Here is a 144,179-nt window from a genome sequence, read left to right as displayed (position 1 = left end):
CTCAAGGAACAATGAAAAATTGTTGATAATTTAGATAGATTTAAAAAGACTTAGAATCATGAGTTCCAATATAATTCAATAGTAAATTGGAGATTGTTTAAATCAAACTTATTCAACTCCAAAGAAATCTCAAGATGAATCAGGTGTAGTCTTATATCTGAAACATGTTATGATAAGAGAACACTCACTTGGGTCAAAGTAAGATCAAATCATAATTTAGAAGCACATCTTAAATTACGATGTGTTCGATTCTTGATTTGAATTTCATGTAAACAAATACAACCATGTGCATTCAGGTCAATGTCATGCGAATAATTTTTTTAGTGAAGTTGAGTTGCTGAATCAACTTTCTGAAATTGAAACTTTAAACATTTCAAAAGAGGAACACACCAAACATTCCAAGATACTACTACCATAATTGCTTCAAGTCCAACCCAAATTTTATACTTGTGTATGCCAATGCCATTTTACAAGAAAGCTAACCGGTTGTATATGACTAGAAGATATCATTTATATCCCTGGAAAATCATCTTTGTATGGAATAGGGTAAAACCCTCTCACCAAGGTTGTTGCTTACAAGTTATAGAAAGGCATGAAGAAGATCAACAAACCTGTTAGAAGAAACCCCAAAAGAAATTATATGAACACTAATGGTAGTATGATGACGTGATGCCCATAGCCCTCCTGAGAACAAAAACATTAAAGCAATCATAATCATTGTTTACACTAAAAAATAATAACAGACACATACTCTCTAAGATAAGGGGAGATGGATAAGAGGCCAAAGGTAAATTTAAATAAATAAATACATTAACATAGAGCCAATTTGAGAGTTTAAATGAAGTATGAGCAGATCAAAAGATTACTCACTAGCCAATATTTCAGACCATAACAAATAACTGTCAATGTAGCACTAAATTCCAAATAAAAGATTCCACCTTTTAGTATTGGAAGCAGGTACATCATTAATTAATCTTGTTAATTTTGATAATCCTTCTAACTAATATTGTGCACAATAATAATTTCATATGGATCAAGCACACTAAAAATGATGTTATTATTGTTGTTGTTGTTTGTAGGTGGTCCATCATTGCTGGTCAATTACTAGGATGAACTGTTAATGATATTAAGAACTACTAGAACACAAGGCTGAAGAAGAAGCTCCTAGGCAAGCAACGCAAAGAGCAACAGGCTCACGCTCAGGCACAAGATTGGCGAGCTAAGCAAGAAATGAAGAGAGGGAGATATAAGAATTTCATGGTTCCCGGGGTCATGAACCAGAGCCCATATTGGCCTGTAGAGCTCCTTGTGGCAATGCCAATAGTGTGTGCAGCCCAATACCCTCCTCCTTTTGAGGACCAAGCAGCTCTTACAAATTTTCTGATGAAACTAGGAGGAAGATTTTCAGACAATCATCAACAACCAAACCTCACCACCACCACCATTGATATTCAATATCCCATTGATAATCATATCATTTTCTCGCCTCAAGATCAACTATATGCAAACTCAATGAGCATGCTTACTTCATCAATGACCACCAATTCCATTGGCAATACTTGTACTCAATTGACAAACATGGTTCAAGGGCTTGAAAATTTCCCATGTGAGGTAAAGTTGGGCTATAACAACCCACAACAACAACTAAATGGGTTGGAGGGATTTTACAGAATGGACATGATCAATTCTGTTTCATAAATAGGGATTGCTACTACTACGACTAGCTCTTGTGAAAGCGCTAGCTAGGGAGACATAAGCTCCTTGGTTAATATTTATTCCCCTTTGGTTTCTGACTATGAAGGGACACTACAACCACAAGATTTTGCTTTTGGAGATTTGAGTTACTTCAGGCCGATACAATAGTAGCACTATACATGGGTGGTGTATATTTATACCAGTAAAGGATTTGATTTCAAGATTTCACCCAAAAAAAAAAAAAAAAACTAATGAATTCACTCATTCAAAGTTCTTTTTCAATTGTTCTGCAACTAGTTGCACGTTCACATTGACTTCTTAAAATTTTTTCATATGTACATTATATTACCATTACAAGCACTTCAATCCATAGCCCAAATAGATACATATATGATTTTATTATGATTGAAGAATGCTATTCTTAACTTTTTAATTTAAAATATCAGTATATGAAACACATAACCTTACATCATTACCTAACTGTCCCTAAACTGACCCCCGCTAATTGAAAAACATCCTTTTGATACTATGAATGCACAGGACATAACAAGTCAAAGAGAAAATATGGCATCCTTATGAAGCAAAATGGAGTCCAAATACTAAGAACAAGCTAATATTTGAACAAGCGCATTAACATGATGAATTGAAACACACTACATTTCACCATATTTTTGTGTGGAAGAAATTTATAAGAACTAAGAAGCATAATGAAAAGATAATAATAATAAACACTAACCAGTTGATATAAACTAAACAATGTAATGACTCAAAGTTGAGTTTCACAGAAAACCCAATTCAATCAGAACCTCTACAAAAAATAAAATTAGTTATAGAGTCGGAACTTAAGCCAAATATAGAAATAAAATAGAACCATAGTACTTAACTTTAATAAATCCATAATGAAGAACCATTTTCGTGGACCAAATGAAATGAACAGAGCATAAAAGGAGCACCATTTGATACTTAAAAGATCCATGTCAGTCAAAAGAAAACAAATATGACTCAACAGCCAAAATAGCATTAAAAATCAAAACAATTTGGAGAGAGAGGTAGTTTTGTTCACTAATACCCAAAATCGTAATGCTAAACCAAAAATCAAAACATAATTTTTTTTTTTTTAAACTTACCATTGGGGAAATTGAGAGAGGTCCAAGTGAGATTGAGAGAGAGTTTGTTTTGTTCCTGAAAGAAAACAACAAAATATAAAAACCCCATGAAGGAAATCCCTCAAAAAAATCCAATTAAACCCCAGCTTTACAAATACCCAAAATCGAAACCCTAAACCAAAAATCAAAACAAAAAATTTTAAAAACTTACTGTTAGGTAGATTGTGAGAGTGTCTTGAGTGAGATTAAGACTTGGAGAGAGTGTTTAGAGTGAGATTTAGAAGGTCTTAACGAGAGAGAGAGGGAAAGACCCAAGGAAGGGTGACGACGCTACTAGGTGAGATTGGCATCACTAGTAATGGAGGCCTGGGCTTTGTCGACAGCGGCACAATAAGGAGGATCGGTGGTAGAGAGGGGTGGATCAGCGGTGAGGGTTTTGGGAGTCGCAGATTGGGTTAGGGTGTGAACAGCGATAGAGAGTGGAATTGAGGCTTTTTTTTTTTTTTTTTTTACTACCAAACCTATAGCCTCGTTTAAATAAACGCAGCTATAGACATGCTTTAAGCCACGCTTTTAAGAAACACAGTTGTAGGCAAGCTATAGCTGCGTTTTAAAAAGGCCGCTATGGACCTTTAAAAAAAATGTTCAACCTATAGCTACGATTGAAACATGCGGATACAAATGCGGCTTTAGGTGTACCTATGGTTGCGTTTACCAAACGCTACTATAGGATATCTTTTAAAAAAAAAAAAAAAATCAGTTGGACATATTGCTATGTTTTTTAAACGTGACCATAGGCCCTACCCAATAAAACACCGCTGCAAACATTATAAACGCAGCTATAAGGAAGCTATAGCCGTGTTTTTTTGTAAATGCGGCTAAAAATAACACGGCTATAGCTAGCGTTTTTTGTAGTGCTAGAATTACAAAGTTTATGATATTTTGTTGTAAAGGAGCATTTTTATTACTTGGGCAAATTTTTTCAAAGTCTAAAGCTAAAACAGTAGCGAAGCAGAAGGAAAAAAGAAAAAAAAAAGAAATTCAAATCAAATAGGGAATTTATTATTTGTTAGGAGATTAGTTAAAGGCTTAGCAAAACAATTTAAAGTGAGAGGAAAGAAAACAAGAAACACAGAGAAATAATGCGAGGAATAATTAAGCACCTCATGGAATCCTTCTAGAACTTTGATTTCCAATTAGATTGTTGAAATCAATATGGATTTTGCTTCGTGGTCTCACTAGACAAGGACTCTACTTTGTCATCTCACTAGAGTTGGAACGATGTGAAGATTTTTGTCTTGGGTTGGGTTACTTGGGTATTCCGCTAGAAAGCAAGTTTCTTGGCTGCGTTTGAATTAGAATGATGGGAAGGTTTTGGAATTGTAATAGGCTTTAGCGGGATGATTTTTTTTTTTTTTTTTTTTTGATACATATCTAAGCATGGGAAGCAGAAAATGTGAGGAGTGTTTGTAAAATTTATCTATTTGACGTGGCTAATTAAAGACCATTAGATCGATAAACCCACCTGGCAATAAAGGGGAAAAAAATCAGAACTAAGAACCTATGGATGAGCCGATGATGACGATGGAGGATAACACACACACACACACACACACACACACACACACACAAAATGGTGGAGCCAGTGATGAGTGGTGCCTAAGAAGGTGGAGCTTATGATAGGTGGGAGAGAAGGACCATGGTGGGTTTGGTTGTGGAGAGAATATTGAGAGAGCGTGAGAATGAGAGAGAGGCAGAGTATTGGAATTGAAAGAGTGCACAAAATGTAAAATGTTTTACCAATATTTATATTTCTAAGTGTAAAACATTTTACACAAATTTGCCTTAGTTGTTTTGGTTGACTAAAAATATTTTACTGCAAAACAATCATTGTAAAATATAAAAGGGGAAATTACAATAAACCCTCCTGTGGTTTGGCCTGTTTTCACTTTGCCTACCCGTGGTTTAAAACTTTACACTTTGCCCACCTGTGTTTAGCTCTGTTTGGTCTTTGTTACCCACCTTTGGATTTTCCATTAAAAAACAACTTTTACCACCAAAACCTAACTTAACACGAATCAAAAAGTTAGGGTTTGAATTTTTTTGAAAGAGCTTGGGTTATGGGGTTTTGAAAGAGCTTCTCTAGTGCATTTCAAAACATGGAATAGTTGCTTCAAATCTTCATGATTCACATCGCACAAAACCCTAATTTGCTCAGTAAAAAAAACCAGAAGTGTCAATTTTCGATTCCAATTTCACTAACAAAAACAATTTCAATCTGATTCAAAAACAGAATCAAAAGCTTTGAGATTACGGAAATTTGGCACTAACTAGAATATCCTGAGGCAAGGCTTCGAGAAGAGACCTTTCAGAATTCAAACCCAATCTCTCGCCAAACATGTTCTTCGATGGCATTTTCAGAGCTGAATCGATCCCCAAACCCTAGAAATGATTCAAAATCAAAATCCTCTTCCTCCCAAATGCTCCTGCATACCTCACATACCCACCCTAGCTCTTCATCACCGACCACGCTCTTCAATTTCAAAGAACTACCGCATCTCTTTCCCAATGCCATATTTTTCAAAAAGAAAAGTGTTTTGAAAAACAAATCTATTTTTGAAAGCAAATTTTGAAAATAAAACAAAATGAACTCTTAAACTCTAAAACTCTTTTGGATAATTGTTTCTATTTCTGTTGTTGTGAAAAAAATGGAAACTTAGAACCTCCTTTATTCAACTGCGGAGTTGCTTTTAAAAAAATTGTCGTGTCCCTTTCTATGACTCACTTATATATAAAGGAGGAGGAGAAGAAGATAGCGTTTTATTTGCTTTTTGAATTTTTAATTTTTTGAGACAATGATTTTTGAATTTTAGTGTGAGAGATGGGAGAGATATTTTCTTTTAGTGTGTTACAGAGACATTTTGTGCATTATTGGAGTTCTTGTACATTATTATAGTGTTTTCACGCTTTTTTGTTCCCAATCAACAAAAGGATGAGTCTTAATTTTGATTTCCACTCTGTAGTGGGTCCCAATGTAAACCTTTTCTAATGGTTCATCATTAACAATCCTATCTTTCTTGCCTTCTTTCTTGATTATTTTTCAAAGGAATTTCAACAGAGGACTAGTAGTTTGCATAGAGACACAAAACCCCATAACCCAAGCTAGCTCTTTCAAAAAATTCAAACCCTACCTTTTTTAATTTGTGTTATTTTATGTTTTGGTGGTAGAAGTTGTTTTTTAACGGAAAAGTCAAAGGTGGGTAACAGAGACCCAAACGGAGCTAAACACAAGTGGACAAAGTGTTAAGTTTTATATCACGGGTAGGCAAAGTGAAAACAGGCTAAACCACAAGTGAGTTTATTGTAATTTTTCCAATATAAAAATATTTTACTTTGAAACAAATGGAGTGTAAGTTCTTTAGTGTGTAAGAGAGAAATGGAGGGAAGTATCGTTTGTCGGTGGATTCCACTATCAAAACTCTCTTTTCTCTCTCCCTTTCCTCCCAATTTGGGGGGAAAGAATTTGGTGGGCCATGGAGGAAAATGGATCCTCCATTTTTTCTTTCCTTCACCCCTATACATCCTAACCAAACATGGGATTTCATTTCATTTATCTCATCTTCCTATCTTTTCTTTCCCATTCCCTTAAAACCAAACATAGCCTTAGTCGGACTGCTTACTTTGAATGTGTTTGCATTTTTTATATTTGTGATTCTTTCAAAATCAGATCAGGCCAGTAAAAAATTAACAATTCATTAGAAGAAAGGAAGTAGAAAATTAACAAATGTTTTCCTTCTTGTCCTGAGCCTGACGTCATGGCATGCGACACTATATAACTGTACACATTAAGCTACAATATCATATTATCATTCAAACAAGTTCAAAAAAAAAAAATATTATCACTCTAACAAAGAACTTATAAAAAAAATATATAAAAAAAGGGAGGGGAAATACCCAAAAAAAAAATCCCGTACTGTTATAGATGAACACATTAAACCACAGATTCTTAAATGACATACTTTAAAAACCCCCCATATTTCATAATTGTATCCAAACAAAAAAGAACCCCAAATAAAGCTCACCCTCACACATGATCAAATGTACATTTTTGAAAGTTTGAGATTTAAACTTTAAAGTGTTCCATTTAAAAATATGAGGTTTAGATGAATCCCAACTTGACGCGTGTAAACTGTTAAAATACGTGACAAAGTTTGCGTCCTAATACTATTTGTAATTACAAAACTCTTTTGTTAAATCACTGGCTATCATCACTTTGACTGTTAGCTTATCTTTCAAGTTATTAGTTCCTCTACAGTGGAGTCCTGCCAAATTATATAAAATCCTCGTTCCCACTTTCACTTCAATATAAGATATCCTTCTATAATATTCGTAGATGGATTCCGTGGAAGCTGAAGCATCCACGTTGCACCATGTGGTGGCCATGCCTTACCCAGGTCGCGGCCACATCAACCCCATGATGAACCTCTGTAAGATATTAGCTTCAAAAACAAACGAAACGATCAACATCGATATCATCGTCACCTTTGTTGTCACCGAAGAATGGCTTGGCTTCATCGGCGCCGAGCCTAAACCCGACAACATCCGCTTCGCCACCGTTCCTAACGTTGTCCCTTCCGAGCTAGTTCGAGCCGCTGACCATAACTCCTTCTTCGAAGCTACCATGACTAAGTTGGAAGCTCCGTTTGAGCGCCTCCTTGATCGGCTTGAGCCGCCGGCGACAGTTATCTTGTTTGACACTTTTTTGTTTTGGGCGGTTGGTGTTGGGAAGCGGAGGAATATCCCGTTGGCGTCGTTTTGGCCATTGGCTGCGTCGGTGTTCACAGTCTTACACCATTTTAATCTTCTGCCTCAGAATGGTCACTTCCCATTGCACGTATCAGGTGGGGCTTTATTAAACAGATTATTTATTTATTTATTATTAGCAGGATATGCTATTGAGTAAATTACTAGAGTGATGGTGCCATATTACAATACTGCTATTTTTAACCGCTCATTCCGCAAAAAAAACCTGCTATATTGATGCTGTCATTTCTAAATTTTTTGCAAATATGCTACAATAGCAATCTACTATAGCTCAAATGCTGTACAAATAATAATTTTTTACTCTCCATCTGTCACTTTTCTTTCTTTCTTTCATTTCACTTTTCTATTTTCTTTCTTCCTCTTCCTCACCGCCCTGCCTCTCTCCCCTCTCTCCCGAGCCTTCTCTTCTTTCAATTAAAAAATCCAAACTCTTTCTTTTTTTGTCTTTCTTAGTTCATTATTCTCAGTCTCTCTCTCTTTCTTCTCTGTGTATGTTCATATGGGTTTGGTTGTTGTGATGGTGGTGGTGGTTGATTTTGGTTGTGGGTTGAGATCGGATTTTGGGTTGAAATCAGGTTGTGGGTTGTGTTTGATCTGGATGTGGGTTTGGTTTTGGTTGTGTTTGATCAGATTTGGCTGTGTTTGATAGGATCGAATTTTGGGTTTTGGCTGTGGGTTGTGCTTGATTGGATTTTGGCTGTGTATATTCATATGGGGTTTGTATTTGATATGGATGTGGGTTTGGTGGTTGTGGTGTTGGTGCAGTGGTGGTGTTGGTTGATTTTGGGTTGTGGGTTTGGTGGATGTGGGTTAAAGATAGGGAGAAGAAGCAGATAGACAGACAAAGAAGAAGAGCAGCCGTGGGTTGATAAGAGAGAAAATTAGAGACAGAGAAGAAGAGAGAGAGAAAATAATAAATAAACGATGCCGATCGTAAACTATGTATTATATACCGTATTTTAATTTGTTCTTTGACATTTTAATTATGTTAATTTAACCCTTTCAGTATTATATCAATTTAATCTTTATTGTTATTTTTTAGATGTAAATTGATGACGCGTTTAATGGCAAAAAAAAAAAAAATCAGCTTTTGTCAATGTGACAGTATACTAAAATTTTATTTTGGTCATTTGTCATGTTATCAGTTTTCATCTAAGATATAATGATAGAGACTAAATTGACACGGCACTGAAAGGTTAAGTATTAAATTGACACAATTAAAAAGTTAGGAATCAAATTGAAATATAATGCAAAGAATAGAGACCTAATATATAGTTTGCCCATAAATGAATAGTATTTAGCTATGTTGTGAAAAATAAGAGCATTGATATAAGGTGACTGGGTGAGTTGTGAAACTATAAGTTAAAATAGATAAAGTAATTTTTTTTTTTTTTTTGGGTACTAAAAGCTAAATTTTTAACACAATTAATGTGGATGCTCTTACTAGGTATTTCCCTACTATAAAAAACAAACTTCAAATCAAACTTCAAATTATTAGGTAATACAAAGCTTAATTTTTTAAGGTGACTTTTTAAATTTATATCATATTTTTGTGTCAAATGATTTATTTGTATTGACGTGGACTATGGCGTAGCAAGTTCATTGTATTTGAGAGTATCTAATGATACAATTTATGTACATAACATACACTACAAGGAAAAAGACAACACAAAAAGTATTATTGCAAAAAAAAAAAAAAAAATAGAGGTAATATATATTAGACAAAAAGCCATTTTTAGTCCCTACATTTTCAGGCGATTCCCATTTTAGTCCTTACATTTTATTTTTACCGCTTTTAGTCCCTATCCTGAAACAGAGAAAGCTGGCGTGGCAAACGGCAGGAATAAAAAATTAAAAAAATTAATTTATTAATTTTAACTAAATAAAAAAAATTAAAAACAGAATTAAAAGGTAAAAATCATATGAATTGAGATTTAAGTGTGTCTTGAACAAGAACAACAAGAACACAAACTCAGATCCAAGAATACAAACCCAGAAATTAAAATTAAAAAAAAAAAAAAAAAAACCATGATTAAACTCAAATACCCACAACAAAAATTCAAAGCAGAACCAAAACTTAAACCCAATCTGAGAGAGAAAATCGGAACACCCACAGACCCACTGCCACCAAATTGCCACCCACATCTATAGCAACCTGCGTAAACCCACAGTGAACCCATCCCCACCAATAACACAACAACCCCCCACTGTCGCCACCATAAATCTGGCATCAATACCCACAACAAAAATTCAAAGCAAAACTAAAACCCACATCCAATTTGAGAGATAGAATCAGAGTGAGAGAAAGAGAATCCACCGTCGCCACCGCTCTAAACTAGCACGTCGCCGTCAATCTCTAAACCACTACGCTATCACCGCCGATCTTCAGTCCATACTGCCGATGTCGATCTCCAGTCCACGTCGATCTGAGAGAGACACCAAATCAGAGAGAGGGGAGAAAGAAAGGAAGATGAGAAATGAAGGGAGGAGTGACTGTATGATTGAAAGAAGAGAGAGTGATTGTGTTGGAGTATCTTCAGTCCATAGTTGCTAAAAATATATTTTTTTTGGGTTTTGTTAGTTGATTGTGTTGGAGTATCTGAGTTTAATCATGGTTTTGTATATATTTTTGCTTGTTTGGATGCTAAGAAAATGAAATAAAAGAGAAGAAAATCTTGAATTTCTTATTTTCTAGGCAACCATGTTCTTGGGGGAAGAACGTGAAGAACAATTATTTTTAACTAAAATTTTTAATATTTTTATTTTAAAATTATTGATAACTAAAATTTTATTCTATTTTAAAATAAAATATAATATTTTTAATATTTTTTTAATTCTGCCATTTGCCACGTGTGCACTTTCCGTTTCTGATCTAACGGTAGGGACTAAAACGGGAAGCATTTTTTAGGATAGAGACTAAAAGCGGTAAAAATAAAATGTAGGGACTAAAATGGGAATAGCCTGAAAATGTAGGGACTAAAAGTGGCTTTTCGCCTATATATTATTGCATCTCTAGGTTTTTTTTTATTGCAACGAAATCTAGTTTTGCATAATTCATCTCGGACTTTATTGCAACAGCTTGTATCGACTTTTTTTCATTGCAATAACACCTTATTACAACGACTTTAGTTGTTATTGCAATGACTTTTTTTGCTGTAGTAAGTTCTTTTTTCTTGTAGTGATATATTTATTTGAACATAACATTATTATAGTTCTTTAAATGTTGTATTTTAGGTTCTGAATTTTATTCAACAATATTAGTGCATTGGCTAATGAACCAAAATGAAGAATTATTAAATTTTGTCCAAGTTATTTAACAAGGATGCGTTAGATTATTACTTTCTTTTTTTAATAAAAAAATCATTTGTTGTCTTTGTTAACTCAATCTATTCAAGCAAAGTATAGAAACTTTGAATTTGTAGAGAAAGAAATACTTTATCTTTACATATGATTCCTTTATTTTTGTACGAAGATAATTTACTTTTTTTAAATGCTAATTTCTATTGATACAATTTGTTTTTTTGTATGCATTCTACAGCAAATGGCGATGAGCGTGTAGACTATATCCCTGGAGTTTCTTCCATTCGTTTAGTAGATCTTCCTTCATCGATTGTTTTGAGAAACGAAAAAATGTTGCATAGGGTCCTCGAAGCTTTTTCATGGGTGACTAAAACACAATATCTCCTATTCAATTCCACCTATGAGCTTGAATCTCAAGCTATTGATGTTCTAAAAGCAGATTTGCCAATTCCCATATATACTATTGGCCCAACTATTCCTTACTTCAATCTTGGAAAAAATTACTTAGAAAGTAATAACCACAATGACCTTTATCATGTAGAATGGCTAGATTGCCAACCAAGAAGTTCTGTTCTATACATTTCAATGGGAAGCTTTCTTTCTTTTTCAAGTGCCCAAATAGATGAAATTGCAGCTGGTTTGCATGATAGTGGTGTTAGATTCTTGTGGGTGGCACGTGGTGAGACTCGTAGGTTGAAAGAGATTTGTGGTGATATGGGTTTGGTAGTGCCCTGGTGTGATCAATTGAGTGTGTTGTCTCATTCTTCTATAGGGGGCTTTTGGACTCATTGCGGTTGGAGTTCCACTCAAGAAGCTATGTTTTGTGGTGTTCCTCTTCTTACCTTCCCCATAGGTATGGAACAAATGCAAAATAGTAAGCTTATTGTGGAGGATTGGAAGATTGGATGGAGGGTGAAACAAGATGTGAGAGGAGAAAGTTTGGTGACAAGAGAGGAAATTGCAAGATTGGTGCAAAGATTCATGAACTTAGAAAGTAATGAAATGAAAGAAATGAGGACAAGAGCAAGTGAACTTCAACAAATATGTCAACAAGCAACTGCAAAAAATGGATCATCTGAAATAAACATCAATGCCTTTGTCAAGGACCTTTCAAAATGCAATGGACAATGAGGAAATTACATCACCTTTTCCCAGTTACAAGACCATTTCATTCTTATGGCCTATTTTCACAAAAATGTTCATACATCTTACATGTTACACATAGGCACTGTTCTCAACAGGATAATCATTTTGGTGTGAACATTTTTGTTCTTGATAGTAAAGGGGAGATGTTCTTGCTGCTACTTGTGAGAGATTTTAATGCTTGGGAAGCACGTTGTTGGCTAGTGATGTGTCACTTTAAAATTCATTGCAATTTGGCTTATATATAGGTTTTTATGAGTGGCAGTTTTTGTTCCACATGTGTGTAACAAGTTTGTGTAATTGTGAGAGACTACATCCTCGGCCCAATCCTAAGAACAGTGGGTTTTGGCACTCGACCCACGCAAATGGGGTATGGTCGTGTTATTGCCTCTCAAAAGACACTGGAGAAATCCTACTGTTGTTATTCTCCCTTTTAGGTTAAGAGTTTTACAATGGAGTTGCCACTAATCTAATTGGAAAAATAAGAAAACCAAATACATCATTGTTATTGATGATTTGAAATTGAAATTGTACATCTTTTTTATAATAACTAGAAAATTACATGGCTTTGATCCTAGATAAAATCTAAAACAAAAATACATCGCTTTGATTTCTAGTTACAATCTAGAAAAAGAAAATTACAAGGATAAACCTAATCTACTAACCATTGATCTAAGTTCGGACGCTATGTTGTAGGATTGCGAAGGTGTTAGGCACTTAACCTACCTGGTGAAACCAGTCTTCTAGACTGTGGTAGCCAATATCATATCATATCATTCAAAAGTGTGAATCTAGTAATATACATAAAAAAAATATGGAAACATATTTATAATTAGGAGAAACCTTAATTCTAAACATGTGATCATACGACTTGAATTAAAACCCCAGAAACATAGAAAATATGAAAAACTAAGCAAAACCTAGATCTTGCATGATAAACAAACAAGAACTAACTAAGAATATGAAAATAAACATGCTTAAATCTTAAAGCTAAGGCATAATTAAATGGAGAAGGCTAGAAAACTTACCTATATGCACAACACTCCCAAAACTCCAAGCTAGACAACACCTCAAGAGGGAGAGAGAATTCTCAATTTGCTAGAAAGCTTTGAGATTTTTAGGGGGTTTTTTCCAATGTTTTTGAGTGTTTTCCTTAGTGTTTTGAACTGGAGGCAAAAGGAGGTATTTATACTAGGAGTGGGGGAGCTAGGGTTAGGTCTCTAGGCATTATGGGACTTCAGAAATTTGGATTTTCTGACAGGAAAACGTGGGGTGCAAGGTCAAATTGAGTGGAGATCAATCCGAAGCAAAAAAGGGAAGGAAATCTAGAGATTATTGTCCAATTACTGATTGACACTTGGTTCCAGATCTCCATGATTTTTCCCTTTTTCATTTCATCTGTTTTCGTTTTCAATTCAGACCTAATTTCCTCTAAACTTTGTCTTTCAATTCTTTTTTGATTCTCTTGGTCCTCATGTTCAACAAATTAATTCAAAATATGTTTAATTAATTAATTATTTATTTATTTATTTTATTAATCAATTTGTACTTATTTTGCAAGGAATCATTAAATGCTTTTGACCTGGATTAAATCTAATGCATGCAACCTTACCATAAACCCTACTCCCAGCTAGTACTATCATGACACATCACCTAATTCAAATTAGTCTAAAAATAGTCCAATCAGAATTAAGAGATAATAATCACCTATGGTCAGAGTTTGATTTATGCAGGTGCACTTTATCGTTGAAACTTGTTTCTCGGATATCTTTTAATCTAGTGGTCCGATTAATGCTTATGAACTATCATTTTGATCATTATGATCTCAAGATTCGTTTTATGGAAAGTATTTGATGATTAAACAACCAAAACCACGGTGTGTGTGCAAATAAATGCACTAATTCTTTCCCTTAAAAATATTGCAGCAACTTCATCCTTATGTCATAAAACTAAGAGTAAGATTAGGGATTTCCAAATAAAAATAAGTGTAATTTAGGGATAATATACAGAAATATTGTACCAGTTGTTGCATTTTTGAATTGGACGTCAGCTAGTGTCTGATACCCAAAAGCCATGTAAAAAGTATTCAACTTTTAAACGCTAACAAAAGCCATTTAAAACTTTTAACCTTTAACAAAAGCCATGTGGTCCATATTCCCCCTCCACTTCACACAATTCATGTGGTCTTGGGGCCTTGGCCATGATCCATATTCCCCGTCCACTTCACACAATTTATGTGGTCTTAGGGCCTTGGCCATGTCCGTCCACTTCACACAATTTTTCAAACAATTATTCAAAATATACCTATATCTATTTCTTTTACTTATATAAAAAGTGCGAATGAGCTTATGAACAATGCTTTGTTGAGCACCTTTTGCGTTTTGTTTATTGTTTGTTTAATAATTGCAATAACCTTTTTACCCTTAAAATACAATTAGACTGAATGCATTTGAGGGTTTGTTTTGTCTTTTTCTCTATTACCTATATAAAAAGTGTGAATGAGCCTGTGAATAGTGCTTTGTTGAGTACCTTGCTTGCTTTTTGTTTGTTGTTTGTTTAATAATTGCAATAACCTTTTTACCCTTAAAAATTATCTTTATATAAAAAGCGGCTATGCCCTTACAGTACTTCGGTACTGTGCATTCAGTGTGTTTGCACTGTGCAAGCACTGTAGTGGCAACAGTGCTTTGGTTTTGTGAGGTTTTTTTTTTTTTTTTTTTTGTGTCTTTTTCTTTTCTTTCTTCTTTATATACAGTGCTTTTGGTTTAGTTAACCGGCACTGGAGCTACAGTCTCTAATTTTTTTTAAAAAAATATTTATGTAAGCTGGTATATATATATATATTGTTATACTAGCGCAATAAATTTTACAATATTTTCAGAATTATTGACCGGCACTATAGTTACAGTGCCTAAAGTTTTTTTTTTTTTTTTTCAATAATCGGTTTGTGTTTTTTTTATTCTTTTAAATATTTATGTAAGCTGGTATATATATTGTTATACTGACACAACAAATTTCACAATATTTTCACAATTATTGACGTGTTAATTTTTTACAAGTCGAAATAAAATAATAAAATATGAGACTGTGACCAACCACAATTAAAAATAAATGTTTTGAGAAAATGTTACAACACTTATTGTGTAGTGCTTTTGTTTTATCGCGAATGCGAGTATGCACGATAGCTACAGTGCTTTTGGTTTAGTTAACTGGCATTGTAGCTAAAGTTTTTTTTTTTTTTTTTTAAATATTTATGTAAGCTGGTATATATATTGTTATACTGACACAACAAATTTCACAATATTTTTACAATTATTGACGTGTCAATTTCTTACAAGTCAAAATAAAATAATAAATGTTATCAGAAAATGTTACAACACTTATTGTGCAGTGTTTTTGCTTTATTCAATTGGCACTGTAGTTATCGTGGCTAATTTTATTTATTTATTTATTTATTTTCAGTAATTGGTTTATGTTTTTTTATTTTTTTTTCCTTTTAAATATTTATATAAGCTGGTATATATATTATTATACTAACACAACAAATTTCACAATATTTTCACAATTATTGATGTGTCAATTTCTTACAAGTCGAAATAAAATAATAAAATATAATGATACTGTGACCAACCACAATTAAAAATAAATTTTTTGAGAATATGTTACAATACTTATTGTGCAGTGCTTTTGGTTTATTCAACTGACATGGTAGATACAGTGCCTAAAGTTTTTTTTTTTTTTTTTAGTAATCGGTTTTTTTTTCTTTTAAATATTTATATAAGCTAGTATATATATTGTTATATTGACACAACAAATTTCATAATATTTTCACAATTATTGACGTGTCAATTTCTTACAAGTCGAAATAAAATAATAAAATATGAGACTGTGATCAACCACAACTAAAAATAAATGTTTCGAGAAAATGTTACAACACTTATTGTTATCACAATATTTTCACAATTGTTGAGATCTCAATTTTTTATAGATCAAATAAAAAAATGCTAAGTCTACAACATTTTAACATTAATTTCTACAGTACCTAAAGTTTTTTTTTCTTTTTTTTTAGTTATCGGTTTTTTTTTTCTTTTAAATATTTATGTAAGCTAGCATATCTATTAACTATATAAAAGGAGCCAAAGGCTCATGAATAGTGTTTTATTGATTTATTCAATTAGTGAGGTATACTTTTTCTTTTCTTTTTTTTTTCTTTTTTTTCCTTCAAGTATGCCAGTTGGTTTGAGCTTTGTTTTTGTTTTTGTTTTTTTTTAAGATCTTTATATGTTTACTTTGTACTTGCAATGCAAGTTTACATTTTAAATACACAAAAGTTGTTAATATTATACACATTTGCACAAAAAATGGTAAATATTGTACAAATTTTGTAAATGTGTACAAAATTTGACAATTTTTTTGTGTCTACAATATAAATTTACATTGTAATTAAGTACAATGTATGCATAGAGATGTTGTGAAAATGTTGTGATGCATATGTCAATTCCTTATGGGTCAAAATAAATTAAAATAAAATAATAAAATATCATACCGAGATCTAGCACAACTAAAAATGTTGTAACATATTGTTGTTATTACAATATATTCACAACTAATGAGGTGTAAGTTATAGGTCAAAATAAAATAATAAAATATTGAACTGGGATCCGTCACGGTCTTATACGAATGAGATTAACTTTTTAGAATAGATCCTAATCATTACTTTTTTTTTTTTTCCATGGCTAGCACGTGCCTTGCACGTGATGCCTTAACTAGTCTATATAAAAAGTGTGAATGCCTATGAACAGCGCTTTGTTAAGCACCTTGCTTGCTTTTTGTGTATTGTTTATTTAATGATTGCAATAACCATTTTACCCTTAAAACACAAGTAGGCTGAATGCATTTGAGGGTTTGTTTTGTCTTTTTCTATATATAAAAAGTGCAAGTACTTGTATTAAATGTAATGACTTTTTTGTCCTTGAAAAGTAGTTAGTCAGCCTGTTTTTGGGTAATTTTTTTTTTAATTTTTTTTACACTTTAATTGGTAGCAACCTATGACAAAAATTGATGAAAAAGTATTAATTGAATAAACTTGAAAACTAGAGTACTAGAATAAACAAAAGTAAAATTAATTTTGGTTAAACATAGGGGTGAATTTTGCATTTTAGCATTTTTTTTTTTTTTTTTAAGTTCATAGCCAAATCAATTGGCATGGTCTTTCTATCATTTACTCATTACTCCCACAGGATGCCTTTTAGCCCTGCATTTCTGTATGGTTTGTGTTAATTTCTATATATAAAAACAGTAAGGAGCTTATTAGAATATTTTTACAATTATTTAGGTGAAATTTTTGTAAGTTAAAATAAAATAATAAAATATCATATTAAAACCAACCACAATAAAAAATAAAGGCATTGTGAAATGTTGTGCACGTGATTTACACGTGCTACCCAAACTAGTTATTTTAAAAAAATTCATGGGCGTAGTACATTGGCCATGTGGTCCACAGTCCACGTCCACTAATCACAATGAGTTAAAGTAATTTTCAAACAATTATTCTAGAGGGGACCAGGGAGGCTGACTTGAGACACTACACAATTTGCAAACTTGTTAATCTGTGATTAGATCACTTATATTGCAATCACACGTCTACAAATGAGAAATGATATGTTTTACAATATTTTTATAACAAATCTTTAATGGTAAGTTGTTACTGGTTGTTATTGTTGGATTAAAAAAATAATCTTAGTGTCATCTATAATTTGTTAGAAAAATGTTGTGAACGTGGTACAAGAATCTTGTGTACAAATTGTGTTAAAATGTGTGACAAAGTCGCCAAGTTGGCATCCGAATACTATTTGTAATTACAAATCTCTTTTGTTAAATCACTGGCTATCATCACCTTTCACACTTTCACTTCAATATAAGCTGATATATCCTTCTACTTCTACAACGTCAGAATCCGGAGATGGATCCCGTCAAAGCTGAAGAAGCATCCACGTTGTACCACGTGGTGGCCATGCCTTACCCAGGTCGCAGCCACATCAACGCCATGATGAACCTCTGTAAGATATTAGCTTCAAAGACAAACGAAACGACCAGCATCGATATCATCGTCACCTTTGTTGTCACCGAAGAATGGTCACTTTCAATCTTTTGTTACTGGCTGCGTCGATGTTCACGGTGTTCCACCATTTCAATCTTTTGTCTCAGAATGGTCACTTTCCATTTGACGTGTCAGGTGAGGTCTTTAATTATTAAACATATCTTTTCTATTTCTTTTCTTAAGGTCATGGTAATTGATCTCTTCTTGACAATTTTATCAATAAACAAATTTAAGAGAGTTTTAATATTATTTTTATGGTAAATAAAAAAAATTGTCAAAAAATTAATTATTTTTTTCTTTTTTTCATAAAAAATTTCTTAAAATGATTTACTAAAAAATGCTCTAGGCGTAATTGTTAATAAATTATTTTAGTGAAATTTTGATATTACTTTTATAGAAAATAAAAAAAATTTGTCAAAACATTAATTGTTTTATTTCTTTTTTCATAAAAACTTTTCTAAAATTAACTTTTCCCTTCTTTTTATTAGCACAGTATGCTACTAAGTAGAGTAATTATTATTTAGCTAGTAGACATGGATAATATAAAGAGCAAGACTTAGCTGTTCCTTAACTTCCTCTCTTAGAATTCTGTCATGTGACTTTTTTCTCATAAATAGAAGTGTATTTTTTAAATTAAGTAGTTACATGACAGAATCTTAAAAAGAGAACTTAAGGAACAGTACATAAATTTTGTTCTAATACAAAACTTCAAATTATTAGGTAATACAAAACTTAACTTATTAATGTGACTTTTTAAATTAATGTCATATTTTTGTGTCAAATGATTTATTTGTATCGACGTGGACTATGGTGTAGCAAGTTCATTATATTTGAGAGTATCTAATAATAACAATTTATGTATAAAACATATATTTATTTGAAAATAGCATTATTACACTTCTTTAGATGTTGTCTTTTATGTTCTTAATTAATTTTATTCAACAATAGTAGCCTATTGGGTAATAAACCAAAATGAATTGAGGTGTCTTACAAGAGGATAGCACATGTCACCTTTATGCTATAGTAATTACTACAATCTTTTTTTTTTTTTTAGAATACTAAGTATTTTAATACATACATGGGGAGAGAGGGGAAAAAGTCTTTAAAAAGTTAAGGCATAATACATAAAGAATTATAAAAACTTTGTCAAAGTTATTTAACAAGGATGAGTTAAATTATTACTTTATTTTTTAATAAATTATTTTTTATCTTTGCTAACTCAATCTATTCAAGCAAAGTATACAAACTTTGAATTTGCAGAAAAAGAAATACTTCAACTATCACAGAGGGTTTCTTTATTTATGTACCAAGATAATGTAAGTTTTTTAAATGCTAATTTCTATTGATACAATTTGTTTTTTGTTTTTTTTTTTTTTTTTTTTTTTTTTTTTTGTATGCATTCTACAGCAAATGGCAATGAGCGTGTAGACTATATCCCTGGAATTTCTTCCATTCGTCTAGTCTAGTAGATCTTCCTTGGACTGTTTTGAGGAACCAAAAAATGTTGCATAGGATCCTCGAAGCTTTTTCTTGGGTGACCAAAACACAATATCTCTTATTCAATTCCACCTACGAGCTTGAATCTCTAAAAGCAGATTTGCGAATGCCCATATATACTATTGGCCCAACCATTCCTTACTTCAATCTTGGAAAAAATTACTTAGAAAGTAATAACCACAATAACCTTAACCATATAGAATGGCTAGATTGCCAACCAAGAAGTTCTGTTCTATACATTTCAATGGGAAGCTTTCTTTCATTTTCTAGTGCCCAAATAGATGACATTGCAGCTGGTTTGCATGATAGTGGGGTTAGATTCTTGTGGGTGGCGCGTGGTGAGACTTGTAGGTTGAAAGAGATTTGTGGTGATATGGGTTTGGTAGTGCCTTGGTGTGATCAATTGAGTGTGTTGTCTCATTCTTCTATAGGGGGCTTTTGGACTCATTGCGGTTGGAGTTCCACTCAAGAAGCTGTGTTTTGTGGTGTTCCTCTTCTTACCTTCCCCATAGGCATGGATCAAATGCAAAATAGTAAGCTCATTATGGAGGATTGGAAGATTGGATGGAGGGTGAAGCAAGATGTGAGAGGAGAAAGTTTGGTGACAAGAAAGGAAATTGCACAACTGGTGCAGAGATTCATGAACTTAGAAAGTAATGAAATGAAAGAAACAAGGACAAGAGCAAGTGAACTTCAACAAATATGTCAACAAGCAAGTGCAAAAAAGGGATCATCTGAAATGAACATCAATGCCTTCATCACGGACCTTTCAAAATGCAATGGACGATGAGGAGATTACACCAACTTTTCCTCGTTACAAGACCATTTCATTCATGTGGCCTATTTTACCAAAATGTTCATACACCTTACATATTACACAGGCACTGTTGTCAACAGGATATAATCATTTTGGTGTGGACATTTTTGTTCATGATAGTAAAGGAGAGATGTTCTTGCCGCTACTACTTCTGAGAGTTTTTAATGCTTGGGAAGCACACTGTTGGCTAGTGATGTGTCCCTTTTAAATTGATTGGAATTTGGCTTATATATGGGTTATTATGAGTTGTAGTGTTTGTTCCACACATATGTGTGACAAGTTTGTGTAATTGTGAGAGACCGTGACTTCGGCCCAAACCTAAGAACTGTGGGTTTTAGCACTTGGCCCACCTGAATGGGGTGGGGTCATGTTATTGCCGCTCAAGAGACAATGGAGAGATCCTACTTTTGTTATTCTCCTTCTCAGGTCAAGGGTTTTACAATGGAGTCTTCATTTATTTGATTGGAAAAAGAAGAAAACCAAGAGAATTGAAAAATACATCATTGTTATTGATGATTTGAAATTGAAATTGTATATCTCTTTGATAATAACTAGAAAATTACATAGCTTTGGTCCTAGATATAGTCTAAAATAAAAGTACATCACTTTGATTCCTAGTTACAATCTAGAAAGAGAAATTACAAGGATAAACCTAATTTACTAACCATTGATTTAAGTTTGGGAGCTATGGTTACAAGATTGGGAAAGTGTTAGACACCCAACCTGCTTGGTGAAACCAGTCTTCTAGACTATAGTGGCCAATATCATGTCATATCATTCAAAAGTGTGAATCTAGTATTGTACATCAAAAACATGGTAACATATTTATAATTAGGAGAAGCCCTAGTTCTAAACATGTGATCATAACACTTGAATTAAAAACCATAGAAGCATAGAAAATATGAAAAACTAAGCAAAACCTAGGTCTAGCAAGATAAACAAACAAGAACTAACTAAGAATATGAAAATAAAACATGCTTGAATCTTAAAGCTAAGGAATAATTAAATGGAGAAGGCTAGAAACCTTACCAATATGCACAACACTGCAAGCACTCTCAGTTTGCTAGAATGCTCTGAGATTTTTTTTGGGGGGGGGGGAGGGGTGTGGGGGTTCCAATGTTTCTGAGTGTTTTCCCCAATGTGTTGAACTGGAGGTGAAGGGTTATTTATACTAGGAGTGGGGGAGTGTTAGGTCTCTAGGCAATGTGGGACTTTAGAAATTCAGATTTTTTTTTAAGGAAAACGTGGGTGCATTGTCAAATTGAGTGGAGAGCAAGCTGAAGCAGAAAAGGGAAGGAATCTTGCGATTTTGGTCAAAGTGTTGATTGGAACTTGGTTATAGATTTTTCCTTTTTTTTTTTTTTTTTTTTTTTTTTTCCAATGTAGACCTAATTTCCTCTAAATTTTACTTTCTTTTTCTGATTCTCTTGGTCCTCCAGTTTAGCAAATTAATTCAAAACATGTTTAATTAATTAATTAATTAATCAATCAATTTTTACTTATTTTTCAAGGAATCATTAAATGGTTTGACCTGGATTAAATCTGGTGCATGCAACCTTACCATAACCCCTAATCCCAGTTAGTAGGATTGCGACACATTACCTAATTTAAATTGGTCTAAAAATAGTCCAATCAAAATTAAGAGATAATACTCACCTAAGGTTGGAGACTAATTTATGCAAGCGAACCTTACCGTTAAAACTTGTTTCTTGGATATTTTTTAATCTGGTGGTCCGATTAATGCTCATGAATTATCGTTTTGATCGTTATGACTTGTTTTATGAATAGTATATGGAAATTAAACAGTCAAACCCATAGTCTTGAGTTGGAGACATGATATGGTGATGATATGCAGTGCAATATGAGTTAGGTCAAATGAGAGGCGCAAAATGAAGTCTCTACAGTAATTTCCATATCTTTGAATATAAGATACAATAGAATAACTTGATATAAAATAAAATAGTATAAGGTTTTTTTTAAAAATATATATATATATATTTTTGCCTTAGGTACCACTTAGCCAATTTCTTGGGGTTTATATATTTTTGACGTTTAAAGATAGGAAACCTTTATTCTTCTTAATGAAGAGTTTAAAAATATTGCAAGACCTTGGATGTGTGTTAAAGTTTTAAAATAGGGTAGACCTTTTAGTAAGTCATGTTTTCAATGTATTTTTGCCCTCAAAGCACTAATTTTTTCCCTTAAAAATATTGCAGCAACTTCATCCTCATGTCATAAACTAAGGGTAAAATTGAAGATTTTTAAATAAAAATGAGGGTAATTTAGGGATAATATACAAAAATATTGTACCAGTTGTTGCATTTTTGAATTGGATGTCGGCTGGTCTGGAGTCCAAATCTCTGTCTCATCTATTGTGCTTCACTCCATGCTCCACCAATAAAACTTGGATAGGTGGCCTCTCCCATTAAGTGAGATGACCCCTAACATTTAACTTAGACGCTAAAGTTGACGTTAACCTAAACTCTTTTGATTTTTGTCTCGTGCGTAGCTTTTGTTTTTTATGTTAACCTGAACTTTTTTTTTCCTCTTCCGTAGCTTTTGTTTCTTCTCTTTGGTTGCCACTTTTGGTTTTTTTTTTTTTTTTTTTTTTTTTTTCTCTTCTCTATGTGGTCTCAATCTCAAGTGTTCATCTTCATCCTCACTTCACACCAGTTACAGACACATTTGTCTCTCTCTTTGAATCTTTCACTTGTTTTTTCAAAAACCAATCTGCTTCTATTGGTTTGTGGAAAGGAAATCTTTTGGGTTTTTTTGTTACCGAACATTTTAAGGGTTTGATGTGGGAGTAAAGTGTGGAGAGAAACAAAGTGACTTGTCTATGGTGATAATGGTGTTTGATTCTTGTTGTGTTAGGAAACATGTGGAAAGAAAAACATTTTTGGACAATGTTAAGGTTGTAGTCAATAAATAATTGGAGTTGCTAGATTTTGTATTTTACATGTTTGTTTAAATTCTTGAATGAGTTTAGGGACAGGAAGCTCCTCCATAGAAGCTCTCTTGTATATATATTATTGTAGAGATTACAATTTGATTCGAATATACGGATAACATTTTATTTAAATTTTAGATTTCATTATTTTATCAAACTCTATTTGATAAGGACTAACTTAGTTGATGGATATCTGCTAAGAATGCTTGGACTGATATGTTTTGGTTTTGTGCTTCAATTGAGATAATGTAGAATATGTCTCAATTGAGGCTTTTTTTTTTTTTTTTTGAGATGAAAGATAGAAATTTTATTAGATAAATATGAGAAACTGTACATAAGAACCCTGTACACAAGGGAAACCAAACCTATACTACAGGAATAAAACATTATGTAGGAGAAACAACTTCTACAGAAACAAAAACAGGGGAACCATACCGAGTTTGTAGAAACAAAAATATTATGCAGGAAAAAAATTTCTGCAGTAAACAAAACAGAGAAACCAGACCTATTCTGCAAAAACAGAAACATTATGCAAGAAAACAAACAATTTCTTCAGAAGCAAACAATTATGCAGAAAACAACACTATGCAGAAAAGTAATAGATATGCAGACATCAATCAGATCACATTCAATTGCTTGATTGAGTGACTACCAAACATTGATACTCCTGCAGAGAACCAAGTACTCCATTAAGAATGGACTTGGGGTGAGTTTAGATATGTTCAAAATAATTTTTATTTCGAGCATTCCGAATTGCCCAAGCTGTCACTACCCATCTTTTTAGCTCTTGTTGAGTAAGTTTGTCCACCAACCACCTAAATAGTATGAAGATATCTTGAGCAACATTTGAACATTTTTGAAGCTTTCCTCGACAAAAGGCCCAAAGCAAATGGGCAGCAGAATTTCCATGCGTGTCTTATGAGCAAGAAGATCAAACACCTTGTCCCTATCCCATTGTCCAGTGGCATCATGAATCAAGTCCCTCACCAACAGATTAGGCTGAACCTTTCCCAAAAAAATTGGTTTATGCGTCAAACATTTATGAGTTGAAACTTTAATATATCTTCCATCCCCAACCTGTCATTTTGAACCTTCCTTAATAAGATCTCTAGTTTTCAAAAGACTCCTCCACAAATATGAAGGATTGCTGCCAATCTCCACATCCATAAAGGAACAATTTGGAAAATATCTTGATTTATGCACTCGATAGAACAGAGAATGAGTATTATGAATCAAACGCCAAGCTTGTTTGGCTAACATGAGGCTAGTTAATATATAATCTATTACTGTCATGCTAGGCTAATAGGATCTCATATATGAAATTCAAAATCAATTAGTATTTTTTCTATATGGATTATGACTTTCAATTGACTCTAGAGTCAAGAACTTTGTCACTACAATTAAAATAGGAATCCATGAACAAAATTAGGAAGTGCCACAACAATTTTACTAATGATATATGCAGTGTAGCAGAGCAAGAAAGATTTTTTTTTTTTTTTTTTTAAAGAGCAGAATTTTTAGCCCTACAGACAAAACAACAGCCCTCCTAATAACTCACAGTCCCAAACAAAAGGCAAACAAAAAACATTGCTCCTCCACCAAATACAGAAGTTCAAGGAGCCTTTTTGCTAACAAGATCTAACTAAAAGACACATTTGGAAAACCATAGTAAAAGATAAAAAATTTGCAAAATTAAGTTAACATCTCTCTATCTAATATCTCAATGCATGATATCTATGGACTTGGAGCGTGGCTAATAAAGTCCTACAAGCAATCACACTTCTATCTTCACTTCTATCTTGTTATTCAACATCTTCATAATTTCTTTGATTTCCCATTTTGGGTAATTGTGCCTACATATCAATGTATAACATATTAGAAATCAATAAAATCAAAGCAAAAAATTAATAATTAAATCAACTTTCATCTAATTACCTATATCAAGTTCAACATAACAGTAAAGCCAGGTGTATTTAAATTTTTCATGCTATCTTCCTAATACATTTCACAATGAAACAAATAAAAATCAAAGAAATAAATAAATAAACTTTCATTTAATTACCAGTATCAAGTTCAACATATCAGTAAAGTCGGGTGTATATAAATTTGCCATGCTATCTTCTTGATACATTTCACAATGAAATAAAAAACAAAAAATACAACGAACCATTTATAAGCTGATACTAAAAAAGTTAAGAGTAATATAACAATAAATAAATAAATCATAATCAAAAGTTAAAAGTTTACTATTGTATGTGTGAGAGATAGCAAAAGTGCCTCTCAAAAAAGAGAGATTTTTGGACTGCTTTTTAGGGTACCTCTCTTTTTGGGTAAGTGGTGTGGAGTCGCCACTTATTTTTTATACCAAAAAAAAAAAAAAACTAAATATAAATACATGACTGAATTGTTCCTTTATCATTGTGTAGACACTGAATTCTGCACCCATGATTTAATCAAGGAGAATAACTTGAATGACCAATCCATGTACCCCAAAAATCATAATTGCATTACATGCATCAATTTGTTCTCGCATAATATGCATCATTTTGTCTTTGCATTATATGCATTAATTCATTCATTTCATATCATAAAAATGATCTTGAAATTCTAACGATCGCAGTGGTGTTTCCGATTATCAAATCAGACTATCAGATCAAAAGATATCGCATGATCAAGTTTGCATAGTCAACATGCATTGTGTCTAGGTAGAATCGACCACACATGATCAATTTAAATTAATTATAATTGGTTAAAAAATAAAAATTAATTAAATAATTTTGTGATTGGTTGATAATTAGTGTTTAAAATAGGGATGCATGCATGGGAATAAAAAGGATGACTGGATAACAATAAAACTATAGATAATCTGAACTTTATCAAGATTTATTTTAGGGCATTTATCTACAAGATAATTGTCCTTAAATATCCTGAATTATCCAAAAAAGAGATGAAAAATCATAGATGGAGGATGAAAACGCGTCTAGGTACAAGGACCAGCCAAAAAACCCTAGAAAAGGAGTCCAAACGGCACCCAAACACGAAAGAGTGTTCGGAGCCATAGGGCCAATTCGGCACTCTAAAGGGGCTGAATTTTCATGTGATAGGCTTTGGCCCAACGGCCTTCGAGTGACGATAAGGCACACCCTTTTCGACCTTTTCATAAAAGGATGCGTTTGGATTCAAACCCTAATCATCTGTGCCTACTTTTTAGAATCTTTTGGCCTCTATAAATAAAGACTGGACCTCATAATTCAGCACCTTTTTTTATGCTCTGAGAGGCACTTGTTTTGGGCTCCCAAACAGCTCATATTTTCTGATCTCCTCATTGATTTTCTAGAGAAGCTAGGGTTTTTAGGTTTCAAGGATAACTGAATAAGTTTCTTTGAACCCTAAAACATCCTCACAAGTAGAAGAGTGCTCATGCAAGAGGTTGTTTTCTAAACCCTTTTATTTTTATGATTTTCTAATCATGATTATGTATGTTTAATTGTTTCAAATATTCATAATTTGGTTTATAAAAACATGTTCTTGATTTCTTTATTGTTGATATAATCTGTTTCTTAATTTTAAAAATCTGCATGTAGTTAACTATTTTTCTTCAAATAAAACGGATCTACATCTTTTTTAGATGCAGATGTGAATTTTTCTTCAAATAAAATAGATCTGCATCTTTCTTAGATGCAGATCTGAATTTTTCTTCAAAGAAAATAGATCTGCATCTTTCTTAGATGTAGATCTGAATATTTCTTCAAACAAAATAGATCTGCATCTTTTTTAGATGTAGATCTGAGTTTTTCTTCAAACAAAAACGGATCTACATCTTTATGAAATGCAGATCTGAATTTTTCTCAAATTAAAATTGATTATATCTTTCTTAAAATACAAATCTGATTTTTTTTTAATACATACAAATTTTTGAAATAAAGAAAGAGATCATGTATTACTGTGTTTGTATTTGTTTTAATTCATGATTGCATAAATTCGTATTATGGGTGAAACTCTCTTCTTAAAAAAAAAAAACTTTTTTCATTCTTTTAAAACATATAAAAATTAGATCTGGTTTTTCTATTGTCAAAAAATCCTTTTTATTTCATCATAAAAACAGATCTAATTTTTCTGTTATCAAACAACATTTTTTAGTTCTTCAAAAACAGATCTAATATTTTTCAAACCAAAAGACTTTATTTTATGTAATAAAAACAAATCTTTTTTTTTTTTTTATCTCCAAAAACCACTTTTTTCTACATATACAAAACATATCTAGTATTTTTGACAAATCAAAATCAATTTTTTTACCAATCAAAACAGATCTGGTTATTTTCAAAAGAAGAGACTTCATTCATAAATAAATTTATGTAATTTGATCTATGTTTCACATGTTCGACATATCATTCATGACATGCATAAAAAAGTACATTGGTCACAGGAGTCTAGAAGACCAGACTCTATTTGGGCAAAATTGTGTGCCTAACACCTTCCCATTTCGTAACCTAGCCTCTAGATTTAGGTTTTTAGTTTAGTAGATCTAGCCTTGTTTTCATTTATTTTGGGTAGAATGTAACTAGGATAGTAGGCCATGTAATTATTTGGTAGATTGTAACTAGGACCCAAAGCTATGTAATTTTCAAGTTTTTCAAGATATGTAATTTTTATTCAATCATGTATTTTGTAATTAGTATTTTTTTCTTATTTTTTTGTATAAAGAAAAATAAGTGGCAACTCCATACCACTTACCCAAAAAGAGAGGTACCTTAAAAGATACCTGAATCTCTTTTTTGAGGGACGCTTTTCATTGAGGTCTCTCACAGTGGTGACTCTACTGGGGATGTTGAGGGCTAAGCTTTGTATTAGACTTAAGTGACCAAATACGTACCTTTGTTTTGCATGGTCTTGCATGATATAGTTGTTGTTTGTTTATTTAGGTTTGATGGGATGTTGCATAATATTGTGGTGTATGATATTTTGTTGTTTGTTTTGGTTGTTAAAATCTTTCCCTAATTGTCATAGTGTGTGCCATCCAAACAACAATGTATGCACCCCTTTCAACAATTTGTGGTAGTAGTAACCATGGATCACTGGTCTTCATTAGATTCGGGTACCAAATGGCGAACTCACCAACTCATAACCCAAAGTCTGTTAGGTTCTAAAGTCTTAGGATTTTATGTATTTAGAACTCTAATTTGTATTGTTGGCAAACCATGATCAAAACAATGTGTTTAGAAGTGTTTTAGTCTAGCTCAAAGTTGTGCATTTATGTAAAGTTGGAATCGAGTTAAAGCAGGAAAGCATTGTGCCTTTCAGCCTGGCTCGATTGATCGAAAGATAGGCTCGATCGATCGAAGCTCGGGCAAAATGATTTTCTGCAGATTCGTCCAACTTAGCCCTAAGTGTTTTAAAACGTTTTTAGGGTTTCTTATTTGTCCTAAGTATAAAAGGCAAACCTTAGCCATGTTTTAGTGTTGCTCATAATTGCGGTTTGTGTAAATCTCTTGTGAGATCTAGAGGAGCTTTCCTTTACACAAACTTAGGGTTTTCAAGGAGAAGATTTATCTACGCCTTAATGATCAATTCAGTTGCTGCCATTGAAGCTTAAAGAAAACACAAGCGGGTGTGCTTGTATCTGGTGGTGAATCCAAGAAAGAAGGAGTCCGTGGATTCGGAGCTTGCACGTGGTCGTGTCAGTAAGTTCTACTGGTTGGTAGCAATAAGAAGTCAAGCGTGGGGGCTTGTAAGTTTTATTGTATGAATTTTGATTCTTTCAAGATAGTGGATTCAAGTTTACCTTGAGGATAGCTAGGTCAAATCCTCCTCAGGTTTTTACCGGTTTGGTTTCCTGGGTGATCATATCTTGTGTTACTTATTTTCCGCTGCTTTGCATGATTTGATCTTTGTTATTGTGATAACCTAGACTTGTTTAATTGGACTAAGTAACAACTTGGCTAATTACCTAGGTTCAATCAATTGTTTAAGGGGTCTAAAAACTATCAAAGTCACTGGTTAGCTAATGTGGTTCTGGTTCCAAAGAAGGATGGGAAGGTCAGAATGCATGTAGATTTTCAAGATCTGAATAAGGCTAGCCCAAAAGACGACTTTCCTTTGCCTCACATTGACGTCCTGGTTGACACAACCAAGCAGGGCATGTGTTGCTCTCGTTTATGGATGGATTTTCAGGATACAACCAGATTAAGATGGCTCTAGAAGATATGGAGAAAACCTCCTTTATCACTCCATGGGGGACATACTGCTACAAGGTCATGCCATTTGGCCTTAAGAATGCTGGTGCTACTTACCAACGAGTAGCCACCACTTTGCTGCATGATTTGATCCACAAAGAAGAAGAAGTTTATGTTGATGACATGATAGTAAATTCCAAAGACCATGAAGGGCACATACCGACTTTGAGGAAGTTCTTTGAGAGAATCTAGTTCAAGTTGTGGTTGAATCCAAAGAAGTGTACTTTCAGGGTCATATTCGAAAAACTGTTAGGGTTTATGGTAAGCCAAAGGGGAATAGAAGTTGATCTTGACAAAATCAAGGCAATTGTAGAGATGAAGCCTCCAAGGACTGAAAAGGAGATCTGAGGATTTCTAGGGAGGATACTGATAGGCCACAAACTGAATGACCTCTTGTGATAGAAATTAATTAATTAATTAGCCAAGTTATTAATTAATCAATTTATCATGCAAACACGTGGTAGCACAAAAAAATCACCAATAAACTAATAATGCAGTGGAAAATAAATAACACGGTGATTTGTTTACAAATGGGGAAAATCTAACGGCAAAAATCCCACTGGGTGATTTACAGGTCACCACTCCCGAAACTCCACTATTATCACAACAAGCGATTACAAGTAAAGGAATCTCAGTACCTTATACCAACCTACAGTTGAACCCTTACCCCAATACCCAATTGGACTTGTTCTGTAGTGACAGTTCCCCTTTCAGATGCACGACTCCCAGTACATGACTAACCAATTACGCGGATCCCAATACGCGACTTCAATCACCAACTAAGAGGATTGTTAGTTGTAAAGTTCTTCAGTTCATCCACACGATGAAGATCAAGAAGATGCTTGGTCACAAAACCTTACGGTGCACATACATAGCAACTTCTTCAAGAGAAAGAGATGAACTAAGGCAAGAACTTCGTCTTCGGTCACAATTTGCTTGAACAGAGTTTGCTCAAAGCTTGTGCAACTTGTGAACACTTTGATGGCCCTTAAACTGATCCTTTTATATGTCTAGGGTTAGGAGAAAAGAAAGCCCAAAGACACATTCACGGATCCCAAGAAAATCATATTGAAATTCTGAAAATCTTAAATCTCGACAGATAGCAGGTGTCGAGCAGCTGTCGATCAGGTGTCAAGCACACCGAATGTAGAATAGCTTCCTTACGCTCGATAGATGCAGCTGTCGAGCTTTAATGATTTTGCACTCTGAACTTGTTTTCTTGAACAGACTTGAAAGCTTCAATACTTGATCTTGAAACAAGATTTCTTGAAGTATTTAAAGACATCCTAAATCTACCCAAATACAAGTAAAGTGCGTTTTGTCAAAAGATAAACCAATTACATAAAATCATGACATATGTTCTTAACATGTAAAACACATATGTCCTAACAGATACAGTACATTAGTAGGTTCATAGCCCAACTTGTTAGGACATATGTGTTTCACATGTTAAGAACATATGTCATGATGTTATGTAATTGGCTTATCCTTTGACAAAACACACTTTACTTGTATTTGGGTAGATTTAGGATGTGTTTAAACACTTCAAGAAACCATGTTTCAAGATCAAGTGTTGAAGCCTTCAAGTCTGTCCAAGAAAACAAGTTGATAGTGCAAATTCATTAAAGCTCGACAGCTGCATCTATCGAGCTTAAGAAAGCTGTTCAAAGTTCGATGTGCTCGACACCTACTCGACAGCTGCTCGACACCTCCTATCTGTCGAGATTTAAGATTTTCAGAATTCAAATATGATTTTCTTGGGATCCGTGAATGTGTCTTTGAGTTTTCTTTTCTCCTAACCCTAGACATATAAAAGGATTGTTTTAAGGGCCGTCAAACAGTTCACAAGTTGCACAAGCATTGAACAAACTCTATTCAAGCAAATTGTGACCGGAGACAAAGTTCTTGCCCTAGTTCATCTCTTTCTCTTGAAGAAGTTGCTGTGTATGTGTACCGTAGGATTTTGTGACCAAGCATCTTCTTGATCTTCATCATGTGGATGAACTGAAGAACTTTGCAACCAACAACCTTCTTAGTTGGTGATTAAAGTCGCATACTAGGATTCGCGGAATTGATTAGTCACGTACTTGGGAGTTGTGCATCAGAAAAGGGAACTGTCACTACAAAACAAGTCCAATTGGGTATTGGGGTAAGGGTTCAACTGTAGGTTGGTAAGGTACTTGGGATTCCTTTACTTGTAATTGCCTGTTGTGATAATAGTGGAGTTTCGGAAGTGGTGACTTGAAAATCACCCGGTGGGGTTATTACCGTTAGTTTTTCCCCATTCGTAAACAAATCGCCATGTTATTTATTTTTCGCTGCATAATTAGTTTCTTGGTGATTTGTTTGTGCTACCACGCGTTTACATGATAAATTGATTAATTTCAATCACAAGGGGTCATTCAGTTTGTGGCCTATCACAACTCACTATGAGTGTGAACCAATCTTCAAACTGCTTAAGAAGGAGGTCCCAACCATGTGGAATGAACAATGCCAAGATGCCTTTGAGAAAATCAAGAGTTATCTGATGAAACCACCAATACTTGTCCCACCAGTTCCTGAAAAGCCATTGTTGTTGTATCTCACCACTACAGATACAGTAATGAGGGCTTTACTTGCTCAATACCTAGAGGAGACTAGAAAGGAGAATGTGATTTACTACATCAGCAAGAAGATGTTGCCTTATAAAGAGAAGTATTCACCATTAGAAAAGACATGTATAGCACTCGTATGGGCAACCCGTAAATTCAGACATTACATGCTCGCTTACAAGGTCCCGTTGATTGCAAGAATGGATCCTTTGAAGTACCTAATGGAAAAACCTGTGCAAGATGGAAAGACTGCTAAATGGATTTTACTTCTGTTAGAATTTGATATTAAGTATGTGACTCAGAAATCTGTGAAGGGGAGAGCAATTGTCGATCACCTAGCCCATTGTTCACCAAAAGAAGCTGAAGAGATCCAAGGAGACTTCCTGGATAAAGACATTATGGGGATTGAAGTAGAATCATGGAAGATGTATTTTGATGGAGCAACAAATCAAAACGGAAGTGGAATTGGAGTTCTCTTAATTTCTCCAAAGGGGACACACATTCCATTTTTTGGCAGACTCAACTTTCCTACCACCAACAATGCCACAGAATATGAAGCTTGCATTATGGGCCTACAAGCATCCTTAGGCCTAGAAGTGAAAGAGTTGGAGGTGTATGGAGACTCAGCTCTAATAATCTCTCAGGTACAGAATAAATGGAAGATCAAAGAAGAAAGGCTTATGCCTTATCATCAATGTCTCTAGAAGTGGTCATCAAAATTCAACAAGATCCATTATCAGTATGTGCTGGGGATGAAGAATCAAATTGCAGATGCTTTAGCAACCATGGCATCCATGATGGATGGGCCAAAAAAAGATGAAACTAGATCGAAACAAAAAGAAGAACCAGCCTACTACATGACAATAGAAGAAGATGAGGAAAGGAATGGGGAAGGCGAATGGTATTCAGACATCCTACAATACCTCAAGGATGGAACATACTCGGAGTCTGCAAACCAGAATGATCAGTTAACCATCTGGAGGTTGTCTACTAATTACATCATTTGTGGTGAAAGGCTTTACCGAAGATCATATGATGGAATTCATCTCCTTTGTATAACTGCCAAGGAAGCACAACAGATAATTAAAGAGGTTCATGAGTCAAGTTATGGGCCACATATGAATGCACACATGCTGTTAAGAAAGATAATGAGGCAGGGTTACCACTGGACCACTATGGAAGCCGACTGTATGGCTCATGTTTGAAGATGCCATAAATGCCAAGTCCATGGAGATCTGAAGCACATGCCACCCATACCATGACATCACCTTTGCCATTCTCTACATGGGGAATAGACATTTTTGGGAAAATACACCCTACAGCATCCAATGGCCATGAATTTATACTTGTAGCCATTGATTACTTTACTAAACGAGTAGAAGTTGCATCATACAAAGTCCTGAATTCAAAGAAAGTTTCTCAATTCATTCAGACCAATATCATCTGCAGTCTGCAGATATGGGGTACCACATGAAATCATCTCAGACAATAGGTTGCACTTTAAAGGAGAAACAGAGAAGTTGCTATGACAGTTCAACTTTCAACACCACAAGTCTTCACCTTACCGTCCTCAAACTAATGGAGCAGTTGAGGTTGCTAATAAAAACATAAGGCGAAGCTTGAAGAAAAGCACAAAGAACTACAAGGACTAGCACCTTCAATTGCCCTATGCACTTTGGAGGTATAGAACATCAATTCGATCTTCCACATGAGCCACTCCTTATTCATTGGTGTATGGGATGGAAGCAGTCCTTCCTATTGAGATGGGTGTCCGTTCACTAAGGACAGTACTAGAGAGTGAAATCTCTGAAGCAAATTGGTTGCAAAGCAGATATAATCAGTTGTGCATGTTAGATGAGAAAAGACTCAAAGTCTTGTATCACATTCAAGGATATCAGAGGAGGCTTAGGAAAGCTTTTGACAAAAAAGTAAGACCCAGAGATTTGAAGTTGGGGGGACAGTGTTGAAGGAAATCCGAGCCCGGTTCAAGATGCAAATGGAAAGTTCAAGCAAAATTGGGTAGGCCCATACATTATCAAACAGATATACTATGGGGGAGTAGTAAGGCTGATGGACTTAGATGCAAATCCATTCACTAAACCAACCAACATGGATCAATTGAAGAAATATCACGTCTGAGGTGGTAGTCTGAAAGCACCACATTTGAGGTGGTTGTAAATTATGTTATTTCTCTTCCTAGATTTAAAACAAAAATAAAATAAAATAAAATAAAAGGCTCACTAGGCTGAAAACCTGAAAGCCCAATCTAGGCAAAAATTAACAAAAAAAAAAAAAAAGAGAAGATAGGTTGAAAACCTAAAAGGGCAATCTATGCAAAAAGAGAATTAAAAAAAATAAAAATAAAAAATGAAGAAAAAGAAGAAGTTAGAGAGCCTGCTAGGTTGAAAACCCGAAAAGGCAACCTAGGCAAAAGTTAAGGCAAATAAAAGATCATCACCATGAACTACGTGATGACCTAATCCTTCTATCAAGGGGGTACGAAGGCAACCACACATTGTTTCGGTCGCAATTTCCCAAAACCCACCATTTGCCCATTAGCCAAAATTACTAAAAAATTTCAACCATTCCATTAAACCATGTCACTACACAAAATCCAAGAACCCAAACTCTAAACCAAACCTTAAAAAATTCCAAACCCCAAAACCCTACACTTTAAATAGAATCCCTAACCTGCAAATCCTAAATAATTCCTAAACATAAGAGTTTTTACATCAAATTCTAAAATAAACATGATCAAAGCCAAAAGATAAGGTCACTTTGTCTTCAGTCTTTTCTGTTTCTGTTGATCATTGATTTCTTTTGTGATAGGTACTTCATCGTTCATGTCCCTTCTTTTGAATTCGTAATTTTCTTCATTAGGTCTTTCCCCGTTGTATCTAAGAAACTGTTCTTTCATAGCAATCCTTTCTTCCTTGTCAACAATCTTATCTATCAACCAGTTAGAGTATTCTATAGCCATCTTGTGGAAGTGAACCTTGACAAAAGATTGGTCCACTCGGTTAGCCATCTCTAAACCCAATAACATGTTCTGTACAGAAGTAGGATTTGTAACCACAGGAGAGAAAGGTCTTCTTATTTTGCCACCAGGTATTCCTTGCTCATATTTGAATTGCCTCAAGAGTCTGTCTCCCTTGTAGAAAGTTGCTCTCTGCAATCCAACAAGGAAAATATGATCTGATCCTAGAGACCTCAGTAAAGGGGGTGGGCACTTCCACCAATAACAGTCTCATTGAATTGAGGTACTAGATTTCTTGTCTAAGAATTTCACCCAATCACTCTCAATTTGGCATTTAGTCTTGATTACAGCCTTGTTGAGAAAACTACTAGGCCCATAATTACTAGTTGTAGGCTTGGCAATCATGTCCAGTCACTCCATTAACCATATCTGCAAAGTCAAAGGACTCCCTAAAAAGTTCTAAGTTTCTCCACCATGAAATACAACATCCAGTCCCAGAAGAGTTTCTGCCAAGTTCAAAGAAACATAATTATCACCATCCTTAGTCTGACTCACAACACTTATAACTCGAGCATCCATAAAGCTGTGTCTTCCAGAGCAAAGCAAAAGTTCTCCCACAAAGCATAAAGCCAAACCAAAGTTTTTCTGCATTTGTTGGTCACTCCATAGGTGCGTTTGTGAATCAGCCAAAAGATAATGGCATGAAGATTCACCATATGACCTTCAATCATACTATTAGTAATGGAAGTAGGAAGACCGAGAGCATCAGACAAAGATTCCTTATGCCTGGGGTCACATGAAACCGCTACAGATTTTTTACCTAGATCGTAGCCCAAGATAGCAGAGAATTCTTCAATTGTCAAACAAAGTCCAGCAATGTTAAACCGAAACACATGATCTTCGGGATCCCATAATTTCACAGCAGCACGAAGGAAGTCCCACTTTATTTTGACATTCCTCAGAGCCTTGATTCCTTCTAATTTAAAGGCTGTAAAATTGGTTTTGGTACTAAAATCAAAGCTACGAACCCATCTATTGATGTCATGAATTGTTGAATGAGAAAAATTAAGATTGCTAGCCATGGACGACTTTTGCTTATGATTATTGTGTTTTGCTAACCTTTATGCAGAGATTTGTCGCAGGAGAATTTGTTTAAATAAGCTACATCAATTCCTAATCAGGTTTGAAATAGGTTTCAAAGAGTTTGTAGCTGACTAGGAGAGAGTTTCATGATCACAAATGAAGTAAATGTTTTTCAAAAAATACGAAAACGCGAAGCGTGCATTGGAAGACCATGAGGAGTCGGCCCACCATGGCGTGAGCATCATGGAGTGGCTTAGTGCAATTCGACACTCTAGAAGTGCCGAACGGCACTCCAAAAGTGCCAAATGGCACTCTTCAGTTGCCAAGTGGCACGCAGCCCCTTGGTCCTATACTCATGCAATTCCATGCAATTTCATGTTCTCGTGTAATTTTTTAAGATCGTTTGACACTCAAAAAGATTTTTTTTAATCAAGCTGAGACATTCTGACAAGTCTAACACACTTGTTTTCAAAAAATCATCACCTACATCATTGTTGTTAGGTTCTAAAGTTTAGGACTTTATGTATTTAGAACTCTAATTTGTATTGTTGGCAAACCATGATCAAAACAATGTGTTTAGAAGTGTTTAAAGCTAGCTCAAAGTTGTAAGTCAATGTAAAGTTGGAATCGAGTGTAAAGCAGAAAGCAGTGTGGTTTTCGGCCTGGCTCGATCGATCGAAGCTTAGGCTCGACCGATCGAACGTCGGGCAGATTGCTTTTCTGCAGATTTTTCCAACTCAGTCCTAGTTGTTTTAAAACGTTTTTAGGGTTTCTTATTTGTCCTAAGTATAAAAGGCAAACCCTAGCCACGTTTTAGTGTTGCTCATATTGCGGTTTGTGTAAATCTCTTGTGAGATCTAGAGGAGTTTTCCTTTACACAAACTTAGGGTTTTCAAGGAGGAGATATTCTCTAAACCTTGATGATCAAAACAGTTGCTGCCATTAAAGCTTAAAGAATACACAAGCGGGGGTGCTTGTAGCTGGTGGGAATCCAAAGAAAGAAGGAGTCCGTGGATTCGGAGCTTGCACGTGGTCATGTCAGTAAGTTCTACTGGTTGGTAGCATTAGGAAGTCAAGCGGGGGTGCTTGTAAGTCCTTTTGTATGAACTTCGATTCTTTCTGATAGTGGATTCAAGTTTACCTTGAGGATAGCTAGGTCAAATCCTCCCCAGGTTTTTACCGGTTTGGTTTCTTGGGTGATCATATCGTGTGTTATTTATTTTCCGTTGCTTTGCATGATTTGATCTTTATTATTGTGATAACCTAGACTTGTTTAATTGGACTAAGTAACCACTTGGCTAATTACCTAGGTTTAATCAATTGTTTAAGGGGTCTAAAAACTGTCAATTGTTCTCAAAAAGTGATCAACTCAAGTTTTCTTAAGACTCATGGATTTATGTTCCAAACTAGGGGCATTCGCCCACGCCTCATGTATTTTCAAAAAAAAAAAAAAAAAAAAAACCACCATCATTTTTTAAAAAGAAAGAAGAGAAGAAAAAAATCATCATAAAGATTTCCAAGAATCATGCATCCTTTTGTATACTAAGGGCATTCACCCATGGCTCATTTTTCCAAAAAAAAGACCACTTTCATGTTTTTTCAAAAAAAAAAAAAAATCAAGATTTTCAAAAATCATGCATTCCTTTTAAACTAGGGGCATTCGGCTCTACCTCATTCAAGATAAGTTTAAACTAGGGGCATTCTTTTTAAACCACTAAGTGCGGATTCCAACAGAGCCAAACAAGATAAGTTTAAATTAGTACTACAAGATCTCATCAGGTGAATTCTAAACTTGTCTTAGTTAAAGTTTCTACATGATCCAAGGTGATACCAAGGACAAAGTGCTAAACATGGAAAATAATACAAGATTGTCTAAGGAAAACTTCCTTTTTGTTTTGCAGGAAAAGTAAACATACAAGTCATGCATCATTAGGACTCCGAGTCTGCTTGTGGGAGGATCTCCTTGATCCACCTTTAGAGGAGCCACCTTCAATGTTTCCTTCCTAACTTGCAAAAAAGTGATGATCATACTGACGATTTTCAAGTTCGAGGCTTCTGATCCTTTCCTCTAAAGCACTCTTGGTAGAGTCAGCAACTTCCATTCGATGTGCCTAAAAAGTCAGCAAAATCAAGTGTTAAAGACACTATCAAGCAAAGCTCAAGCCAAAGATACTCAGAAAACAACATCGCATACCCAGTTAGAATCATTGATCACATATTGGGAGGACTAAGTACGAGCCAATGACTACAAGCCTCCAATCATTCACATGCTTTCTTCTACAAGATCCACATCAACCTGAAGCACAACTCTACCGAGTTAGAATCCATTCAAGAAATAAGGACAAAGACCTGAACATTCAAGAACACATCGGATTGGGCCAAGGAACATTTGTCACATGCTTTGGCCTAGTCAAAGGCATGGAACTATATGTTCCATTAGGATTCATCACATCATACTGCCATGCCGGAAAATGAGGATAAGTCTCTATGAAAAAACTAGAAGAACCACCAGCATGGTGAGGAGAGGGAATCTCTTCCTCTTCCTCTCCTTCAAAAGATGGACACTAAAAATCCAACATGCAAATATTGTTACCAAGCATAAATATGGAAAAGGAATTGGTAGAACTTTGATCTTAGCAAGGAAGGAAAATACCGTTCTGCCAACCAAGCAGCCTTGCAGATGATCCCAGATAAATTCAGAATAATTTCCTTCTACTCCTATAACAATATAGCCATCACGGGCCCGAGCAATCTCTTTATCAACCAGAAAGTCATCCAACTGAGTAGTGTGACAAGGATGAGCCTGAATTGTGGTAGGAGGATGCACATGTTCAACTTGGGGTAGCACCCGATCACCAAGATACCAATACTTTCCATGCCCACATTCAAACAATACTTGGTGGCTATTCAGTTCTAGAGCCCGCTCACATTCAGCATACCCCTCACATCCAACCCAAGGATTTAAGTTCATCTGAAAAGTCACAAAGAAACTCAAAAAAAGAAGAGACTAGATCATAACCAAGTGCCAAGGATTTAAAAAGGAGAAAGAAAGAACTCATATCATCAATTGTCAGATTGTCAATCACCAAGCGCCAAATCTCCAAAGAATACCTAGAGGGTGGAGACAAGCGATGTTTGGGCAACCAATGAAGAAATCTAGGAAAAATGCCAGTTACCTCCTCCCAGATTTTGGGACCAACCCCAAAATACTCATACATCCAAACCTGAAAAATTCACAACTCCATTACCACATAGCCAAAATAATTTCCATAACCAAAAAATTTCCATACCAAAAAATATTCTCACAATCAATACCCCACCACCACAAAATCAAATCAATGCCCCACCAAAATGTCACCACTACCAAATTTATCACATATCCATACAACCACCAAATTTTTCCATAGCCATGCAAAAAGAAAATTTCTACATGTCCAAGAAAAAATTCCCACAACTTCATACACAAATAAATTCTCACATGCCCAACAAAAATTTTCCACAATACCCACAAAATTTGCCAATACCCACAAATATATCCATGCACACAATAATCTTGTAGATAAATATCCTAAAATAAACTTTGATAAAGTTCAGATTATCCACAATTTTATTGTTATCCAATTATCCCTTTTATTCCTATGCAAGTAATCCCATTTTAGACACTAATTGTCAACCAATCACAAAATTATTTAATTAACTTTATTTATTTAACCAATCAAAATTAATTTAAACTAATCGTGCGTGGTCGACTCTACCTAGACACAATACATGTTAACCGTGCAAACTTGATCATGCGATATCTTTCAATTCAATGGTCTGATTTGGAAACCGGACACACCGTTGTGACCGTTAGAATCTCAAGATCATTTTTATGATATGCAATGAATGAATTAATGCAATCACGATTTTTGGGGTACATGGATGGTCATTCTAGTCATCTTCCTTGATTAAATCATGGGTGCAAAATTGAGCGTCTATAGTATGTTGAGGTGCTTGATTCCCTAAGCTAAAGGCACCATCATAAGTTGGCTAAGAAGAAAAAAAATCATGTAAATAATTTGATAAATTGGTACTTTTTTACACACAATATATATATATATATATATATATCGGAGGCTTTAGACTATCTTAACTAGTGCTGTCTTCTTCTTGATTAGCAACTGAGTCTAAACCATTGATCAGAGAAGGGTTGAACAACTCAATCCTTATGGCCCTTAGAGACACTCGTCACCTTAGGTTTAATGACAGTCTTCTAGGCACCATGGAATCCAGTTTGAGCGGTGGACCAATCCATTTTGATTGTTTCCCCAATCTCACTGTAGCACTTGACGACCCTCACATCTTGAAGGTCCTCACCCTCAACATCAAAACCCATGGAACTTTCTTGTTACATGGAACCAGACAACTTGCCCTTATATACAAAGTGTATTATAAGTGCATGAGAACAAACATGTCTATCCAATCCATAGACAAAAGAAAGGCTAGTGAAACCACCCTTATCCAAACCCCAGATGTTAGATCCACAGTTCAGGTACCCAAAACCCTGAAATGGTCTGAAGTCACATTCCCAGCACATTGGACTATAGATAATGAGAACCATCATCTACAGATCCAAAACCCAGTTAGGAACCCAGATCTAGATTTTGTCCAACAGCTAGCCGATGGAACGGTTAGGCTTATATATATATATATATATATATAAATTGTTAAATAAATCGAAGAAGACATCAGACTTGCTTGATTCCTTGAGCTAGAGGCACCATCATGAGGTGGCTATCATATGGTTGAAATAAAAATCATATAAATAATTTAGAGAATTAGTACGTACTATTTTCTAACAAATTGTAAGCATAAAGTAACAAAACACAGAACACATTTCATACCAGTGTGAGCTATTGAATATGAGAGGATACTTTAGTTTGATGTTTTCTCTTTCTTGTAGCTTTCTCTAATGCACCCTTTCTTCTACTAGATGTCCATACACATGCTTGTCTCACTTTAAGCTTAATTCCTTTAATTTTATTTCCTTCACAGTAGGTTGCACATTGTCATTAGCTTGTTGAGCCTTTGATTTGAAACAGGTGCCACCAACCAACAGTAAATTCTTCAATTGATAAATTTTTCAAATCTACCTCTACTTTGTTCAAAGTACTTTCATAAGCATCCAAAGAAATCCAAAAAAACTCATCAATCAATTCAGCTCTTGTTACCAAATTAGAATACAATTTAAGCAACACTTTATAACGACTTCCCACATCTGCATTTTGGTCATGTGGTCCTATACGCATATAATTATTCATTGGAAAACCACCCTTTGCATCTTTTTCCACCTTTTTAAAATATACTAATTTGGCACCCTATTACAATTTTGAAGAGATAACACTTTTAAGGCATGGGCACATAAAATTCCAACAAATTCAAATTTATTACAACTACACATCACTATAGAAGCCAATGAATCAAATTGAACAATGTGTTGGCGAGATTTACGGGGAGAAATAACTTTATATTTTACCACAAATCCAACCTCACCATCCTTATGCAATTCACAATCTCAAGTGAGCCATAATTCACAATTAAACAACAACTTAAATACTACAGGAGTATAAACACACGTTGCATGCTTCAATATTTCTACTGGATATTCTAATGATGGTCTACTTTGAGGTGCTTTAAAATCTACTCTCAACTCTTCAAAACATCTATCATCAACCAACCTTTGAAAGTGACAAAAGAAACGCAACAAGTCATAATTATAAGTAATGTACCTTTTAATTTGACTATTCATACTCTCACTTCTTTGAGTAGTAGACATATCATTACAAAATGTTTTCTTCTCATAAACCAAAGCCCATTTCTCCTTTAACTCAAATTGTCTTTGCAACCAACTGTTATTCTTTAGATCATATTTACTGAGCATATTATCTCATGCATCTAAAAAATCATCTTCATAGTCATGGTCATATACACAACTACTAAAATTTGTTGCAAAAGTACTATACCTTCCAAACACTTCATTGAATTGCTTAGCTGCATTTTGGTACATTTGCCAAACACATAAACGATAATGTGTTTTTGGCCATTGCGAAGCTAATGCCTTGGCCATTGTAGCATCTTGGTCTGTGAGGATAGTCTGTGATTTATTACTAAACATTGCCTTCTGAAAAGAATTAAACAACCATATGAAAGTCTCAAATGTTTCATCATATAACAATGCAGCACCAAAGATGATAGTTTGTTTATGATGATTTTCACCAACAAACAATGCAAATGGCCTACCTTCTTTATTTTTTTGTAAGTTGTATCAAAGCATAGTACATCCCCAAAATATTCATAATCCAACTTCATTCTACCATCTGCTCAAAAAATATTTGTAATTAGATCATCAAGGTCAACTTGAGTTGCATAAGAAAGATTAAGGTCTTCAGAATGCATTCTTTGAAGATATTCAAGTAGGCCTCCTGTATCCCTGCTTTTCATCTCGTTTATTCATCTTGTACGCAAATAAATATTATAATCCTCAAGAATGAAATCAAGATTGTCAAGTCCACCTACCCTTCTGGCCATTAGTCCTACACTTGCTCTTAGTGCAATTCCAGAACTATCTACTAATTTAGCCTCAATTGCTTGGGCTGGATTAATGGACCTTTGAGATCTAAGGAATATACACTTACAAGGAAGAGCTAAGAAGTGTGTGCTTTCACACAAATTTTACCACACAATATTTTTCATTACATCTACAACTAATTTTCATCTCTGCCAAGCAACCGCATCTTGTTTCTAGACGATGGCATTTCACATTATCATCTTTTTTGTCATTTCCTAGTATACTCTCGGAAGAGCAACAAAAAACTCTATCTAGCCATTTACGTGAACCATCTTTATCACCCTTGTGGCCCTTACTTCGCCTAATATTAAATCCAACTACACATGCATAACTATTATAGAAATCATACGCATCTTGCTCAATCTCACTTAATTCCTAATTTCAGAATCACTTCTTCTTCTATGTTAGCATGAATTTTATCATTGCCATCTATTGATATAGGTTCTGGTTGTTCAATTGTCACAGGTGAATCCTCATCTTCAAAATTCAATTTTCAAACCGATTGATTATCAATCCTAGTATGATAATTTCTATCACTCATGACCTTAATACAAAACAAAACCAACATAGTTATTTTTTTAATAACAACATATATATATACACACACTTTTGACACACACTCACACAAGTGTATATAAGAAAGTTGTTATAAATCCTAAAATAAATTTAAAAAAGAAATTTATTTACACTAAACCAAAAAGAGATTGTTCCTCAAAAAAAAAAAACTAAAAAGAGAGAACTTATTGTGTGACTGAGCAATACCTAAAAGGTGTTGAAGGTTGCTTGTTTCAGCAGGAGTCTCTCAAAAGTTGAAAACAAATTTGGAGCTATAGGACAAAAGGAATCTTTGTGGCAGCGGACAATAAAGCTTCGGGAGATAGTAAGGAATATGATGAGACAACAGAGGGAAGAAACAAAGTAAAACAAAAGCTATGCAAGATACAAAAATCAAAAGAGTTCAAGTTAACGTCAACTTTAACGTTAAAGTTAAATGTTAGGGGTTATCTCACTTGATGAGAGATGCTAGCTATCCAAGTTTTATTGGTGGAGTATGGAGTGAAGCACAATAGATGAGACAGAAGATTTGAATTGGCTAGTCTGATACCCAAAAGCTAATTAAAAAGTATTCAACTTTTAAACGTTGACAAAGCCATTTAAAAGGAATTCAACTTTTAACCATTAACAAAAGCCATTTAAAAACAACAATATAGTATTATGATATTATCCAGTAGTTTCTATTAAAAAGCAAGTTCTCACAAAGCTTATTGAGTGTCTGTTTGGCAAAAATAATTTTTGCCAACTTATTTTACTATTCAGCTTATTTTTGCTACTATTTATAGGTTCCACTATACTTTTTAGTACTATTTATGGGTCCCACTGTACTATTTTAGCTAACTTTTACCTTTATTTACAATACTTTCAGTAAAAAGTTTTCAATTTTAGCAAAATAAACAGATCTCAAACGGACCTAAATGAATGCAGAAATAGAATGATAAAAATTGAAGGGGGAGGAAAGTCCACTTTACTCCTAAATTCATCAGACATATTCAATACCCCTTAGTTTCCAAGTTATATATAGATGGAACAAACAACAGTCTGCCACATGGTTGCAATGCCATATCCAGGTCGAGGCCATATAAACCCCATAATGAACCTCTGCAAGTTACTATCTTCAAAGTCAAAGAAACACCGTCTTCTCATTACCTTTGTCGTCACCGAGGAGTGGCTTAGCTATATAGACTCCGATCCCAAACCCAACAACATCCGCTCTGACTCCATCCCTAACTTTGTCCCCCCAAAATGTTTGAAAACCGCCAACTTCCCTGTCTTCTATGAAGCTGTTATGACCAAGATGTAAGCTCCCTTTCAGGAGCTTCTGGATCATCTTCAGCCGCCAGTTGATGCTATGTTAGGTGATGTTGAGTTATTGTGGATGATAAGCGTAGGTAATAGAAGGAATATTCTGGTAGCTCCGGTTTGGACCATGTCGGCAATTTTTTTTCTCAATGTTCCATCCTTGGGATCTTTTCCTACGAAATCGGCACTTGCCGCTTAATTTCTAAGACTGCATAAAAACTAAAATTAAAAACCATAACTTTTATCCATCTGTTTATGTTGCTGATTGTGAGTGGTAGAATAAAAATAAATGATGAGTTCATGTGAAAGGAAAAGACATTGAATCATATTATGTGACTTTTTTCATTTTTTTAGAAAGCCAACAGATTCATGTCTTTCTAGCTTAGACTTGATATTGGACTCTTTCTACTTTCTTTTGAGGACTTGATATTACTGCAAATTAAAACGTTGATATTAGGCATGAATTTTTGCCTCTTTTGTGTATTAGAACTTGGAAAGCAGCATGTGGACCACATCCCTGGACTTTCTTCAACGCAAGTGGCCAACCTTCAAATAGTCATTCATGAAACCGACCCTGGAGTACTGCAACTTGTAATGGAATGCATTTCAAGTGTGGCAAAAGAACAAATCTCCTCCTCACTTCTGACCATGAGCTTGAACCCCAAGCCTTCGACACTTTAAATGCATTATTTCCATTCCCTATCTATCCTATTGGCCCTGCAATACCTTACTTAGAGCTTGAATATAATTCCTCTATTGCAAGAACTCACAACATCCCCAACTATCTCCAATGGCTAGATTCCCAACCTACAAGTTCTGTCTTGTACATCTCGTTGGGAAGTTTCCTTTTAGTCTCAGGCACCCAAATGGATGAAATTGCTGCTGGGCTGCGAGATTGTGGTGTTCATTTCTTGTGGGTGGCTCGTGGAGAAGCTTCTCTGTTGAAAGAGAGTTGTGGTGATATGGGTGTTGGAAAATCTGGTTTTGCATCTCATACAAAACTCACAGTAGAAGCAACAATCACAGATCTACTTCATTCATGAGAGATAACATGTAACCTTGAATTCTAGAACAAAGAATAGAAAGTGTACCTTGATGCTATGAAATTCAAAACAAGGACTTGAAAATACCTTTAATCTTCATCTCAATTCCACATGGTGCCCAAGAAGAGTGGTATCTCAATCAGTTTTTATGTACGTTGATTCTCAAAGAAAGTCCTTCTTCTTCTTCTTATAGAGAAAAACTATTTTCTTTTCTTTTCATCATACGTACATTCTAACTACCTTGGTAGTTGCTGTATGTTTTTAGACCCCTTAGAACACAAGTTGATTAACCTAGTTATTTAGTCAAGTGATTACTCAGGTAAATTATTCAAATATAGGTTAACACAAGTAAATCATATCATGTAAACAATGCGGAAAATCATATCATGTAAAATCATATCAAGTAACATTCTATTACTACCTCGAGTAAAAAACTTACTACCACGACCATATGACAACTCCGAGTCTACAGATTACTTCTTTCTTGGATTCACAGTAACCACAAGTACTCCCACTTATGTTTTTCTTTAAGCTCTTTGTGCAGCAATTGAAACGATCACCAAGCTCTCAACATCAATCTTGATCTTGATAACCCTAAGTGTGTATGAAGGCAAAAACCTCTAGATCTCATAAGAGATTCACACACACAGCATAAACAACAACCTGAGAACGTGGCTAGGGTTTTTCCTTTTATACATAAAACAAAACATAAAACCCTACAGGTCATATGGGCTTGGGCTGAGTTGGAAAATTCTGTAGAAAAACATTCTGCATGAGTTTCGATCGATTGAGTCTAATTTTCAATCGATCGAGCCTTGCAGAAAGTGAATAGTAATTTTCTGCAATTACTCAATTCCAACTTCACAATAAACATACTTTGAGCAGCCTAAATCTAAACTCTAAGTTTTGATCATGGTTTGCCAACATTACATATTGAAGTTCTAAAATATTTAGATCCTAAATCCTTAGAACCTAACAAACTCCCCCTTTGGCAATCCGTGACAAAACACATAATGAAACAAAATGCTCAAAGTTACAAAAACAGCCCATTACAATAAAATTGCCCAACCAAAAATAATTCAACCAAACTACTATCTATCAGTTGCAAGTGTAGACAACAGCACGACTGAATCAACATGTATATTCCTAAAACACTCAACAAACACATAAGCGCATGTGTGGAAAATACAAGTAAAACAAAATAAATTCTTGATTTCACAAAAAATAAAATAAAAGACATATACCATGAATAACCTCATAATATAAATCAATAGCCAATGTAGCACAATGTGAAACAAGAAACATAAATAAAAAATATATAATGTCTCCCCTTAACATATACATCACAACAAAATAACTACATCAAGATTAATACATCATGAGCCAAAAAATAAATACAGGATGAAGCACCTAGATACAATCTAAAGCTCCAAAGCTCCAAAAACTCAAAATCTCCCCCTATCTCCATCCATATGTACTCTCTCTTTTTGTGACGAATTGCCAAAGGGCAATCAAGACTCATCATCAAAAGGAGGTGGTGGAGGTGTCTGTCTAATGCTCACCAAATCCGCACGTAGGGCCTGAAGCGCCGTTAGCACATCCACCAAAAATTGACCATGAGCCGCCTGAATGGTCATGATAGTGTCCAACATACTCCAAATGCTAGAATCACCTGAAGTAGAAGGTGGAGGATCAACAACGGCCGTCAAATCAACATACTCCTTAGCTGTGTGATCACCTAAAGAAGGAGGAGGAGGAGGTGCAACACCCGAAGAAGACTCTACACGAGGGCGTTTAGAGCTAGCTCTCATCTGAGCAGCTCTCTACCGAAGGAAGGTGGCACCTATAGGAGCTATAATGTGTACGGGCTCAGAAGCAAAAAACTCATCTAAACCTAGATGTAACAAAATCTGATGTATGAAAATAGGGAAGAAAAGACCATGTGCTCTCGAGCTACTCCTATAAACCTCAACTAAAGAGCTAATAAACAAAGAGGGAAAAGAAATAGAAGCATTGGTGACAAAAGCATACAAAAATGCACATCTCTTAATAGGAATGGTGTGCAAGTGAGAGATAGGCCAAATGGAATGACAAGAAATCCGAAAAAACAAGTAATGAATCTCTGTCAACTCATGAGAGGTAATTCGAGAATCAGTACCCCACTAAATGGAAGTACTAGTGAGATATGACATAATGTCATCTAGAGGAGGGGTCTCATCATAAGGGTACACAGGATGTTCTACCTTAGGCACCCCAAGAGTAAAGGCCACTACCAAAGGAGTAATGACATACTCTTCACCCCTATCCAACTCTTCACAAACTAAGTGTTGGAATCATTGGAGTGGACAGAGAGGTTCGAGTAGAACTCTTTAATCAAGGTAGCCGGAGGAGGATGAGAGATATCTAACAAAGGAAGCCAACCCCTACGCTCAAAGTTTCTCCTAATCTCTGGATCTAGCTCATCTAATACTACCTTCCTCTCAGCCCAAACTGATCTAAAGATTTTCAGCTTCTCAAAGGTTTCTTGGTTTTTCTTAGTACGAAACCTATCACTGTCAAAGGCTAGAGTAGAAGAGGAGGTGGATGTCCTATGGGCTCTAGTCTTCCTAACCATGATGCTAAGGGTTGTAAAGGATAGACAGAAAAGAGACAAAAGAAAGAAAACAAAGAAAAACCAAGGGCAGATTGCATCAGACAAGGTTAGAAAGAAAACAGCAATTGGAAATATCAGTTTATATGATGCATGAATAGAATAACCACATAATGCATGCTCTAATGCATTGAGAACAATCCAATTATACTTTAAAAACCAAGAATTGACTTGAACATAGAGTTTATAACAAAAAACCCGAAATTTTGAAAACCCACTTTCAAAAATTCAACCAAATTGAGTAATTCATCATTACACTAGATAGAAATCAGCATATAATGACATAATCAATCAATTTCACAAGACAATTTTACCAAATTAAGCCCAATTGAACAAAATCCCCAAATTCGTGTAGTTTCAAACCCTAGAATTTCAAATTTGTCCCAAAACACAATTTTAATCAAATTAAAGCATGAGAATCATGTTTACAAGATCTTAGAACAAAAACCCATTGATCAATTTGGACAAAAACCAACTCAAAAATCAAAAACACCAAAAATTATTAAGTCAAAAAATTACACCTAAAATGCATGAAATATGTGAATAAAATGAAAAAGAAGGGGTAGAAATGTCTTACCAGCACAAGAAGACAAAAACCTTAAGAAAAATTTAGGAGGAAAACAACAAAAAGTGGACTTAAATCTGGATCGGTCGAAGAGAGAGAGAGAGAATAGCTTTTTAAAAAGTTTGAAATAGTGAAGAACACGTGAAAAAGCTTATTTTAAAAATTCTGAACAATTTTCGATCGGTCGAAAATTAGATTCGATCGATCGAAAATCACGTTCAATCGATCCAACATCAATTGAGCAATGATCAAGCCAAGTAGATTCAAACCAAAATTTTTATCGTAATTTCGATTGATCGAGCAACAGGTTCGATCGATCGAAAATCTGAAAAAAAATCAATTTTTTGAAAAACATAGCATTTTAATGCAAAAACTCCTCAAAGCACAATGTTTTATGAATAGAATGCATGAGTATGAGATAAAAAGTTTTTCAAAAACCCTTGAATTTGACCCAGACCTTCCAAAAACAAGATTTTCAATCAATTTGTCCCCAAATCTTAACCTTTAAACACATTTTGCATTAAAATCAAGGAACTTTTAATCTTGGATGGCCACAACAAGATCACACATAATATCATGTACTAAGCTTAGCAAAGAATAACTTGTGTAGTGTGTACAACTAGAATAGCTTGAGATACATGTAAGGTGATAAGTAAATAGTGATCAATCACAATCTCTACAAAATTCATCACATAAGTTTGAAAGTGACTATCACCTAAAGAGTTACATCATATAACTCTCCCATCTCCTAGAAAAACAAGCTTGCAATCATGTAAGTTTCTTGATTTGCCTCATAATGTACACACCAATTTTATTTGATTTGAAACTTATTAAAATAGCCAAGATAATGTACACACCAATTTTATTTCAATTTGAATTTTATTATAAGCCGAGGCTACACCTTATATTCTTTTTGTGCATGTGCTACACTTTCTCGAGCACAAAATCATATGATATGCACTAAGGTGTTCATGATTGGCTAGTAAACAGTGATGAGATGATTATTTATGCCTTTCTCTTAGGATTTTTTAGTCCTTACGATCAAAAGCATGTGACTTCAAGATCAAGATCAAGATCATGTGATCAAAAACTATAAACAACTCCCACACAACATACACTACAAAGCTCAAACTAGTAAAGTGCAATAAAATAAACTCATCCAAGCTAAACAAGGTACATAAACATGTTATGTAAAGATAATAAGGCCAACCTTGATTTCAAGTCCAAAAAAAAAAAAATGCAAAACACATTTTTCTTTCCATTTCCTTCTTTTTTTTTTTATTTTTTTTTTATTTTTTAAAAAAAAAAAAAAAAAAAACAATCTAGCATGAAATGCATGAATGTTATGCAATGCAAATCCTAGAAACAAAGAAAACAAAAACAGTAAAGAAGAATAGCCACAAAGAATAGAGAGAAGAAGCACAAGGACCATGTCAGAAAAACTCAATTAGATCAAGTCTTTTGCATCCAAAACTTTTTAACTGCAACTTTTGCATTGGAGTTATTATTCATATTAGAATGATAAGCAACTCTAGGATTGGAATAAAGGTTTAAAGCCTTTACCAACTCACCAATAAGTACCATGGGATCTTGTGCTTGAGGCACAGTGCTTTTGGCTAATTTGTTCGCTTAACAACTTGCAACTTGAAACAATTTAGATGAATGTGCCCAGACTTTCAACAAAAATGACAAATCCACACAAGTCTATCATGCAACTTGTCCTTACGAGGGTTAGGAGTCTTAGGTTTAGACTCTTTGAGATCAACCTTAATCTTCCTAGGAGGTGTAACTTCTGCTGGTTTGATAATCTCACTCACGGGAGTCTCAGAAGAAGAAACAAAGTTTGTGGAATGATTCTTAGGCACAAAGATGCTATCTTCAAAACCTAGACCAATTTTGTCTAAGGGAGACTTCTGAATACTTAACATGTGTTCAAGTTTAGAACTAGCACACCTATTTGTTTGTTCTTTAGCAACAAATAGTTCAAGTTCTAAATTCTTAACTTTATCAAGCAACAACATGTTCTCAATCTTCACCTTATAAAGCAATTCATTAGCATCAAAAAATTTCGAAAGTAAATTTTTCTTATCAAGTTCAAGAGAAGCAATTTTCTGTAAATCTAAATCAACATTCATGGCATCCTTTGCAGCAACCTTGCAAAACTTATTATAGGCTTCTTGCAAATCAACATTCTCAGAGAGTTCCCCACCAAAAGGGTTCTTATCAACCACAACACTTTCACAGTTACTGCTCATCAACTATAGCAGTAGATGTGAAAGTAATAAAGTTAGCAGTAGCTGTGAAAGTAATAAAGTTCCATACTCATCACTACCAGACTCATGATTAGAAACTTCATTATCACTAAGGGTTACAGCCATAGCCTTACCCTTTGATCTCAAGAATGTAGAACATTCTGATTTCACATGACCATACCCTTGATAACCAAAACATTGTTAACCCATAGAATTATTAGAGGTTTGACCTACTTTCTCTTTAGGTTTTTCAGTATTGTTTACTTTAGTGGGATCATTTCTCCTAAAATTTCCAGGTTCAGTATTGTTTTTACCTCTTGCCCTTCTGTTGTTGTTCCTAAGAAAGTTTCTAAAGTTCTTGGTAAGATATGCAATCTCTGTAGCAAAGAGTTCATCATCAAATCCACTCCCATCAATATCATCAACTGACTTAAGAGCCATTGATTTGGATTTGTTTGTCTTGAGTAGGTCTAACTTATAGTACTGGAGAGATCCTACAAGTTCATCAACAGGGATGGAGTCCATATCCTTACTTTCAGTTATGGCAGTTACTTTGGGTCTGAAGTCCTCAGTCAAAGATCTAAGTATCTTCCTAACAATTTTAGGTTGATCATAGATTTCACCCAAATTATAAGCAGAGTTAACAATATCATTCAATTTAGCATAGAATTCATCAAAACATTCATCATCAGACATTCTAATACTTTCAAACCTAGTAGTTAACTACTGCAGTTTGTTAATCTTAACTGCTTTTGTGCCTTCATGACAGTCTAGAGAATATTCTAAGCAGTATGAGCAACCTCAACATTAGAGATTCTTTTGAATTCCTCTATAGAAACAGCATTATAAATAGCATTCATAACTTTGCTATTAAAAACGGCTGCTTCTTTCTCAGAAGTTTGTCACTCACTAACTGGAGTAGTGGGCTTCTCCCATCCGTACTCAACGGAATTCCAAACTCTCTCATCAATAGATTTCAGGAACTCTCATCAATAGATTTCAGGAATACTTTCATCCTTACTTTCCAATAGGCATAATTGTTCCCATTAAAGTGGGGTGGGATCACAAGAGAGTGACCGTGTTCCATGACAATAGGGGTCAATGATCAACTCTTAGATCAAAGAATCTAAATACTAGAGCTAACTCGCTTTGATACCACTTGTACGTTTTTAGACCCCTTAAAACACAAGTTGATTAACCTAGTTATTTAGCCAAGTGATTACTTAGATAAATTATTCAAATATAGGTTAACACAAGTAAATTATATCATGTAAACAATGCGGAAAATAAAGAACACAATGATATGATAACCCAAGAAAACCAAACCGGTAAAAAACATGGGGAGGATTTAACCTAACTATTCTCAAGATAAAACAGATCCACTATGAAAGAATTGAAGTTTTACAATAGCGACTTAGACCACTAACATCCTATTGCTACCTCGAGTAGAAAACTTACTACCACGACCACATGACAACTCCGAGTCCACGGACTACTTCTTTCTTGGATTCATAGTAACCACAAGTACTCCCACTTGTGTTTTTCTTTAAGCTCTTTGTGCAGCAACTGAAACGATCACCAAGCTCTCGACATCAATCTTGATTTTGATAACCCTAAGTGTGTATGATGGCAAACATCTCTAGATCTTACAAAAGATTCACACCTACAGCATAAACAACAACCTGAGAACATGACTAGGGTTTTTCCTTTTATACCTAAAGCAAAACATAAAACCCTACACGTCATATGGGCTTGGGCTGAGTTGGAAAATTCTGTAGAAAAACATTCTGCATGAGTTTCGATCGATCGAGTCTAATTTTCAATCGATCGAGCCTTGCAAAAAGTGAATAGTAATTTTCTGCAATTACTCGATTCCAACTTCACAATAAACATACTTTGAGCAGCCTAAATCTAAACTCTAAGTTTTGATCATGGTTTGCCAACATTACATATTGAAGTTCTAAAATATTTAGATCCTGAATCCTTAGAACCTAATAGTTGCTTTATTTAATAAATCTTATTAAATAAAAACTTATTATCTAATTGGGTTAGTCTTTTAGGCCTACCCAATTGGGCTTTAGTTTGTGGTTTGAGATGGGACCAAAGGGAATAAATAAGACTCTAGCTCCAATGGGCCTTGTGCTTATCTGTCAAATCTTAACAAGTCCAAAGTTACCATTAATTATATTTAATATCACTATATAAATATAATTGCACTCTAGGCCTTATTAATAAATTATATCCAAAGACGCTAATGATATCATTTGACCCCTCCATGAAATATCCATAGTGAACAAAGTCATAATGAACTATCACTTTGTAAACAACTATTTTATCCTTGAGTACCTAGTTTAAGCTTTTAGTTATTCACATTTTTTGAAATCCAATTTCAATAAATATAAGCTTTAGTAACTCCTTACTAAAGTGGGTGCCCTAAATAATCAGTTCTCATTAAACTTATCTCAAGAGAATATTTTGTGTCTCTATAAAAAGAGATTATGGATTCCATCTTGAAAATATGTGTTCCCTCAACACTACGTGTGATTACCCAACATATTGAGGTTTTGACCGTGAATATTAGATCTCACTCCTGATATATCAAAGTAACCTACATTTCATGATCGGGTTCACTATCCTCTCAGGATTGAGAGTCTATGAAATTAGAAGTCATGAGATTAATTATTCAAGTGACAGTTGTTGATTGAATAATTAATCTCACAACGGTCCAATTCAATATGTCTTGACTCTTAAGACACATCAACACATCAACTAGAAGTCTCCACTTCCATGATCAAGACAAATCATATTAGTTGATGTGCTACAAGGAACTTGTGATTTATATCTTCTGTAACTAAATCACATAAATCACAGACAATGCATCTCAAAGACTATAATAATGTCTCATTAGTTAATTTACAAATATTCTCATATAATTAAACAATTTAATTATTTATAACATGCCAACAAATTGGATTTTAGGGCATAAACCTCAACAATGGGGTTGGTAGTGCAATGGTGTGACCAACTGAAGGTTTTGTGCCATTCCTCCATAGGAGGTTTCTAGACACATTGTGGGTGGAATTCCACTCTAGAAGCAATTTTCGCAGGCGTACCAATGCTTACTTTCTCGTTGTTTTTGGACCAAGTACCGAATAGTAGGCTAATTGTAGAAGACTGGAAGATTGGGTGGAGGGTAAACAGATCAACAGTGGGAAATGAAATTCCGTGACCAAAGAAGAAATATCAGAGCTTGTCCAAAGTTTTATGTATATGGAAAGTGGAGAGGGCAAAGAATTAAGAGAAAGAGCAAGAGCACTAAAAGATATTTGTCGCCATGCTATTGGAGATGGTAGATCATCTTATACATACCTTTAAGCCATTTCATAAAGCCACGACCATTGATTAGTTTCCTCATGTAGATGTGTTGGGTTTTTTTTTCCTTTTTTTCTTTTTTAAGGTCACACTTTGTTTCACTAAAGTAAATTTTTAGCACTCAAAGTATAGAGTTGTTTTCATTTTGGACCTTTATATGCGTGTAGCAAGGATTGCTTTATACAGGGAAAAAAAACCAAGTCTATTTACGGTTCACCCAATTTTCTCTTGAGCGAGTGTTAAGCGATGGTCATGTGAAGATTTTGTTTATGGTTTAGTCAAGCGAAGGTTGAGTGAAGGTCTCGTGAATTTTCTGTTTGACGTTCGCTCGTGAAGGAATGATTTCGCTCACTACAAGAAAGTTTGCCATTTTCAACGGTTGAAACCGTCGAAAAAAGTATTAGAAACCGTCGAAAAAAGCATTTTCGACGGTTTAAGTGACCGTTGAGAACCGCCACTAAAAACTATGTCGAAACTTTTTTTCTACATCCTATGTGACCGTCGAAAAATGTGATTCACCTTTATCAACAATTATTAAATGTCGAAATATTATTGAAAACTATTGAAATATATGTTGTTTTGAGATAAATTTCAACAGTTTGTAACCGTCGAAATAAGTATTTAAAAAATATATATATATATATTAAAAAAAAAAAAAAAAAAAACCTAATTTGGATACAATCCTTCACTTGATTCAAATTTAATAACCTGATTCAAAATATAAACATAAACACAATTGTGCAATTCCAAATTAAACTCCATTCAAATAGTTCCAAGTTTTCAAAATGGCTAATTAAAAGGAAAAAAAAATTAAAAACCACTGTGCTCCATCAATTATCCTCAAGTAATAGATTTATGGAGAAGTGCCACTTCCCAACAAGAAGGCCAGGCCCATGACAAAAAAATCATTCACCAAAATAATAATTCCATTCAATTAATTTGCAAAAATTAATGAACGCCACCAACAATCAATTGAAGAGAGAGGAAAATTATCCCTAATATCATATATCTATGTTATGCACAAAGCAATTTCCTGCTTTAACCTATCATCTAAAAATCTTATATTTCCTTCCTAGAAGCCATAGGAAGAGGCATCAAGTGGAAGGATGAGGTATGTGAGCACCAATGCCAGAAGCATCAGCACGTATGCAATCCCTTGGTCAATTGAAGTACCTGAATACAACAATGTCCACATGAATCACATTTTTCCATTTATAATAATATAGCGCTTATTTGCTTGAATCACACTCACACGCACAAAGAAATTCAATTTTGGGTTCTTAGATAGTAACGTAGGAAACAAAATTTTCTAATTTGTAAGATTTCGTCAATAGAATTACATTAAAAATGAAATTTGAACAAACAGTGTAAACAAGATACAACACCCAACTCACTTAATCCCTACCACTAATCATAAACTCTAATGTGTTTTTTTTTTTTTTTGATACATAACTAAACATCATGACAAGAACATAGTTTTATATATTTATAATTTGATAATTGGGAAAAGGGGGATTTGAGCCCTGGCAGTTAATACATAAGAAATTTTGCTATTAAAACCTTGTACTCAACTGCCAAGTGGAGATTCAAAAGTAGCACATTCTGCTTAATTACTATGTTCCATAAACTATTAGTATAACAATTCACCAAAATAAACAAGTAAATGCAATAAAATATACTAAACTGACAGATATAGAACCATCACATATCCCCAAAACCATTTCTCTTTACCCTTTCTTAACAAAAAAATGGCAGCTTGAAATGTAAATAGAAAAGTGTCAAACAACCCCAACCATCCAAAGATTACACAAAAAAAAAAAAAAAAAAAAAAAAAAAAAAAAAAAGGGTAACAAACCCTTTACTTAAAAGAACAAGTAAAGTTAACAAACTAACCTGATTGGTAAAGTTAGGAAGAATAATCAGATTGAGCTAGCTCAAATGGGGCCATGTTTTTAAGTACTTGTGCTAGCAAACTCTCAACCCGATTAACTTGTGCCTTCAAGAGTTGTACATTAGCGTCACTCTCCTTGCGGTGTTCCTCAAATTCTTTCAATTTCCTTAGAAGGTTAGCATCATTCTCCTTGCTTCTTTCCTCAGATTCTTTCAATTGCCTCAGAAGCATCATCGTTTCCAACACTTCTAGCCATAGGTAGAATTCCTTCAAAAGTTACAGCACAGTCATGCAGCAAATTTGATTACATTAAGATAAAGATATGTGAAATGAAAAGAAATGCCACATTCATGTTTAGTTTATGACCTGAAGCAATGAAACACAGTCATGCAGCAAATTTGATTACATTGACATATTGACAAAAATAACAGAAAATCCACTATAGTCATTCAAGATTAAATATAAGCTGAGCTTCATCTTCAATATCAGTGATCTTAAAACAGCCATGTGACATGTGAGGAAATTTGAAAGGATATTATTAATTTTAACATCACTAAATGCCTCATTTGTTCCTCAAAAATAATTTTTTTGTTTCTTGATAAGTTATAGACTCATTAACTAAAGGAGGAGGAAGTATCATTTAAGCTAAAACTCATTAACTCCTCAAAATAACGAACTTAGCTTATTGAATATTCTTCAACCTTAGTCAAGCTCCTATGTTAGCACTTCTTCTGTTCCTTGCCAAATAGAAACCAGCTTTATTTTATTTATCAAAAACAGAAACCAGTTTTATTTGATTCATTTTTTTTTCTTTTGTTTTCTTTTTTTTAAGAATAAACTTGTAGGGGTCTTGTTTCTGTCCTATTAAGGCATCTTAACACACTCATAAAAGACATTGACATCGGATTTCATGACCAACAACGAACCAAATATATCCTAAACATTTTTATTTCCTTTTCTTTTTTTTGAAACATAGTCAAATTTTGAAATTAAATTACTAAATATATAAAACTACTTGAATAATGCCTTAAATTAGTGTGTCCACCAATACAAAGTAGAACCATAGCCATTTGTTTCAATTCTCATAAGTATTTATTGGAAGGCTTAATAAGAAAAGGTGAATATACACCCATCAAGAGCTATCTCAAAAGCAACATAGTCATTTCAACAGCTCTAATAATCACACAAGACTGAAACAGAATGAATTAGATACACTACAAAACGCAGGGGCCTTGGGCCGCGTTTTTTAAGCCGTGGCTATAAAAAACGCGGCCCAAGATAGACTGAAGCCGCATTTTATAAAAACAGGGCTTAAAAAAACCTTAAAGTCGCGCTTTTTAAGCGGGGCCATTGAAGGGTTCTTAGGCCGCGTTTTTTTTAGCTAAAAACACGGCCTAAGGACCTCCGTATTTTATTTTTTGGCAAACTTCTTTTTCTTTTCTTTTCTTTTTTTTCCTTAACTGTGGCCACATTTTAAAAATGCGGCTCTAGCATATCTGAAGTCGCGTTTTTTGAGCGGGGCCATAGAAGGGTTCTTAGGCTGCGTTTTTTTAAGCTAAAAACACGGCTTAAGGACCTCCGTATTTTATTTTTTGGCAAACTTTTTTTTTTTTTCCTTAACTGTGGCCGCATTTTAAAAATGCGGCTCTAGCATATCTGAAGTCACGTTTTTTAAGCGGGGCCATAGAAGGGTTCTTAGGCCGCGTTTTCTTTAGCTAAAAACGCAGCCTAAGGACCTCCGTATTTTATTTTTTGGCAAACTTTTTTTTTTTTCCTTAACTGTGGCCGCATTTTAAAAATGCGTCTCTAGCATATCTGAAGTCGCGTTTTATAGACGCGGCTTCAAATTTGGTCTGAAGTCGCGTCTTTAAGAGACTGACCAATGGGAAAAAATGTGGCATCTCATACCTGTTTAATGCCCTTCAATACAACTTGAACTGTTGAAGGCTTAGAGACTGCTTTCTGGTTCTGGTCTTCACCTTTTCCACTACTTATTGCTAATACAGGAGTCAATGGAGATGGAATGGCTGCTTCCTCAGATGATTCTGCAAGTAACTTCCTCGAATTGGAAATTCCCCGGAGCAGTAAAAGTTTTAAACAAATAATGATAATAAAAACTAAAAAGTATTCACACAGACACCAACACAATCAATAAAGTTGAAGACAAATGTTTTGCATCAACTCTTCTTGTACCTAAAAGTTTCCACTGATAAAAAGCTATGAAGCACGGGTGCGTTTCGGGACTCGGGTGCGGGTGCGGGTGCGGGTGCGGGACTCGGCAATTAAAAAATTATTAAAAATATTTTTAATATATTACTAAGCATGCTTTTTTATATAATAATAATAGAAAACTCATATAATAATAATAATAATAATAGTATAGAAATAATAATAATAAAATAAATAGATAATAATAAGTAAAACAAAAAAAGTAGGAGGCTCTAACGTGTAGCTTCCCATTAAAAAAGAAAAAAAAAAAAAGATGGGGCTCTCACGTTTGGTCAAAGAGGCACAGAAAAGTTTTTGTACTTATCAAAAAGAGAAACAGAAGTTACAGAACACTTCCAAAAAAACAAAAAAAAAAAAAAAATAGAGAACAACTCAGTACTTAAGAAGACGATGCAAAGATGCAAAGAACATGAAGAAGGAAAGATACGATCTCAATCCACTGGCGACAGTGGCGTATCAATATCCAGTCCAGTCCACCGGTATTTTTGGTTTAAGTTTTTTTTTTTTTTTGCCCTTACTGGCCGATTTCCTTTTTCCGGCCGAAACACACCGATATTCGGCCGATACGATCCGATTCGGCCCGAATCGGCGCAAATCTGTCCGATTCGACGCGAATCGGCGTGTGTCGGAGCCGAATCGGCGCGAGTCAGCGCCGATTTGAGCCGCGTCGGCGCGAGTCGGGAAATCCACATGGCACGACGCGGCATGGACGCGCGGTCTGCAGCATCCCTCCCACGTCGCTACGTCCCGCCGCGTCGGACGCGGGTGCGCTGGGTCCGGAGCCGCATCCATGCATCCCAAATAAAAAGTCTCATCAATACATTAAACAACATATTCAGAGGTATTGTCTAAGCCCATCAAGTAGGGAGTACCTCAAGTACACACATTGTGATGAAATTTACTTTAGAATTCTAGATCCACAGATGATTTAGCACATATGTCCAGGTGTGTTGGAGGTGTGCCATATTTAAAATGCTACACAGCTTCATTATATGTAATTAACATCTATAATCATCATCTCCGCTAAACAAAATATAAATTTGATTGATAGATTTCAATTAAACAAACTAGTAATTTTTTTTTTATTGAATAAGAGATTTGAGATTCAAATACACTAAAAACTAAATAATAAAACAATCATAATATAGGGACATCATAGACTAAAATTAGATTATATTTATAAAAAAAAAATACATAAAAACTACAAAAACCCAAAACAGAGGAAAATGTGGATGGGCTTTCTCTTATTCCTTCTTGAAGCATTTCAGCATAGAGGTAAAGAGCTTGTTTTGGAAACCCACATCTGGCATGACCAACTACACATACTAAAATTTACAACCAAAACAGAACCAAAAAATTGGAAATTAGCAACCATCTTTATCACAATGTGCATACTAAAATTTACAATTGAGCACATCTAATCAATTACAACTACATATAATCACATAATTCTCAGAAACCCTCACTCACTTACTCACCAACTGACGTTCTTGCTTTCAATCCTACAGATAGTGAAATTTGAACTCTTCTTGACCATTCACTGAGCTGAAATACCAATGCAAATGCACCTGCAGTCACATTGAAAGCACGCAATACACAAAACCACAAATTCAATTTTGACATAGCATTTCAAATTCAAGAACAAAAACCACAAAAGTTCAAAATACTCAAAGCGAATAACAAAATATGGAAGAAATTCAAGTCCAAGCAAAAACAAACTGATCAGAAATAAGTTTTTAAAACTACGAAATCGAGAGAAATAGAAAAAATACCTAATCGAAGAGTTTGGATAGGGAAAAGTGTGAATATCTGAATGTAATAGTACCGGCTTGGTGAAATCAATTCGATGGCGCTGATCTTGATGAGGAAATCAAAACGAAAATCATAAAAAACAGGAAAAAAAAAAACCTAGTCAAGAACTCTGTTTGGTTCCCTAGAAAATAATAGAAAAATAGAAAGGTTTTGAAATTAAATTGTAAAAATTATACTGTTTGGTTCCTAAGAAATTTCCAAAAAAATATATTAAAAAAAAAAAACCATGAAATTAACCTTTGCAAATAATTTATCGGAAATTTAATATCCTCTTATCAATGCGTCGACATAATTATTTAAAATTTCAATTGCAAAAAAGCTAAGAAGAGAATATATGAAATTAAAAACTATCAACTTTTCTATCCGATTCCCTATATTTCTCGGGATCCAAAAAGAGCGTAACAGAAACGAAAATCAAAAGGAAAAAAAAAAAAAGCATACCGATCAAGCTAACAAGTCTGATTTGCGAGTTGATCAGAAACCCTAAGATTTCACACACAACGAATGAGAGAGAGTGAGAGAGCGATAGAGTGAGAGAGAAGGAAAAAAAAAATTAATCGTAAAAAACATTGTAGAATCTCTCTATAAGATCCGTGTTTTTATTTTCAACGTTTTATAACAGTTGATAAAATTTTTAATTTTTTTTCCCACATTTATATGACTGTTGATATTTTTGATAAAATATTTAATTTATTTTTTCCACATTTATATGACTGTTGATATAACTTTTCTCTATTTTTTTTTTTTAACACCTACTTCAACAGTTATGGTAACTGTGGATTTTTTTTTAACACATGTTTCATCAGTTATACCAACTGTAGAAATAAATATGTGAATTTCTTTGCTTTAATCAACAATTGTATACAACTGTAGAAGTTTAAGGTTTTTGTTAACATTTTTAAGTGACCGTAGATAAAAAAATGTTGAAAAAACTCAAGTTTGTTGTAGTGGCTCTAGCGAGTCTTCCGAAACATGAATCTTCCATATGCTTTTTTGACTCGACTTAATACAAACCAAAACTTGAATAAATTATAACCCTTATAACACTTTGTTCCAATACATGAATTTAGCCAACCATCTAAAACTTAATAACAATATACAAGTAATGCATAATTTAGGGCGAATTTATGTAATTAACAATTATTTTAAACTAGCTTGTAACCCCATGCATATGCATAGATACACTATACAATAAGATGCATAATATAATTCCTATATATATATATATATATAATTTAAATACAATTGATAGTTATTTTTATATTTTATTAACTTTAAAAAAAAAATTGTAAGAATATTATTAGGTATTGTGGGGCCAAGGAACTTATGATCTGGCCCACGCTCTACTAGGTCCCAGGACCCGTGCCGAGGAGGGTATTTGCCGAGGACGAAGGGGGAAAGGCCAAAATGCCGGGGACACAGCCGAGGATGACCCTGTCCTCGGCACTCCAAGACTTCAAAGGGAAGAGCAACATCTCGTTGAGGGCTGCCCCCAAAAAGCCCCCTGAAGGAGATACGATTAGAATGGGGCCCACGTGGGGGTACGGTGCGAAACTGGTTCAGGGTAAATACGTCCCCTCCGCATTAAATACACCCGCCAACGTCCTAACCATGTTAATGAGAAAAGATGCCTGGACAGGATAACTTCGATCATCGCAACTAACAAAAAGCAAGGAGGGACAGCTGATGGGACGGGTACTGAAGTAGGCACCTGCCTGATCAACAAGTGGAGGGCTAAGATCAACCAAGAAGGGCTATATAATGTGAAGGTTGATGCACCAAGAAAGGGGCTGGGAAAAAAAGGCCTAGAACCAAAGCCTTCCAGGCCGCCTTAAGGAGAAGGACTCCTCGAGCGAACACGGTTTAATTCTGTATAAACAACACGACTAACCCCTGTCCGGTGACCAAGGCTTAGCCTTTCAAACCCACGCTCTATAAGTGATATTGTTTGGGCCTATTTACGTGCGAACCCAGTATCATTTTTAGGTCATTACAAATTGTGTCCTTACAGGTATAAAATGTAAATTGTTTTTTTTTTTTTATTATTGTGAAGTACTCTTATTTTATTTTTACGATTCATTTATTCTAGACTCTTTGGTTTTTGTACTTAATAACTCACTTGAATGAATATTTATGATGTGATTTCACATTTGATTATAAAATTAAGAAATAAAATTCTTTAAGAATAAATAATTTAAGATATATAACACAAAATTGAAATTCTAATTTGAAATTCTAATTTGAGTTTCTCTTAGTTTCACCTACTACTACTATTATTATTATTATTATTATTATTAATTTCAACTGTTGATAAATATAGATGTGAAAAATTGAAGACAAAAATTAGAGATTTCACTCGTATCTTTATTCTAATTAACCTTTTCAACAAATACGATCTCTATAAGTAGTCTACAATTACCCGTACGATAGTGGCCAAAATGTTTGAACGAAGTGGAAGAGAAAAGAGAGAATACATACAAATTAGCCATTGTCCCATTAATATCGACCATCAAAATGTGTGTGTTCAAGAGATATAACTCCTAGGTAAGTTTAACCAAAAAAAAAAAAAACTCTTAGGTAAGGACACAACTTTTAGTTATAAATTGGATTGGGCCCATTTTTATTGGGTTCCACCTTTCCAATATTTTTAAGGTCAACCTTAATCATGTCAGAATATATATATATATATATATATATAATCTCAACTTGACGATAAGATTTTAAAATTAACAATATATTATCCAATACTAATAGATTATATAAATTCATCAGACAGAGACATAGTCCTCAATTCTAACAAAGCTTCTTTCATAGATGGAGTTTTCCAGTGTTGAACGAACAACAGTCAGTCACATAGTTGCTATGCCATTTCCAGGCCGAGGCCATATAAACCCCATGATGAACCTCTGCAAGTTACTATCCTCAAAGTCCAAAAAAAACCAACTTCTCATCACCTTTGTTGTCACCGAGGAGTGGCTCGGCTACATCGGCTCCGATCCCAAACCCAACAACATCTGCTTCGCCTCGATCCCTAACGTTGTCCCGCCAGAACGTTTAAAAGCGGCCGACTTCCCAGGGTTCTACGAAGCTGTAATGACGAAGATGGAAGCTCCCTTTGAGGAACTTCTTGATCAGCTTGAGCACCCAGTTGATGCTATGTTAGGTGATGTTGAGTTACTGTGGACGATAAGCGTAGGTAATAGAAGGAATATTCCGGTGGCCTCGGTTTGGACCATGCCTGCTGTTTTTTTCTCAATGTTACATCATTGGAATCTTTTCTTACCAAGCCGACACTTGCCGCTTAATTCGCTTGGTAAGTGTTACTACTTTTAGACTTTTAGCTACATGCTTTTTCTTTTACTTCAAACTTGAAAAAATATATATATTAGGTACATGTCTACACATTACAGCTCACTTCTGAACTGTCTTTTTATTTTTTATGTATAAAGAAACTAAACTGTGTCTAGTCAAGCTTGTTTTATTAGGAAAAATATATATATAACAAATTTGATATATAACTTTTTATATTATTTTGAAATATAGTGACGGAATAAACAAATCATTCAAAAAATTAAGGTTATTTTGAGGATACAGACCTTATGGCAGTGACATAAATTATATTTTTCCATTCAATGATAAGAATTTGTTTAGAACATTTTAAAAGTATAGAAAATAAGGTGAAATATTTATAACAAAGATTTTGAAATGAAAATCAAAAGCTGACTGCTAGCTGAGGATCAAATATGCTGATAAGAACCTGGCAGCAGTATATATATCATGATTCACCAGTAATCCAGTAGCCCTTATGCTACTGCATATAGTTCTGCAGCAACAACATCAAAACAAGGCAGTGCAGCTAGCATAGTACTTAGTGATTGCTGGTCTAGTTCAATAGCTTTGGATTGTTTTCCTAGCAGGTGTGATTGTAATTAGACATCATGACAATTGTGACTTCACACTCACACACCATAATAGGCATTATTGGTCTATTGTCTAAGCCATAAGCAAGGAGATATTTTAAGGCAAAAGCCTAGGAGTATAAAAATTTTAATTTAGATTTTCATGGCATTCAAGAAAAATAAATATAGCTATATTACAAGATTTGATTTTGGCCACCCTACATATTGGTCGTAACGTACTTAAATGGAAGGAACTAATAGGTGGTCAGTGTAGCCTTAATTTTTTATAATGAATTCAATGCATTTTTGGTCAATTGGTTTAACTAGTACAACCTAGAGAATATAAGTACAAAGTATATTTAAGTTCTCAAAGGCATTAACATATATGGTTGGCTAACTTGAAGTTGAAAAAGGTTCCTAGAACCTGTTGATCCACTTAAAAGAGCCAACTGGTTCATCTCTTTCTAGATTGGACTTGATATTACTGCAAAACATTGATATCTGACTCGGATGTCTGCCTCTTTTGTGTGATAGAACTTGGAGAGCAGCATGTGGACCACATCCCCGGACTTTCTTCAACACAAGTTGCTGACCTTCAAACAATCATTCATGAAACCGACCCTCGAGTATTGCAGCTTGCAATGGAATGCATTTCAAGGGTACCGAAAGCACAATATCTTCTACTCACTTCTGTCTATGAGCTTGAACCCCAAGCCTTTGACACTTTAAACGCAATATTTCCATTCCCTGTCTACCCTATTGGCCCTGCTATACCTTACTTAGAACTTGAACATAATTCCTGTATTACAAGAACTCACAACATCCCCAACTATCTCCAATGGCTAGATTCCCACCCTGCGGGTTCAGTCTTGTACATCTCATTGGGAAGTTTCCTTTCAGTTTCAGGCACCCAAATGGATGAAATTGCTGCTGGGCTGCGTAATAGTGGTGTTAGATTTTTGTGGGTGGCTCGTGGAGAAGCTTCTCGGTTGAAAGAGAGTTGTGGTGATTTGGGATTGGTAGTGCCATGGTGTGACCAACTGAAGGTGTTGTGCCATTCTTCTGTAGGAGGTTTCTGGACACATTGTGGGTGGAATTCCACTCTAGAAGCAATTTTCGCAGGCGTACCAATGCTTACTTTCCCGTTGTTTTTGGACCAAGTACCGAATAGTAGGCTAATTGTAGAATACTGGAAGATTGGGTGGAGGGTAAACAGATCAACAGTGGGAAATGAAATTTCCGTGACCAAAGCAGAATTATCAGAGCTTGTCCAAAGTTTTATGAATATGGAAAGTGGAGAGGGCAAAGAATTAAGAGAAAGAGCAAGAGCACTAAAAGATATTTGTCACAAAGCTATTGGAGATGGTGGATCATCTTATACAAACCTTGATGCATTTTTAGAAGGCATTTCACAAAGCCACAACCATTGAGCAGTTTCCTCGTGTAGATGTGCTGGTTTTTTTTTTTAAATAAAAGCAACAAATATTTGTTTATTGCTTTAATAGTTAATATCAATGTTCAGAATGGTTTGGATAATGTGAATTCTAATTAACTCAACTAGTAAAGTCTCTAATGGTTAAATAAAAATTTTGGATTTAATCTCTGCATACACCAAAAACTTATTGGTGTCTTGACCTGATGATAAAAAACTATCATTAAGAGCAAATGCCTTAAATTGAAATTCTCTTTAAAAAAAAATGATTTGGATAATGGATGGGCATTAGAACCCCATACCAACAACCAACATTCTATTTTAGTTCTATTACAAGATATACTAATTGTAGTAATAAAATAAAAAAAATAAAAAATAAAAATCTAAAGCCCCTATTATTGTACTCCTTGATATTAACCACAACTATACCATAAGAATTAATACTGATAAATCATCAGTATTTTTTAGTCGTAATAACCCTGAAGAAGTGAAGGGTGAGGTAATGAGTACCCTTGGACCTATGAGTGATTCTCAGCATACTAAATATCTTGGCCTACCATCTATTATTGACAAGTCAAAAACTGAAGTCTTTGCAAAAATCAAAGTGAGAGTGGGGAAAAAATTATCAGGATGGAAGGGAAAAATGCTTTCAATAGGTGGCAAGGAGATTCTCATAAAAGCAATTGCCCAAGCAATTTCGACATATACAATGAGTTGCTTTCAACTACCAAAGGGTCCATGCGATGAGATGGAGGGGATTATGCAAAGACTCTAGTAGAGATAGCGTAAACAAGAGACAAAGATAGCCTTGGTGAGTTGGAAGAAGCTGTGTAAATCAAAGCTTAGAGGTGGAATGAGCTTTCGAAACCTTCAAGCCTTCAACCTTGCCATGCTAGCAATGCAAGGCTCGAGATTACTAACAAAGCAAGACTCCCTTGTGGCCAGAATATATAAAGCCTGATACTATCCCCATGGAGATGTCCTCAAAGCAAAGCTTAGGTCAAATCCCTCTTACATTTGGAGAAGTATTATGAATGGGCTAGAAGTGATTAAACGAGGAACCCGATGGCGGGTTGGTAATGGAAATATAATCCACATTTGGGAAGACAAATAGATGCCTATGCCCACAACCTACAAGGTAATTTCTCCCCCAAAACTGTTTGATGACTTCCCTATGGTCTGCTCTCTTATTGATAAAGATACTAGAAGATGGAAAGCAGATATATATTATCAAATCTCTTTTCTAACCTTTTGAAGCAAACACCATTCTCAACACCCCCCTAAGCTACAATTTGCCAGAATACAAGATCATATGGGTTGGTAATAGAAAGGGGAATTTACAGTTAAAGGCACTTACTACATTGCCCTCAAGGTGGTTGGAGCAAAGGATAAGGAGGAAAGCTTCACTGGGGACTGTAGAACTGCACTATGGAAAAGGACGTGGCATCTGAAAATCCCTACAAAGTCAAAAAAATTTGCGTGGAAAGCATATATGGATGGCCTCCCAACGACGGTAAACTTAAAAAAGAAGGGGGTTAATATTGATGCGTTGTGCCTATGCTATGAAAAAGAATCTAAGTCAATCTCTCACTCCCTAATTAAATGTGATATTCCAAGGAAAGTATGGGATTGTTGGTCAGATTGCCCTGTAGAAATCACTTCAAGCCCTTTGGATTTTTCTAATGTAGCTATGGAGATCATGACACAAGGGACATCCCAGGACCTTGAATACTTCCCTGTCACAGCCTAGTCAATTTGGTACAATAGGAACCAGGTAGTGCACGAGTTTGCTTGCCAGTCTTCCAACCAAATTTGGAGTTTTGCTAAAAGGTATTTACAAGATTACAAGGAGGCATTCACGCCTTTAGGCCATTATAAGTCCTATGAAGGCAATAGATGGTTAGCCCCCCTAGCTGGTATGTTTAAAATCAATGTGGATGAAGCTACCTTAGAAAATGGAAGGAATTCAAGTGTGTTAGGGACATTTTTATGTAATTGGCTAATCTTTTGACAAAACGCACTTTACTTGTATTTAGGTAGATCTAGGATGGGTTTAGTACTTTAAGAAATAAGTGTTCAAGTTTAGTATTGAAGCCATGCAAGTCTGACCAAGAAACAAGTGAAGGAAGTGCTGTTCTTTAAAGCTCTACAGCAATCTCAACAAAAAAACTTCTATCGAGATTTAATGTTGAAGCTCAACAAAAGCTCGACACAAGCTATATCTGTTGAGAATTACGAAATCCGATTTTCCAAACCTAATTACACGCATATTCCTATGTATTTGTGTAGGGTTTCTTTTCTCATAATCCTAAACATATATATGGATTATTTTAAGGGCCATCACAAAGTGATGCAAAAGAACAATACATGCATTATGTGATCGGAAGCAGAAATTGCTCTAGTTCATCATTCTCTCTGTAAAAGCTACTACGTCTTTACGCCAAGGGTTTTGTGACCAAGGAGCTTCCTGATCTTCATTGTTAATGAACTAAAGAACTTTGCAGCCAACAATCTTCTTCAAGTTGGTGGAGTTAGTTACGTATTAGGATCCATGCATCATTGGTTAGTCACGTACTGGGATTCGTGCATTGAACAGAGAGATTGCTACTATAATACAAGTCTAATTGGGAATTGGGATAAGGGTTCAACTGTAGGTTGATATTTCGGGATAGGCATCATTGGTTAGTCACGTACTGGGATTCGTGCATTGAACGGAGAGATTGTTGCTATAATACAAGTCTAATTGGGAATTTGGGTAAGAGTTCAACTGTAAGTTGATATTTCGGGATAGGCAAAGGATTTGGTAAGATTCCTTATACTTGTAACCGCTTGTGATTGATAATAGTGGATTCTCTGGAGTGGTGACCTTAAATTTACCCGATGGGGTTTTGCCTAGGAGGTTTTCTCCATTCGTAAACAAATTACTATGTTAAATTTATTTCCCGCTGCATTTAGTTTAGTCGGTAATTTGTTTGTGCTATCACGCTATTGCATGTAATTTGACTAATTAATTAACTTGGGTAATTAATTAATTTGCAAAGGGTCAATTCGTTTTAACCCAACAAGTGGTATCAGAGCAGGCACACTCTAATTAGGTTTAATTTTTGTTGTGTGATCCATTGACCCCTGTTTGTCATGGATAGAAGACAGTCTCTTATTATACCTCCTTTATTTGATGGCACTAACTATGCATACTAGAAAGTACATATGAAAACTTTCTTGCAGTCTTTAGATGAGAAGGTGTGGCAAATTGTGGAGATTGGCTGGACTAAGCCAAAGGAAGCGTTGACCGATTACAATGATGTAAAGATCAAAGCGGCAAACTTCAACAGCAGAGCATTGAACGCTATTTTCAGTGTGGTCACGAATGAGGAGTTTAAGAAAATATCCTTGACTAAAACTGCAAAGGAAGCATGGACTATTCTCCAGACGACCTATGAAAGAACTAAGACCATTAAAGATTCCAAGCTTCAAAGGCTTAATACAATCTTTGAGGAGATCAAAATGGAGGAGGACAAGTCATTCAATGAGTTCTATGCCAAACTCAAGGACATAGTCAACTCAGCCTTTAATCTTGGGGAAACTATTCCCAAACCCAATTTTGTGAGAAAGGTGCTCAAATCTCTTCCTGAGAGATTTCATGCCAAGATAACAGCAATTGAAGAATCAAAGGACATTGACTCCATTCTTTTGACAGAGCTAATTGACAACCTGCAAACCTATGAATTGGGTTTGACTAGACTTGGGAAAGGAACCAAAAGTAAGAGTATGGCACTGAAGGCCAAAAGTAATGAGACTAATGAGTCTTCAAATGATGAAAATTCCAAGATAAAGTCCTACATCATTGGGTAGTTCAAGAAGTTCATGAAGAATGCCAATGTGAAAAGTTTTGACAAGGACCGTAAGTAATCCAGTTCTTCTCAATTCAAAAGTCAAGATAGGAAGAAGGATGTTAAGGATGGCAGTTAGTATACTAGTCCCTTCGGACCAAAGTGTTTCGGATGTCAAGGTTTTGGACACATGAAACAAGAATGTCCAACATATCTCAAATGAGACTAATGAGCCTTCAAATGATGAAAATTCCAAGATAAAGTCCTACATCATTGGGTAGTTCAAGAAGTTCATGAAGAATGCCAATGTGAAAAGTTTTGACAAGGACCGTAAGTAATCCAGTTCCTCTCAATTCAAAAGTCAAGATAGGAAGAAGGATGTTAAGGATAGCAGTTAGTATACTAGTCCCTTCGGACCAAAATGTTTCGGATGTCAAGGTTTTGGACACATGAAACAAGAATGTCCAACATATCTCAAGTCGATTGGGAAAAGCAAGACTCTTGCTGCTACCTTGGGTAATACTGAACCTGAGATTGAGTTAGATAACAGTGATGACGAGGAAATCTTAAGTGCTTTCACTGCCAGAGTGGATCCTACTGAGGGGATTGTAGAAGTAGTGGATGAAGAAGAGGATGTGATGGAATCTAAATTTGAGAAAATGGACAATCAAGATGACATTCATACAACCTATGCTAAGTTGTACAAGGTTTCTGAAAAGCATGAGAAACTATATAGGCTGGCCACCAAGAAACTGAGCAATGTGGAGCTAGATCGAGAGGAGCTTTCTACCAAGGTTGATGAAGCCAATCAAACCATTAGGGCTTTACAATTCGAGAACAACTTTCTTGTTGAAAGGACAAAGAAACTTGAGGCAAAGTTGTTCCAGGTCAGAGCTCAATTGGAGAGGACTTCCAGTGCAAAACTCAATGAGATGCAAAGTTTTCAAAAAGCTACTTCTAATAAAATCGATTTGGGGTATGATTTCTCTTCTCCTAATATTGCCTCCTCTAGAACAACTATGTTTGTCTCACCTGCTAATAATGTTAATTCTAAGAATAATGAATCTAAAACTGAAACAGCTAGTGAGAACATAGATAAAAGCAAATCTATTCTAGAAGCACCCCCTAAGGTTGAAAAGAAATAGACTAGAAACCCTAGGACTAAGAAGGAAAACAACAAAAAGTCTCAACAAAAGAAACCGCATTTCTGTCATCACTACGGAGCTTTAGGGCATACACGTCCAAACTGCTATAAGTGGTTAGCCACTCAACAAAGCAATCGTATGCTCTCGTCAGGAAACTAGAATCAGTTTCCATCTTCTCTGGTTCCTTTGGGAGATCTTCTCAAAGCCCTCATATTCCTTTTGAACTTAAACGATTTCAATTATTCCCCCTCTCCTCAGGATCAAAGGTTCACACAAAGGAAAGGTTCTTCCAAGGTGTGGAAGGAAAAAGGCTTAAAGTGATTCAATCACTTTTTCTCTCTCTCCTTTTATGTTTTGCATTACTTGTTTGTTTTCTTTCTAGCTTTTGAGTCAATCTAGCTTTATGCTTTGTGTGTTTCTTTATATTTTTGTTTGGTTGCTTTTGAGTTTTTTTTTTTTCATAAATATAAAAATAAAAATTTGAAAAATCGGAAAAATACAAAAACAATGTATGTTTGTGTATATTGGTACTTGTGTACCTTCGATGGACATTGAAACAAAGTTTTATAAACTTTGTACCTCTTGTACCTTAGATGAGAATCTTAATGCACAACTAAGCAAGTGAACTTTGTGGCTCGTGTTTGTGATGAGTATGATTAAATAATATTTTATACTTAACACTCATATCACTCTTTTTGACGGAACTGACTAGAAAATCCTAAGAGAAAGACATAAATAATCATCTCACCACTAAAGCCCGCCAATCATGAATAACATCTGCGTGCTTCAGCATAACAAAATTGTGATGTTTTGACTTATATAATTGGGTATTTCTTCTCTCTCTTATATGTCCATGCATGATATGTTCAAAAAGAAAATATGCAAAGAATACAAAAGCAAAAAGAAACAAAATGTTTTTAAAAATAGTTGCAAGCGTGTTTCTAAGAGATGTGGGATTTATAGGATGTACCTCGAAAGTGATAGTCTCCATCAAGCAGTTATGGTTGTGTGTGAGTGTATTTGATTCTCTCAAGTCTCAAATCTTCATAATATGAGACACTTATGCACTCTTGCTATGCTTTCACACACAACATGCATACTCTTTGCTACTTTTGATACATGTGCAGGTACAATATGATTTGACCATCACAAGGAATACATGTGTTAATATATGCTCACTAAATTGTCCTAAATTATTTTTGAAATATAAAATTGGTTAGACTTGTTTTATGTGTGTGTGTGTGTTTTGGATCTATGTATGCTTTGCGTATATGTTGAGAGATGTTTTGAGAGCTTAACATGTTGATTGGATCGTTGTTTGAGTTGCTTGTTTGTTGCATTCATATCTATGTGTTTTTCCTTCCTTGAAAAACTCCTTTTCTTCAAGCTCGACAACTCCTCGACAGATCCCTAACAGATTCTTTTCTATCGAGCTTTCTTTATTCAGCCTCAACAAATTCTCGATCCATCAAGATTTCTGGGTTTCTTCTCGATAGATTCTCGACAGCTTCTTCGATCCATCGAGCCATATTTCTGATCATTCTATCTGCTGAATAGATTCTTAATCCATCAAGGTGAGTTTTGCCGTCAACAGATCCTCGACAGCACCTCAACAGATTCATTTCTATCGAGATTTAGTGCTCAACATATCTCGATAGTTACATCAATCCATCGAACTACAATTTATATTTAAAGCTGAGGCGCGATTTCATATTCACTTTTCTCTTTCTCTCTCGACAGAAAACACTTCTCTCTTGCCCCAAACACTCTCCTCTCACTTAAATCACTCTACCCACTCCTTTTTTGGCCTAGATCAAGCTTAAATCTCTTGGTAAGTTTTCTAAATCCCTTCTTTTTCATGCATTCATGCATTTTAGACCTAGGTTTTGGGTTTTTGAAAATTTTTGGGTTGGCTTGTGTTGATTTGGTAATGTATGCTCATGCATTGCATACTCATTGCATTATAACAATATTTCATGCATTTTAGATGTGTGATTGATTATTGTTGTTTGAGTGCTGGTAGGTTTGGATTGGATTTTTACCCATGATGCTTTTAAACTTTGCACGTCACATGTTCATGCATTTTTCATGCATACGTTATATCTTTTCTTTCCTTTTCTGGTTTGTGATGTGTTCTGCTCTCTCTCTCTCTCTCTCAGATAGACTGCGCTATGCACCCAAACAACGCAAATCCACTCCAACTCGAAATCCTCTTCGTGGTTCCAGGTCATCCTCTTCTGATCCTCATATTCCATCTCATATTTGGTTCCATGATGTGAAGGCCAAGACGGACTTCTCTGAGAACTTTCAGGACTGTGGTGTTCATCTGAAACGCCAAGTCATCCTGTCGGATTTCTCCGACACTGCTCTACCCTAAGTCATTCGGACTCGAGGATAGGAGCCCTTCTGTAGGAAGCCCGAGAGGTGTCCAATTGTATTCATTCAAGAGTTTTACTCCAACATGCACGCCATTGATACCTCTGTGCCTCAGTTTGCTACGACATTCAGAGGTATACGTATCTTAGTTACTCCGGATCTTATATCCGAGGTACTACATGTTCCCAAGGTAGCGCATCCTAACTACCCTGGTTGTGAGCGTCTCAGGACTGTGTCTAGAGACGAGCTTATCTCTCACTTTTGTGAGAAACCTTCTTTTTAGGGTGGTTTTCTAAACACCCCTTGCTCGAGCTTTGCAAAAGGTCCAAAATTTTTTACATCGTGATGACCTTCACTCTCACTCCATGGTCTCACTATAACTCCACCACTGAGCCTCATGCTCATTTTCTTCTTTCCTTGATGGAGGATCTTTCTATTGACTTTCCCTCTCACTTCATCACATCTACTATAGATGTGTATCAAAATACTGCTACCGGTGATAAGCTCATCTTTCCTTTGGCTATCATGCGGATCATTCGGCATTTCTCCATTCCTATTCCTCTATTTCCTCTTTTCACCATCATGGGTGCCATCAGCGCCAGTTCTGTTCGGCGGAGCGAGGCCCAACTTTGACCAAAACAGCCACGAGTGGAGACGGATGATCCTGCAACTTCTATTGTTCTGCCTTCTTCTTCGACTCCTTCCACCTCTACTCCTTCTTCCTCGGTAGCTAGTGTGACTCTTAATGCTATCATGGCATAGCTTCAAAGGATGGATGCTCGTCTCGACTATCTCACAGATGAGATGTGTCAGATGAACACCTGAGTCGATCGCATTACTCACAGACAGGCTCGCATGGCTGGCTTTGCTCCTTCTCCAGAGGCCTCGGTTGATGAGGATGATGATACTGATGATGATGAAGATGATGCTAGCTCTTCCAATGATGACGAGATGACGACCTCTCAGTGACTTGCCCTTTGTCATTCGTGACAAAAATAGGGAGTAATTTTGGTTTTGAAAGTAGTCTGGTATTTAGGGGAAGAGTTAGTATAGGACATTTTTTATAGAGGGAGTGTGTATATCTTTTTAAGGGATATAGTGAGGTTTACATGTATTTTCTTATTTCTCCCTTTACATTAGCTTCTTGTAGACTGGTCTTGTGACCATTTATTGACATACATTGTACTTTATTTTCATATATATGATGATGTATGTTTTTTTCTTCACCTACCTCTACATGTGTTTTTTCTTTTCTTTCTTTATATACATATTTTTTTATGTATGCAATCTTTATTTCTGTTTCACACATGATGCCTTGATGAGTTTTTGTTTAAGTGTTTCAGAAAGACCGGTTGTGAAAGTTTACCATGCCATGAACACTCTTCTTTCAAAGTTTTTCAAGAGTTTATGTTAAGGTTAGATTTATTTTGTAATTCAACAAGTGGTTATGAGTTTAGTGATTTAAAACTTCTCTCATGATTCATTTGTTTGTTGTGGTTTTGTCACGGATTGCCAAATGTGAAGATTGTTAGGGACATTTTTATGTAATTGGCTAATCCTTTGACAAAACGCACTTTACTTGTATTTGGGTAAATCTAGGATAAGTTTAGTACTTCAAGAAATAAGTATTCAAGTTTAGTATTAAAGCCATGCAAGTCTGACCAAGAAACAAGTAAAGAAAGTTCTATTCTTTAAAACTCGATAGCAATCTCAACAGAAAGACTTCTATCGAGATTCAATGTTGAAGCTCGACACAAGCTGTATTTGTCGAGAATTACAAAATTAGATTTTCCAAATCTGATTACACACATATTCCTATGTATTTGTGTAGGGTTTCTTTTCTCACAACTCTAGACATATATAAGGATTATTTTAAGGGTCGTCACAAAGTAATACAAAAGGACAATACATGCATTATGTGACCGGAAGCAGAAATTGCTCTAGTTCATCATTCTTCCTGTAGAAGTTACTACGTCTTTACGCCAAGGGTTTTGTGACTAAGGAGCTTCCTAATCTTCATTGTTGATGAACTAAAGAACTTTGTTGCCAACAATCTTCATCAAGTTGGTGGAGTTAGTCACGTATTAGGATTCGTGCATCGTTGGTTAGTCATGTACTGGGATTCATGCATTGAACGGAGAGATTGCCGCTACAATACAAGTCCAATTGGGTATTGGGGTAAGGGTTCAACTGTAGGTTGGTATTTCAGGATAGGCCAAAGGGTTTGGTAAGATTCCTTATACTTGTAACAGCTTGTGACTGATAATAATGGATTCTCGGAAGTGATGACCTTAAATTCACTGGTGGGGTTTTGCCTTGGAGGTTTTACCCATTCATAAACAAATCACCATGTCAAATTTATTTTCCATTGAATTTAGTTTAGTTGGTGATTTGTTTGTACTACCATGCTATTGCATGTAATTTGACTAATTAATTAACATGTGTAATTAATTAATTTGCAATGGGTCAATTCATTTTAACCCAATAAAGTGTGGGAGTAATCATAAAAGACTTCATGGTTTGGTGGTGGCAGCTTATTCAAAGTACCTATCTGGCCAATCACAGCTTCTGAAGTGGAAATGCTAGCAATTGAATGTGGCATCCTTCTTACCCGAGAAATGGAGCTATCACAAGTGATCATTGAGTCGAATGCTTTATCAATTGTGCAGAGTATAGCTGATGGTGAAACTAATGGTAGTCTAGGCCATTTGTATAGTGGTATTAGTCAAATCCTTGAGTTCTTCAGCATGTAGGAAATTAAGCATTTGAAACGAGAATACAATAGGGTAGCTCATGAGCTTGCCTAACTTGCCAGGAGGAATGAAGCATCATAAAGCTAGATAGGGGTCTCCCCTCCCACGGTGCAAAAGCTCATCTTAGTAGAATGTATCTAGCTTAGGACTAATATTTGGTCTTGATTGTTCTCTGTTGTACTTCCTTTTCTTTCTACTATGTATCTAGTTTCGTATATTAAAAAAAAAAAAATCAATCAAGATATATATATATATATATATATATGTGTGTGTGTGTATATGTGTGTGTGTGTGTTGGATCAAGGAGCTATCCTTACCTTCCACAATCAACTTACCAAATCCTAAATCTCAGCCCAATTCAGTGCCCATAGCATTGCAAAAAAGAGAGTAGAAAACCAACACCACAGCAGGGTAATTATCTCTAACAACAGCTGATGTGGCAGTTTGGGTCATGTAAGAAATTGGTAGTACGTCTAGCATTTCTCTTTAAATAAAAAAATAAATAAAAAAAAGTGCTCAAACTACAAATAATATTAAAAAATTGAATAGATAAAATAATGCCAAGGCTTCTTTACCCTTTTAATTTTGTTAAATGTTTCTTTCAGTTGCGTTTATTAAATTAGAAAATATTATAGGAATATACTTAAAAATATGCCATGCTTTTGAATCAAAATCTTCTGTACCATTTTCTCTACACCACTCTATATACCACTGATAAAATTTTGCCATGTGTCCATTAATCCCTAAATTTATACTTTTAATTTCTTTTACCTAAAATAAAAGATAAAAATAAATAAATAAAACCTTCTTTTCCCCACCACCATCAACCTCCTCCTCTGGCCATCAACCTCCTCCCTAGCACCAACTAAGACTACCACCACAAACTATTCCTGAAGGCTTATATCTTTGTTGAATGTTCCCAATGCACACCTCTATCCATTACCTTGCAAAACCCCTTCATCTACCCATTGCATCTTCCTCTTAAGCAAACAAAAACCATTATCCCTATGAACCCCAAAACCAAAATTGACCCAACAATGTGACCAATCAATCTGAAAGAATCAAATCTTGACAACGACAGAAGCGTTTTTTGTTTATTTTTTTTTTTTTATATCTTTTATTTTAGGCAAGAGAAATTCAAAACATAAATTTAGGAATTAACGAACACATGGAAGAATTTTATTGGTGGTACATAAAGTAGTATAGAGAAAATGATATAGAAGATTTCGATTCGTTTCATCCTCCCACAAAAGCATGGAGTCCAAATTTTATGTTCTATTTTTTCTACTCCACTCTATACTTCACCAATAAAAACATATTCTATGTCCACTTATTTAATTATCTCCTACCATTATACCTTTCCTAATTTCAATTACTTAAAATAAAATAAAAACCTCAGCCCGTCCCCACCACTACCACCACCGGCGTTAGCATCATCAACCCAACACCATCCCCACCACTACCACCACCCCTCTCTAACACTAGGACCTTATTCTGAATTTTAAACTAAAAGTTATTAAGGAAAAGAAATATTACTAAAAATGAAAAATCCATGTTTGTGGGGCCTTAATGGAGTAATTTGCCAAAATTAGGGCAAACCTCGAGGCACAATCTCAAGTCTTGATTAGAAGATTATTTCTCTTTAACCCTCCAAATTTCATGCAATTCTAACGTCGTGACCTCAATGAGTTCTATTGCTTCAAGAAAGCATGTGCCGTTTGTTTTACATCAATATTTCCAACTTAATAATATCAAAGAATTAAGACAAAAATAGTATTTTCTGAGTCCAAAAATAATATATAATTTCAACTATTTTTTATTATTATAGAATTTCAACCTATGATGTCTGCTCTCGATGATAACTCTTTTATCATCAAACCAGAAGGACACTAATCAATTTTTGGTATAAGCGGGGAGTTGAACTCTCGATCTCTTATTCAATCATCAGAAATTTAAATAGTTTAGCTAACTGGAACCCATGATAATATATAATCTCAAACTGAAGATGAGATTTAAAATTACTATTAATAAATTAAAAATGACTCTCCTAAAAAAAAATGACAAAGTTTGGCTAGAACCAATTCACTCAATACCTTTTTATTAGTGTGAATTTTGACAAATCTATCATTGGATTACATTTTCTTCTTATGTCCTCCATACTTGCAAAATTTATAGAAAATTAAAAATCAATAATTACTTTATCAATCAATTTTTTAAATTGCAAGTTTTTGTAGTTTAAAATTATGCATAAAAAATAAGTTTATGTTATAATAAATAACATCTATTTAATACAAAATTTGACGCATGTTAAAAGCATAAAAAAAATATGAAATTTAATGGTTTGTGTTAATGTATATTATGTTATGGGCTTTAGGCCCAATTAGGTTACTTGTATAGCACACTTGTACTTGTACTACATTCTACTTGTACTGCACACATATGCCTCCTATATAAAGGCAGTGATGTATATTCTTTTATTTATGAAATACAATACAATTATTCTGTATTTCTAACATGGTATCAAAGCCACTGCTCTGATCCTTTGGTGTGCCGCTCTTAAGCAGTCTTGTCTTCTTGGGTGTCCTCTGTAGCCGTTTTTGTGAGCAGCACCGCTGCCTTCACCGCGACTCCAATACATCAAAGACCACTGCCTTGCCGCCACCACTGCTTCCGCTTCGCCGATCAGACCACAGACAGCATCATTGGAAAGTAGTCTCTCCGATCTGCCGTTCTGTGAAATTTCGTCTTCATCGGACCTCCCACGCGCCCCCACGCGCCGCCAGAATTCTCGGCGTCACAGCCACGCGCCTCCACGCGCAGCCACGCGCCTCCACGCGCGACCTGTCTCTGTCACGCGCTTCCACGCACCGGATCTGTCCGCTGACGTCATCACCTGTGCCACGTCAGCCCTAGCTGCGTCAGCATCCACTGATCTGCTGACGTCATCGCCACGTCATCCTGTGACGTCATCTGCCGACCATTGACCGTTGACTTTCGCCAGGTTGACCGTTGACTTTGACCAGGTTGACCGTTGCCTTTTGACCAGAGTTGACTTTTTGCAGTCCGGGTCCTCCTTACCCAGTTTTTCGCGTAGATTTCATTTTTGCATATTTTGCTTCAAAATGAAGAATAAGGACAAGTCTTCTACCTCTTGCAACAATCGTCGCCGACAATCCAACAAACGTTTTTGCAATTTTTGCAAACGTTTTGGCCATAATATTGAGACTTGCTATCAACGCAACAAATCAGCTGTTTCCATTTCTGCTGCTATTGTTGCTAACACTGAGAGTGTCCAACCTATGGCTCCCGTCTCTGCAAAGTCTCAGTCTTCTGGATCCACTTTCACCATTTCCAGAGATGACCTTATAAATATCATCGCCAATGTCATTCGTACGGTTGGTAATGCATCTTATTCCTCTTCTCTCTCAGCTTTATCTGGTATGTCTCCTACCTCTTGGCTTATGGATTCTGCTTGTTGCAATCACATGACACCTCACTCGTCCTTATTTTCTGACCTTAAACCTGCACCGCACCCTCTTAATATTCGCACAGGAAATGGTTCCACAATGTCTGGTCATAATATAGGTTCCGTTGTGACCTCCAATCTCTCGGTTCCTGGAGTCTTTAATATTCCTGACCTTTCTTATAATTTATTTTCTGTTTGACAATTAGCTGAGTTGGGTTATCGCATTATCTTTGATTATTCTGGGTGTATTGTGCAGGATCCGAGGACGGGACAGGAGCTTGGGACTGGTCCTAGAGTTGGGCGTATGTTTCCCGTGGACAACCTTCGTCTTCCACTTGTTGCTCCTGTTTCTGTTGCTGCAGTTGCTACAGCTTCTTCAATTCCTTCCCTTGCACTTTGGCATGCTCGACTTGGTCATGCATCCTCCTCTCGGGTACAACAATTAGCTTCTAGAGGTTTGTTAGGTTCAGTGTCTACAAAAAATTTTGATTGTGTTTCGTGCCAATTAGGAAAACAACCAGCTTTGCCCTTCAATACTAGTGAATCAATATCCACTGATATCTTTGACCTTATTCATTCTGATGTTTGGGGCCCTTCTTCTGTCTCTAGTATTGGTGGGTCTTGATATTTTGTTGTCTTTGTTGATGATTACTCTCGCTATAGCTGGATTTTTAATATGAAACATCGTTCTGAATTATTGCAAGTATATTCTAATTTTGCAAAAATGGTTGAAACTCAATTTTCCAAACGCATCAAAATTTTTCGATCTGATAATGCTCTTGAATATACTCAATATGCTTTCCAAGCTGTTTTGCATTCCTATGGCATTGTTCATCAACTAACTTGTCCAGGTACCTCTCAGCAAAATGGTAGAGCCGAACGGAAACTTCGTCATATTCTTGACACTGTTCGTGCTCTTCTTCTCTCTGCCAAAGTTCCTGCTCCTTTTTGGGGCGAAGCTGCTCTTCATGCTGTTCATACTATTAATCGCATTCCGAGTCCGGTTATCCAAAATCAAACTCCATATGAGCGCCTTTTTGGGTCATCTCCAGACTATCACCACCTTCGCTCCTTTGGTTCTACTTGTTTCGTTCTTCTTCAGCCACATGAGCATAACAAACTTGAGCCTCGGTCAAGGCTTTGTTGTTTTCTTGGCTATGGCGAAACTCAAAAGGGGTATCGGTGTTATGACCCTGTCTCTCATCGTCTTCGTGTTTCCCGCAATGTTGTCTTTTGGGAACATCACCTCTTTGTCGAGCTCTCTCACTTTCGTGCCTCCCTATCTTCCTCCTCTGTTTTAGATCTTTTTCCAGATGAGGCACATATTCCTTCTGTAGCTGCTCCTGATCCTCCTGTAGTTGCTCCTGATTCTCTTGTAGACTTCTCTGTCCAACCACCAGATATCACTGATCCCTTTCCTAGTTCACTCTTTAATGAACAGGTGGAAGATGAACAGGTTGAAGACGAGCTACCCAACCCCAACCCTGAGCTTGGGTCCCCTGCTCCTGCTCCGCCTGAAGATCTTGCACAAGACATTCCACCTCGTCACTCAACTCGAGTAAGATCTATTCCTACACATTTACTTGACTATCATTATTACACTGCTCTTGCTACATTACATGAGCCTCACACCTATCGTGAGGCTTCCACTGACCCTTTATGGCAGATTGCAATGAAAGAGGAACTTGATACATTATCTAAGAACCATACTTGGGATTTGGTGACACTCCCTCCCGGGAAATCTGTGGTTGGTTGTAAGTGGATCTACAAGATTAAGACTCGCTCTGATGGGTCCATTGAGCGCTACAAAGCTCGTCTTGTTGCAAAAGGTTTTACACAGGAGTATGGGATTGATTATGAAGAGACCTTTGCTCCGGTTGCTCGTATCTCATCTGTCCGTGCCCTCTTAGCTGTTGCTGCTGCCCGTAAATGGGATCTTTTTCAGATGGATGTCAAAAATGCATTCCTTAATGGGGATTTACATGAAGAAGTTTATATGCAACCTCCTCCTGGTCTCTCTGTTGACTCAAATAAGGTTTGTTACCTTCGACGTGCACTTTATGGCCTTAAACAAGCTCCACGAGCTTGATTTGCCAAATTCAGCTCCACCATCTCTCATTTGGGTTACATGGCCAGTCATTATGATTCTGCCTTATTTCTTCGTCGCACTGACAAAGGCACTATTTTACTTCTCCTATATGTGGATGATATGATCATAACTGGTGATGACCTCAGTGGCATTCAAGAACTTAAGAATTTTCTCAGTCAGCAATTTGAGATGAAAAATCTTGGACATCTCAGCTACTTCTTGGGTCTTGAAATCACTCATTCTACTGATGGACTTTATCTTACTCAAGCTAAATATGCTTCTGAACTCTTGTCTCGAGCTGGACTCACTGATAGCAAGACTATTGACACTCTAGTTGAGCTTAATGCGCATCTGACTCCCTCAGGGGGGAAACCATTGTCTAATCCCTCTCTTTACAGACGATTGGTTGGCAGCCTAGTTTATCTCACAGTTACTCATCCAGACATCTCCTATGCTGTTCATCAGGTGAGCCAGTATCTGTCTGCTCCACGATCAACTCACTATGCTGCTGTTCTGCGCATTCTTCGATACTTGAAGGGCACCCTCTTTCATGGCCTTTTCTACTCAGCTCAGTCTCCTCTTGTACTCCGTGCATTCTCTGATGCTGATTGGGCAGGAGATCCTACTGATCGCAGGTCTACTACAGGTTACTGTTTTCTCCTTGGTTCTTCTTTGATTTCTTGGCGAAGTAAGAAACAAACTTTTGTGGCCCGCTCCAGTACTGAAGCAGAGTATCGTGCTCTTGCTGATACCACATCTGAGCTCCTTTGGTTACGATGGCTCCTTAAGGATTTGGGTGTGTCCACCTCCTCTGCTACTCCCCTTTATTGTGACAACCAGAGTGCCATTCATATTGCTCATAATGATGTCTTTCATGAACGGACTAAACACATTGAGATTGATTGTCATTTTATCCGTTATCATCTTGTCCATGGTGCTCTTAAGCTTTTCTCCGTCTCCTCCAAAGATCAACTTGTAGATATCTTCACCAAGTCACTTCCTAAGGGACGCACTCGTGATTTGGTTGACAACCTCAAGTTGGTCTCACGTCCACCTTGAGTTTGAGGGGGGCTGTTAATGTATATTATGTTATAGGCTTTAGGCCCAATTAGGTTACTTGTATAGCACACTTGTACTTGTACTACATTCTACTTGTACTGCACACATATGCCTCCTATATAAAGGCAGTGATGTATATTCTTTTATTTATGAAATACAATACAATTATTCTGTATTTCTAACAGTTTGATTAACACAAAATTTGAGGCGTATTAAAAGCATAAAAAATATGAAATTTAATAGTTGGATTTTCAAAATATGTGTAGCCTTATTCTACAATCAAATTTGTAATCAAACTTTGTGCAATTAAAAATAACAATATAAATAAATAAATAGATTGCTATCTTATATATATTATCAAATAGTTTATATAAAGACCTATCCAAAAAAAAAATAGTTTATATAAAGTAGCAATTTCTCACAAAACTTATTGACATCCTTCTACTAAATTCATCAGTGATCGGTTCTCAGTTAAAGATGGAGTTTTCCGGCATTGAACTACCAACCGTCTGCCACGTGGTAGCCATGCCATACCCAGGCCGAGGCCACATAAACCCGATGATGAACCTCTGCAAGTTACTATCCTCAGAAAAACACCATCTTCTCATTACCTTTGTTGTCACTGAGGAGTGGCTCGGCTACATCGGTTCCGAACCCAAACCCAACAACATCCGCTTTGCCTCCATCCCTAACGTTGTCCCCCCAGAAAGTTTGAGATCTGCTGACTTCACTGGCTTCTACGAAGCTGTGATGACCAAGATGGAAGCTCCCTTTAAGGAACTTCTTGATCAGCTTGAGCACCCAGTTGAAGCTATGTTAGGTGATGTTGAGTTACCGTGGACGATAAGCGTGGGCAATAGAAGGAATATTCCAGTGGCCTCGGTTTCGACCATGCCTGCTGTTTTTTTCTCAATGTTGCATCATTGGGATCTTTTCGTACGGAACCGACACTTGGCGGTTAATTCTCTTGGTAAGTGTTACTATTACATTCATGATTCATGTGTTTTAGTTACACAGTTTTTCTTTTACTTTAGACCTCACTTCTCAACTGTGTCTAGTCAAGCTTGTTTTATTAGAAAAAAAATGATATATTACAAATTTGATAAAAGAGAGAGTCCAACTAAACAAAAATTTTGATAACAAATTTCACCCGTCTGTAATTGGTGTCATAAAATTATGATAATAGATGTCTAAATGAAAATGATGTTACCACCAATTATATTCTGCCAACTCAACATATTGTGAAATTTGTTGTTTAGCTTTTTGATAAATGAAAAATGTGGATGGAATAAACAAAATTTATAAAATCTACCGCGCCTATTTTTATTGCTACAATTATGCTTATAGATTTGCAACTTTAAGTCATTTTGATAAGATAGAACCTATGACATAGACAAATATTTTTCATCCTTAATAATTAGAATTTTCAATCTATGATAAGAATTTGTTTAGAACGTTTATAAAATAAAATAAAAATTAAAGTGAATCATTTCTAACAACGATTTTGAAATAAAAATCAAAAGCTGAGATCAAATGTGATGATAAGAATTAAGAACCTGGCAGCAGCAGCAGCATCATGGTTCAACAGTAATCCAGCAACTCTTATGCTACTGCATGTTGTACTGCAGCAACAAGTGGCAGAGCCAGAATCTGACTTGAGAGGGGCAAAAATTACATTTGACGTCACACATACATACATACATACATATATATATATATGTAGTATTTGAGATCAATTTGCAAAATAACAATTCATTCATGTGTATATTAAGCAATATTTGAATGCAAGAAAATTCAAAATAAAATAACATATTCATTATATTATTTATCTATTAGGGGTTTATTTACATAAAAAATCATTTTGAAATCGTAATTATAAAAAATGTTATATCATGAGGGTTTTGGTTTTGGTTTAAAAAACCATCCTATTTATTAACTATTTATTCATATAATTTTTAAATGCATTTATTGTATTATATAATATAATAGAAGAAATATTAATAGATTTTTTGGGTGAGGCCAGGGGGGGGCAAGTACCCTTTCGACCACCCCTGGCTCCACCCCTAGACTAACAACATCAAAACAAGGCAGTGCAGCATAGCAAGACAGCATCTAGCTAGCTGTTGATTGCAGTGCAGCAGCTGTTAGAATTTTGTAATTGCTAGTCTAGTTCAATAGCTTTGGATTGCTTTCCTAGCTGGTGTGATTGTAATTAGACATCATGACAATTGTGACTTCACACAACATAATAGACATTATTGGTTTAACGTCTAAAGCAGTAAGCAAGGAGTATAAATTTTATTTTAGATTTTCATGGCATATAAAAAATATAAATTTGTTGGAAAATAAATATAGCTATATTGCAAGATTTTATTTTGGCCACCCTATATATTGGTCGTAACATACTTAAATGGAAGGAACTAATAGGTGGTCAGTGTAGCCTTTTTTGTAATGAATTCAATGCATTTTTGGTCAGTTGGTTTAACTAGTACAACCTAGAGAATATAAGTAGATTTTAGTTCTCAAAGGCATTAACAGGGTTGGCTAGGACGTGTTGATCCACTTAAAGAGCCATCTGGTTCATTTCTTTCTAGTTTAGACTTGATATTACTGCAAAACATTGATATCTGACTTGGATGTCTGACTCTTTTGTGTGTATAGAACTTGGAGAGCAGCATGTGGACCAAATCCCCGGACTTTCTTCAACACAAGTAGCTGACCTTCAAACAATCATTCATGAAACCGACCCTCAAGTACTGCAGCTTGCAATGGAATGCATTTCAAGGGTGCCGAAAGCACAATATCTTCTACTCACTTCTGTCTACGAGCTTGAACCCCAAGCCTCTGACAATTTAAATGCAATATTTCCATTCCCTGTCTACCCTATTGGCCCTGCCATACCTTACTTAGAACTTGAACATAATTCCTCTATTACAAGAACTCACAACATCCCCAACTATCTCCAATGGCTAGATTCCCCCCGTGGGTTCTGTCTTGTACATCTCATTGGGAAGTTTCCTTTCAGTTTCAGGCACCCAAATGGTTGAAATTGCTACTGGGCTGCGTAATAGTGGTGTTAGATTCTTGTGGGTGGCTCGTGGAGAAGCTTCTCGGTTGAAAGAGAGTTGTGGTGATTTGGGATTGGTAGTGCCATGGTGTGACCAACTGAAGGTGTTGTGCCATTCTTCTGTAGGAGGTTTCTGGACACATTGTGGGTGGAATTCCACTCTAGAAGCAATTTTCACAGGCGTGCCAATGCTTACTTTCCCGTTGTTTATGGACCAAGTACCAATTAGTAGGCAAATTGTAGAAGACTGGAAGATTTGGTGGAGGATAAAGAGATCAACAGTGGGAAGTGAAATGTCCGTGACCAAAGAAGAAATATCAGAGCTTGGGCAAAGGTTTATGAATGTGGAAAGTGGAGAGGGTAAGGAATTAGAGAAAGAGCAAGAGGACTAAAAGATATTTGTCGCCAAGCTATTTTAGAAGGTGGATCATCTTATAAAAACCTTGCTGCATTTTTAGAAGGCATTTCGCAAAGCCACAACCATTGAGCAGTTTCCTCATGTAGATGTGCTAGTGTTTTTTTTTTTTTTTTTTTAAATAAAACAACAAATATTTGTTTATTGCTTAATGGTTAATATCAGTGTTTACAATGGTTTGGATAATGGGTGGGCATTAGAACCCCCCATACCTAAAGATACAGCAGCCAACATTCTATTGCAGCTTTATTACAAGATTTAACTAACTTCAGTAAAAGAAATACTTCTAAAGCCCCTACTGCACTCCTTGATATCATCCACAACTATACCATAAGAATTAAAACAGGCCAATCAAGAAATCTGTAGGATCAAGAAGCTGTCCCTTCCACAATCAACCTACCAAATCCCAGATCTCAGCCCCAATTCAGTGCCCATAGCATTGCTAAAGGAGAGTAGAAACAACCACCACAGCAGGATTCGATAATTGTCTCTAACAACAGCACCCAGCCATAACCATGTATTCTCTATTTACAACAAAAGTTTCTGTTTCCTTGGAAGACATTAAGAAGATTTGTCTCTTATAAATAGTCTTCTTGGTTTGAAGCATTGCCTTTCTTATTGCCAGCAATGTTGCTACCTTTCTGTTATTAGGTTGAAGACTAATGCATCCAGCATAAAATTTTCTTGTTGTGGCTTAGATAATAGCATTTCAAGTTATATATAAATACCGTGAAGGGTCAGTGTCTATATAAATACCCAAACCCCAACTGGTCTCTCTTCTCTCTTTCAATTCTTAACGTAAAACCGGAGCTAGCTACTTGTCCGATACTTTCCCTTTTTGTTTCGTGTTACATTTCGGATCCCAAACCCGATATTTCTATATTTCCTCCCTTCTTCGATTTCTCCGCTCCATATTTATCTCCCTTCTTCCAATCTATTTATTTTTGACGGTGGGTGATGATATTATTAGCAGCAAAACACATAAGAGTTTGGTTTCAGTTACTTTTTTGAACCAAAGCAAGAGTGAAGCAAAAGCAAAGAGGGTCGCTCGGGATCAGAGAAGAGTTATTAAGATATAAAATCGTGAGTCAATAATTGAAAAAGAAAGAAAGAAAAGGAAACAAAATGTGGGCAGCCATACATTACTGCATACTATTTGAAAGTGGTCTCATTATAGCGACCGACTGTGATTTATATGTGTGTGCTTTTTTACCCAAATAAAAAGAATCAAAGATTGTGCAAGCCGAAGTTTCTGACAATAATTTTTTTTTTTCTATTAAAATTTAAAACCCAACAAATAATAACCCAATAAAAACCCGGTTACTACTTTTATCTACCGTGTAAAGCAAAGCACATTACTCCTCGGTTTTCAAGAATTCCAAAGACGGAAAAAACTCTCAGTCTCTTTTGTTTTTGTTTAGGTGGTCGAGAAATGAAAGCGGTACATGAGTGGACAAAGAGACATGAGAATAAGGATGACATTGGCCTTTAGACCAAGAGAGTCCCTCTATTATTAAATTGCAACCATTATTATTCGAAAGCGACTTACCCAAAACCCAAACCCCCACAATCCCAACCCAACTCAACTCAACTGTTCCCCCTTCTTTGTCTTTCTTTCACTCTTTAGCCCACACCCACTCTTTTTTTTTTTTTCCACTGTAAAATAAACTAAAATTTTCAAAATAACATTAAATAAATAAATGTGACCCATGATTTATTGAATGATGCTATATTGAAATGAAGAACAAGCAAAAGCAAAAGCAAAAGCAAACCCAAATCTTAAAAAATGAAAATAACATTGTGTTTGGTTATTTTTAAGAAAGTGCATATATGTAATAAAAAAGAAATTGAGATATTCTCTCACCTTGTTTGATTAGAATGCAATAGATTGAGAACTCTGTTGAGCTTGCTTTGGTTCAAAAAAGTAACTGAAACCAAATTCTTGTGTGTTTTGCTGCTAATAATATCATCACCCACCGTCAAAAATAAATAGATTGGAAGAAGGGAGATAAATATGGAGCGGAGAAATCGAAGAAGGGAGGAAATATAGAAATATCGGGTTTGGGATCCGAAATGTAACACGAAACAAAAAGGGAAAGTATCGGACAAGGAGCTAGCTTCGGGTTTTACGATACGAATTGAAAGAGAGAAGAGAGACCAGTTGGGGTTTGGGTATTTCCATTTCAAATTGAAAGAGAGTAGCTCTTTTTGTTTTTTGTTTTTGTTATTTTAAATAGATAATAGCATTTCAAGTTGTAATATCTGAATATTTGTTATATAAAGATTGTTTTTTATCAATACGTAAGATACTAATTTTATATATATATATATAAAAACACGTAAGATACTAATTTTATATATATATATATATAATATATATATATATATGTAGTCCGGTTAATATGTGCCCTAAAGGCACACATTAATAAAATTCATGTTGTTTAAATATTGTGAAATTATGTGTTATGTTATTTAAATAACAAAAACTATCGTTTAAACAATATTATTTTTTTTTTGAGCTTATTTAAACAATATTAATAAACAAGCACTAAACAAATTTAATTTGTTACAAAATAATTTCGCAAGTTGCAACTTTCAACTTGGATATATATATATATATATATAGGATTTTATTAATGTATGTCCTTAATTTTTATTTTAAAAAAAATAATTTTTGAGAATTGAAAAAGTAATAATAGCTTTTTCAATTCCCGAAAAATGCTTCCAAAAATAAAAATAACTTAATGGGCACACATTAACCTGAACAAAGAACATTACTAAAAACTTCTTACAAAAACACCGCCAATCTCACAAAAAGTTATTCAAAAACACAGCATTTCTTTTCTTTTTCCAATATTAGAAATAATCTGATGCTGCCACGTCATCATTGAGCAAGAGGACACTGTTAATACTGACACGTGTCCCAATGCAAGCATAGTAACCCAGCTCATGGTCGCAGACAAGTAAAACCCTCCCTCCGATGAGTGTGTATTCAGCAAAAAAAAAAAGATTCAAGAAGCAAGGAACAAATTTTAACAAAGCAACAACAAAAAAATATTCCAAATCCAAATCCAAAATTTTGATAAAATTCAAATTCATTTCATTTCTCAAATTCACATTTCTAGGGTTTGTTTATATCAGAAAACAATGACGAACAACAATAGTGGAAGCAAGAACGAGGAGGAGGTGGGGTCGTATTTCTTGGAGGTGGCGCGTGGGGCGCACAAGAAGAAGGAGGAGGAGATGGAAGAGGACACGGAAGACGAGGAGTGCCCGACGGAGCTCAACACTATAAACAGCTCAGGCGGGTTCCTGGTGGTTTCCACCGATAAGATTTCGGTGAAGTACCCGAGCGTGAACCTCCACGGCCACGATGTCGGAGTGGTGCAAGCTAACAAGCCGGCTCCGGTGAAGCGACTCGTTTACTACTTCGAGATTTACGTCAAGGACTCCGGGGCCAAAGGCCAGATCGCCATTGGCTTCACCCCTGACAACTTCAAGATGCGGAGACAGCCCGGGTTTGTGTTTTTCCTTTTTCTATGAATAGCAAGAAATATACTAAAGTTGTGAAATTGGGTGTGTGTAGTGTTATTGTTGAAAACGTAAATGATTTGTGAACAAAGGGCTTGGGATTTTAGGGACTTGTAGGAGTTCAATTTGAAAGAGTTTCAATGTTGCAAGTCTGAAAGTGTGCAGCTTGTTAATCATTTATACTTAGTTAACTGCTGTCTGTGTAGAAGCAGTGGTAATCTTTCTACTTCAGATGTTGTGACTTGTAGTAGACTTAACTAAACAAAATACTCACATTAAGCTGAATTAAGACTAGTCCACTCACATTAAGCTGAATTAAGACTAGTCTCATAACTTTTTTTGGATAGACAAAGATAGGATTTGAAACTATGACATCCGCTCTTTGATGATTGCCTTTTATGATCAAGCCAAGACACTGGGGGGAGGGGGGGTTCAAGTGATAGCCCAAAGGGAATGGCATACTTTGTGGTGCCTTAGGTTTGTGGTTCGAATCTCATTATCTACCTATCAAAAAATAATAATCAGGCCAAGACACTAGTTGAATTTTGGTTTTGGAGGTATTTGAACCTAAGTTCCATATTTAAAGAGAATAAACTTTACCAGTTGAGCTAACTAGAGCCAGCAGACTACTCTCATAATTTTTTTTTTGATAACTCCATAACTACAACAATGGGGGAGGGGGGATTCAAACCCGAGTTCTTCTAATTAAAGAGAGTTGGCTATACCACTAACTTACAAGGCTCTTGGAAAGATAACCAAACACCTTTAGATACCAAATTAAGATTTCTACTAATTTGTGGAGGTTAGAACCTCTAAGGTTGAACCATAGCCCATGGTTTTTATAGAGTCAATATACTGCCCAAAGTAGTACTCTAATGCTTGTGGTGGGACCCACCAGTTTAACATACATTTGGCTCTACAAATCATTGGTAGCTCCTTCAAAAACAAGGTTCTTTTATGGAATTATACAAGATTAATGAGTTTTACATGTTTAAATCCATTGTGCACATGTTCTCTTTGGTGAGTTCTATAGTTGCCATTGTTCTCTAGGCATATTTTTTGTTTGATTGGAAAATTGCACATGTATGCAGTGAGTCTTGACTCTTGAACCCACAATCTCACCCACCACCTTGCTCTTATGAGGGCAAGAGATGCCGGTTGAGCAAGAATTTATTGGTGTACTTCTTAAGATTTGAAAAATATATAATAAACCTTTTTTTTGTGCAGTCTTACATTGTAACATTGTACATGGGCTTTGAAATTTTTGTTGTTATTATTGTTAATTAATTAATTATGGGGCAGGTGGGAGCCACACAGTTGTGGATACCATGGGGATGATGGAATGCTTTATCGTGGACAAGGAAAGGGAGAGGCTTTTGGCCCAACCTACACAGCTAATGATATAGTTGGTGCTGGAATTAATTATGCTTCACATGAATTCTTTTTCACGTAAGACATTTGTTTGCTACCTTCAGTTTATTAGTTGTTGGAATCAACACAGTTCAGTATGTTATTAAATCATGTAGCCATCTTGGGCTCGTGTATAATTTTAATTTACTTCCTGTAATTGTCCCCTTTTTCTAAGGATTCTGATAATTATATGTCTGCTATTTGTTGTTACCAGTAAAAATGGAGCAGTAGTAGGAACAGTGTACAATGATGTGAAGGGTTCCTTATTTCCTACAATTGCCGTTCACAGCCAAAATGAGGAGTAAGTTATACCGTCTCTTTAAAAATTTTATGCTGCTTCATCCTTCTGTCATAAACCTATTGTAATAAGGAAGTTGTGAGTGCATGTTATTGCAGGATTCATATAGTGCAGATATCAATCTAAGTCTGGAACTTTTGCTCTGCTAGTGGATATTAATTATTTATGATATTTGTTAATACTATTAAATGAGATATTTTTGTTTCTCTTGCATGGATGTGGCATAGTTTTGCTCATTGTGTGTTTGTTAAAGTATTGAATTTTTGCTGCCAACATCATAAAACAATTGTCAGGCCAACTACTCTTTTTTATTTTTTTAAAGACATAAAATTTATTTATTTATTGGTAAGTTGGTTAGAGGATTCTGTACATGGCATGTAAGGGCTCAACTAGAATCATCCATAAGCAACTGAATGTAAATGTTGATAAGCGCTAATACTATCTATGCTTGGGGCTTCCTGAAATCTAGGAAAAAGAAACAAGAATATGGTGAATTTAATCTATTGAATCGTCATAAATTTATCCCTTTCTTGCACTTCTCCTGTTTGCAACCTTGTATAAAAACTCTATTTGTTACACTGCTTGCAATGCTATGTTTTTCTTTCTTAATAAGTTGCAAGACTGTAACTGTGTCTGCGTATATATAATTCACTTTTATGAATCATTTTTTTGTATCTATAGTTGTTCTACTACATGTCAGACTGTGATCATGTAGTAGTCCCAATAAATAATCAGCCTTCTTCCAAGAAAATGAAAAGCCTAATCATGTTCACTTTAGCAGAGGGAATAGTAGTTTTCTAATAATTCAGCAAGTCAAAATATGTAGAAACATCAGTACTGAATCAGTTACTAATGTCAGCATGTTTGATGGTCCAGTAATGATGGGGTAATCTCTGATAGCGTTAGTGTTGTGTAAGAACTAAGATATGTGATGCAGGAGCTTCCAAGGTTAAGCTTTTTTGATAAGTTCCAAGTCTGAACAAAGCAATCATCCACAAGTCCACTTGGACCAGCTCACTGTCCTGCATAAGTCCAAAAGTTACGTTACTTCCACTAGCTATTATTATGTCATTAATGTTCAAATAGGTCATTTGACTGGGAGTGGGATGTGACTTTTAACGTATAGGTTTAGTTTTTTATCAGATAGGCAGGTGTATCTGTATCTGACACATATCCATATTGGTGTGCCAGGATGCAGTTTAGGTTCTGCAAAATGAAAAAGTAATTTTATTAACACTGCTAGGATACACAAGATTCAACAATGGTGCGGCATATAAATTGGTACTTGTCAAATACAGAGCCAACCAAATAAAATTTACAAATCAGAAAAACACAAGGAACCAAGGGAGATTTGTTAAACCTTCGTCTTCATCAGTGATGTTGACACTAACCTCAGGTTTCACAATTAGTTTGGTTAGAGCTCCATTTTCAGATTGGTGGGGGCTTCCTTGCCTTTTTGTGCTCATATAAGGGCAATGTGTGCCCTATTCCATAGTGAGAAAGAGTTTCAGAGATGTGCTCATGTAGGGACTATGCTTGCCATAATCTATAGTGTGTGTGTGTGTGTGTGTGTGTGAGAGAGAGAGAGAGAGAGAGAGAGAGAGACTAAATCTTCTACTAGATTGGAGGGATAGGATCTAGCCAATAGTTTAAGGCAACAGCCAATGACACTCCTCTCACAAGAATTGGTGGACTTGTATAGTTTACCAATTTAAACTATGATAGCAAGAGGCCAGTATCTTGGGAAAACTTTAAGAAACGTAATTCAGTCCTTGTTTGGGGAAGTCAAGAGGGAGGAACCAGAGTGGGCATGATTCTAACAACGCAACATGCGCTAAAGGGGTTTTAACTTTTAAGTATTCGACCCACTCACTTTGAGGTGGGCCAAAGCTCTAAAAGCTTCACCTTAATACTTAGAAGACCAAAAACCCAATGGGCTGAAAGATTTTGAAGAGACTTTAGGTGAGAGAAAATACAACATCCTGATTCAGTATATATGGGTCAGACCAGAGATATTACTGTGACAAGTGAGACTATAACTCTCTGGAATGTGGGGGCTAGGCAGACAGGCGGTGGGTAGCTTGGAGGTGTCAAGGGCAAACGTGGTCTTCACAGCAGTACCGAGGGGGTTGAATGCACAATGGGTGTGGTAGCGACAGGACAAGAAGCTTAACATAGGGTGGAGTTCCATGTGGTTTAGCATCTAAGGCAACATTCAAGTGCTAGGGAATGGAACTGGAGAAAAACTGACGAGGCTCAACTGAGCTTTAGTGGGGAGGAAGACAGAGACTAGGTGGACAACAGGCTGTTTTGGTAGGGCGCGACCAGGTGTTGGGCAAAGGTGAATTGAGACCACATGCAGCAAGTACATGGGCCATGGTGCCCCACGAAGGCTTGCAAGAGATTATTCCATTAGCTAGTTGTTCAAAGTTGTTCGACATTGAGATGGAGGGGGGAGGCAACCAAGGAACTGTTGGAGTGGGTTATGCAAAGCATAAGATAGTGTAGTAGATTTATGGGAGTCTCTGTGGATGAGTCAAGGATTCTTAGACTAGAGTGTTTAATAAATAAAAGGTTAAGGGTTCTTAGAATAGAGATAACTAAGTGAAATATATGACTTAATTATTTTTTTTTTTCTTCTATAGAAAAATAGATGGTTATGTTTTGACCTATATATGCATTGCCTCTCACCATTCAAATTCAAATAAGAAAATGAATAATTTGGCTTCAATAATTTAATATATATACGCACACACACACACATACACTATTTGTTTATGATTGAACAATTAATTGATAAGAATGGATACTTGGTTGAATCTGTAGAAAAGTTAAAGTGCTTGTGCTTTATAATGGGTCTATCTGGTCTATCTGCTTCAGTAATGTGTTATAGAAAACTGTCAAGCTTTTGAGTTTGGTAACCTTTAGTTTGTAATCCTGAATAGCCAACAGTCTATAGCATCTGATACGCTTCTATAACAGGTTTGTGAACAATGCTAAATTGCCTGTCCTGTGAAGTCTCCTTGAAATTACAAATTGTTCTATTATGTATTGCATATTAATTATTACAGCTTCTTTTTCTCATAGTGGCAGAGGTCCTGATTTTTCAGATGTGTTTGATCTGAATTTGGCAGGGTCCATGTCAACTTTGGGCAGAAACCATTTGCTTTTGATCTTGAGGCAAGATATGCTCCTCCTCCTTTTTCTTCTATTGGTTTTAAGTGTGGGTTTGTGTTTACAACTTTACATTATTTCCCAGAATTTTGAATCTTGGCCTACCATATTAGGTGATTTCCTAGGTTGAAGAATGTGATATGTACACACACACACACACGCACACACTGACTTCAGACTAGAGTGCATGTGCTGCACCCTCATAAACACCCAAGTATTGCTAATATATACACTACTTGGGTACATTAATGGCACCACTTCAACCACTTTGACCAGAGTTCCCCTCCATTTCTTTCTCTTTTAAATTTTAGCCCCAAGTCCTCTCAACCTAACCTCAACTCTCTCTGTCTCTTCCCTTTGCACAGCTCTTCCAAATTGTCTTTCTTTTAGGGATGGCAGGGGGCATTTAGTTTTTGGGGATCTCATCTCCTGCCCTTGCTTTTGGTGGTGTTCCTCCTACCCTGTATGCATTGTGGATATCAGCACTCGCCCTGCCCGCCCACCCCAATTCCTTAAAAGTGTCTTTATTTCCATTCATATTCCTTGAAAAAAAATTATTTTTTTGATGTTTAGACAAATTCCTTAAATTTGCAACAAATGAAAGAACAACGTAATGAAAAAAGTAAATCTCAAACAAACAAATTATTCAAAACATTTGAAAAACCCATAGATATTTCAAATTTTATTTCATTTTTCCTTGATTTTCCGAGTCCTAAATTACACTTCCACATTCAAAACCCCCAATAATGATCTCAAATTTTCAGGGGAAAAAAACTGAAAAGTACAAAATAATGAAATATGTTGTTTCTGGATTTCATAGCTATGAAGGATTATTTCCACTTATTGAATTGGGTTAGTGAAGTAAAATTAAGTGATAGATAATTTGTTTTGTTATCATGCTTTGCCTTTTTATTCTTTTGCTGGAATTACTCATTGTTGTTGTTTCCTTTGTTAATTTTTTCTTTTTCATTTGTGTCTTTTGATTAGGATTTTGAAAAACAAGAGAGGATGAAGCAACAAATGACAGTTGAAAAGATATCTTTGCCACCAAATGTCAGTCATGGGTATGTTCACATCAGATTAAATCTTATTCATCCAAGACATTTTCTACTCTGCTGTACACCTGTTGAGGTTCTTCTGATTTAAGTACTACTTTCCATTGAATCATCTGATTTGTGGCAAAAGAATTAGAAACCTTTGTTACTATTGAAGCTTGTCCTACAGTGGAGCCTGACTCTTGGTTTATTCTTTGGTTATAAAATTATAATTGCTGCCTATGTAATTTTTAGAACAATGCAATTATATGCCAACTGATTCAAGAGAAGAGTTTTTTTTTTTTTTTTTTTTCCTAAATTTGGTACAGCTTCAACCTCTTCCTTTTTTGTTTCCTTCAACTTCAAATGTCAAATATAATGTTTGGAGATCAACTAGCAAATGAGGTTTCAAATCCTAAATGTTCTTCAAGTCTAGAATTGGGATTCCAAATTTATCAAATAAGAGCGTTGAAGGGAAAGGATAGCTCTGGTTGCTTTTCTTGAATTTAAGAAGGGCAATCAGTGGTTAGAAGAAGCTTACAAAGCCAGCAGGAAGAACCTTAAATATATGAGGTGGGAGCAGTGTTAGAAGCTGTGCTGGGTCCTATACTGTGTATACACCTGCTCTTAAGAATTTCAAATGGCTGAAATGTTTGAAGTCCTGTTAGTGGAGATAAAATTCAAATTTTTCTGTGGGGGCAATAAGATTATCATTGAGGAAAAAAACATTTATGTAAAGCTTTCTTATTGTATTCATACTTAAAAATAAAATAAAAAACTATTTACTTATCTAATTTTTGAAAGGAAAAATTTTCATAAGATGTTGAATTCAAATTAGGTAAAGTGATATTATATCATTAGGTTCATGTCATTGGAATACTGAATCTTTACATTTTCCTGAAGGAGTCCTAGATTTAGATTCCAGAGAGAGAGCAGAATAGGAGTCTCTGTAATCCTTTTTTTTTTTTTTGGTGTGTAAGGATGTATTTTATGGCTTTGTTGATACATTTGGAAGATCTCTCATGAAAAAGGGATGAAAATAGAATTCCATTTTGGCTATGTTTGTAGCAATCTTGAATTTAGGGATATTCATTATCATATAGCCAAGGTCCTAGTAAATTTGATCCAATACATAGTGGTCTACCTAACATCTCTGACTGTAGGGTGTTGGCTATTCAAATTTCCATTGCATTTTTTCTTGCGATGTCCTGCTAAATGCATGCAAAACTGTTAAAGATTGTTCATAGCTATATGTGTCTTTGAACCATGTATGTCTTAAAGATATTTATTGTTCATGCTATATACACCTTAGAACTATGTATGTCTTAGCAACACATTTTGGCTATGTTATGAAAAGTCATGTTACTGTTATTTGATCTATGACTGCCATTCTTCAAGTACTAATGTGCTTGTATCTTTAACCAGAATTGTACGCTCCTACTTACTACATTATGGCTATGAAGAGACTCTCAACTCATTTGACATGGCTAGTAAAACTACTGTGCCTCCTGTCCATATAGCTCAAGAGAATGGCTTTGATGAGCAGGACATCATGTATGCATTGAATGAGAGAAAGACTCTACGACAGGTATGAAATTTTAGACTAATTTTATGTCCATATGGACTTTTGGTTTACAAATATGGGTTCAGTGTTCTCTCTCATGCTCTTCTCTAATATGTGACCGTGATATGAGGGTTTCACTAACCTTTTGATTCTATATAGATATATAATATTCTATGGGTCTTACCCATTATCCCATGCAATGATGGATCTTTATAAAAATTTAGGCTATTAAATAATTAAGTGGGAAAAAAAAAAAAAACTGGTGAGACAATTGATTACTTGCTCCTCCATTGTGAGCATGAGTGGATGGCTGTGTTGCCCACCTTCTTCCTCTTTGCGTACTTTCATTGACAGTTCAATGTCTTGACTGTTTTTTTCCTCTTAGTATATTTCTTGTATACTGAGATTTGTCAAGGAAATTTTCTTATTCATAAAAATAAAAATAAAAATAAAAAAAAGGCTTTTTATGAGAGATAACAAACTATAAATTAAATGCTTCTTTCCACATAAAAGATACGTCCTTTTCTTCACCTTTCAATGTGAGTGAAAGATACTAATCATTTGACTCCACTAGTTTTTAAAGTTGGAAGATATCCAGCTTTACTAATGCTTGTATGTGCAAAGTTTGCAAACATGTGAAACCGTAGCACGCATGCGCACACACGCACATGTATATTCATCTTTCAAAATTCATTATCAATTTATATTCTTTTGATGTGAAGTCCTATTGGGGAAATATGTTCTCTCTACTTAATTACTTCTTTGGAATGATAAAAGATCCTTTTGTGAATTATTCAAATTTTCTTTTCCATTTCTTTCTTCTTTTTTGGGAAAAGAGGGGGGAGGTGGGGATGTTGGGGTTTGCCTGGCACTTCATTCTACTTTGTGGTCGCTTGAGTTCTAATAGACAATCTTAGAATTGATACCAGCTAGGCTGAGAGAGTACTGGCAACAGTTAATACATGATGGACTGAGCTAGAGAAAAACATTGTCAACAGAACTAACAGTTCCAAAAGATCATATTTCACATGACAGTTCACAAAGTTCCGCAATAGACTGATTCAGTTTTGAGGCCCCAGAAAATGTAACAAATGGATAAAATGTGCAGTGAGGTGGTGTGATTTTATCTATCTTTGCATTAAATATTTCAGTTTAGGAGCAGCCCAGCTGAATCAAACTCTCAGAATGAGTTCTTTGCAGCTGCAACTATAGAAAGTTGATGACCAATAAACAACTTTTTAGTGAGATGCTGAAGTATAGCTTTTATTTGTTTTAAAATTGATTGGAAATGTTCTGGATTAGATGTTCCATCTTATCTTAATTAATCTCTATTTTCTAGTTTACAAAAGTCCTCCATAAAATACTTGGAGAAATAAATACATATGAATGGCTGAATTGGAGTTCATTGTTTCATGGGTAATATTAATGATATTGTGGGTTTCCTTGAGTTCAGCAACAGGTGCTTATTGTTGCATATGTGTTTTCTTATGCAATATGAAGTGATCAAATCCTCACTCATGGTTAATAGTTTATGTCATTCCTGAAGTTTGCTAAGATATCATATGTAGTGCAGCACCAATATTTTGAAGTTATTCCTAAAAGTTACTATTCTGTCTGTGATTGGTCTAATTCAATATATTCTCTTTATTAAATGTGGGAACTTTTGCTGAAAAAAACTTCAACTTATAGCTAACAACAATTAAAATAATTAAGGGGAAAAAAATTATAAGAACATACTACAAGATCATTTGCATTAGAAGAACTAAATATGTAAATAAATTAATAAATAAATAAAAAGACCTCCCTCAATCATTAGATTGAAAGGGTGAAATCATCAGCAAATGGTCTGAATGGTTAATTAATTGAGGAAAATGAAGAAGTACAAGAAGTGAAATATTGCAATGAGCCAACCCATGAGTGAGTTATAGCTTAAATGGTTCCTCCCTACATAAGAATGGGATGGAGAGTAGTTGTGTGCAACTTAGCAATAAACCGGATAAAAATAATAATAATAAATAAAAAAGAAAAAATAATAAAAGAAGAAGATATGATCCCACCCAAGTTTTGCAAGAAAACACATCATAATAATGTTTGTAAGAACCATGTGGTCATGTTAAAGTACAATAGTCCCACATCACCATCATCTTACTTGCAAGAATTGTTGTTACTTCTCTACTAGAGCTTAACCAAAAATGTGGATTGTGTTAAGGTACCTGGGCTTTTAGTTCTGATTTCCAAAATCAGTGCAATGGGCCTCAATATCTATCCCATTGGATGCAAGGGGCAACCACAATTTACATTAAATTATTTTCCAATGATCACATGCTTGAGGAGATTGCCTAATCCTTTTCAGAGTGTGTTAACTGAAGTTCACTTAATTATCTTCTCTTACATTTTTTTTTTGGTTTACTTATTATCTCCAACTGCTTTGTTTCCTAGCTCTGTTTTTTGCTTTTATTTTATTTGAACTACCCTTTTTTAGCTAACTAATTTGAGCTGTGTTAATTTTGCTAATATTGTAAATTTGGCTGACTTATTTTCACTGTGCATGAAGCTAATAAAGAATGGGGAGATTGACGCTGTACTTGGTAAACTTCATGACTGGTATCCCCAGATTGTTCAGGTGGACTCAACTTTCAGAGTGTTCTCTTGAAATGATGTTCATTAATGTTTAAAAAGTGTGTTGCCAACCTGGCTCTGATATTCAGAAGGTTTATTTAATTGTTAATGTGAAACGAATGTTGTTTAATACTTATTCACAAGGCATATATGTCATCTAAATTGGTAAATTGCCAAGCATTGTAACACACGAATTGTTGTTTACTCCTAGTCCCTGCCTCTTACTTTAACAAACACCCCCTCCCCTTGCCCAGCCCCCCCACATTCCCTTTTGCCCACCACATGTGCCATTGATTACAATTGTTATTATCATCAGTCATGCTTCAATACCATAACCATTTTTAAGTATTTCTTCTCAACTGCTTAACTGCCTCAATTCTTGTCCTTCCTGCTGTTTGAACTGTGTTTGAAATTTCTATGTGCTATATCAGTGCAACATGGCATTGAGATTTCTTACTGTGGTTTGAACTGGTGGAATGAAACCTGACTTGGTTTTCTGCATGAATATCTGGTTGTTTCTTGTCAACTGCTGGCAGAAGTATGGATAAGCCATACTAATCCATTTGAAAGATAAGTCCTAAGATATTTTTTCTAACTGGTCAAATCGTTTTTTGAATATCTTTTCTCCAATGAGCTAGAGCTAGAGCTTTTCACATCTAAAATTCAATCAATCTAGGAACCATTTAGAAAATAAAACATACTGATGTCCTCTCATTATCAAATTACTTGATTGACATTTTCAAATCAAAATTGTTCTCTTTTATTATATCTACAAAGGGCTATTTAGTATTTCTGGGACAAAAACTAGATTGATAACTTCAGCAGGGTCCTCTTTTTCAGTAGAAGAGATGATTATACTTTGAGGTTTGAAACTTATAGCTTCCCATACCTGAAAGTTGTCACTAGCTAAATGAGAACTTTGAGAACATGTTTATGCATTTTTGTTTTTGTTTTTATTTTCCAATGTTCTCATAGCATCAGGGCAGAATCAGGATTACAGATTTTGGGTTTTGGGGGGGGGGGGGGTGTTGTTGGGTTGGTGTTGTTCCATTTAGAGAAACAATTATTTGAAATTTTAGATTATTGGGTGATATATGTAATTGAAAAATAGTTTGGGGGCCATCCATATGTTTACTAAAAATTGTCCTTGAATCTGAGGAAAACTTAAAACATTTCAAGATTTGGTCGCCCACTAAAAGGGTGGGGGGGTTGTTATAGCTTCAATGTGATACTGATGGCATGTCATTTTTTGTTCTGAATTTAAATTTGTGCTTGATTCTTGTGGTAGAAGATGAGAGATATGTGATCATTGTTGAGCACTAATTGTAGTGCAGATTTTTATAAATTGTAATTTAGTTTCACCTTTTAAGGGTTATCTTCAACCTTCTTAGATTGCCTTTATTTATCCAGGCATTGACAATCAATTGTGCTTTTTGCAGGATGATAAATCGGCTACCTGCTTTCTGCTTCACTGTCAAAAGTTTATTGAATTGGTTCGTGTATGTTCTTTTCTTTACCCTATTAATTTTGCTTAGTAGTAGCTTTATACACAGGAATTCAAGCTACTTCCATAATAGAAGGTTTTTGTTTGTTTGAAAGGAATGAATGCAAGTTACCCATTCAAAGGTTTTTTGTTTTATTTTGCTTACTATATTCGTCAGTAGAAAATGGCAAAGTGTTCTCAACTTTCTCTCCATGATTTATGTGATTGATTAATTGTTCTCATATGACTGATTTTAGGGTTGGTTAGAAAACCCTTAATTGTGGTTGTCACTGACTGCTAATTTTGATACATACAAAGTTATGATCAAGTATACTTAATTGACTATTTATTTATAATTTGAGACACCTGAACCTGACATGTAGGTTGGGGCACTGGAGGAAGCTGTGAAGTATGGAAGGATTCAATTGGCAAAATTTTTTGGGCTCGCTGGGTTTGAGGATTTTGTTCAGGTACTGAGTAAAATTGTTTGCCAACAATGATAAGTCTGTTGCACATAGAAATACTACTTCTGCATTGAAATTCTTCTGGTCCATGCATTTGCTGTGATTTTGGTAAGTTGCAAAGCAATTGACCCAATAATTGCTTTGTTCTAGAATTTTTTGGATGAAACACATGGAATTTTATCTCTCATTTCCTTCTACAGTTGGAAGATGTTGAGATAAATGTTAATATTTTACTTTTTGCAGTAAAACATGAATTATTCTTGTCTCTCTCTTTTTTTTATTTATATATATATTTTTTTTCCTTTTTAAAGCAGCACAATGCAATTAAGAGGAAAGTAAAAGGAAAACATTTTTACCTTCCGTATGAGCCTTTTAAATACATCAAGAAGTGCCTATCAGTCTATAACTGTGTGCGTGTCAACCTGGGAAGAAATTTTTGAATCACCACAATTTACCATCTCATGGTGGTAGCATATCAAAAAAGGATGCTCAAGTGTAGACATCCAGGGTTTGCCACTCTGGGGTGGTCCGACTGGCCCATACCTTGAGGGAGGGGGTTCCTCGTCATAAATATAAAAATTAAATTAAATTGAAAAAGGATGCTCTAGTAAACCATAGGACTTACTGCTTTTATGACTTGCTTAGGCTGGTTAGGGTGAATTGGTTTCTGTATGTCTTAAAGAGGCATCCTTTGGTACTAAACAATACAATGATCCTTACTCTTTTGAAGTTTTGAGCTAAATAATAATTGTAACTCTCTCTCTCTCTCTCTCTCTAGGATTGTGTTGCCTTGTTGGCATATGAACAACCACGGGAATCCTCAGTTGGATACCTGCTTGAAGATTCACAGCGAGAAGTTGTTGCTGATGCAGTTAATGCCATGATCTTGTCAATGAATCCTAACTTAAAAGATTCACATGGTTGCTTGCAATCTTGTCTTGAGAGGCTACTCAGGCAGCTAACTGCATGCTGCTTGGAGAGAAGGTCCTTAAATGGGGATCAAGGTGAAGCCTTCTATCTGCACAGAGTACTCAACATTGGTAAGAAGTGCTAGCTGATATGTTTATCACACCTCTCGTCATCCCCTTGTTATATAGCCAGTTGACCACTACCCCAAACTGTTGCAAGTGATCAGCTTGGTTTTAGGGTATGGTATACTGTACAGAGACTCCCTTGCTACTTAGCTGATCTGCAATAATGCTTCTTGGGAGGAATGGGATGTTCTCTAGATTCATGTAAGCTTGCAACCTCAATGAAACATTTTAATTGAATTGAATTGAATGGTGGTTTGAATCTTAAATTGATAGATTATCCGGAAGGTCTTTTGTATTATGACTTGTGAGATTTTTATTAACTTCACAAGTAGTAAATGTGCCATTTGATTGCTAGGCAAATCTAAAAAAGAAATGACTTAACACAAAATTGTGTGGTAATGTCGGAATGGAGTAGCTGTTTGAGATTCCATCTTTTACTTAATTTTCCTTTCTTACTATCCGCTGGATTAGCCATCTGATTAGTTGTTGAAATCTTTTGAGAAAGTATCCTTGGACATAATATTTTGAGCCATGCTAAAGAGACCTAAAGGCGATCATGCTCAAATGGAGCTCGTTGAGATGGTGATATTTGCTCAATCGTTGCAATGTCACTATTGTAGATTGAGCTTTTCATCTTCTTCGGTAGAACCTCCTTTGAAAAATGCTAGAAATTGTCTGTCAAAAGGAAATGGCTGGGTTCCATTCTTTCCAAACTCTTAAAAATGTTGGGCATTGGTACTAATTTCCTTGTGTGTGCTGTGCTGGGCTGATGGTTACGAACCTGCAGTTCTAGCTTGAACCAATTTACTATTAGAGTTGACCCCTTGAGCATTTTTCTTCAAGATCTAACAGGTATTTTTTTTTTTTTTTCCTCCCAAAAAAGGAAAAAAAAAAAAATCAATGTTTCTTATACTCGAAAACTCTCACCAAATGCATCAGTTTTGGGCAATCCCTTTGACCATGCATTATAAGTCAAAAGAAGTATTATATTTTGGAAAAAAATAGGATAAAACAATGGAGTGGAAATTATTTTCCTGGTCAGCATTTTAGCGGTACTAGTTTGGAGGAATTTCCTCCTATTGCTAGATGACACGCCTTAAAATAAGAGAGATGGTCTACAACATTTTTACAATATTTTTATAACAAATTACAGGTGGTTAGTTATTATTAGTTCAAATTTGAAACTAACACTAAGATTACTTTTTTGCCCTTGCAATAACAATCAGTAACAACCTGTCACTTAGGATTTGTTGTAAAAATTTTGTAAATATATCATTTCTCTTAAAATAAATAGTGTGTCATTTGGGATTGTGATTCTTAATTACTTATTAAAACAAAGTCATTCGCGTGTAAAAACATTCTCCCCCACGAAGGCTAATCTTTTTGGCAGAAGGTTATTGACAACCATATCTGCAATCTGTGATGCGTGAGTGGACAAAGCTTCAGAAACCTCTGGCCATGTCTTCTGGGATTGCACAATAGCTGGTAAAGTATGGAAAAAATCGAGTGTAGATGCGCTACAACAAAACCTCCCACCTCCAGGAATTTATGGACTTGCTGTGGTATTTAAAATACAACCAACAGATGGATGAAGATGGACTGGCACTTGTAATCATCACCATTGCGCGGGGCATTTGGTAGTGACATTGTGAAGAGGGCACAGGACTACATTGATGAATTCCAAACTGCAAATCTGAAGCACTCACAGGTCAGAGAGGAAGAGCAATCGAGATGGTCACCACTGGAGCCTCCTTAGTACGAGGTTAACATTGATGGCACTGTTTTCTCAAGCACAAAGGAGGCTGGTGTTGGCATTGTTGCCAGGGACCATACAAGTGCATTAATTGCTGCATTAAGCAAGAAAATTTCTGCACCATTGGGACCATTAGAATGCACCATTGATGGCACTGTTTGCAAGGGATGTTGGACTCCATGACATTGTATTTGAATGCGATTCAAAAATTGTATAAGATACACTCACAGACCATTCCGACCCTCCCATATTCATTGTCAATTTAATTCAAGGAATTAAACATCAGCTCAACTGTTTTCAATTGGTGAGCTCTACAATGAACAACACCAAGCAAATTAACCTGCACATATGCTTGCTTAATTGCAAGAGGGATTCGTAGCTTTTTTGTAACTTGTTCAAAGGAAAATCCAAGCATGATTGAATTAGTTGGATTCAAGACGTATTGTAATTTACCTTCTACAGAATAAAAGTTACAAGCTTCTCATAAAAAATTAAAAAAAATAAAAAATAAACAAAATAAAAACAACCTTTGTTAAGTTGACCTAGTTCACTATTCCTCTCCTTGTATAAAATCCTCTCTCTCTCCAAATCTCCCCCTTCAACTATCTCTCTACCTACAATGAGAAAACAAGTTGAACAAACAAATCAGAAAGCTCATCTCTCCATTTTTGCAAAAAGAAGGTAGACACACGATAGGATCTAATTGCCGATAGGAAAATCCTTCTTTCATTTCGCATTTGTCATTGGACAAATCAAGTCATGAGAAACCAAATGATAATAACTAGTATCAATTGATGGGAAGGGGCTTTCAAGTAATGGCAATTGTCATAATCAACTAACGAGCAATCCTTACAAAAAATAAAAAATAAAAATAAAAATTTGAGTTGGTTGATTACTCTTCACTTTAGCCTGCCATATGCCTAGCCATTGTTGTTGAGTAATCTCATAAGGGTTGGATTTCTTCCATACTATCAAGGAAAAGATTGAGTTGGTTGATTACTCTTAACTTTAACGTGCTATATGCCTAGCCAATGTTATTGAGTAATCTCATAAGGGTCTACCAGTCTAAATTATGATTCTTCTAGCCAATAAGCTATTCTCGTTCACATTTGAAACTAGTCATATTTTAGCGAGTTCGAGTTGTTCATTTGGAATTTTCTTGTATAGGACATTTCAAATTGAAGCCTATCTTATGCACTTTTAGATGACATCTTGTTCACATCAATCCTACATCATTTGACCTTCGTCAAACTTCGTTGACACTTGGCAACAAATAAGGTATGGGTCCAAATCGAAGATGTTAAGATGTGATCAGGGAAATGTGCTTCACCCGTTCAGCCAATCTGCATAAAAAGAGCAGTCGAGCTGGAGCATGAAGAATTTCGTTAATCATCAAACAAACACAGTTGAAGTTCAATAACACGAAGAGTGCGAACTAGAAACGCATTTATGTGATGAAACATCCAAAACTGATACAGCAAGCACAAAAACTCAAAACATCCAAAACTGATTTAACAATCACAAAAACTGTCCGGGCATGACCAACAACCAAGTTAACAATCTGAATCACAAAAATAATTCAGAACACTTAAGTTTCTTAAAGCTAAAATCTTATAACAGGTAGAACTGTGACAATAATAAAAACACCAATAATATCTTGCAAATCAACGGTAACGCTTGAGAGAGAGAGTATTGTTCCTCTTCCAAGTTGCCCTTCTTGAAGGTCGTGCTTTGTGATGCAAGTGTCCCTTCCCACGGAGACCTCTGTATTTCTTTCCAGCTGAGGTGAGTCCACGAAGTTCCCTGTGCTTGTGAACAGGATTGCAGATCCAGTTAATCCTTGGGTCATTGCGGATCGCATTGTGGGCAGCATCAACCAAGATAACTTCAAAGTACTTATAAGTGGAGTCCTGCGAAGGTGGAATTACACAGCATCAAAACTATGAAAAGGATTTTAACAAAGCATCAACTATACACAAGGATAACTTCAAAAAAAATATAATCACAGGAGGAACAACAAAAAGTTACATTCTTTCAAAAAATATTTCAATACAAACTATTAAATAAGATAACAGTTCAACCCATTTTCTCATAATAATTTATCAACTGTCACTAGGAAAGAAAATTTCCAATTCAAACTATCAATTAAGATACTAATTCAACCCATTTTCTCACAATATTTTATCAACTGTTACTAGGACAGGCTCATTCATTCACAACTATTACAAATAACAACTATTAGAAAATATAATGCCTGTAAATTTCCAAGTCCCCATTGTCATTCTTTTATAAAGAAGAGGATTTGAATAAGTACAGACATTGCTTGGCAAAATAATACATTTCATACATACCTCATTGAGCCAGTATGAGTTAAGAACCTTAAGACCGCCCAGTTTACGACCAGCGCGCTCCTCTGCAACTGAGCGCTTGCTGCGTTGGAATTTCAGTTGTGTGACACCCTGGTTTGTGGGTTTTCCATACACAATACCCTTAGGAACAGGCCTCTTCCGTCCACCACGTCTTACACGTACACGATAGACCACATAACCCTGTAAAGAATATTATCATATTTACTACTAAGGCTTCATTTGGTAGGGAGACCAGAAAAGTGAAAGGAAACAAAATGTAAGATGGAAAAAAGAAAGAAAAGAAGAGATTAAAATGTACACAAACTAGAGAATATGGTAACAAATTCTTATCATATCTTAGTATTGAATTGTTTATAATATATTAGAGGAATAAGATTGTCAAATCACCTATGTAAGACATTTTCTCTTCTATTTTCCTTATATTTTGGAAAAATAAAAAATAATACTCTCCATTTTTGGTTTCTTCCTCTTCCCTACTCTACCAAACAAAAGAACATGAAAAATATATCTTCCCCCATTTCTATCTTCTCACTTTTCCACCATACCAAACGCAATCGAAGTTGTAGGTAAAACGTAAGTTGGTAAGCAAAGCAAGTATAACAATGGCTACAGCAACATGATAATGTACACTTCCCACAAACTAAAGCTGGTATGAATAAATTTCATTTCATTCTTTTCCTTTTTACCTTCTCTTCTTTTCAAATAAATATAGAAAAGTCATTATATACACAAGGTCAATCAAACATCAACTTATAGTAGAGCAACTGGATCCAGATAATGAACAACAAAATGCAGAGATCCCCTAATGTTAAAATGTAATAAATAAATAAATAAAACCCAATTATTAAAATATAAATAACTATCTAGCCAGTACATCAAAAAGAATAATTTTTTTCCTGAATTAGAAGTAAGAAAAAAAGGGTTAACATTAAAAACATATGGATAGTATTAAGAAGAAGAAGAAAAAGAAAACCTGCTTGGCCTTGTAACCCAAGCGACGAGCCTTGTCGGGGCGAGTGGGGCGAGTGAGACGGACGATAGAAGATTGCTGGCGATACTCCCAACACCTCACCCTCTGTAAAAACCTCATCACATCCGATTGCTTCTTCCTCCATAGCTCTGACACGTACTTGTATGCCCCTATATATCAATTCATCATTCACATCAATTCATTCAAATTCTGTAAATTAAAAACAAAACCCATCAATTTTCAAGCAAGTAAAACAAGAAAATGCCTACCCATTATTATTCTCTCTTCTCTCAAACAGCCTCTCTCTCGCTCTGTGTATGGTTTCGGCTGAGAGAATGAATGAAAGAGAGAAGCTATACTAGGGTTTTAGAGAGTAATTTATCGTGTCTGAATCACCAAAATGCCCTCTCCTTTTCTGTCTATACTCTAAAAGGCTGTTGGGCTTAATGGGCTTTGGAGGATGGGCTGCCTCATCAATGTTTCCAAGCACCACGTACCCAACAAAAGTACAAAATACAAAACTTTTTTTTTTTTTTTTTTATGGGAACAAAACTTAACATATTAAACTATAGAATAACAGTTTTTTTTTTTTTTTTTTTAAGAGAGAAACTATATAATAAAAGTTAGTGTAAGGACCCATTTCACAGCCCAAGTCCAAGTTGTATGATCTTGATTCAATGAGTCTAATACAATGAATTTGTAAAGAGTGGGTCAAAGAACTAGGTCTTAGTGAGTTGGACAACGGCTAGTACTGAATTAAATGACAATCAAACACAAATAAGAGATTCTGATATCAATGGACTTACAGTCCAAGGAGGTCTCACTTTTATAAATTGATCACAATTTGGTGTAAGTGCAATTTAGATTGTTACAATGTTCTCTCTGATGAATTTTCCGATCATTTTCTCATAGAGGGTCTCTCACATTATAAAACTACCTTGAGATCATCTTGATCCTACACTTGTTGATCATTTGAGTCCTTACTTAAGTGTTTGTCCCATCAGACACTCTCTTTGGCTTCCTATGAGTGGTGGTAACCAAAACAGCACTGTTCAGGGGTCTTCTCTACATAAATGCGGGCAGAAAAGTAGTTACAATGCATTTAATGCAGTGGTAGTAGCTTTCCCGTGGATATTTTTGGGTTTCCTTCCTTCTCGTATGTTCATGAGGCACGCCTCTATCACTAAAGCTTCTTGGAGGGTCACTCTAATTGCTGAAATATATATTTAAGCTGCATTCATCATATTCGAGGAAGAGTTCCTCCTCGGACCACCTTCCATTCATTCCTTACTCATAAGACTTTAAATTGAAACCCCTCATAACTATTTGTCCCCCCTCAAACCATTCAAGGTCCTTGAACAAAGCCCAATGCCCAATATATGATTTTGGGCCTTTATCCCTACAATTAGATATGTAAATCTCATTTATCTCACCCAAAATAAATAAATAACTAGTAAAGGTTCTATTTTCCTCTCCCTTTTGTGTGTGTTTGTTTCTCAAAAAAAAAAAAAAAAAAACAAACAAACAAACAAACTAGTAAAGGTTTTTGTACTCAATAAGAGATCTCATGCCTGGAAACCCCACTACTTACGTTCTGTTTGTTTCGTTGGAAAACTTTCTGTAAAGATAGTTTTCCACATTTTCCAGTGTTTGGTAACACAAAAAAAAAACTGGTCAACAGAAAACTATCTTTAGTCAATGAAAAATCTTAATAAAAATAAAGCTTATTTTCTATAGGTTGTTTTCCCAAAAAAAAAAAAAAAATGGAAAACAATCTCTCTCTCGTGGTACACTCTCTCACTCTTTCTCTCTTCCCTTTTCTTTTTCTTTCCTCACACCCTCACTGTCACTAATTCTGGTCTCCCCTCTTCTATAGATCTCTCTCTCTCTCTCTCTCTCTCTCTCCATGTTTCTCTTCCCCTTTATAACATAGTTCTCTGATTAGATTTTTCTTTTTCCCCTCATTACTCAATAATTATTTCATTCCTCTCTACCAACTTGCAAAGGAAAACATATTTGCAGCGGTAATTATTTCATTCTTCTCTACCAAAATCCCAATTCTTTACTTTGAATTTCAAACTTGATTTTATTTTTTTCTCTAAGAAATTTTTGGTTTGATGGATTGCAGGTAGTTTTTTTTTTGTACATAAAAGTGCTAAAAATATATAAAAAAATAAGAAGAAAGAATGAATGAAGTAAAAGACAAAAATTTTAAACATAGTGCCTATACGGCTCTAAATTGCTTTTACATAGGATAATCTTTACAGTAAATTAATAATATTGTTATATAATAAATGATAATTGTTAAGGAGAATTGTATTTGTTGGTAGATACATTATGCAAATACTATGCAGTGATAATATATTATGTAGATACATTATATAAATACATAATTTCGGGTAATATTAAAGATGTGGTTGACTATAGTAGACAGTTAGTGTACCAGCAAAAAGAATAGACAATTAAAAATTATTGTTATTTGTACTTATTAAATATGTACTCCTATGTCAATTTTATGTATATAGACAAATGGTTGATATATATATATATATATATGTATGTGTGTATGTATGGACGTTGTGGGGACCAATTAATTAGGAAGTATTGTTAAAGCAGTATTAATTGGGCCTATGGCCCAATCATAGGATGTTAGACCATCCAAGGAGGCCCAAATAGGTCATAAGGGGAATGAAATGGAGAGAGGAGTAGAGACAATGTGAGATAGGGCCCAATAACTGTCCGAGGGCAAAAACCTTCTCGGCAACATGTGTCCGAGGTGAATCTGAGTGCCTTATCATCGCAGACTTACTTCAGGGTTACATCACAAGTAAGGGTAGGACATTGGACCAGGGATAAGAATAAAAAGGTAGGCAAATATCTTCAAAAGCTGCTACCTCCGCATTAATTGCCTCTCAACCAACTCTGTGGTCGCATTAATGTGGAAGTGATGCCTAAACAGTGATCAAGCAGCCTTACAGCTACTGGTTGATGGTTCTAGGAAGTGTTGGATGGGACAAGAATGAATCCCCTGAATCTAACTTACACGTGTGTGGTAAGGATGACACCAAGATTGCAGTATATAACATGTAAAAAATGCACTGAGAGAAGGGATTGGAACTCTTGTACAATTTTATTTTGAAGAAAACCATATGAAACAAATTACTTAAGCTATGGCAAAGATAGATTTCTTATGGTACTTGTGTCAAACCGTCTTGAAATGTTAAATCTTATCATTTTTCTTCTAGGATAGATCTAGTTCTTCTGCCCACGCTCTACAAATTTATTATTTGGGCCGTTAGCGTTTGAGCCCAATCCGGTTTTGGGACCAATCCAATTTCAGTCCTTACAAACGTTACTATCCATATATATGAGCAAAATGAGTGGTAGAGATCATGAAAATTTGACAACTAATTTTGATTGTATCTATTGTCAAAATTTTAGTATGAAAACCAAATTATATATATATATATATATTGATTACATTAGTTGCTTTACATAATACACATGTTTCAAATTACACAAGAAATATAAAAAATAAAAATAAAAACTTGCATACCAAACACCAGAAAACATTCTTTAATTCATTTTCAAGGTCGATACCAAACAATGGAAAATGATACAGTTTTCTAGAAAATGCTCTTTAGAAAATGAACAATTTTCCAGAAAACATTTATGCTGAAACAAACAGAGCGTTATTGTCCCTATGTCAAGTGGCTCAATGTAGCTATGTAATATGATAGCTAATTTATAAATTCAAGTAGCTCACTAATTGTTTATTTTACATTTTTTTTTTTTTTTTGCTAGGTAAGTGTTTATGCAGGGACTAGAACCCCTGAGCTTGAAGTCACTTCGATGACTAGATACCACTTGGGCCAGTAGACCCGGTGGTATTTTACATAAAATTTTTAATTAATTTGTGCATTGCACATGTATACTAATAGTAAGAAGCATAATAATACTTCAAATCCAATCCAAATTAGCTTCTAATAGTAGTCTAATTTGATGCCAAGTGTCTATTTTGATTTTGATTTTTTTTTTAATTTTAATTTTGATGCAAAATGATACATTCACAACACTACATATGAAAACCAATGATACTACAATAATAACACACTAACCTAAGCTCAGTATGAGAAAATGGATTTAGAGTTATTTCACCGCACAACGGTTTTTTAAGGGCAAAGATTACAAGTGACAAAATTCACTTTTAATCTCAAACCTTAGATACAAATTTTTTAATCCATTTAATTATTTACCTTTTCATCTTTACCTATTTTATTTTTATTTTTTACATTTTTAACTTTTCTCTCTCAAATTAAAGAGTAATTGAATAGTAAAATAGCCCTAACTATTACACTAAATCCAAATACAAGGAAAATGATCCTCATCCCACAAATCATCATTATTGACAATGCCATCATCATCAATACAAATAGACTCCAATAAATTCTCCACCATCATCGAAATACTTTAGTTCTAGTAGCAATCCCCAACAAAGATGAAGGAAGCTCATTGTCTTTAGTTTATGCTATAGTTTAATTTGCTAAGAGTATCCATAGCAGATGTGGTATTTGTGCTAAATGCTATAATATTTGGCATTTGGCACACCAAAAACAAAAAACGGAGTTTTATCAGACGTGTTAAATGTGTCAAATTTTTGCAACATGCTACAATATCCTTTCAATTTTGACACGGTACGGACATAAATGGTATAACGATTTAATATTTTTTTATTCTCTTTTCACTTTATTTATTTCTCTTCTCTCTCGTTCTTCCTCAGACATCAAGCCTCTCCATTCTTTTCTTCTTTCACTCTTTTTTCTTCTCAATCTCGTTGTTTTTCTCTCTTCCTCTCAGACATCACCCTCGGTTTTTTCTTCTCACTCTTTTCTTCTTTCACTCCGATCTCTGTCGCTGTGGTTTTTTTTTTTTTTTTTTTTTTTGCAATGATTTGATACCCGGTTCGGCAGTGGGTGGGTTGAGATGGTGATTAGCGGATCACTGGTGATGGGTTGTGATGGTTAGATTCAATGGTGGGTGGGTCGGCCTGTGGGTGGGTGGGTCGGCTGGTGATGGGCGAATCGGTGGTGGTGGGTTCTGTTGTGCAAATATGGTGGTGGGAAGACCGGCCTGTGAATGGGTTCTAAAGGATGGGTCGGCAGTGGGTGGGTTGGCAGCGGCAATGGGTGGGTGTGTGGGATGCAGTGGGTCGGTGGGTGGCAGCGGTTGTGTTTTGATTTTTTTTTTTTCCTGGTGGTTGTGGCCGCAATAATTTTTCTGGTTGTTTTTTATTTTTTATTTTTTATAAGGTGGTGTTGGTAGATGTGGGTTTGTGCCGGTGGTGGCTGTTAGCATTGTTGCAGCCGAGGTGGTTGTGCCACTATTGTTGATGATGATGATGATGGGGAAGTAGTTTAATATATTATTTTAATGTGTTGTAAATATTATTTTAATGTATAGAATTGAATGATAAAACATCTGATAAATGAGATGTTGTAAAATGATGTGGTAAAATAATAAAGTAGGCTTTGTGGTGTGTCAAAATGACATTTTTATAGAACATCTACTACGGATTTACATCTGATTCTTGCTATCAATCTGATTCTGATTCTTCTGATTCACCTAATATTAAAATTGGTTGTAAAGATTCCTGTTGTAATGTTATTAAATCTGTTAATACTCACTAAGAGTGAAGAGAATGAAAAATTAATAATTCAACTGATAAATCAAATTCAAAATCCTGAATTACAAAAAGAATATTTGGATAAGTTTAAGAAAAATTTGATAAAAGATGAAACTGGTAAAAAACTAAAATCAACTATAAGTTTTGAAGAAACTTTGGAGAGATTTAATAAAAAGAAATTCAAAGAATTGACTGTTAATGATCTTCAAAATGAAATTAATGTTGTTAAACAAGAGATAAATGAATTAAAACATGAATTTAAAAGCATTAAAAGTGATAACAATAATCTCAAACAAGAATTGATAATGTTAAAAATTGATAAAAATCTTGAAATTGATACTGATTACGCTTTAAACCTGATTTAGGCTACAGTTAGACACAAGAAAATTGCTGAACAACTTTATGATAAATTATTGCAATTAAAAATTAATAATTTTCAGAAAATTCTGATTGATGATGTTTGCTATGATGCTCCTAATGCCTTTTGCCATAAGAAAATACACATTGATAATCTGTCTTATGTTGAAACCTTCCCTATTAATGTGCTTATTCAAAACCTAATGGTAGGATATTGCCAAGGTTTCATAGATATTGCTAAAGGTAATACTCATAGCACCAAAATATTAACTACTATTGATTGTTCTAACATTATCAATATTTCTTCGCAGGAATCGGCGCATGTTATGTGGATAAGTACCACTAATAAGTGGAATAATAATAATATTTATACCACTTGTAAGTGGATTATTATGACTTCTTTGGCAGAGAAGAGGAACAAGGGAAAAGCACCAGCACAAGGCTATTCTCAAGACAAAAGGCTCCCAGCGGGACAACCTTTTGTAATGCATGAAGGCACATCTTCTGGAGTAAAATCTAGAGGATCAACATCCCTTCAGGAATTTGTCCCCACAGAGGTGACATATTCCAGTGGTGATATGATAATTGCTTTACAAGAAGTTTTGTCTAAAAGGTTACAATTCCACAATGGAACTTATTTTGAACTACTAGATTCTATCAAATTTATTCTTGATAACCTTCAAGCTACTTTTATTAGAAACCACTGCAACCTCTTCTTGAGAACCCTCCAAGCACTTGAAATCCACCTTGTTAACCTTACTGCACAAAATGAAGTTTATATGAGCCATTATGCCAACTTTATTTCCGAAAGTGACTCTGTTGATGCCAACCTTGTTTCAAAAAATAATCTTGTTTTAGAAAATGAGGCTTTTAAAAGCCACCTTGATGCTTACATTAGTCAACTCTTTGGCAAAGAGGAATCCATTCTATGGATAAAATGACTATAATGGGTACTGATTATGCAAGATTGAGTCTTAAGACCCAATCTCTATTAAGAAGTGCCTTTGCCAACAGATATACAATCTCGTATACTGAAAAGTAAGGCTATGTTTAGGTCTTTTGACCTATGGTTCAAATATTTCAAGAAACTTGTTGCAGTTATAATCAAAGTAATTTAAAAGCAGCAATAAGGCGATAGAACTAGCCAAGCAGTATATATGAAAGCAATAAAAATTTAGAACCATTCAAGATGGCGGTAGCAACAAGTAGTATAATGAACAGAAAACTGAAAATACTTGTTATTGAAAGTAGAACAAACACTTATAGTAGTTGTAGTTACAAGATCTCAACAGAATATGTTAACAGTTACAAGGCTTGTACTAGTTTTAGTTACAAGAATTGTAGGGAAATAGTAGTAGTAGAAACAAGGAACTTTCTCTCAAAGAAGGCTTCTAAGGGAAGAAGTTCTAAGGAAAGAAAATTTTGAAGAAAAATTTGTCTAAACTTAAGGGACAAATCCCCTGAAATAGGCAAAATTTCGGAGTGAATAGTACCATGAACAGTAATCGGTGAACAGTACAGTAAATAGTGAAATTTTCACTTTTGTCTTCAAAACATCCGTAGCAAGAAGCTTGTCCATATCTTGTCCAAATCTTTGCTGAAAAGAAGTGTTGGAATACTTTTCAAAGGAGTCTTGCCAACATTATTGGAGAGTGGGAATAGTTGGAAAGTAGCCTTGGATTTTTTGAAACTATAATTCAAAAGAATAGGACAAAAAGAATCTTCTTCTCTGAACCAAAATATTATGCATGGAGCAACAATAGTAGACTTTGACTCAAAGATAAAAGACCAAAAGAATCTCATCTCAGAACCATCAGTGGAGTAATGGACTTTGAGATGACTGAAGGCTGAAAGAATCTCTTTGAACATCATTATTTATACATGGAGAAGTGGAGTAGTGATGTAAATCAAAAAATGTTATTAAAATTGGATGCTCTAAGAGCATTTGTAGCAGGTATGCCATATGCCAAATTTTTGGCATTTGGCACACCAAACCCCAAAATATGAGCCTCATGAGATGTTTCATATCTTAAATTTTTTTGCAACATGCTACAGTGCAATCTCAAATTTGAGAGCGCACTGTTCACAAATCTTATAACTTATACTTCTTTTTTTTTTTTTATTCATGATGGGCCCACTTTCTTTTCTTCTTACCTTTTTCTTTCTTCCCTCTGTCTCCTCATTTTCTTGTCCGACCAATTTCTGCTCTCTCTCTCATTTCCTTGTTCAACCATTTCTTTGCTCCCTCTCCCTCTACTCCACGTCACTGCCTCCCTCTCCGACGAAACTCAGGCCAGAGCATCAAGCCAGGCCGATTTCTATGGCAGTGATTTCTTTTTTCTTTTTTGGTTTTGTTGTGATTTGATGGTGGATTTGGCAACGAGTGGTTGTGGGTTGATTTTCATGGGTTGTGATGGGCTGATGTTGGTGGGTGGCGGGGGTTGTGGGTTGATTTTGGTGGTTGGGTTGATTTTGGTTTGTGAATGTGGTGGCTTATGGGTTAGTTGTGGCAGTGGTACTATGGTTGTGGTGGCAATTTGGTGGTTGTGGTGGTGATTATTGGGTGGTTGTGGTGGTTATTTTTTGGGTTGTTGTGGATTTTTTTTTTTTTTTTTTTTTTAATAAGGTAGTGTTGGTGGATGTGGGTTTGTACCGGTGGTGGCTGTTGGTGTTGTTGTGGCAGTGGTTGTTGGTGGTCGTTGTTGCGGCAGTGGTGGTTGTGCCATTGTTATTGTTGTTGTTGATGATGATGGGGGGGAGTTTTTTTTTTTTTGAGAATGATGATGGGGAGGAGTTAATATATTATTTTAATGTGTTGTAAATATTATTTTAATGTATAGAATTAAAAAATAAAACATGTGATGAATAGAATATTGTAAAATAATGTGGTAAAATAATAAAGTAAACTTTTGATATGTCAAAATAACATTTTTTATAAAAGAGCAAATGATAATACTCTAATAGAAGGAAATATTTAAAAAGTAAATAGTACCCGCACATCATGCAGGTTACAAGCTCATAAGAGAATTAATAAGATAGTCAGGGGTGTACAAAAAATCACTAGGTCCACACAACTACACCTTAACCGATCAAAACTGACTGCCAAAATGTGGACTCTACACCACATATTGCAGTGGAGGTGCAAAAATCACACCTATACGTGTAGGTGTAGGTGTGGTGCAATTTATGGTTTTGTTTTTAGGAGTAATTCTTAGATACTTCCGAAGCATAGAAAATGACGATCCCTCCTCTCACATTCATGGTGGGGTCCACTCATTAAATTCATGATGGGATCCATTATGAATGTGAGAGGAGAGAGCACAATTTCATTATACTTCGAAACTACTTAAGAATTTTCATATTTTTAGAAAACTGACTGCCAAAATGTGGACACTACACCACGTATTGCAGTGGAGGTGCAAAAATCACACTATAGGTGTAGGTGTAGGTGTAGGTGTGGTGCAATTTATGGTTTTGTTTTTAGAAAAACGCAAAAAACTAGCACCACACGAATTTTTTTTCTAAATAACAATAAATAGTAAAAAATTTAGTTAATTGTCAAGTTTCAAAACAATATTGAAAACTAGCATCTCGAGTGTCTAAAACTCGAGTTCCAAGATAAGACTCGAGTTTTTAAGTCTCGATTTCTAAGTGGCTTAGGACAAAGTGGGAAAAAATCAAGCTGAAAATCGAGTTTTAAAGACTCGATTTCCAAAAATTAATAAAAACGCCGCTATAGGTCTAAAAAACGTCACTATAGGGCTTAAAAACGCCACTATAGGACCCCCTAAACCTGTACTTAAAAAGATTTTTGAAGGAAAACGCCGCTATAGGGATTTAAAACGTCACTGTAAGTCTTTAAAAACGCCACTATAGGTGAAATTTTTTTTGATGAAGCATTTTCACACTCGCGAAGCGAGTCTATTGAACTCGAGTTCTAATAGGATCTCGAGTTTTAGAAACTCGAGATGCTATTTTCCTTTATTGTTTCAAACGGTGTCTAACTAACTATATACAATCCTTTTGCACTGCTATTTTGCACGTTACCTCAGCACCACACTATGCCTATTGATATATAAATTTTATTTTATACTTAATATATGTAGTATGAAATGCTGCATTTCACTAATTCAAAAAAAAAAAAAAAAAAAATTTATATGCCATTACCTACACATATTTCTATATATAAGTAAAGTGTATGCCCATGAAAAAGCCATTTCCCAAATTTCATGGTCTTTTTTTTTTTTAAAGACCATGAAAATTGTATGCCCACGAAAAAGCCTCTCTAAATTCTAAATTCTTTCCCCAAACCAACCCATCAGGTAGTTGATTTTTAAAAAATAAAAATTGAGTCATTTCACAACTTAAAATAGATTGGACTATTCTAAACCAGCCTAAAACAAAGGAAAGAAAAAAGAAAAAAGAAAGAGACATTGCTAGTTAGATAGTCGAAGATATTTGGACACCATTGTTATAAAATTAAATAAATAAATAAAAACTAACCCAAAAAGTTTTAGGAAGTTTCAACCCAGCACTTACCAAATCATGCCAGCGTAAGTGTGGTGCAATTTATGGTTTTGTTTTTAGAAAAACGCAAAAAACCAGCACCACACTATGCCTATTGATATATAAATTCTATTTTATATTTAGTATGCGTTTGGATAGTCTGCATTTCATTTTTTTTTAAAGCGCGTTTTTGTGGTTGTTTTCAATTTTCAGTGGGTCCCATGTAAACCTCTTTATTTAGCAATTTTTTTATTAAAAATGGGTCTCACAACACTAATCATACTTTTAAAAATTATTTTGCTGTAGTGTTTTCAGTTTTCAGCAAAATAAACAGTATTCAAACGGATACTTAATATATGTAGTATGAAATGCTGCATTTCACTAATTCAAAAAAAAAAAAAAATTTCTTATATGCCATTACCTACACATATTTCTATATATAAGTAAAGTGTATGCCCATGAAATTTCCCAATTTTTTTTTTCTTTTTTTTGAGAAGGACCCAAATTTCATTGTCTGACTCTCTAAATTCTAAATTCTTTCCCCAAACCAACCCCATCAGGTAGTTGATTTTTTTAAAATAAAAATTGAGTAATTTCACAACTTAAAATAGATTGGACTATTCTAAACCAGCCAAAAAAAAAAAAAAACCCAAAAAGTTATAAAAAGTTTCAACCCAGCATCTACCAAACCACACCACACTGCACGGTGTAAAACTGTATTGTGTCGATAAGGTGAACAGTCAAAATAAGATGAGGTGTGGTGAGAGTTTTGGGCAAACTGCATCTTGTCGTGTAGTGATAAATATGACCCAAAATTGCACTATGTACACCCGTAATTGACATCACAAGTTAACTTCTATTGACTTGCATATGAGAGTTGTATTTTGCATTTGATTGAAAAAAAAAAAAAAAAAAAAAAAAAACTTGACTTTGATGAAAGAGTTTTTTTTTTTTTTTTTGAGAATCATATAAGTTCTAGCTGAATCAAATATTTTGTCTAGGAGGGAGGATCAGCCTTTCATTTAGGCAGGATTTATTTCGGTGAGTCCAAACATACCATGCTGTGAGAGTGAAAGACTCTAAACACTAACTTGTTCCAAATCAGCATAGTTAAATCCAAGGAGCCCTAAAACTATATGTGCATTGATTCTATTTTATTGTTTTTTTAATCCAGCGTTTGAGTTTCTTAATTTATTTATTCCAACAATAATATTTTTTTTCTTTTGTAAAACATTTTTAAAATTATGTAATAGGATATAAGAGTAAATTTATATCAACTCTATTTTGCATCCTTTCATTTTTATTCTCAAATCTCAACAAGTAAAAGAATTTTTTATCTATTTTACTTTTCCACCCCCAACTAAACACACGAGAAAAAAAAAACTAAATTAATTTTTTTCTATCTCTTATTTTTACATCTTTTCTCCACTTTTTATTTTCTACTTTCGGATCTCTTAACCAAACGGTTTCAGAGAGGTGGTTGTTATCCTGTATTCCTATTCCTATAAAAAAAAAAAAAAAAGAAAGAAAAAAGAATCGGTGATTATTATAAAAGCTGTGAGAAAAATCCATGTCAAAAAAAAAAAAAAAAACTTGGCACTACACACACTCTGCACGGGTAAATTTCACAAATATAGAAAAACACAGGGACGGTGGTCAGCAAAACAAAAAAAAAACCTCCTTGCAAGTTGAAAAGACTTGTGATGGCAATTGGACCACCTAGGCTATGACCCCTATCGCTTTATTAATTTACTCGATAAAGTTGGACACTTTGTGAATAAATCTTCTTAAACACTAGATTCATTCATTCTTTCATACGGCACTCTTCACGTCGCAGAGAATCGAATCTATATCTTAGCTTAGATGATGTTTGGAGGCAAAGGCATGGGAGGTGGAGCTGGAAGTGGAGGAAGCATGTTAAGGAATGTTGGGAGAGTGGTTTCTGCTGCAAGAACTGGTGTTCCTGCTTCTTCTGCTGAACCCATTTCTTCTTCTTCTTCTAGGCCCAACACCCACACCCACACCCACACCCACACCCACACCCACAAGCCCATTTCTCCCAATTACCTTTCTCTCTCCTCCACTTCTCCTCCACATAATAATACTCCCACTTCTGCAACTTCTGGGGTACCCACTACTCGGTCACCTTTTTCTCAGTCTCAGTCTCAGAGTGATGAGTTTGAGTGGGTGTCTGTTGATGGTAGTAAAGGTGAGAGAGTCAGACCACATGGACATGGACATGGAAATGGGTGTTTTGATGATTATTTTCTTGGCCCTGTTCCTTCCAAGGATGAAGTCCAAAATACTGTCTCTGCCATCCAGCAGTGAGATTCTTTTTTCTTTTTTTCTTTTTTACTTTAAATCTAGTTTTCCCTTTTGTTCTTCATTGGGTTTTCCTTTTTGTTTTAAATATTAATCCGGTTGATTTTGTTATTGTTGTGTTGGAGGGTGGAGCTGGTTGCAATTATATCTCTAGAAAGATTTTTTTATTTTATTTTATTAAATCATCTATTAATTCCTGTATTATCATTATCATCGTAATTTGGGTGGTGGGGTTTCTGACTTTCTGGTGATGAGATTGATGTTGGTGGTAGAATATGACAAGTTCATTAATTTACCCCCAAATGTGAAATTGTTCAACTATAGCTTATTTTTAAAGTATTATGTAATAACTCTATGGCAAAGTTGATAGTGATGGGGATGCCTATGGCAATATAAATGGTGATGTTGATATATATATTTGGCCTGCAAGTAAGGGCAATTAGAAATAAATTTATAATTTATAGGAAGACGTATGCTAGAGTTGATATGCTTGCGTCTCTGGCAATCCAAAATGGCTTAGTGTGTCATATTAGTTTTGTATTTTGTGGAAGAGACCAAAAATGTTTGGCAATTGTTGTCCTTGTTGTTCTCATTAGAAGCTGTCTTTGTGCTTCATTATTGTTTGACCTATAAAAGTGCTAACATAGAAGAGAAAGCAGACTGAAATGCAGTGTCTATATGGTCTATTGTTAATGAGTTAATCATAATAATTGCAAGATTCCTAAATCTCAATAAAATTCGTTGTACAAGACCAACAAGAAATCTTCAATTTAAAAGATCTATTAGAGTGATAAAAGATATAATTTATGAGAATAGACTCCATTCTTTTATTTCCCTGTATGCAACTGCTTTATACACTCAATTTATGATTGAAGTCCCAAAAGGTCTGGCTGCTGAACTTGACCTTCCTGACATAGGAAGAAAGAAAAGCTTGTATTATGGCCTATTTTTAGATTAAAAATGAATGACCATGTACCTTATGCCCAAACTACCCCTAAGGTCCCCTCCTGGCAGAAAGAAAGAAAAAGGAAGAATTGTAAAACAGTGGCCTTTAACATTGTGTTTGGATGAAGTGTAATGGTGGTGGTATGAGAATAGTATGGGATTTTCATGATGTGACCTAGCATGGGAGTTTCATCATAGTGGTCAGTTTGCAATTCAATTAAAAAAAGTGTTAGTCCCACAAACTTCTCTGTGATGCCTTTGAAATGCAATCAAGTATGGCAGTTTAATGATATGATCTATTACAGAAAGTTCATGCTACTAAGGTTTGACATTTTCCTCTAGTGCACTTCATTGGGTGTTGAAAGAACCACCAAAAAGAAGTGCAGCGTATGGTTCTATCTGTCTATCGAGATATTCCATGACTTGTCTAAATAACTGGGTTACTATTAACTTGATAAGTTACAGATGCTAAAACTAGACTGAAATATGATTTTTTTTTTGGAGACTATTACATTGTATAATTGCAGCATCCTCAGTTTTTGGAATTTTTTTTTAATGTGTAGGGTTTTTGAGCCTCCCTCATACTCCAATCTCGTGAGGGACAAATTTGCTTCTGATTTGGAGAAGGATGTTGCAGATCAAGTTACAAGTCCCACTGGCTCAGAGTTAGACTGGGTGGAGCCCTCTTTTCATCTATGTAATTCAAGAGTGTTGCAACCTCATGGATCCAACAAAGTTTATGATGCTTTTCATATGTTGCAGACTGAGCCATCTGTTCAGGTTCCTTATATTATTGACCCCTGTATGCTGAATCTAGGTTTCCATATAATCTGTGAGGATTAATTTTTGTTGTTATTTTTGGGGAATTATTGTAGATTGTGACCATGCATAGGAAGACTGATGACTGTTGAAAAATAAGGTTTTAATTTTTTTTAGTATCGTATAAAGATTTGGCATCTCTGAATATTCATAGAACTATGAGGAAGTGAGCATGGTGATATAAAACAGTGGCAGCAATATCTTTTAGGTGCTTAAAATGCTTTTGACAATTTTTACGAGAATTTCATGATCTGTGTTTTAGCCATTGTACGTTATCATCTACCATTTATGTCTATTGAACATGCGTTTTTGAAAGTGATAGATGTGAGTTCAGATAAAGCTATGCTAGCATGCTTGGGAATTGGAGACTTAACCATGGAACTGGTAGTGCTTGTGATCTAGTTTTAGTGTAGAGAACAACTATATTTGTTTTCTTCTTTTGTTGTATACTTGCCTTCATTAAGGTCACAGGGATTTTTCTTCTCTCTCAGGATTATTACTCTTTCTAATAGCGCTACATTTTGTGTAGAGAATGGTCATATCATTGTCATCAGATAAAGCAGTTTGGGATGCTGTTCTGAATAATGAGGTGGTGCGGGAGTTTAAGGAGTCATACTTTGCAGGTTGTGGATTTTGGTGACTATAGTTAATTAAGCGTATCTGATTATTACATTTTAATTTATGAAGGAAAGTCATTAATTATAAATGTTGCAAAATATTTGTATTTCATTTGATCATAACGTTCACTTTGTATTTCTGGCTTGAGTTTCCTGTTTTTCCTTTTAACTGTATGTGTCACGTCTGTTAAAAGTAATATTTTGCTATATAGGAGTCCATCATCTGATAAAAGGGACTGGAAACATGCTTATTATTCTTCTGAAGCCCATCAGTAAATTAAATCTTGAATGACTACCAGATTTTCTTTTCAAATAAATTTGTTATAGTAGGGTTGTAATATGGTGTGAAGTTTTCCATGCTCTAAGCATTCTTTAATTTACAATTTAGAACCTGACCAAGCAATGAGCTTTCTGTTAATTCCTTACAATTCAGGGGCTCAAATAGGTGATTAGTGTTCCTTTTTTGCCAAAAGGGGTGAGGATTAAAATCATCTTACATTTAAATGCGGTGAATAATGTGGATATGGTTCTATGGTGTAAGTATGGGAAGGATAATAATAAATATTTTCCATACAAAGGCAGTGCTGAGGCAATTGTGTTTTCAAAATGATTGTTTATACAATAGAAATCCTCCCAACCCATGTGGTACCTTGGAAAAGGCAACTAGGATGTCTGTTGATCAGTCTTGGTCTAATGTTTGCCATTTGAAATATAGAAATGGAAATAACATTTATGCATTTTATTAGATAGTATCCTCCTTCACAAGGATGGATGTTGTTTTGATGGAGCTAGAGTTAATGCAAGTTTATGTGGAATGGATGTGGTAATTCATGATGATAGAGGTTGAGAGAATATTTAATTAAAGCTTGCACCCAAGATATGCATAGGATTTATATTGAAGGAAATACATGATTGATCATTGAATAGTCTTATAAATAAACATAGCTCAACATGGAAGATAGCTGAATTGGGTCAGGATTGTCATTATGTTGTTTATAACATTAGTAGAGATTTTTGGATAAACCATGGCTAGGAAGCAATTTAAATAGTTGATTTTATGGCTTCATAAGGATTGGCTTATTCAGCACTCAAAAGTCCAGCTTCAAACGTCCTTATTAATCTTTATATGATCTTGTGGGGTGATATTAATTGTAAAACCTGTCAAGTTGTGCCTTAAATTTTTTCTGAGGGGAAAAGGTTGAGTTTTCTGTGCTCAGACCAAAACAACATAAGAGCTTAGTTTCTTGATGTGTCATTATCTGGCCAAAGTGAGCCATCCTTGACATGCAACTCAGTCTCTAATGTGCTACATGGTTCTCCTTTGAGTTGTCCACCAGGCTTTTTGAGTCTCACTGCATAGAAGCTGCACATACCTGTTTCCTTCCTGTGTCCTGCAGCTTTACAAAGTGGCAATGATTTTATGAACTTGTAAATGACTTGTTCGGAATCCCCCACCCTCCCCCCCTTTTTTGGTTCTGTTTTGTTTTTAGTTCACATTATCCATATTTTGGCATGAAAAGTCTTCTTACACCTGGAGCATGCTCTTTGTATCATTGCAGAATATAGTTCTGTTATCCATTCTAGTTCTTTTTACAGCATTCTATACTATAAGAATGATTTCTGTTCCATTGAGACTTTAAATTATATTGAAGTGCTAATTGTTCATTGGTGGGTCTATAAACTAGTGAACAACGACATGCTAAGCAAAATTATACGTTACTTATTTTGGACATGATTTTTCATGATTTATGCAGTTGAAAATAATGAACCACAGAGTCCAGATGAGAGTTCTAAAGGATCCAATGAAGCAACCGGTGTATTAAGTTGGATTTTTGACAATACCAAGGCTAAGGTCATGGAAGTGTTTGAGAAAATCACAAAGCTCGTGAATGAATTATTTCCGTCCACTGAAAATGAGAAGACCACAGCAGGAGCCTCCGATCCCTTCCAGGAAAAGCTGAAGACTTCATTCCTGCTTTCTGTTGTGGTCCTGTTGATTGTGGTTGTGACTCGAGCCCACAAGGCTTGACCATAATTTGACGACTTGACAGTTAGTTTTCCCCGGTGGGTGACTTGTACAGATAGAAGTTTCCCACTGGGTGTGTGCTAGCATTAGTAGAGTTCCTTTGGCTCTGGTAATGCTACTAATGAACAAAGGACATGGGGACCTCTCAGTTGGCAGGTTATGTTGGCTGTCTTTAGTATCTTACATGTAAATTTGAGGCTCAAATGATGGTTCCTCTATTTTTATGCTTGGATATGACTATTGTCAATCAAGGGGTCATTGACTAGATTTGCCTTAAACCAAATTGAATTATGGGTATTTTTTTTGTTTGTTAATATGTCTTAATAGAAATTTGTTCAACATTAACAGAGTCCTGAAGTCATTCTTGTGATACCCCTTGAATTGTATGGATTGGGTTGGATGAGATTGTAGAGTGTGTAGTGCACGTATAAGGTGTTTATTAGGTAAATTTAAACCATAAAAGCAATTTTGAGCTGTCCTACTTGTAACTTGATTGGTCTTTTTGGGATATTAGTGAAATGTGGATTGGGGGGTGTTATATATAAGGATTACACATGATACCATCTCGTTATGTGGTTAGCACTAGCTCAAGTTGTTACAAATGGTGTCAATGGTGTAACATAGTCCTTGCCAAGGGTGAGAATGCTGCTTGGGTGTGTGCATCAAGTGTTTTTTAAGTAGATTTGGTTTATGTAAGCGATTGCGTTGAGCTGAGCTGTAAAGAGGAATTTGACTAATCGTTTTGGGGTACCGCACAGTGGTTGGTGCATCCTTAGGTCATGACAAATGGTAAAGAGTCAACCTATGAATGTCATGTGGCCTAGGAATACTACAATGCAATGTAGGCCTTGACGAGGATATCAAAGATCTAAAAGGGGAGTTTGTGATAGCACAAATTGTATGGATGGATTGGATAAGATGATATGAGTGTGCTTCCCAAGTGTAAGCATCGGGTGTTTGTTAGGTAGATTTGGACTACATAAGTAATTACAATGTGTTAATTGTAACCTGACTAATTCTTGACTAAATCTTTTGAACCATAGGACAAATATGACTAGCACTTAAGTTGTGGTGGTCTTTCTTAATTTATTATGTATGTGGACTTTTTGTATCATGGAATAAGGGTTTTAATAAGTTGGTTTGGCTTCAAAAGCCTTGTAGCTCAACTGGCACATCTTGGTGTTTCCAATGAAGACGTCCAAAGTCTATATTCCATCTCTCCAACTATTAAATTATCAAAAAGATAAGTTGGCTTTGCAATATAGGGCTTGTGGATGATTGTTACTGGTTTTGACATAATGTTCAAGATTAAGTTGCACCTATAATCATACATATTATATCAAAGTTTAAGCACAATCGGAATCCAAATTAGTTTTTAATTGTTGTCTAATTTTACGATACATGTCTAATTTATTTATTTATAATTTTGGTGTCAACTAACCAATTCATAATATATAGTGCAAAAGCCGAGATAATTACCTCACTTACATGGGTAAGATCACTTTATCATGATTATTGTTGAATTTTTTTGTGTTCAAACATGGGTTACAAGCTAGTTAGGTGTTAATGTTATACCATTTAATAATTTTTTTATTATATTAATATTTTGAAAATCTCGTTGTAGGATTATACATTCCATTTATTCTTAAAACTCAAACTAGATTTGGTGTTAATTGGATGTTATTTACTATCCAATCATAGCTTGATACAATTTTAGACTTTAAGCAATAATTTTAGCTCCATTTGTTTCGCTGAATGTTTTACGGAAAATATTTTTTACCTTGTTTGTTTCATTGTAAAATTTGGTCAAACGTAAAAATGTTTATTGTAAAATTCTTTATAGGTGTTGTAATATGTTTTACCTTTAAAAACTTGGTAAAATATTTTACAAAAACACACGGTGGCTCCCTCCCCCCATTTGGTGGTGCTGGTAGTTTGGTTGTTAAGCAACCAGTGATTAAGCCACTGATTTTGGTGATTTGTGCTTGAAAATTTTTACATATCTCACTAAGCATCTAAAAATATTTTACTGAAAATGTACAACAAAACAAATAAAGCTTAGTAAATCATTTTTTTTTTGTTTCATTTATGATATTTTCACTTAAATTGTTTGTATATTTTATTTATTGTAATTATAAAAAATTTAGCAATAGCTACACCCGGTAGCCTTGACTTTCAAAGGAAAGACAAATTCACTAAAATTTATATATAATATAAAATGAAATGTTTGATTTGCCATGTGGCTACTCAAATTTATGCCACGTATACATTTAAAAATACCTAACAATTGTGCATTTTCATTTTCCCCTTTAAGTTTTAGTATCTACTCACTGTTTCACATAAGATATATATATTAAAACAAAAAACTATCATTGAGAAGAAAAACATCAGTAAGGCGTAGGGAAGAGAATGAGAAATCTGAGAAGAATAACATCAGGGAAGAGAATGAGAAATTTGAGAAGAATAGCATTTGTAAGGAGTATAAAGAAATCGTTTAGTATTATTGTTGCTACCGTTAGTGTGGCTTGATTCTTGGACCTTTTCACTATTTAACAAAAAAAAAAAAAACCGACTTACAAATAGCAATTTTGGAGAAGACCCACAAATTTATTGTGTTTCTAAGAAAGATGAAAGAGAAGAAGTTAATAAATGAAAAAATCGTTTAGTATTATTGTTGCTACCGTTGGTGTGACTTGATTCCTAGACCTTTTTACTAATTACAAATAGTAATTTTAAAGAATACTCACATGTTTCTTGTGTTTCTAAGATAGATGAATAAGAAGAATTTGAGAAGAAGCTACCAAATGAATATGAACCATTATTTATACCCAAAGGATTATGACCCTTCAACAAACACATTTTCATTCAATATGCACATTTTTGGTTAATAGATATATTTTCATTCAATAGGCACATTTTCAGTCAAAAAACGCCTTTTGTTTAACAGACTCATTTTCGGTCAATAGACACATATTTGTATATTCAATTTGAATGGTTCAATAGGCGTGTTTTGGTATATATATTACAACCTGTCTTGTATATACCTATATTTACGACATGAACCAGGGACGCACCCATATGGGCTCAAGGGGGCCCAACCGCCTAGGCCCCCCTCTGGGTCCAAATTTTTTTTTTTAGTCATTCTATATCTCATTTTTGTAGTTGGCCCCCCTTCTCCCCAATCAGTCTAGTTAGCCTAACTCAAATAACAGCTATCCAACCCAAAAACTTAACAAAAACAATAAAAATATTTACAATGGTGATTGTATTTTAGCAAAAAAAAAAAAAAAAAAGTGTTATTGGAAAAGCAAAAGCTAATTTTTTTTTTCAATTACAGTTAATTGGTATAAATACCAATTGACTGTAACAAGTTATTAAAAATAAAATACAATATTTTTGTTAAGATTATATCTTATCCTTCAATTAAAAAACTCAAATTCTCTTTCTTTCTTATAATTTTAGACTACAAAAACTTAAAATTTAAATAATTAATTAATGACATAACTATAGATATTTGATCTTCTAGAAATTTTGCAAGCATAGAGGATATAAGAGGAAAATGTAATCTAAATGTGGATTTGTCAAAATTCACTTTCAAAAAAAATATATTGAGTGAAGTTATAGCCCAACTTTGTCCAAAAAATTTTTAACTTATCTATATATATAATAATATGTGAAACTGAGAGAAACTCAAATTAACATTCCAAATTAAAGTTCCAATTTTAGGCCATGTGTCCTAAATTATTTATTCTTAAAGAGTTTTATTTCTTAATTTTAGAATCAAATGTGGGACCACATCATAAATATTTATCCAAATGAATTATTAAGCACAAAAATCAAAGAGTCTAGAATAAATGAATCGTAAAAAAAAAAAAAAAAGTGTTTCACAATAATTTAAAAAAAATGGAAAATTTACATTTTATACTTAATAATATCCTTATAAATTTTTTTAAAGAGTTAACAAAATATAAAAATGACTATCAATAATATTTAAATTATATATAAAAATCATATTATGCATCTTATTGTATATCTTTAAATGTATCCATGCATATGCATGAGATTATAAGCTAATTTATCTTAAATGTGACTCATGTAAATAAGTTTAAGAGTGAAAGAAAAAGATTGATTTCATGATTACTTGTTGATGAGAGAGAGAGAGAGAGAGAGAGAGAGAGAGAGAGAGGTTTGATTGAAAATATCCATAAATAAATAAATGTTGGTAAAAAAAATAAAATGTGCATTTTTTATTTTTAGCCAAACATATACAACTTTCAAAAAAAGAAAAAGAAAATTCAAAGGGGTTGGGGCTTGGGAATAGGTTGGTACATGAAAGTTTCAGGATGGAAATAAATGTATTACTTAACTTATGCTAGAAGTTGGTTCATGAATATGACTTAAAGCCTACTAGGAAAATGACTGTTAAGGAGGTGGTGGGTGGGTGGTGGCCATGTTTTTTTTAATTACTGTGTAACATGTGGTTGGGAATAGAACGATACATCAAAAACTTCAACATTCCGGAGAACCAGTCTACTACTAGACAGTCTGATTATGACCATGTGTTGGAAGTTTCAGAACCCAATGCTGTAAAAGGTCAGGGAGCTGGGTGATAATAGCTCCTCTGCATTGATGGCATTGTGATGATAATTGGTATTCATCTTAATTCAAGGATTATATTGGAGCTATTGATGTGGGTTGTTAGGGACAAAACTAGAATTTCAAGAATGAGGAGACCAAAGTAATAATAAATCTAAAAAATTTAAACAATTTAAGAAGGTTGTATGAGGAAAATAAAAATTTGGAGGGGGGAATCCATATATTTTTTGAGAAGTTTAGTTAAATTTAAGGGTAAATTCTGAATTCTTGGAAAGCTTGTGGGGGAGCCTCTATGTAGCTCCACCCCCTAGAGCACGTGTGATTTGTCTATGAGCAAATACAAATCCTATTGTAGTCGATGCTTTTTAGTAATGAAATTCCCCTTTTTCTGGTCAAAGAAAAAAAAAGTACACTAATAAGTATTACTTTGGTGGGTGGACATGAAGGGATACTGTCGGGATACAAATGCATGAAATCTTTAATCATGCACATTTTATAATCCTTCCAGATGCATTATTGAGAGAGAGAACATATGGAAAAACATGTGGCAAATATTGCAGTTTAGCCGAATATAATTATCTTAAACAAGTTGTTCAGCTCTAATTTTTTCCTTGTGTTAAGATCTGAGAAAAGTATTAACCACATTTGTTCTTACGTCCCAAAAGGACCAATCCAAGAGATGGTCTAAGATAACTAAGAGGCCTCAAAAACTCCCCCCCAATACCCAAAATGATCCATATTAATGGCCCAAACCTACTCACTTTTTCCATTCTTCTTCAAATTCTATATGGACGGGTTAGCCAAAGCAATCACCTGTCATGTTGAACATAAATTGTAGCAAAGAAGCTTCAACTCCGAATGAAATTATGGATTAAATATGTACCCAGAAATGTTATATTTTGTCAAATAAAACCTTTTTACTCTTCCGTGACATGAGACAGAATTTAACTTCTAATGCTTTTGGCTATGTAACCCACACCACCCCCCCCCCCCCCCCCCCCCAAAAAAAAAAAAAGTTTTAAATAAACTTTGCCATAGAAAACAAACAATGAATCTCAAAAGCAGTTGTTTACAAGTTACCTTGTCAGAATTGTCAACAACTTTAGTTACATATCTACTCATTTACCCTCTTTACATACGCACCAATGGTACCTCTATCATGTTGATGGTTCTTCCACCACGCGTCAAATTGTTTATATTTCATTTGCAGGCAACGTCTTTGCATTTAGCCCAAGTCAATCATGCTATCCAACAGGGAATCAATGTCAGCGGTTACAACAGCCCGTTTGCCAAGCTCTCCAAGAACGCAACATTCTTTTTCTGCAAGGTTGATTGCTGCAACATCTTGAGTAAATATGCAATCCGAACCAGGAGAAACCTGCATATTGACCAAAACACACCCCCAAAAAAAAAAAAAAAGGTCAAATTATGTTCTTACATATTACTGCTAAAGCTAATAATTTGGAAGGGTGGAAAATAAGTAAGTTATCATGGTATAGATCAAAAGAATTTAAACGAGGGAGAGAGTGGAAGCTTTTCATGTTCTTGATAAGATATGGACCAACAATCAAAAATTCAAAAAAAAAAATTTTGATTTCAAATACCTATTCCTATTTCTTAAAATGCTACACATAATAAAAACTTAAAAACTTGAGTTACACTAATGACCTCCACAAATGAAGGTTCTGGAATGAATCCCCAATATTAACCCATCTTACGAATGAAAAATGAGTCACCACTAAATTCTAATTCATTGATTTAATCGTCTGGTATAAATTTTGTATTAAGAATAAATATTGAAAAGAGAAGTGACTTTGCAGATATGAAGAGAATTGTTATACATCAAATTATACTAATCAATTGTACAAGAAAATAAGATTAGACGTTTTTCTCTAATGTTTGAAGGACAATGACACAAGGTGAAATTTAAATTTCTTCAGGATTCTGTTTGAAGTGACATAAACATGAATTGATAATTAATCAAGGTCTAAAAGCAGCATGAAAATGTAAGAAGTTTTGACTGGAAACAGAACAAGAAATTACTGATTTCTTATGGAAAAGAAAACGTGGCTTGGTCCTTCCTACCACAGGTAAGGGAAACAAGAAAGTGCCTGTGTGTGCATGTGCACTTAATGTGTGCTTGTATCTTAGTTTAAAGCAAGCTCATGTTTTCACTCACATCATACAGGGAATCTCCTAGCTTTAACTTGATTGCTCCACTCTTGTAAACCAACATTTTGCCCATATATCCACCCGGCAACTCTTCCAAACTGCAGCTCTTCTTTGAAATGCCTCCGCTTTCCAGTGATGTATGGGATTCAACTTTCTCTTTCCCCTTTCTACTAGCTGATCTTTTGAGAAATGGCAGACTAGCAGGAAGCTGAAAGAATAACAACTTTTCTTCCTCACTTTCCACCTATCACAAACCACCAGTTTGTTTTAAATAGCTTGTTTAAATATGTAGCTCTAGTAAATTTTCAGCGTTATCTTAACGGTTTTTTAAATCTGATTACCAACCTTCAGTCCAAGGTCTGAAGCAGGATTTATAATATTCTCATCGTACTCATAATTTGCAGCAGCCTCCCCAAATTCAGCCATGTCAAGAAGTTCTACAAGCAAAATTAGCAAATGGCATTTAACATTACAGAATTTAATAAAAGTTATAATTCCTGCATTTAGTAAAAGTTATTATGGAATCACTGAAATCATAATGCTACACTTGTTAGTTGTTACTGAAAAACTTTACTACAATTGCTAAAATAAACACTGAACATGAGTGCCATTCATCACATGAACAGAATCCTTTGGTACAAGAATTCCATTCACCTTTTATTATCCTTCGTTACAATGGCATGTACATCTGATGCAGCCTGTGCTCAAACTTCCAAGAGAAACTAGCATGTGAAGTTTTGTGAGTAATGGCATCTCTATTGTTTCAGTTTGCTGAAGGCCTATATAGGTTATTTTCCTTTTCCATTTTTCTTATTTCTGGAATATAAGGTATACAGAATATTGATATCAATCCTTATTGTGATATTTTGGGAACTCAAGTAATGATTAGTCTGTGAACTAGTTTTTCTGTATTTTGACTACAGACCTAGGGACTTATGAATATAATTTTTTTTTCCTTCTTTTTTTGAGCTCATGATGAATATATTTATTTTCTGTAGTGCTTTAAACTGAGCTAATTCTTCCCATCAATTATGAACTGAAAATGGCAGGAGACACAGATTTGTTTCACTACAGTTATTTGGCTTTAGCTAGCTGATCTCAGCGGGAATTACAGCTTTGCAGCATTCTTGTTCCATCAACAGTATGCTAAGGAACAAAAAATGATAGTAAGAATTTGCACCTATATCAGTCATCTCAGGCTGCAGGGTCACCAGCAAGATAGAGTTGCATACTCATAGATGCAAATGAACATTAATTAAACATTTAGCACAGAAAAGACTGATAGTTTTTGTATATTGGAAAAGGCTAAGGGGTTCCGTTCACAAAAAACTATCTTAGAAGGTCAACCATATGTGAGAAAATAGATTTTCCTTCACAAGGAAATAATTGATGTTCATCTGTAACTTGAATTAATTCTTTAAAATGAATCTAAAAGCACACCTGGGTCTCCAGAGTAAGGCCTCCTCAATGGAAGAGTAGTTGGATAATTAGTGTGGTGGTAATCCTGCAGCATCAGGGAAATTAGACACCTAGTGGATGTAAGAGAGAGACAGAGAGAGAAGGGAGGGAAGGGAGGGGGGGGATCTTCATGGCAGCCATTTCTTACCCAACGTTCTCTATATTCTTTCTTGACAATCTGAGCTGATGTCTCCATAGGATCTGCAGAACATGCATCATTTCCATCTTCGTTGGCAGACGAAGGCAAAGATAAGAGAGTTTCCCCATTATCAGAACTTTTTGGGACTGAGGCACTTCTGTTACCGACATTCTCCTCCTTGGCAGCACCATATACCTTTAGGGAAGTTGAAGGCATAACTCCAGGACCAAATGCAACTTGAACAGAAGCTGAGGGTTTGCACACCAAACATTAGATGAAAACTAGAAACACTAACAATAACGATAATGAAGCTGGTTATGATACACATTTGCTCATGTATATTATATTGATTGGTAATACAGACTCTTCCCAGCTAGTTCAGCCCATCAAAAGCAAGTTGTTTTCTTCCAATTATATGGAAGGGTTCAGACTAATTGTTAACAATTTAAAGTAATTGAACAGCTCCGCTTTAAAGCTGTATTTTTATTTAATTTTTTAAAACTTCTCCTTAGCCACTCTGTTGTTCTTATATCAATCTTATCTGGACCAGAATTTGCATAATCATCCTCTTAAAGGAGCAGCCATTGATCTCCTTGTGCCACGTGCATATCAAATTTCATACCAGCCTATCAAAATCTTAAAGCCACATTATAGAACAACATTCTCACTTAATTCAAATACCTCTTGAATTTTATTTTTTTCAGTACAGTCAACTTGTTAATTTTGGCTCTCAAATCAGAAGGATGAGCTCCTCCATTAAACAATGGGTGTCAGAAAACTTATACCAAAAAGAAATGGAAGTAAATTCATATTTTACCTCTTAGACAAGAAAGAAATCAATTCCCATGTTCAAAATTCTCAAATTCTTGATATCTTTGCGAATTATTCATCAATCCATGAAAAGTATGTAAGGTGACCTTAAAAAATAATTCAAGTACCACATACTCTACTAGCATGCAAAGATATATGTAAGACTAATTTTTGAACTAATACAATATAATTCCAAATAAAAACGTCAGCTTTGTTTCCAAAATATATTGATTTCACCTCCTAAAATGCCATTCACATCTTTGAGTTGTATTAATATTATCATGCTTATATATATATATATATATATATCATCATGCTCAAAATATTCCTATAAATGTCAACTTCAAGCAATCCATTTGCATCTTAAAGATGCTCCTAAAACTGAGACATTCAAGTCACTGCAATTAAGGCACACTATCTGTATATCAACAACTGAATTTTGAGACCTTTTTACAACTAAAATATTTCCATCGTCTTTTTTTTTTTTTTTTTTTTTTTTTTTTTTTAATTAGTAATAAAAATCCATTAAGAAAAACCACGAAAGGGTTGCAACCCTAGTACACGGGAAACAATTTCCATCATCTATACCTGTTGACTTCCATAATGGCTTCTAATGTAGATAGGGAAATGAATGTTTGATGAATTCTAATGCAGATTTGGGAAAATGAATATGTGAACTAGAAGGTGCAATTGAAACAACAAATCGACAATGTGAGATCCCAAACATTGTTGTATCTTATATAAGAGCTACAATTCTTAATGTCCATTCTCCTACAAATGTTCTAACATTTAGGACATCTGCATAAGATTCTAATACTTTAAATTTGTTCAAAGTACAGAAAAAATTTGAAGTATTCATTTGTCAGAAAGGTCTAAAGGGCATTCTATCAAGCACAATTCTCTAATACTGATGATTTTCACCATAACTCCATAGGAAAACAACACCACTACTAAATATCACTAAACTCATTAAGAACATATCTGACAGTATATTAGGCCAATAAAAATAATGAAGAATATGCTGAGAAAATACATTTCTTTTCTTCTCTAGGCCCCCGTCTAGCAAGATTCTCCTGTAAATGAAGAGGTAAACAAGTCAAGGTTGATCTGAGAAAATATCTCATCCAAATGACCAAATAAAATGTATTTTTGAAATAAGCTAATAATCATAACCAATCAATGTAACATTGTTTTTAAAATATTTAACATCATAAAAATGGAAAAAAAAAAGAGAATATCATACAACTAAGAGTCAGCTCTAAGTCCTTCACAGATCATGATGCTAAGCAATATGGCTGTAATTATTTCTAATCTTCTTGGTTCAAGACCTATTATTTAAATGAAAAAAGTAGTCTTTCTTTTATCAATTGACAAGCACATCCATTGAGGATTGATAAAGATTGAGAGCTTAGCCAACTGCTCCTTGCAAATAGTCAAATGACTGTCAGTTAAGTCTCAAATAACATGAATTTTTTTTTGGAAACAAAGTTCTTCAACAATCTGAGAAACACGTTTCTTGAGAAATTTTTCATTTTAAACCACATAAGGTCCCCAACCATTACGTTAAAAAGACAACTGAGGGAAAATGAATTAGAATGGTAGAACTCATGCTTTAAGTTATATCTCCCTCTTCAAAAGTAAATATTACAAAGAAGCAAAAAAGACAAGAAAAAAATTTTTAGGTAAGAATTTTCACAAAAAGAGAAAGAGAAAAAGAAAATAACTAAGCTGAATACTTGCACTCAGGCAAAGTTCTCTCTTTCATTCGCCCAAAAATAAAATTAGTCCTCTCCTCACCCACATTACTTACACTAAGCATGGGAAAATTAAAATAATGCATCCTTAATGGTGTCATGCTTAGTGAAATTTCTAAGTTTTATGTAATGAACCGGCTAGGTTCTAAGGTAGATGAATGGGAATGGATGTGAAAATGAATAGGAAATTGACTAATTTGATGTAGTCCCCCCCTCCAAGAAGAAGATAAAAGGGAGAAGAGAAAACTTGAGAGAGAGGGCAAGAAAATAAAGGTCTTTGTTCTTCAATGAATGAAATACATCAGCTTGCAAGTATTTGTACAAGTCATTAGCAAGTGTAACCTAACCAACTAACAAGTTGTAACTGATTAATCTCCACTTCTTAGTCTTTCTTGCAAGTCTAAAACTAACTAGGCTCCATATTTTCAATCTTGCAACTAACATAGTGCTTTTCCTGCAATCTTGTAAACTATGGGTTACATTTATAGTGTTAACTAGCTAGCTTGGGTTGATTACATTTTACAAAAAGTGAAAATCTCAGTAGAACCCTGGGCTTTGTAGGTAGGGGATTATTTTGGGCATCTAGAAAAATTCCAGACTTGCAATTTTTGAATCCTTAACCGTGCCCAAGTCCCAACCATATCATTAGACAAACAAGTCACTAGCAGATGGACTAGACATATTTGAGTAAAGGTTTTTAACGAATTAATTCACTGGATCTAAATATTGAAAATTTCATATAAAAATTGATTCACAAAATATATATATATTTTTCCAGAAACTCATTCTCTCCTATTTTTCGGACAGGAAAAAAAATGCATATTTGAACTTACTAAAAGCATAAGAAACAAATGTGATATTCATTTATTTATTAATTTTTGGTTTAAAATAAGTTAATTTTACGCTGTTCTTATTAAGAATAAATCATAAGATAAAAAACAAAACAACAAAACCTTTTTTTTTATAAATTTATTTTTTTATTATTTATTTATTTATTTTGGGTAAAAGTTTGTGTTGTTTCTTCATATCATAGCATACATAATATATTAACAATAAACAAACACGACCTAAACTTAAGACCCAAAAGGCCAAAACACCCATTTATTGTTATTGTCCGCAACCAAACAGAGGTTTAGAACCCGCATTTGATATAACCCATTTCCAAAACCACATTCCATTCCATTAATTTAAACAAACAGCTCTCATCCCATCCCATCTCATCTCATCCCATCTCATCTCATCCCAAAGAAAAAGAAATGGTAACAAACAAACAAACAAACAGAGACACGCTTATCAAAAAAAAAAAAAAAAACAAACAAACAAACAGAGACACAGTGAGTCAGTCACACACAGTGAAGCAAAAAAAAAAAAAAAAAAATCCCAAAATCTGTATGAAGAAAATGGAAAGAAAGAGTAATAGTAATTAGTACATACATTGAAGCGGCGAAGTAGATACTGTGCCTCTTCTTCAGCTTTTCCATCTTCATCAACCACTTCACTGCCATTCAAATTCAAATTCAAATCAAAATTTGTGAAAATGGGTTTTAAATTAATATTCAATAAATAATTTACGTACGTTTTGGGAGTGGGAGAGGGAGAGGGTTTGGTTTTCCTGCGAGGTGGGGCTTTTGGCGCAAACTTAAGCTGCAAAAGAAAACAGAGTTTTTCCTCAAAAATATCAGATCCCAAATCTATATTCTAAACTAAAGAAACAAAATATGATTTACCTTCCTTGAAGAAGAAGAAGAAGCAGAGGAGGACTTGTCTCCTCCTCCTCCTCCTTCTTCCATGCTTTTCTTCATTCAGATCAGATCCAACACCCAAATTGCAACAAAAAAAATGTTAATGAAAATGTCAGGTTTCGAACCAGAGACCTCCGAGCCGCAATTGAAAGCCTTTACCACTATGCTTATGACATTTTTAGGTTAACTTTGGAAATTTAAATATATAACTCATCATTACTTGTCCGCGGTGTCTTTTATTTGTTTTTGGTTTTTTAGGAGTAAAGTCCGAAAATTTTATCATGTGGACCTGCACATTACTTACTGAACCACGCTATAGACACAAAAAAAAAAAAAAAATATTAACATAAGATGTGTTGAAAACTTTTACCGGTTCTTGTTTAAACTCACCATTTATATCAATTTTGTACTTATCAGTTATCATCAATAATCCATCACATCAGTCAGGTGTGAAATTTTTTCTCAAATTTTCTTCTATGTTTATAAACTTTCTTTTACTTATTTGGTGGAAATGCATTTTTCATTCTTACATTTTGTCTTAATTCCCATTTTGGTACTTACTTTTTGTTTTTACTACATTTAGTCCTTATTTAGAAAAACGTCATCCATTTTAGTCTCTACTATCAATGCCCTAATGGAAATATCCTAGGTAGCAAACGGCGGATTAAAATATTAATTTCTCTCTCTTACATGTAGCCACTCCTCCTACCAAATCACCTTCCCGCCTTAATTTCTTACACATGAGCCTCACGTGACACACACACACTGTTAACCCACGTGTGTAACAAACAAAACCCCAAATGTTCAATAGTTAAACCCTAATTTCAGAAAATACGTTCACCATCACTGTCATCCTCAACGACACTCCTTAGCCAAATCTAATGAAACCTTAGCTTCAACCTTACATCGGCCATCATTGAAACCAAATACCCAAAAGAAGCGAAATACCCACATCGATCTGAAGACAAACGTGAAAAAAAATACCCTTTATCCTAAAGGTATGTTCTTTCTCTCGATCTCTTTATCTGTAAGTGGACCACAATGATAAAATAAGTTTGACTGTTTTGTTTTGGAATTTGTATAATACTGTTTGTCTTTTTTGTTTGTTGCTTTTTGTGTTTATGATGGTTCCTATCCCTGGTCCACGTGTTCCCCTGTTCCCATGGTTGGTTGTATTAGTTTATTATTAGTTTATCAATTTAAACATTAGTTTATCAGTTAAAAAATATTTTGTTGTATTGTATATTAATTTGTATATTATTAGTTTATTAATTTATAAAACAGTTTATCAATTGAAAAGTGTTTGGATGTATTGTATATTAATTACTCCCTCCGTCCCACTTTTTTTGTCTTCTATTCCATTTTGAGATGTCCTAAAATATCGTCCTATTTCTAAAAATAAAAGTCATTAATTTACTAATATTCCTATTATACCCCTATTAATTTACTAATTCAATTTTTTGATAAATTTTTTTAAGGGTAATTTTGGAAACTTATACATTTTTAAAAGGTAGACAAGACAAATTGTAAGGGTAAAATTCCCAAGTCAAACAATGGGCCTTAGGCCCCATACAGAATCTAGCCACAACCGAGGAGAAAATGGGGCACCAAAAAGACTTCCAGCCCAACCCTGATAAGTCCAAGCTTATTTAAAAAGACGTCCGAGGAGGAATGTCTCCTCGGACGTACCAAATATGGGCCCAACGTGCACCCTATCCATAATGAGGAATCACTCCAAACGAATATTGGTAGTAAGGATGAGCCTCACAGAGCCGGGAGAAGGAAGAGAGTATAGGATGTCCAGGGGGAGACCACAACTGCCGCATTAAATACAAGGAAGCTACTTTTCTGGCGTATTAATGTGGAAAAGACAGGCGAACAGTGTTACCTTGGCCACTGCAACTCACAGAAAGATAGGGTGGATGTCCGATGGGACAGGCACTCAAATGAAGGTCCAGATGATCAACAAGTGTAATACTCTTATTACTTTAAGGAGGCTATATAAGAGAAGGGCATCCCCATGAAGAGGGGATCGGAAAAAAGGGAAGAAAGAAGAAAAGATAGAGAGAGAAAGACTATAGCCTTTTATCAGGAACAGAGGTGCACCCATATGTCTCCTCGGACCAAACATCCAGTTGACATAAAGGAGGTATTCTTACGTTCGAATCGCTGCATGGCCCAAAATTAGCTAACATACACTTCGTTAAGGCCTAGTTCTGTAACCCACTATCTACAAATTCATTGTCTAAGGCTCTTTGGGCCAAAATCACTTACCTGCTGGGCCTGGGCCCCAAAAAACTGGCCCTACAACAATAAATGATGTTTCTTTAAAAAGTTTGACTTTCCAAACAAGACAAAAAAAGTGAGACAGAGGGAGTAGTTTATCATTAGTATATTAATATAAAAATTAATTTATCAGTTGAAAAGTGTTTGGTTGTATATTATATGCAAGATGGATAAGTTATTTACTCTCTATGTTTACCATGGTGAGCATTTTACTTGGGACCCCCAACAGTATGTGGGAGGAACAGTCAATGTTGTAGATAATTGTGACCTTGATAGGTGGTCAAAGGTAGAGATTGAAGGTATATATAGGGATTTTGGGTACACTGCAATGAGTACTCTTTGGTTTAAAATGTTTGGTTTGAACCCAAAGCATGCAAATTTTCACCTGGTTATTGATGATGATGCTGCAATGTTCATGACAGACTTAGTACAAGGTCATGAAGAGATTCATATATATGTTGATCATTCAGTAGATGAGCCTGAGGAGTTAGAAGTTAAGGACATTAAGCCATTAGAGGTATTACAACCTAATGAAGAACCTAGTGTTAAGCCATTAGGAGCAAAAGTTAGGAATGATCAAGTATTAGATGTTGTAGACCTTAAAGTTGTTGAAGTTAATGACTCAATAGATTATAATAAACATGCTAGCTATTATGAAGATAAGGTTGATTCTGAAGGTGATGTTAGTGATCATTATTATGATCAAGCTACTTATGAAGATGATTATAATTATAGTTTTAATTTTTATGATAATGATGATTGGCATGGGCAGAATAATGAGGACTATAGACATGATAGTGGCGAGTTTGTTGTACATGATAATGAGGAGTATGACAATGATAACCATGATGATCCTGTTGAGGTAGATGTTGAACAATTCTATTCTAGGATTGTTGGTAAAGAACCAGTCATTAAGGAGCAACATGAGGACCCATTCGATGAAGCTGTAGAGGATAGTACTAACATTGGGGGAAGTGACCTAGAAGAGGAACTAGACCTACACCCTAATGGAAGGAGTTTTGATGATGACAGTAGTGATAGTTAGGACAACATGGAAGATGTCCATGATGAATCAGTCCAAATGGGTGCTAGGATAATGAATTCATATTATAAGAGTGAGGAGCGTCTTGATGAATCATCATCTGACACTGCTCAGGGTGAGGATGACAGTGATGATGACCATCTTGCTGTTGATGATGTAGACAACTCTATTAGGAGAAGGAAGTTTCTAGTATTTAAGCCAGTAGCTAAAGCTGAGCATATTAGGTTTGAGAAGGATATGTTTTTTACTTCACCTAAGCAATTTAAGGATGCTATTACTAATTATGCAATTAAGGTTGGGGTGTACGGTTTGTAAAAAATGACCTACAGAGAGTTAGAGCCTGTTGCCAACCTAGATGCAAATTTGTAGCATTCCTTACAAAGGTGGCAAGGGAGAGGAACTATCAATTAAGAACACTGATTACTGAACACACATGCATTAGGAGTTATAAAAATCCAAGGTGTACTTTTGCATACATTGGGAAGAAGTTGCTGAGGAAGGTTAGGAGGTAGCCAGACATAAAACTGAAAGATATTCAAGATGCTGTCCATGACAAATATATAGTGAATATAAATGCAGGCAAAGCAAGTAGGAATAGAGAGAAGGCTCAAGATTTTGTTGATAGAGCTCATATACAACAATACAACCAGCTATAGAAGTATTGTGAAGAGTTAAGGAGGTGCAATCCTGGCAGCACAGTACTAATGAAGGTAAAGTGGTCAATACCGTACTGATACCGGCCGGTATGTACCGTACCAATACATATACCAATATCGAAATGCCAACGTTTCGTACCAATTTAAATACCGACCGTACCGGTCAATTTCGGGCAATACCGGCCGGTATACTAAAAAAAAAAAAAAAAAAAAAGCTAGTTTTGTAATTTTTGAATTTTTTGTAAAGATGGAATGGTAACTTACTTCTATTAACTTATTAGTATTATTTGTTTTCTTAGTATGCAATGAACAATTAAGTTTTCTATTTTTTATAGTGTTTTTTTTTTTCTTTTAATTGATGCTAAAGTCTAAAATCATGAATAATTTGTTCTGAATTAAGGTAATGTTTTGTGGTAAACTTTTATATTTATTATAATACACACACACACACCCAACACACACACATATAAAATAACGATAAACCCAAAATGGTACACCAATATTAAACGGTACACCGGTATTGACCAATATCGAAATATATCGTTCCATTAGTCAAACCGGTACAGCTTTCGGTACGAGATTGACTCCCTTGGATGAAGGTCCATACCTTTAATGAGAGTGATTTAGCAATTGAGATGGGCTTGACAATTGGTGTGCCCTATTTTGAAAGATTATATATAAATATATATATATATATATATAGAGAGAGAGAGAGAGAGAGAGAGAGAGAGAGAGAGAGAGAGAGAGAGGGTTGCAAGAGGGGTTTTTTTGACTGGATGCATGCCATTTGAAGACCAAGACAAGAGGCCAGTTGATTAGTGCAGTTGGCAAAAACCCCAATGACGAGTACTTCCCTTTTGCTTTTGCAGTAGTAGAGGCTAAAAGCAAGGATTCTTGGATTTGGTTTCTGAATTTGTTGCTTGCTGACATAAGTGATAGTAAAATATGGACTTTCATTTCAGATTAGCAAAAGGTATGTATTTAATGTGAACTAGTTGATTTTCAAAATATCATATAAATATGCTCTATATTGACTGTAATGAGTTATTGTTCTTGGCAGGGATTGGTCCAAGCCTTTGTTGACAATTGGCCACAGTATGAGCACAGGATTTGTTGCAGACATTTATACAATAATTTAAGGAAGAATCATCCAAGAGTGCTCATTAGAGACTTGTTCTGGAAAACAAGCAAGGTAACATAAACAAGAGTTTGAGAAGGCAATGAATGAATTGAAAGAGGTTGATGAAGATGCATATAATTGGCTTAATGCCCATTCAACAACTATTTGGGCTAGGCATATGTTCAGTGGAGATGGTCAAGGTGACATAGTGCTCAACAACATGTGTGAAAGTTTTAACAACAGAATTCTTAAGTTTAGAAGCAAGCCAATAATCAGCATGGTATAAGTTATATTGTTTGTGATTATTTGTATGTGTTTTAATTTCCATAGTTATATGTGTTTTGAAGAATATTTTGAAGGATACATTTATTGTTCATTTGTATGTGCTTGTAGCTTGAGTGAATCAGGTTGTATTTAATGGGAAGATTTCAAGCAAATAGGAAGATGATTTTAAAGGTAGAGTCAGAACTATGTCCTAAGATTAGGAAGAGATTATATAAAGAGAAGATGGGCAGCAACAAGTGGCTAGTATGTTGGGCTGGTCATACCAAGTTTTAAGTGAAAAATATGCTAGAAAGTTTCACTGTGGACCTAGTTGAATCCAAGTGCAGTAGTAGGAAATGGGACATAATAGGTATACCATGTGTCCATGCCATTTTCTACATATTTTTCAATAGAGAGAATATTGAAAAGTATGTGGATGACTGTTACAAAGTGACTACTTACCAGACTTGCTATGAGCCACTTATAGATCCAATTAATGGACAAAATATGTGGAGACCTAGTGTCCTTCCACCTGTACAGCCTCCTATCAAGAGAAGACCTCCTGGCAAGCCTAAGAAGAAGAGAGCTAAGGAGCCTGATGAACCAATAAGTAGAAGGAAATGAAGGGGAGTAGGCATCTCCAAGCAGTGCAAGTCTTATAGCAAATTAGGGCACAATAGAAGAAGCTGCAAGGGAGAGGTTGGGGGATCTCTTCCCTACCAAGGAATGCCAATTGCAAACTAATAAGAGGACTAAGCAGGTAAAATGTCTAAACTCCAACCTTTTAACAGATTGTCTGGACATGGGTAGTAGCATATTTTTTTTTAAATGATAATTGTACTAACCTAAGATTGTTTGTAGGCCAACAACAGAAGTGCACCTCCAACCTCCAACACTGCTAACCTCAAAAGTGCACCTCCCACCTCCCAACACTACTAACAGCAGAACTACACCTTCAACCTCCAACACTGCTACCTTCAAAAGTGCACCTCCACACTCAAGTGATACTACATCCAATCCAAGTCAGAAAAGGCAGA

The 144,179-nt window shown here is 35.0% G+C and overlaps 7 protein-coding genes, 2 long non-coding RNA genes and 4 pseudogenes across 11 annotated transcripts; 9 read left to right on the top strand and 4 right to left on the bottom strand.

Annotated features, from left to right (window-relative positions):
* The window catches only part of LOC126696873 (transcription factor RAX3-like), a 2,251-nt pseudogene extending 388 nt beyond the window's left edge, over positions 1–1,863 (top strand).
* A 5,185-nt stretch (positions 1,864–7,048) lies between these two features.
* LOC126713101 (UDP-glycosyltransferase 87A1-like) lies at positions 7,049–12,342 on the top strand. The gene is made up of 2 exons (XM_050412752.1): positions 7,049–7,702; positions 11,164–12,342. Exons 1-2 carry the CDS (start codon positions 7,195–7,197, stop codon positions 12,054–12,056), a joined length of 1,401 nt encoding a protein of 466 aa, XP_050268709.1. The 5' UTR covers positions 7,049–7,194; the 3' UTR covers positions 12,057–12,342.
* Positions 12,343–17,924: 5,582 nt separating this feature from the next.
* LOC126713099 (UDP-glycosyltransferase 87A1-like) lies at positions 17,925–21,060 on the top strand (annotated as a pseudogene).
* Positions 21,061–32,141: 11,081 nt separating this feature from the next.
* On the top strand, positions 32,142–33,461 carry LOC126696864 (uncharacterized). Its single transcript, XM_050393596.1, has 2 exons — positions 32,142–32,900; positions 32,997–33,461. The coding sequence occupies exons 1-2, from the start codon at positions 32,142–32,144 to the stop codon at positions 33,459–33,461; spliced, it is 1,224 nt and encodes a 407-aa protein (XP_050249553.1).
* Positions 33,462–44,502: 11,041 nt separating this feature from the next.
* Positions 44,503–54,665, top strand: LOC126696856 (UDP-glycosyltransferase 87A1-like; annotated as a pseudogene).
* Positions 54,666–55,464: 799 nt separating this feature from the next.
* Positions 55,465–58,716, bottom strand: LOC126706147 (uncharacterized). The gene is made up of 3 exons (XR_007648526.1): positions 58,462–58,716; positions 56,556–56,820; positions 55,465–55,835 (listed from the first exon to the last, which is right to left on the bottom strand). It is a non-coding gene; the product is annotated as an uncharacterized LOC126706147 (long non-coding RNA).
* Positions 58,717–59,940: 1,224 nt separating this feature from the next.
* LOC126713098 (uncharacterized) lies at positions 59,941–88,354 on the bottom strand. 2 transcript variants are annotated; one of them, XR_007651267.1, is made up of 5 exons: positions 87,990–88,354; positions 84,200–84,293; positions 60,555–60,639; positions 60,261–60,350; positions 59,941–60,107 (listed from the first exon to the last, which is right to left on the bottom strand). It is a non-coding gene; the product is annotated as an uncharacterized LOC126713098 (long non-coding RNA). The 2 variants fall into 2 exon arrangements; XR_007651268.1 differs by lacking the exon at positions 60,555–60,639.
* LOC126713096 (UDP-glycosyltransferase 87A1-like) lies at positions 63,355–66,096 on the top strand. The gene is made up of 2 exons (XM_050412751.1): positions 63,355–63,907; positions 65,028–66,096. Exons 1-2 carry the CDS (start codon positions 63,409–63,411, stop codon positions 65,921–65,923), a joined length of 1,395 nt encoding a protein of 464 aa, XP_050268708.1. The 5' UTR covers positions 63,355–63,408; the 3' UTR covers positions 65,924–66,096.
* Positions 83,047–86,337, top strand: LOC126713097 (UDP-glycosyltransferase 87A1-like; annotated as a pseudogene).
* A 794-nt stretch (positions 88,355–89,148) lies between the features above and the next one.
* LOC126713095 (ran-binding protein M homolog) lies at positions 89,149–103,034 on the top strand. Of its 2 annotated transcripts, none has more exons than XM_050412750.1 (10): positions 89,149–89,643; positions 90,959–91,105; positions 91,281–91,367; positions 94,499–94,544; positions 95,526–95,602; positions 96,998–97,160; positions 99,691–99,759; positions 101,195–101,248; positions 101,622–101,708; positions 102,481–103,034. In XM_050412750.1, the coding sequence occupies exons 1-10, from the start codon at positions 89,273–89,275 to the stop codon at positions 102,754–102,756; spliced, it is 1,377 nt and encodes a 458-aa protein (XP_050268707.1). In that variant the 5' UTR covers positions 89,149–89,272; the 3' UTR covers positions 102,757–103,034. The 2 variants fall into 2 exon arrangements, with proteins under 2 accessions (XP_050268707.1, XP_050268706.1); XM_050412749.1 differs by having other exon boundaries at positions 89,150–89,643; positions 101,195–101,254.
* A 2,941-nt stretch (positions 103,035–105,975) lies between these two features.
* Positions 105,976–108,263, bottom strand: LOC126713094 (60S ribosomal protein L15-1). The gene is made up of 4 exons (XM_050412748.1): positions 108,098–108,263; positions 107,832–107,998; positions 106,841–107,038; positions 105,976–106,399 (listed from the first exon to the last, which is right to left on the bottom strand). Exons 1-4 carry the CDS (start codon positions 108,099–108,101, stop codon positions 106,154–106,156), a joined length of 615 nt encoding a protein of 204 aa, XP_050268705.1. The 5' UTR covers positions 108,102–108,263; the 3' UTR covers positions 105,976–106,153.
* An 11,863-nt stretch (positions 108,264–120,126) lies between these two features.
* Positions 120,127–125,417, top strand: LOC126713093 (uncharacterized). The gene is made up of 4 exons (XM_050412747.1): positions 120,127–120,698; positions 122,205–122,421; positions 122,990–123,083; positions 124,832–125,417. The coding sequence occupies exons 1-4, from the start codon at positions 120,238–120,240 to the stop codon at positions 125,104–125,106; spliced, it is 1,047 nt and encodes a 348-aa protein (XP_050268704.1). The 5' UTR covers positions 120,127–120,237; the 3' UTR covers positions 125,107–125,417.
* A 5,296-nt stretch (positions 125,418–130,713) lies between these two features.
* On the bottom strand, positions 130,714–137,934 carry LOC126713092 (uncharacterized). The gene is made up of 9 exons (XM_050412746.1): positions 137,760–137,934; positions 137,609–137,676; positions 137,467–137,530; positions 135,312–135,351; positions 133,478–133,716; positions 133,312–133,375; positions 132,217–132,308; positions 131,879–132,115; positions 130,714–131,077 (listed from the first exon to the last, which is right to left on the bottom strand). Exons 1-9 carry the CDS (start codon positions 137,832–137,834, stop codon positions 130,925–130,927), a joined length of 1,032 nt encoding a protein of 343 aa, XP_050268703.1. The 5' UTR covers positions 137,835–137,934; the 3' UTR covers positions 130,714–130,924.
* Positions 137,935–144,179: the final 6,245 nt, after the last annotated feature.

The sequence above is a fragment of the Quercus robur genome, chromosome 2 (genome assembly GCF_932294415.1).
Source record: "Quercus robur chromosome 2, dhQueRobu3.1, whole genome shotgun sequence".
In the NCBI taxonomy this organism is placed as follows: Eukaryota; Viridiplantae; Streptophyta; class Magnoliopsida; order Fagales; family Fagaceae; genus Quercus; species Quercus robur.
The sequence above is the reverse complement of the archived record's forward strand: the minus strand, read 5'-3'. Positions and strand labels throughout refer to the sequence as shown.

Excerpts from the sequence above, each read along its gene's own strand:
- LOC126713101 (XM_050412752.1), top strand. The coding sequence starts at position 7,195 with ATGGATTCCGTGGAAGCTGAAGCATCCACGTTGCACCATGTGGTGGCC. Across the intron at positions 7,703-11,163 it reads CTTCCCATTGCACGTATCAG|CAAATGGCGATGAGCGTGTA; the intron begins GTGGGGCTTTAT and ends TGCATTCTACAG.
- LOC126696864 (XM_050393596.1), top strand. The coding sequence starts at position 32,142 with ATGTGGAATGAACAATGCCAAGATGCCTTTGAGAAAATCAAGAGTTAT. Across the intron at positions 32,901-32,996 it reads CAGCTCTAATAATCTCTCAG|TATGTGCTGGGGATGAAGAA; the intron begins GTACAGAATAAA and ends ATCCATTATCAG.
- LOC126713096 (XM_050412751.1), top strand. The coding sequence starts at position 63,409 with ATGGAGTTTTCCAGTGTTGAACGAACAACAGTCAGTCACATAGTTGCT. Across the intron at positions 63,908-65,027 it reads CTTGCCGCTTAATTCGCTTG|AACTTGGAGAGCAGCATGTG; the intron begins GTAAGTGTTACT and ends TTTGTGTGATAG.
- LOC126713095 (XM_050412749.1), top strand. The coding sequence starts at position 89,273 with ATGACGAACAACAATAGTGGAAGCAAGAACGAGGAGGAGGTGGGGTCG. Across the intron at positions 97,161-99,690 it reads AGAGAAAGACTCTACGACAG|CTAATAAAGAATGGGGAGAT; the intron begins GTATGAAATTTT and ends CTGTGCATGAAG. Across the intron at positions 101,255-101,621 it reads AGTTTATTGAATTGGTTCGT|GTTGGGGCACTGGAGGAAGC; the intron begins GTATGTTCTTTT and ends CCTGACATGTAG.
- LOC126713094 (XM_050412748.1), bottom strand. Across the intron at positions 107,039-107,831 it reads TGGGTTACAAGGCCAAGCAG|GGTTATGTGGTCTATCGTGT; the intron begins GTTTTCTTTTTC and ends TATTCTTTACAG. Across the intron at positions 106,400-106,840 it reads ACTCATACTGGCTCAATGAG|GACTCCACTTATAAGTACTT; the intron begins GTATGTATGAAA and ends CCACCTTCGCAG.
- LOC126713093 (XM_050412747.1), top strand. The coding sequence starts at position 120,238 with ATGATGTTTGGAGGCAAAGGCATGGGAGGTGGAGCTGGAAGTGGAGGA. Across the intron at positions 120,699-122,204 it reads ACTGTCTCTGCCATCCAGCA|GGTTTTTGAGCCTCCCTCAT; the intron begins GTGAGATTCTTT and ends TTTAATGTGTAG. Across the intron at positions 122,422-122,989 it reads AGACTGAGCCATCTGTTCAG|AGAATGGTCATATCATTGTC; the intron begins GTTCCTTATATT and ends CATTTTGTGTAG.
- LOC126713092 (XM_050412746.1), bottom strand. The coding sequence starts at position 137,834 with ATGAAGAAAAGCATGGAAGAAGGAGGAGGAGGAGGAGACAAGTCCTCC. Across the intron at positions 135,352-137,466 it reads ATCTACTTCGCCGCTTCAAT|GAGAATCTTGCTAGACGGGG; the intron begins GTATGTACTAAT and ends CTTCATTTACAG. Across the intron at positions 132,116-132,216 it reads CTTCAGACCTTGGACTGAAG|GTGGAAAGTGAGGAAGAAAA; the intron begins GTTGGTAATCAG and ends GGTTTGTGATAG.